Source organism: Onychostoma macrolepis, chromosome 10 (assembly GCF_012432095.1).
Source record: "Onychostoma macrolepis isolate SWU-2019 chromosome 10, ASM1243209v1, whole genome shotgun sequence".
Taxonomy (NCBI): Eukaryota; Metazoa; Chordata; class Actinopteri; order Cypriniformes; family Cyprinidae; genus Onychostoma; species Onychostoma macrolepis.
This window is the reverse complement of record NC_081164.1, coordinates 6,516,419-6,618,899: the sequence shown is the minus strand read 5'-3', so window position 1 is coordinate 6,618,899 and position 102,481 is coordinate 6,516,419. Positions and strand designations below refer to the sequence as shown.

The window sequence follows — 102,481 nt, the reverse complement described above, 5'->3', positions numbered from 1 at the left end:
GTGAAAGGGCCTTTACAGTTGACAAAACTATAACTTTTTTTTGTTATTAAAAATTAATACGCAAGCCCAGCATATAGGTGACAAAACGTAGGCTAACACAAAAGTAATGTAATGCATACTTTCCATAAAAAGTAACTAACATGATTAAACAATATATAAAGCTTTAAGTATACACTAGTCAACATTTGAAGTGGATCAAAACCTTTTAACAAAGTTGTCCTAAAACCAAAATGCGTTCTTGTCATATAGGACAACTTTGATTAACTTTTTTGATTCACTTCAAATGTTGACTATTGTATATTATTTAATATAACATATTAAAAAGTCCATATTTCCACTTCATGGAAAACACAGATTGATCTCTCATTTTGTCCAATCAAATGGCCCCAAAATGAGCATATCCCTCCTTTTAATTTCTCTAATACCACCTGAACTGAGCAAATCATTAATTCAAAGCTGTGGCTACTGTCCATTTTTAATTTACTTTTTAATTATTATAGAGACATTTTTTAAGGGATAAGTTCATCAATCTGTCCTGTCTCAACTCCCAAATTTCATTAGGAAATATGTAAACACAAGGAAAGAAAACTGAGTAAAATAATGTCAAATAATGTCACTGGGACTTTCAACAGATGCAAGAAATAAATGGCCAACCACATTTGTGACCCTAGACTACAAATCCAGTCATAAGGGTCATTTTTTTTCAAATTGAGATTTATAGATCATCTGAAAGCTGAATAAATAAGCTTTCCATTGATGTATGGTTTGTTTGGATAGGACAATATTTGGCTACAACTATTTGAAAATCTGGAATCTGAGGGTGCAAAAAAATCTAAATATTGAGCAATGCATATTACTAATCAAAAATTAAGTTGTGTTGATGTATTTACAGTAGGACATTTACAAAATATATTCATGGAACATGATCTTTACATAATATCCTAATGATATTTGGCATAAAAGAAAAATAAATCGATAATTTTGACCCATACAATGTATTGTTGGCTATTGCTACAAATATACCCGTGCACCTTAAGACTGGTTTTGTGGCCCAGGGTCACATTTCTGCATACAAGAAGTATAGATTTTGAAATATCTTAAAATATGTACAGTATATCTAGCAGCGATTCCCCAAAGAACCTTTCTGTGAACAGTTCTTAAAATAACCATTGTTTTTCTTAGTGTGAAGAACATTTGAATAGTCTAAAGAACCTTTTGTGCAATGAAAAGGTTCCATGGTTGTTAAAGGTTCTTGAAATGTTAAAAGTTCCATCAACACTCTTAAAAATAAAGGTTCCCGAAGGTTTTTTTTTTTTTTGCCTTCGAACAACTTGGTTCCCCAAAGAACCTTTCAGTGAACAGTTCTTAAAAGAACCATTGTTTTTCTTAGTGTAAATAACATTTTAATAATCTAAAAGAACCTCTTTTTCCATTACAAAGAACCTTGAAAGATTCCATGAGTGTGCAGAAAACTGTAGAAAAAAAGGGTTTGCAATAAAAAAAAGAAGAAGAAGAGGGATTTCGATTCTGTGTTTCCTCACAAGCAGTATAATAAATGATCAGGGAGGAAAAGTTTGTTAGGCTGATATCGAATAACAGCAGCGAGCTCGAAGTCCAATTCAAGTGTGAAGTGACATGAGCACGCGGCGGTTAAATCTAACCGCGCATTCACGCAGGCTATCATCATGCCTGCATTACAATGCAGTTCACAAGCAAGCCACATATTAAGTTGTGTAATTCTTTAAAAAGCGCTCAGATTGACCCGAGATCAAGAATGAATAATGCATTTGCCAGAAAAGGCTTCGTTTTGAACTCCTTACACGCTCCCCTGATATATGCATGACTATCAGAGGGAAGAGAATCCGCGCTAATTTCCCTTCCACTTTGCATATGCAGTGATCATGCCCTTATGGCACCGACATCCCAACGGAAAATCTCTTTTCATCTCCAGCGAAGTGCATCTCGCGCTTAAACTGATTGGATTCTTGATGAGGCGGTCGGGGTGGCTCGCGCACTTCAGGCGAGGACGCGTCGAGCGTGCTGGAGCCAATTCGGTGCCACTGAAGTGATTAAACGCGCTCTCGAGGCCCCCGGTAACTATCTCCGCGTACGGATGCGTGCGTGGACCGTAATCAGCGTACGCGGACAGGGAAAGTATAATAGCACCGCTCTGCTCCTTCGCTGGAGACCCCGTTGTCTGTAAAGTGCTCATATTCCCACCTAACCAGCACATCAGTGTTCTAGCATTGTCACAAGACTGAGAGGATGAATAATGCAGTACAGTCCCAACTCATTTACATGCAAACTAGGGGGGAAATACGGACGATTTCCGTGCGTTTTTGCATGGCAAGACAGAAAATGCCGCTGGACACTTGCCTCGGTTAATAGCAGATGTATCGTTTTGATTTTGCACGCGCACTGACCCCGTTCCGACACGGGTCAAGAGGTGACGGTCCACGTAACGCAGCGTATATATTTCTGCGATGCGAGTTTACTGTCAATTCAAGAGTTTACAGAGCTAATTTACATGTATATATTTCCAGCGACACAGAAGGAAAAACATTTGGTCTCCCCGCTGCTATCGCAATCCTCTCCATCATGGTAGCGGTAAACAGAGAAACACACAGTAATCCACTTGATAAATGTCAAGTGAAATGAAGCTATCAGCTGAAAGCAATTTTCGGGGCAGCGTGCGGAGCCAGCGACTCGGGATTTTCACCCCTCCATCGATCATGAGCCTCTCTCTCAGGCCAAGGTATACAATGCCCCCAAATTGCTGACATATGGACCGGGGGAAACCTGCCCATTTCCTCTGTCTGCGAACTAGCTCCTCTAAACTTTTGTTTATTTAGTGACCCCACGTTTTCATCCATTAGAGACAATGCTTTTCGGTTACTGCCGAGAAATACTGTTGGACATGGATGGAAAAACTGAAGACGGAATGTTGTATTAATAAAATATTTCGCAATCAGGAGGCGATAATGCAACCACAAAGCTGTTTTCATTTAAAAAATGTCAATGGCCCCAGAGTCAAGTTATTTATATTTATCGCAAACTTTTTTTTTTTTTTTTTAAACATTTTTGTTTCTTTTATACGCAACTGATTAGAAACAGCCCAAGTTCCTGTTGACTAGTCAAGTTATTGCCATTTTTGGCTAAGCATTCACCCCATTCACCTTTGTCCAGCTGCTGAAATTATTTGCCATTTTTTATCAGATCTTAATGGTTTTTTAACCCTGCAACTAGTCAAATGAATTATCTTTATTGGCATCTATGGTTCCAAATGAGGCTTTATGCAGTATTGCAAAAGAAGAACCATTTTTGGTTCCCCCAAAGAACCTTTCAGTAAACCGTTCCTAAAATAACCTGTGGTTAAAGAACATTTAAATAATCTAAAGAAACTTTTTCCACTATAAAGAGCATAGGAAAATTTCTATGGATGTTAAATGTTCTAAATGGAACCATTGATGCCAATAAAGAACCTTAATTTTTAAAAGTGTAGAACCTTTTCATCGCATAAAATGTTCTTTATAGTGAGAAAAGGTTCTTCAGATGATTAAAATGTTCTTTACACTCAGGAAAAATGGTTGTTTTGATTAAAATTTTAGTTACAAATGGTTACTGTTCACTGAAAAGTTATTCAGGAAACCTAAAATGGTTATTCTATAGCATTTTCTGTGAAAATCCCCTTTTATTTTAAAGAGAGTAGCCGAAAAACCTTGGAACATTCATCAACCAATAAGAATCAGTATTCAGCACTGAGAATTCAGAAATGTTGTGGTAGAAGAAGATATATTTCACATTGCCATTCTAGAATAATCTTGGGCATTAAGTTTCAACAGTAATAAACAAAGAACAGCGGATGTGGAAATATGATTCAAAAGGCGAAGCACGCACACACACACACACACACACACGGACTACAGCACCAGGACAATAACTGATGCATTTTATTCAGTTTACATTGCTAGATCTGATCATATAGATGAAAATAATGACTATTTTTAGGCCGATATTGTGAATGCGAAACAAATGTTGGCAGCATGTTGCTTTGTGCTTTCATTCTCCATCCTGTGTGACTTTCAGCCTCCTGTAAAGACCACAGCGTTTACATTCAGTGCGGTGCCTTTTACATAAACACCACGTTTGTGGCATCGCTTTGATTAGGAGGAGTACCCCAAATCACATTAAAACTTCATTTGTCCTGCGTTTGTTTGTTTGGAGATGTGAACACAAGAAGCACCATAAACCACTGGCGTGCCACGCCAACATTTGTTTATGCACGAGAAAAACACCCAAACACCATCCAAAACGCCACCTTCGCCGCTTCCATCACCACGATCATTAACTGTTTTCTATTTGGGGGATTTTTGTTCCAGTCACAAGAACAGCTGACTGCCTTTGACCTGATGATAGCGAGACAAACGGGTCGGGGGCATTATGAAAGTCTGGAAGGCCTCGCTGTCATCCGAGTAACTCCTTGGTTTTAGTGGCCAGCTGTTTGTCAATGTCTGCCACGTAACCGTCTGCCATTTGTTGAATCTGGTGATATTGGAGAACACAAGACAAAACAAATGTATATGGTTACTAGTTATACAAAAAATACCGTACAATATTTACACAATTACATATTTGTGTGACTACAAAAAAATACCTTGTGGGTATTTATTGGTTGGTTGGTTTATTTATTTATTATAAAACAACAATAATTATTATTATATATATTTTGTATTATTATTTTATTATTATTACTACTAGTACTAATGCTAAATTATATTTATTAGTAATAATAAAATTTATCAGCATCAGTACTACTACTAGCTGCTAATTATTGGCTATTTATTAACAGAACAATTATTAATAACATTTTAATTATTATTTTATTAACACTACTGCAACTACTAAAAGTACTAGTAATAATCTATATGAATTTATTAATAAAAGATTATTATATTAATATATGTAATACTACTATTACTAAAACGTTCTAATTAAAATAAAACAGCAATTAAAATATTATTATAATTATTTACCATTACTATTAATGTACATTAATTTAATAGTACTGACATGAAATAAAATATTTTTATTATTATTATTACTACTGCTACTTTGAAATTAATATCTATTACTAAAACAATAATTAAAAATATAGGTAATAATAATTATTAAAATTACAACTACTACTACTAACGATAATAATAAACATGAATTCATTATTAATAAAATAATTATTAATAATGTATTTTAATACTAATTATTATTAGTTATTATTATTACTACTGCTACTACTTTAAAAAATATTTATTAATAAAACAATAATTAAAAATATAGGTAATAATAATTATTAAAATTACAGCTACTGCTACTAATGATAATAATAAACATTAATTCATTATTAATAAAATAAGTATTAATACTGTATTATTATTGTTGTTGTTTTATGCATTTAAATTAATAATAATAATAATATTTAAAGCATATCATTATTTATTATTATTAATACTACTACTACCACTACTACTACTACTAATAATAATAATGTAAATGAATTTATTATTAATAAACAAGTATTAATATTTATTATTATTATAATTATTATTGCTACTACAATTACTACTACTTTCAATACCTTCAAGTTAATATTCATTTATTAATAATAAAACATTTAACATTTTTTACTACCACTACTACTACTGATATTAATAAAATAAAAATTTATAATTAATATTTATTAATTTATTTATTTCTTAGTTCATCCTCATTTGTGTCACCTGTTTTTCTATCAAGTGAATGGTATCTTCAGAGATGCCCTCTTTGGACTTCTTCTTCACTCGCGTGACGGCATTGGTTCGTACTTTCCTCAGCGAATCCTTGGCCTTGTTACTGAACTGCTTCGCCAGTTTCACCAGATTCTCCCTGTGTTCGCGCGTCACCCTGGACGTCAAATACACATAATCACTGAAACATCTTCAGATCAGTTGTGCTGATTTATATTTTTAGACCAAATGACATTTAGAGGATGAGTTACTACATTAAAGTTATTTACACTTTGATATCATGACGCTTATGACAGATCTGTGTTTATGATACGGCTGCAAGCAATAAACAGCTATAAGCACGGTCTTTGAAAATAAAAAAAAAGTTTGACAATCAACAAACTGTTGTTCTCGCCCAAATTCTGCTGTAGGTGTAGAAGTTTCCCCATCTTATAATTGGCATTTTGCTGCCAGCCATTTGCAAACAGTCCAAGAGTAGTGTCTGTTTACTGCAAACAATGTTCATAATTACTGATTCGGAGCCAATCAAGCCTCCCGCTCTCTTTAGAAATGCAAATGCATGCGAGGAGGCTGCACTGATTACGGGCGAGACGTTCGGCCCCTCCGAACACGCTGCCAGACGAGCACCTGCTGCTGGAGCTGGAGCTGGAGCTGCAGCGCGGCCTCGTAATCAAACAGTTTTGTGGTTAATAGAATGAAGGCCGTGCGGCGAGACTCTTTGGCTTGGCAGGGAAGAGCAGCGGCGCTCAGAGGTTCAAGACCGCTGCATTTGCTTCTTTGTGTCACATATAAAAGAGAGTGTACAGATAACAGAAGGGAACATGAAAAATTACAATACAAAGCTATCTTAAACACTAACAGAACAGGCGAGTTTTCCCAGAGCAAGTCTGAAAATATACATAGCCTCTATCATATGGAAAAGAACAGGATATGACTGGACTGAGATAAAAACAAACATTAAGAAAAGCATGCAGTTGGTATGTTATGCTATGTATTATGAGTGGTTTCCAAGGTGTTCCTATGGTGTTTAGATAAAGGTGGTTCCTAGGGGGTCACTATGCAGTTGCTAGGGTGTTCTAAATGGTTGTTTTGGGATGGTTATGCGCTATGTAGCTGGCACAGTTGATACCAAGGCCCTGTTTACACTAGTGCGTTTTAGTTTTAAAATGAAAACGATCCTCGTCTACACTGAGATCGTTTCTAAAATGCAGTGAAAACGCCAGTCTACACTGCACAACCGAAAATGCATATCACATGACCATTCATGCAGGTACAAGATACATATAGGTAGATTCCCTATCATTTAGATGGTGGACGCGTCTATCTGCTTGGGGCGGTCGAATGGGGCATTTAACCTATACATATCTACGGGTACAACAATGAGCATGATGTTATTGTTTACACGGTCTTTAAATACCCGGATGATGCACTTAAATAACCGAAAAAACGAAGTGTGGAATGTTGAACACTTCATGCACTCAACTGTCACGGCGTTAATTGCGTTGTGGAGGAGTAGGGGCTATCAGACTCCATTTATTAATGACAAAACACTACACTACATGGTTGAGTACATAGCGCATTAGTAAATCATGTATAAGTGCATAGTGCGTCATTTGGGATGCAATATAGTTCATTTTTGAGATGATCGAATGAAGAGATGATCGGTTCACGTGCCGCTTGAACTGAGGCGCTACAGAGATCTGTCACGACACATTAAAGATCTGCAAAACGGTATTTATTGTTTGAATTTCTTAAAAATAAAAAAACTGATTTTTCTCTTTCTTTTTAAAGAGGAAACTTTGTTTCATACCAAAAGTAACCTGCTCTGTCTTGTCTCTGTCAGCATGTTGTCAGTTTCCTCTTTGCTCCGCAATGTATTTTTCACTGCGTGAGAACATGATATGTGGTATGAAAGCGGCATGGCTTGTTGGACATAGCAACAGTAACTAAGGGGGGCAGGTCTTTGCGAAGGGTTGATGTAAGAGGATGGCCATATCTTGATTCTGATTGGTCAAAAGACGCAAGGATGATTTCGTCAGCTTGAGAGATGGTCTCACTCCAGTCCGACCGACTGGAATGCTATTGTGAGTTCACAAAGGCTGTGATTCAATTAAATAAATATATGCGCAGCGAGTTTAATATGCAGTTTATTTACATGTGTGTAGGTTACGTGCATCTCAGAGCAGCTTTGTTCACAGTAAATGCTGCTCCACACAAACAGTTATCATTTACATGTGTGGAGCGTCTCAAACTCCATCTCTGCATATTGTTGGGTTGGATTTGGGTTTATTATAACATTCATCTGGGATCAATGTGCACCATTCTATCAGATCTATAAGGCAAATCATTTATAAACCTATGCCAACACAGGAGAATACATCATTATCTTTCTCAATATGCAAACTGTTCATTGCAACTTCAAAATAAAAGTTTAAACCCTCGCTCTGTGTTTGCATGTTTTGATGTCCACATGTTCTTGTTCAAGAAATGCCAGTGGCCGTAGCATTTCTATCATTAAGAAATGGCCAAATATTAAAGATCAAGTGAACATTTGAATTAAATGTTTAGTCAATATTAAACAAGGATTATATCCAGGGGTGCACATACGTTTTTCAGCCTGGTTCTCATAAGAGAACCTGGAGATTTGGTTTGGTCCTCACACTGCACATAGTGTGACCCATTAAATATAACTATAAAAAATAAATTAATAATAGTGATAATATTATTGCACATTATTTAGTTAGTTTTTTAAAATAAAATAATAAACAAAATAATAAATTGTGATAATACTATTTTAAAATAAAAAAAGGGAGTATTAAATACAAATACAATTATTTTATAGTAAACTTAAAAATAAAATGCAAATATTTACTACTTTTTAATATGAATTTTCATCATTTTCAACCTTAAAATCTGCAGGCTTTTATTTTGGCTGGTTGCCCGGCAAGTAAGTATATGCGCTTTCCGGGTTTAGTGCTGCTGATTGAAGACTGAGCCTCGTTTCTTCCAAGGTTTTTTTTTCTCCATTCTGTCACAGAGGGAGTTTTGGTTCCTAGCCGCTGTCGCCTCTGGCTTGCTCAGTTGGGGACACTTCATTTCCAGCGATATCGTTGACTTGACTGCACAGATACTATTTAAACTGAACTGAGCTGGATGATGACATCACTGAATTCAATGATGAACTGCCTTTAATTGAAAACAGTGTTTACTATCGTCCTTTTGCATTATTGACACACTATTTTCCCATTTAATACTGTAAATCTGCTTTGACACAATCTGTATTGTTAAAAGCACAATATAAATAAAGGTGACTTGTTTGTTTGTTCGACTTGAAGCATCACTGCGCACCGATCATTGTATGACACCAAAGTACCGCAAGAGCGATTCGAATGCATAAGGAGCCGTCTGCTCTGCTCTCTATAGCTCTCGTGAATGTCATACAACGATCGATCTGCAAAGTGCAAACAGTTTATATACAGCAATAACAGCAATATAGTAATCCTGGTAAGGACACGTCCTGTAAAAATGACCGTATGGTCACCCTATGATTACCAAAATAATCATTAGTGACAGCCCTGTTCTGCATTGTTCCTAGGGTGATTGTTTATTACCCCTAGTGAAAAGAGGCACTCCTTCAACCTGCTGAAAAAGTTAAAACCAGCCTAAGCTGGTCTCCCAGCCCAGCAGGTTTCAGCTGGTCTAGGTGGTCTCCAGTCTTAAGATTTAGAAAGTCTTAACTTTCTTAACTCCAGTCTTAACTTAAGAAAAGGGCCCAAAATCCCTCTAAAACCAAAATGTCCTAAACCAATGATGATGCATGCCTTAGCAAGCTAAAAACACATTAAAGAGACATTAGCATTGCACAGACAAACAGATTAAGAATGAGACAGAAAGACAGGAACTGGAGTGAAAGCAAACAAAGCTTGTAGAAAGTGCTGTTAAAAGGAAAGGTGAGAGTGGTCATGGGGATTCAGGCCCTGGGCGGTAAAACACTCACTTGGGAACAGGCACCCTGATGATGGTGCCCTCCACCTCCGGGTTGAGTCCCATGCTGCTCTCTTGTAAGGCACGGGTGACGGTTGCCATGGCCTGAGGACACATCGCACAAACACACACACACACACATCAGAGCTAATGACAGCCAGCTGGGCTTGCAGTACCTGCTGAAAACCTTCACACACCATCTGAAAAAACCTTGCATCTCTCCAGCCCTCATATCTCACTAGACCACCCCCTTCCAGATCGGTGGAGTACCCCGACCCTGGGCCCTTTGATCCAGAAGGAGCTGGGCAGCATCTCCCCATGATGGAGCTCCAGAGAGCGGGGCAGAGGGGTGGAGTGTGTGGTGTAGGAAGTGCCGCGGGGCGCTGTCAGCGCCTGATCCCGTGGGACGGAGCTGAGAGGTTTCAGTGCAGGGCGATGACCCACAGTGACCCTGTGTCGGGGGTTTCTGCCTGTTCACCTCATAACCTATTACAACTCCTGTGGCCAGACTAGCCTGAGATTACACTCTGAACTTGTGTGCAGGCAGTCTAGTGTGTATACATCATAGTGGATTTAGTCTGTTTAGACTGGAATACTAGTGCATACTGCACAGTATATACTGTATATGCCTATTATTGCGTTAAACAACAAAATTGAATCCCCTAAATTATGGTTCTGTGTTTGTACGGAACAGAACTCACTCTTGAAATTGTAATGATTGACACCATGCCAGGTGTCTCTCATGTTTGGTATCCAAAGGCTACTTTGCAGAGGGCGCTCCAGGCAGGCATGTCGCAATATTTTGCCATGTGGCTAATTTGATTTTATTTGGATTTGAGTTATTGTGGGATTCTTCTTATTTGTTGTTTTTTTCTAGGAAGATCTGGCAACACTAATGAGTCAAAACATGCCCTGCGATTTTATTGCCCCGCACATATAGAACAGACACAACTCTGATATGCGTTTAAATACGTCATTAACTACCTGTTGAGTTTGGTTCTGTGTACACTGTGTATGTGTCTATTTATTGACTGGTTATTCATATGACAGAGTGTAAATGAAGATACATATTCACCACAGAATTTTGTTGTACGAATTAATAATGGAACTATAAAATTATTATAACTCATACAATTAACCTTTTTCTTCACCAAACAAGAAGAAACAGGCAAAAAAGTATACACGCATGTACTGTACACACATTCCTCTAATGTTAATATGCATTTCTTGTGAGGTCTGACTCACTTACAGGCATTGTGCGCGTGCGATTTCTCTCTGATCGTCATCCATCATTACTTCCTAGTGGTTCATAATTTTACGGTAAAACCAGTATTGTTCTGGTTAGTAAGCAGGAAAAAAAAAATCAGAAGTAACCCTCTGTACTTGTGATTAAAAAGAGAAGAGGGTTCAAAGTCAGCTTGAGAAACTGTGGGCTAAAAAAAAACCTCACTTTCTTAATGATCCTGGATACCACACAGGCACACAGAGAGCGAAAGCTAATGACTGCTCTCTGCACCACAACACACAACAGCCACTGGGGTTTCTCAACAAGGCTGCACCTTCTCTGGCCCTTTAATGAATGACTGGAAAACAACAGCCTCTTCTCAGAGAGTGTGTAATTGATTAGAACAATCATGAAGCTGTTTGCTTTCGGCCCAGGCCAGTCACCTCTGTGTTGTTTTTTTGCAGGCCTGTTAGGTAATGGCCAGTTTTTCCTGACACCCTAAATGGCCGCATATGATATTACGGTCATCTGAGCATAAAAACTGACCCCTTAATACTATGCAGGGTCTTTTTCAGTATTATGTTAATATAGAGGTGATGAATAGAAAGGCAAACCCATTTGCAAATGGTTAATTGTTAGATCAATAACATAACGTGCCACCCAAGCTGTTGTTAACACAAGGAAAAGTTACGATTGCTAATACTTCTGGATTCATTACATGGCTCTCTGTAATGCTTGATTCTGATTGGACAGTTACGGCATTCAGCTGTTAAATGTTTTTGTATAATGACTTCTTATCTGTATATTTCACTGCTGTCCATGGCAGCATGTATAATATAATCAGGGATGCACATACGTTTTTATAAAATAATAAAAAAAACAAAGTGTGACAATAGTATTATATTTTAAAATAAAAAAGTTAGTATTAAATAAAAATACAATTATTTTATAGTTCACATAAAAATACAATGCTAATACTTACATTTTATTAATTTTTTTAAAAAAGGTTTTACAATATCATATAAATTTGTAGCATTTTCAAATCTAAAATCAGCAAGCTTTTATTATGGCGGGTTGCTGGCAAGTAAGTATATGCGCTGTCGACTGAAGTGCAAAATTGAATAATTTCATAGTTTTGAGACTTGCTGTGAAACCGGCAGTGCATAGTATAGATTTATGCTTCAGTTTGAATGGAAATCTTATACAGTATTATAGTTAGTCAATATAAAACGGTGATTGTGCATTAACAGCTGTCAATCATGTTGGTATGCAAATGAGTGGTCTGAATTTATTTACCCAGTGCATTTTTTATTTTGGTCGTGCATGCACACCTGCACACCACTTATGTGCATCCCTGAATGAAATAAAATACAATACAATATAATATGTAATATAATAAATTAACATTGTAATATTATTGGAGTGTTATTGATCAACTGATATGTTGTAATGGACTATTTTTCTTAACAGAAGCTTTAAGCCAAAGCTACAAGCGACCATGTATCACCTTCAGAGTTATGCAAAACCCCTGTGCTTTGGTTTTGATCATCCTATCAAGGTTTATTTTGCAATAATGACTGGCTGACTGTACATTATCCCTTACATGCATGCAATCTTTGGCTTGAAGTCTCCCAGGATGGATGACGAAGGTAGATTGGTGGGTTTTAGAGCCACCAGGAAACCAGAGCCTTTGGTATTGAGTGGACATAGGCCAAGAAGTGAGAGCATTAATCTCATTAGGGTTATCTGAACATCAGGCAGAAAGAACTCATATATATCAATGGTGAGAGTGTGGTGACGGGAGAAGGAGGAGAGGAAAAGCAGAAAGACACCGACTCATAACGTGTAGAGAGGCAGAAAGACACCGAAAAAAGAGAGAGATATCACACATTAACTCAGGTCTAAGTTCCAGAGGCCACTTTGCGGTCATTTCCTGGCCTGACAGCTAACCACAGAGTCTTGGCCTACGTTTCAATCGTTCTCCAAGAACAAAGGGCTTCCCCCAACAATCAATCAATTTCTCTGAAACCAGGCTGGAAAGAGTCCATCACACTCAGGTTTCAGTAGGAGAATCAGTGTGTTTTGGTGTGTGTGCTTGACATTGCATGCAGAAGTATGAACTGAGACGTTCTGCTAGGAAGCCATCTGTAGTTTGGTTCTGTACCTCTGGGAAGCCAGTCATGTTGACCACAAGTAGCTGAGGAGACTTCATGGATATCTGGCCCAGCTGGTTGAGTGGAAATTTGCCATCCTTTGTGGTGACTGTAATGTGGTCCAGTGCACCTGAGAACACAAGAACACAATCCTTTGTTAACCAGTGCGTTTCTCCACAATTTCAACCATTTGCCAATTAAAATAGAAAAAAAAAACATAGCAATAAACATGCAATACACCGGTTAAAACGTCATACAGTTTCATAACACCTCCTTCTTATTAGACGTTATAGGAAAATTTGGTCACACTTTAGTTTGGGACCAATTCTTACCTAACTATTAACTACTACTTTTCCCCCTCAATAAACTCATAATTTGCTGCTTATTAATAGGTAGATGTTAAGTTTAGGGATGAGGTAGGATTAAGAGATCTAAAATACAGTCGTCATGCAGAATATTTATTAGTTATTATGGGATACTGGACCAATGAAAGCTACCCAGTGAGTTGCGAAAAAAATGGAAAGCAAGCAACTGACAAGATGTTGCGCATTGTTGCTGAAACTCAAAGAGTAAAGGCAATAGCAACACCAAGGTTGTGGGTTCCATTCTCAGGAATGCATGAACCAAAAAAGAATGTTTCTGAACTCAAGAATGTTCAGACTGTTTTTGTTCATACAATGAAAGTCATTAGGGCCCAAAACAACACTGTATAGTATTGTATGTACAAAAAAAACCCAGACATTTTTCAAAATTCCACAGAAGAAAGAATGTCAGGTTTGGAATTATGTAAGGCTGGGTGAACTATCCCTTCAAGAAAAACAATGCAATAACTACCTGTCAACTAGACGCTTGCCTGCATTCTGTATCCTTTCCCAACCAGTCTAAAAAAAAATGAAAGGTTGCAAAAGAAGAGGCACTTTTCGATGTCTGTTGTGACGACATGTCTCGCTTTCCTTGAGGGATGAAAGCACCCATTCCTTTCTCTCCAGACAGAAAACCAGAACATTTCTCCAGCATGTCTCCTTCCCTCATCTGCCTTACCTCACACAGAAATGTTTCTGTCTCCCGTCCTTTGTCCCCAGTCTTACCTTACTTTATCCCACACTTCTAAAAGACTGGAGAACAGCTGAGACACACTGCGCAGCACTTTGATCTTTCAGAACCTGCATGTGCCTTTTTGACCAAAGAAAACACTCAAGAACTTCAAATTCTCCATATATGCACCATTTTGCCACTCAGTTGAACAGTAACATCTAAGACGATCATACTTCAGCTTCTGTCCAATCTCTAAGGGGTTGAACAGTGCATATGGGACTTTGCCCAAACCTCCATCTCAAATTGGGCCAAGATCCCACCTCAGATTGTATGTGTGCTACCTGGAAGCCTTCACATCTGCTAACGCTTCCATGAAACATATTGCTGTTTCCTCCACTAAAAAACCTTGAAGTTTAACAGGGAAGCTATTAGCCAAATGGGTTCTTCTTGGTCATGGTACCACCTGTTGCCCTCTCCGTTTCAAAAAAATGAAGGTTAGTCAATATTCAGAAGAAACACTGGCTTAATTTTAGATTTACTTGCTTGCAGAAGAACCACCAATATGATGGCTGTTTGAGTCTTTTGTTGGAAACACTAAACCGATGAGGTGTTTGGAAAAATACAAATGTCTCTGTGAAGCGATATCCTCTGACGGCAGATTTATCTGGAACAAGAGAAGGTATATTTGTGGAGATCCAAGTGTAAGCTCTCTATCCTATAGATGACAGACCGACAGGCCGTAATCCTCATGTTGTGTGCCCAGACACCGGGTCACCACATTAATCCTGCACTGCGCAACCTCGTTCCCTCGGCCAAGGTGATTCTCCTGTCCTTCATAATAAACTTGCTGCTTAACTAAATCCAGATGATTCCGTCATTTGCTTAAAAGAACATCATTTCATTTTGCTATCTCACTGACCTTCCATATTCGCAAGGAACCAAGCTGGATCAAGGAGCAGGGAGGGAAGGACTGGCAAGGTCAAGAGGTCAAAGGAAAGAACATGGACTCCACAACCACAAGTCCCAAATGCCCAACTATTGGGTCTTTTGGGATTGGGCTAGAGCGAACGGGGTTGACCTGGATGTGCTTCAGGAAGTAGGATCGCAAACAGGGTGACCCCACCTTTTGGAACAATGGTCACGCCCAGATCGTGCAAAGGTGGATCGTCGTGCATTGATCCTCATGGGAGGACGAAGTAACACAATGCTCTTCTAGCCTTGTGTGACCTCAGTGACATTGATGTAGATCAGGGCTCTTAAAGTCCAGTTCTGGAGGGCCAACGACCTGCTAAGTTCAGTTTTAACCCTAACCAAACACACCCAAACAAGCTAATAAAGGTGTGGTGAGTTGCTTGCAAATTACAGATAGGTGGGTTAAATTAAAGTCTACAGGACACTGGCCCTCCAGGAATGGAGCTTAAGAGCACTGATGTAGACCACATCAAGGTTGAAATCAGTGACACCAAAAAGCACTGGATCTTGTGTCTTGTAATTGAATATGATGCACAAGGTATATACAATACTTGAGTATATATGAGAATGTGATCCTAGCTTTTCAGTCAATAAAGCTTCTTATAGCTTCAGAAGTCACATTTATTTCTGCGATTTCTTAATTCTGATCCAATTGTTTGTTCACTTTGTTACTCAAAAATCAAGGAAGGCTTAATGGAAATGTGGTATATTAAAACATTTAATTAAAATAATTAAAGATTCCTTTGTTAATTTAATGAAAACTAATTCATTATTCAGTAATTTTTACAGCATTTTTTTGTCTTGCAAAAACATGAAACATTCTGAATTCTCATTAAATAAATATAAAAATATACTAAATGTCCTCAAAAGGCTAAAAAAGGATAAGATTTGTGCATCCATTTAATCGTATCAGTCATATCTGAAATGAATAATAATACATACTATAATAATATTTTTTTTTTTTTAAATAAATGATCAATAAATGTCATTCACATGATCATACATCACACATAAGGTATTTAATATATTTATAATATGAATTCAAATTTTTTGAATGATAAATTATATAATCAACTAATTCAAATTTTAAAATAAAAGTTATTTGAAAAAAATATGATGGAAATTTTCTGCTTTGACAATATCGAACTTTTAAACTTAGAGAAACCTGTTGAGAAACAAATATATTCTACACATCAGTGACTAAATAGGCATAACTGGTCAAAATTAATTATGTAATTCCTCTGTTGTGTGCCTGTATAGAATTATCAGCTGCAATTCCATCATTCTGTCATTCTAATTCAAATTCTGTGAGGTCTAGCCAATTCCAGTTCAATGCTTTTAAGAGCTCTCCAAAAATAACTGAACATTGATAATACAGCTTTTATAATCAACTGAAATATTTATGAGTTAAATGTAGCTTGGAAAAAAATGTATTTCATCAGAATATTCACATATTTTTAATGGCTTCCAATGGTCAAAGAAGCAGCCAGATGGTGTAGTAGTAACATTCACCAGTGGGGGCTAACTAGTCACAGTTACGGGTTAAAAAGCACAGGATTGCCTGTGTGTCAGTGTCTCGCAAGGTCCTGACCTGGTGATGTGCGAATGCTGAGGCTGCGGCTGAAATCTTCTTTCAGAGTAGTCAGGACAGCAGCCATGTCTTCCTTCACCTCCTCCAGGCTGATAATATCCTCCACCAATGCCGCATTGATGTTCACTTTAGCTGTCTGGCCTTTTGCTTTTGCTAACATATAAAAAGCAACAAAGAAGAAAGAAACATTAATGTCTTCATCACTGATGGCTTCAAAAGAAGAGCTGGAGATAGAAATGAAAGACTGCGACCAGCATGCTGGCTGATTGTCTTAGCAATTACAAATGAAAGCAGAATTTGGAGGTCAGACGGGAAAGAGGGAATTTCTCCTCCCTTCATATGGGCTCAAAGCCCACTTGAGTGAACCTAAACAAGCACTGCTATGGAAAACAAACACAATATCACTCCTACCCCTATGCTGGACGTTCTTTGTAGTGGTTCTGTGAGGGATAAGTAGCCACCGTGCTCCACTCACCTTTACTCTTCTTTGTGGCATAATGACGGACATAATTTAGCAGAAGCGCGGGACAGCTCGCGTGGGGAAGAGAGGGGACTCTTGAACTAGTCACCAGCGGGGTCCTCACAACGGAGGGCAGAAATCTGCACAGTACTGGTCGCAGGAGGTTAAGATGACTCAATGCCATGTCTGTGGTCACAATACTAAAAAAATTGGGAGAAAATTACTTATGCAAGGATGATAAACACGTAGAGCAACTTCACATTAAATATAGATACTCCATAAGAAAAAGAAAAAGAAAGAAAGAGTAAAACACATTAGCCACAACACAATATTGCCACCAGGGGGCGTCTCTAAAATCTAAAGAAGACCCATACAGAGACAGACAAGCAAACCCATCAGTTTCATCAATAGAGTCAAACTGAACTCAAAAGCATAGCAGTACTTTCTAAAATGGCATGATTGTCATTTTAGTTCAAATACAAGTGGATGACAAATGACAAATAAGAGTGTTCAAGATAAAGAAAAGGAACTTTTTAATTTTTTTTTAAACATCTTTAAAATGCATGTGCAAAGTGCATTTATGTTGGTTTTATAATTTTTTTTTTTTTAATTTTAAAAAGGCATTTAACTGTGAATATGTAATTTTACTGTGCATAACACCTTCACCTTGAATACACCGGATAATCATTTTTATTTAATTATTAATTTCAGTATCTTATTGTCATAAAAGGTCAAATGATAAATTATTTTAAAAGACGTATTGAGCTTGACGAACAGTTATGAGGGTCTGAGGTGGTCCTCTTTGTGATATCATTTCCTGTTTTATGTTTTCCCTGCATGTTAGTTGCACCACATTACTTTGATTTGGTGAAGAGAAAAAAAAAATTCTTTAGAAGTTAGAAGTTTTTAATTATGGTATAGATTTATATCCCAAAACATAAAAAATGAATTTTAATTAGAAAAATAAAAAATTAAAGTATCATACAAAGGCTTTATTCAAGTAATTGTATTTATGAATTGTGGGTTTTTAATTTTTTAATTAAACTGTAATTGTGTTTTTTAGTTGTGTTAGTTAATTGTTATCATAAAGTATTCATTTTTAAATTATAAAATTAAATTAATATATAAATGTTAAATATTATATGTAATATATGTAACATAATCCATGCCATATGCCAAATTTGGAATATATTAAAACAATTTTAATTACATTTAATTTTTAATTGTGTTAATTGTTATAATAAAATATTCATTTTTAATTATTAAAATATTTAAATTAAAATAATATATAAATGTAAAATGTAACAATATATAGTATATATATATATTTTTTACATTTTCAGATGAAATGTGCATTTGCCGCCACAATGGCATTTTAGCAAGGGAACCCGAGGACACAGGAGCAAAACGGTTAAATCTAGGATTTTATCTTAGAAGATCTTATAAGATTTTAACAATCTTTTATTGTGTACCCAGCATTTGGTTTCTTTCTGGCTCAAGTCAAAAGAGTCCACCCCTGAATGGACCCCCTTCTATGATATTCTAGTCCCTCGATATGTCTCAGGACTTTTCTTCAATGTAAGTTTATACATTTTTCCAACTTGTTTATAGTCCGCCAGGTGAAAACTGTAATCTGATGGCTTAGAAAAGTAATAGCACAACTCCCCTGCAGCCGCACGATTTGACGTATCATTCATGTCCGTAGCACAAACAGTGCAGAGTTTAATACTCGGGGTTAGGGCAGCGCTCTTCAATCCTGGTCCTGGAGGTCCCCCAACACTGCACATTTGGGATGTCTCCTTAATCGAACACATCTGATTCAACTCATCAGCTCATTAGCAGAGACTCCGAGTCCTGCAATGTGTGTGTCACTGCCGCTTCACTTAGTAGCATAAATCTTCAAATGGTGGTTGTTTATCAGCGTGGACTGTAACAACAGCGCTGTTCTGCAGGTGCTCTGGAACAAGCCAGCTCATGGGTTGCTTGCGCCTCTGTCATTGCTTCTTTGTTTTGTCTAGCATGAGGTATCCCGCTAGTCAAAATACAGCCCGGCTTCTGCTTCTCCAAAGGATAGAGACTGAAACAAGTTTTTGGCCGTGTGTTTTTACAGTTGCTGTGATAAAAGATAACTCTGTGGCACGGGTCTAATAGCAGCCGCTACAGCTTTTCCCCAAACACACACAAGCTGCGATTTTTATCGGCCCTTGATGATGCTTGTTGCAGGTTCAATGGGAGCCGCAGCTGTTCTGGTTAGATGCAGATCAAAAAATTAAAAGCGTGACTCTTCTTGTCGTTCTTAGGAGATGGGAGTTGTCTGACAGGGGTGTTTTGGTCCACGGGGTGTGGATGGAGAAAGAGGTGATGGTGGTTTTTAGAGAGGCCGTCAAGCAGAAAAACTGTTGCACAGGTGGTCTGTGGGTTACAGTGTGCCGCCGTTTGATTTATACCGGTAGGTATGAGAGCGGTTGGCGTACCCTCATTGCGTGAGCTCACCTCACACAAGAAATGTTTACAGTGTGAACTCTTAAAGTTCTTACTGTAAAAACTGAGACAGTGTTGCACATCGGTTTGATTGCAGTAATATAAACCATTGGTTGGATTTCATGATGTTTAAGCCACTGCTCGCAATTGACACTGTGCAGTAACTGTATTTCAAAGCTTTTTAATTCAAGGCATAACTCACCCAAAAAGAAATAGCATGTCATCATTTATTCACCCTCATTTATTCACCTTCATTTCATCTGTTGAACACATTAGAGGAGGTGTTTAGCAGAATGCTCCTGCTGCTCTTTAGTGAATGGTAATCAAGGGTTGTTGACGGAATTAACAACGGCTGAAAATGTACTCACCCTCAAGCCATCCAAGATGTAGATGAGTTTGTTTTTTCGTCAGATTTGGAGAAATGTAGCATTACATCACTTGCTCACCAATGGATCCTCTGCAGTGAATGGGTGCCGTCAGAATGAGAGTCCAAACAGATGATAAAAACATCCACACCACTCCAGTCACAGAGAATCACAGAATGATTTTTGGGTGAACTATTCCTTTAACAACCCTTGGTCACCATTCATTAGAACTGTATGGAAAAGAGCAGCGTGTACATTCTCTTACGTGTTTAATGAATATATGAGAGTGAATAAATAATGGCATGCTATTCCTTTTTAGGTGAGCTATGCCTTTAATTAAAAAGCCTGGAAATACAGTTGTTGCAAAAAATATATAGTATGGCATTTGTCCCAAAAGATCAAAATTAGTTTTAATTCAGAAATGTAAAAAAAAAAAAGTCATTCAAGTCATTATTTAAGATTTGTATTTTAATGTATTTTTGGATAAATTAATTGTTATTATTAAATATTACATTTATAAATGATGAATAAGTAAATAAAATGAATAATAATAATAAATTAATTAATTAATTGAGGTAAATAAATAAATGACATGATATGAGCTATGTCTTTAATTAAACAGCCTTAAAATAGAGAGTTGCTGCAAAAATAATAATCATGTTCAGTTATTTATATATATTCATTATAAATCTATTTTTTAATCATTTTAAATGCTTTTATTTTAATGTATATAATGCATGCTCAGTGCATTCAGGTTATTTTCCAGTTTCTTTTTTTTAATCTAAAACCTACAACTAATTAAATATTATTGTATATTCCATACAGTGATGAGAAGTAAGCAGTTTTAAGTTTATGATCCATCATTTATGAGAGGAAAACGCAGAACAGAAGCACGAGTTGGTGAAAAAGTTAAATAATTCATCATCTTAGCATGGCAACCTATAACACCACCATAACCAATGATATATGGATATTATGTTCTGAAACTAAAACAACAACAACACGTGCTTTCATTTGCCTTCCATTTATTTATGCTCTGAGGTATTAATACCAATGTTTCCAAGCATTACCCAAGGAATAATTTACAAGGAACACGAATTTTCCATGCTTTTTGCAGCACAGACAGGCTGCTCATTTGACCTCAAGTCAAGTCTACAGTGTGCTAATGCAGAACATAACAAATGTACTCCAAGCATCTGTCAGCTGACGGAGACTGAGAGCAGTGCCATGCTGCTAGGCTACATAAGAGTAACGTTACAGAAATCAAACATAAACATACACAGCGAGCACAAATAAATTAATCCCGCTAATGTAATAAACAACACAAGTGTAATTCACACGTACTCACTTTCCTCATGTAGAAAAATGTGTCTTAGCAGGCATGGCTTGTAGTACAGTCCCTTTTCGACAACATGGGTAGCTCAAGGACACATGTCATCGCGTTTTGGTGTTGTGCGTCATCAAAACAGGTTGTGAACGTCACTCTCCGGCGCCGTTGTTGATGTTATGAATGCTAAGCTAACTGGCTACACTCAATGTTTTGTCTGGCTCGTTCGTGTGGCAGATATACGAGATGAATTTTAGGTTTTGAGGCACTGCCACCAAATTTTGTACACCGTATCTTTAGTTTAGGTTTAAAGAGCAGAGGAGAGGGGCACGAGAGAAGGGTGAGTGCTCTGCTAATGTATGTAATCTGTTAACATTGCTTGCTAAGTTGTTAGCATAACAACCATTCATATGGAAAATTAATTATTTCTCGGCTAGGTTTATGTTATTTATCAGTTACAGTTTTTCTATAATATGACAGTGTTTGCATACTAAACGTGCTTGTTTCAGAATTACATAATTTGTAAAATATTGTTGATCTTATTATCGTTTTCATACTGCATTTAACGTAATTGTCGTGATTATTATCACACTAAGCAGCCTAAGATATAACTCTACTGCATGTGTCACACTCTCATAACAGAATGTATTATAAAATAAAACGTGTGGCTATCAATCAGATCAGTTATGTAAAGGTGATCTGTTATGTGATATATACTTTTGTCTAGATAGATAGATAGATAGAAAGACAGATATATAGATATATAGATAGATAGATGGTTAGATGGTTAGATAGAAATTCAGATAGATAGAAAGTCAAATAGATGGCTAGACAAATGGACAGCCTGATAGATATATAGTCAGTTAGTTAGACACAGTCAGATAGGTAGCTAAATTGTTGGTTGGTTGGTTAGACAGTCAGATACATAGACACATTCGGATGGATAGACAGTCGGTTTGATAGACAGTCAGATAGATAGATAGACAGATTGATTGATAGACAGCAAGAGAAATGTATTGATTTATTGATAGATAGATAGATAGAAGAAAGTTACATATATATTCAAACATCAAATACCTGAGGCACATACTTACCTGAACGTCATTGAAAAAGCTCTCTGTCTTTTCTCAGGAGCCTGATGCAGTCTGCTGCAGAGACTGTGGAGAATGCCTCCATCCTGTCAGGTGGCTCGGCACAGGACGGTCATCGGCTCTGGATCGGCAACATTGACCCCAAAATCACAGAGTGAGTGTTTGCCTGTGCAGTAAGCCAATGCTGCACTGCCTCCCAGGCAGACCTGTGGAGCTGCCCGGGTGATTGATTAGCCAAGTGTGTCTTTGTGCTGGAGAATGAGCAGATGACGACAAGGCGTGTTAAAGAGAGCCGCTCGGCCGTGGAGACCTGTTTTGCTGAGGGGCTGCCATCATTTCTCATTCACCTGGCGTGTTTACTTTGTGAACCTGTAGCGGCTGCTCAAGGTGGAGAGGGGGTGGCTGGGTGACACGGAAGGGAAGCGTGAGAGAAATAGCACACGTTGCTGGAGAGCCCCTGGAAAATGTACGGCTTGCCCGGGCTGGCGTCTAGACAGGCGTTTCCTTCCCGCTCGCTCCTCTGTTTTTCTTTAAATAACCTGCTTGAATGAAAACAGCCGTGATGCCCACAGGCTGGTGATTGGGAAGATTAATTAGTTCACATGCTGGGAGTGTTTGTAGTAGCGAGTTCCACTTCAGGGTCCTGCAGATCTCACACACACACACACACACACACACAGACACACACACAGACACACACAGTGGTGGAGTCGTGCTATGTGAGGTCAGCGTTCACCCAAAGGCAAATTTTTCCTGGGGTTTCCAAGTAAGTGGATAATGGAGAGCGGTAATTGAGTTGGGAGGTGAAAATGTACTTTAGGTACTGCACTGTAGCAGTTTTTTGAAGAGATTTATGAAGAAACCAAGGAGATGAGGTAAAAGCTTTGAGGAATTGGATGGCCATGACCTTTTACAACGATTAGGAATTTTGGTCTTGTTTACACCTATTAATATGCTCTTTTGGTCATCCAAACACAGGTGGTCAGTAGAAGTCAACCAATATATATTGTTTTAAAGACTGATGCCAGTGCCAATATCTTATAGAGCAGGATGATCAATGGGTGATATAAAGCAGATATATATGATTTTATACAATATAATTTAAATAATATGCATAACAATTGCTGCAATTAAATTTAGATTTATTTTACGTATTTACAAAATTTTAAATAATCAAATTCAATCAATATGAAAAAATAATTTGAACTTATATTATTAATTTTGCGAGTTAATTAAAAAATAATAATTTAATTATTAAATAAAAAAATTGTTAAAACATTAATAAAAAGTAACAAAGTAATCTGTTAAGTTTGTGCACACTGGGAATCATATATTCTCAAATAAAAGCTAGGCAAACCTTATTGTGCATACAGTACACACTGGATATAACACGGCATAGTTTGAAATCAAAAATATAAATATTTTCTTAGCGCTGTCAAAATAAGCTTCTAAAAAATTACTTTTTTTATTTTTTATTTTGCACTGGGACTTTTTTTGCATTTATTAAATTTAAAGGTAGGGTAGACTATTTTGGAGAGGCTAGCAATTAGCAAGCTAGCTTTGAAAGCATAAGATCCCACCCTCCCTGCAAATCACTCCTGAATAGGCTATTTCACATAACAGATGTTTACATATACTCCACAAGACAAAATAATAACAGAATTTATAAAAATGACCCCACTCAAAAGTTTACACACCCTTGAATCTTAATACTATGTATCATTTCCTGGATGATCCACGACTGTTTTTATATTTTGTGATAGTTGTTCATGAGTCCTGAGCAGTTCTTCAGAAAATCCTCCAGCTCCTGCACATTCTTTGATTTTTCCAGCATCTTCTGCATATTTGAACCCTTTCCAATATTGACTGTAGGATCTTGAAATCCATCTTTTAACACTGAGGACAATTGAGGGACTCATGCATAACTATTACAAAAGGTGAAAACGTGTACTGATGCTCAAGAAGGCAACACAATGCATTGAGAAGTGGGGTTTAAACTTTTTAAATTAGATGATCAGGGTAAATTGTACTTATTTTGTCTTCTGGGAAACATGTAAGTATTTATGTAGCTTCTGAAGTCCAGTTCTAAATGAAAAAAATATGATCGTTAAACAAAATGAGAAGAATTTATCTTTTGAATCCTGTTCAAAAGTTTACACCCTCTGGCACTTAATGCATTGTGCTGCTTTCTTGAGCATCAGTAAATGTTTTCATCTTTTGTAATAGCTGTGTATGAGTCCCTCAGTTGTCCTCGGTGTGAAAATATAGATCTCAAAACCATACAGTCACTTTTAGAAAGGGTTTAATTATGCAGAAGATGCAGGAAAACCAAAGAATGTGTGGAAGCTGGAGGATTTTTCTGAAGAACAGCAGGCAGTTGAACTACTCAGGACCAACAAAGGGACTCATGAACAACCATCACAAAATATAAAAACAGCCGTGGATCATCCAGGAAATGACACACAGTATTAAGATTCAAGGGTATGTAAACTTTTGAATGGGGTCATTTTTATAAATTGTGGAGTATATGTAAACATCTGTTATGTGAAATAGCTTATTCAGGACAGTACTAAATAAAAAATGGCATGCAATTTTCATGATCCCTCTTATTTTGTTTCAATTATTAACATTTTGTACATTCTGCAAGGGGTATGTAAACTTATGAGCACAACTGTAAATACATATAAATACAGTTAGACCACTTAACTTAGTGATTTCTATTGGGTTGTGAAGAGACTTACCATCCTTTATTTGTACTACAGTAGGAAAAATGTGTTTTTTTGGCTTTACAGAAACCTAATATTGCACAGGAGTTGTGCATAATTATAATAAAAATTATATCACAATGCAAAAATAATTTAGTGGTCCTAAATACAGGCTTCATTTTTTAATGTAAAATATTTGTGTGAAATATGACATTTCTTGACAGTTTTCGTGCATTTTAACCAGTAGTTTTTGGGATTGAAAACAAAAACACAGTACGAACACTCCATTTGTCTCTTTTATGTAATTCTCATGTTATTTCCCTGGCCTTTGTGCATTAACAAACAATTTTCATCTGTCAGTTTGCAATAAATTAGCAAGCTAAAGTAACATTTTGGAAATTAAAATCTAGGAAAAATCAGCTGTGAGCCTTCATGCTTAGATTCTGATGTAACAGTAATGTATTGAAAAAACTTTTTTTTTTGTCAGTCACTCCATCACTTCACAAACGGCCTCATTTATTTAATATGATTAATCTCAATATATCACAGGTTTGGAAAAGTCTGTGAATACACATTTACAGTTCTGCAAATAGTCACCAACAAATTTCAGTCAGACAAAAAGAAAATCATTCTGTTCTTTCACTGTAAACAGTTTCTTCTGAGTGCTAATCCATCTACCTTACTGACTGTAAGTTTCACCATCATCGTTATATTAATCACAAACTGTAGCTAGATGGAAAAATTACAGTTTCTGGACACAGTTGCTTAATTCCTCTCATTTCTTTTCCACTGAAATGTGGTATAAATGTATGACGCTGATTTGTGGTATAGTCAGTGCTTGGGCACCATGACAAGTCACATTACTGAAAACTGCACGAGTCTCATACTTTCCACCTGTCAAATCAGCCCTGCACCAGCGCTCTGTCCAGGCTGTATCTCAATCCACTAGTGAGGTAAGTACACTTCCCAAGGAGTCAACCATTTCTAGAGCTGTCCCATTGTAAAAACTTTCTTTCTTAAACTGGAAAGTTGTTTCAGTAGCACAGACTTAGTCATCACTGTCCCAATATCACCCATTTCACATCATATGGAACTAGGATGTGTAATGGGACACAGCCCAAAAAGGACTGTGTTGTATACCATGTCACAGGTGTTTCCCAAGTTCTCAAGCACTTTGGCCTCTGTCAGATCCACCTTCACTAATCCTGCAGCTTTGAGTGACATTCAGATACCAGGTGCTGAAGTTCGACCAACCCATGTAGAGAACAGTGATGACAACATATCTTCACATTTTCCATCTAATGAAAACATCCATCAACATTTACAGAGGTCCACCTCATCACACATGCACAGTCTCTCTGACACAAACATACAAACTTTCTTTCAGGTTTGGTTTCCCATAGTTGAGACCCGTGGTGGACGCGGCCGTTCACACAAAGCAGGAGCTGCTGTCGTAATAACAGGCTGACATATTGACCTGTCCATGCTCCGCTGGGGCCCATTTAGGGCCGGTGATGGATCTACCATGTGCCGTAGGTTATTTGTGCTTTTGGAGGCCTGCTTTGCATTGTCCGTTACACGGGCAGAAGGGAACAGGAGGCCTATCCGATGGGACGGCCGAGGAGGAAAACAGCACTGGCCTCAGACCACACCCTCTAGTCATCTGAAATAGACACGTGTCTGTTGGAATCGCTCCTTGACCTTGATATCCGTGTTGTTTTCTTGATTCTGTGCTGCTGACAAATGTTTCTCAAGGTCTTCAACTGCATGATGCACAGCGATACTGAAACGGGAGACGCTGCAGGTGGGTGGGCAGCGCTCCGACTTCTTTGGCCCAAACAGATGACATGCTTGGCTCAAGTCAACACTTTCAAAATACTCCAAGCTCCTTGGACGGACCCCTTCTTCCTCCCAACGGCACATTTTATGGCCCTCTGGGGGCATGCATTGTGGTCCGGAAAAAAATCTACAGGTTGTCCCTTTGAATTGGGTCACTATCGATGCTTCAATCTGTGGCAAGTCAGGAAGATCCCGTGGCCCGAGCCTGAGAGGGTGGTGGCTGGGAAAGTGCGAAGTACTACTTGGAGAAAAGCTCCTGGGAGAGGAGGGGAAAACATTAATACTGAAGCCAGGACCCCCAGTTCTATCTGCGTTCCTACCTTTCCAGGATTAAAAATAACCTCAACCATCCAAAACAATAAAGAAATCCCCGGCATCTCCTCGTCTTGGTGCAGGAGGCAACTCCCAGACGCTCCGGCTGTCATGCTGGAAGAACAACAATACATATAGTAAGAAGTTCCACAAATGTGTTGTTTATCCTGAGCGCGTCTTGAGCATGTTCCTGATTCTCAGTTCGGTAGCTTTCCCAGCCTTTTCCCAGCTGCAGGAAATGCTTGAATGCCTTCCTGAGCTGCATTACTCAATCTTTAGAATTTGGTTTCAGGGATGCCCATGTGATGCCACTACGTCAAGATGAATCATTGAAGATGTTGCCAACACTATCAACAAGTTGCTTCATATTTACTTGAGTTTTAGCGTTAAGTAGGAGCTTCGAAGATAATGACTTACTGACCTTGACACGCTGACATGAGATGTCCTGATTTTCCCCTTCATGTTTTTGCACACTGGTTGCACCACATGACAGTTTTTTAAAGATTTTTTTTTTGGGGGCATTTTTGCCTTTATTATGATAGGACAGATCAGAGCTGACAGGAAGCGAAGTGGGAGAGAGAGAGGCGGGGTGAGATTGGGAAAGGTCCTCGAGTCAGGATTCGAACTCAGGACGCCCTTTGCGCAAGAGTGCTGTATGTCGGCGCTCTGCCCAGGCTATCGGCACTGACACATGAAGGTGTTTTTTTTTTTTTTTTTTTAGATGTTTTCTTTTTAAGAGGCTTTTCTTCTTCATTATAATAGCAGATCTGTTTTACATTATTTACATTACATTTAGTCATTTAGCAGACGCTTTTGTCCAAAGTGACTTACAAATGAGGACAATGGAAGCAATCAGAATCAACAAAAGAGCAATGATAAGCAAATGCTATAACAAGTCTCAGTTAGCCTAACGCAGTACATGTAGCAATTATGTTATTTGTGCTCTAAATTGTTTTTGCATTAATACCTCTTTTATGAAGAACATATTTTTCAAGTAATTGTTTATAGAAATTAAATTTTTGTGTTTTTGATAAATTCATAGATTTGGACAAAACAAAACAAGCGTCATGTCATTGAACCTTGACGTTGCTTTCGTCAGATGTTGTTTTGCCAACAACTTGAAAAAACTTTAGTTGCAAATGGAGTCGTGTTCATACAGCGTTAGTCACATTAAATGTTAATGGTTCGGATGACGTACAGGTGAACATGCAGAAGCAAGGATACTTGCAAACATTCTCTTTTATGCACAGACTGCATGCTAGATTGCTCTTGAATGCTGTGGACATGGTTGTTTGAAGAAGCCTATTTGTATGAAGCTCTCTTTGTTTGAATAGCACAGGTTCAGCGTGAAGTTCCCTTGGAAAGAAATTCATTATTCTTATTTTACAAGAGCTCTCTAGCTGTATTGAAGAATTTCTTTTACTAGACTTTCATTTTTGGACCTCTATTTTCTTTTCCAACGTTCAGTCATATAGAGACCACGCCAAGCTGGTCTTTGTATGCCACACACATTTTTTACAAAACAATTCCCAATGGATGCACGTCCCACTTTCACTTGGAAATATGTCAAATTTGGAATTTAATGAGTTGCAAATGCCATTTCATGTTGACGTGTTCCAACACATCGAACCTTGGTGATCATGTGGGCATTGTGAATTTGAATCTGGCTTGCAACATTTTAAATTCACCTGTCTTTTATCGAAATCACTTTCTTTCATTCATGGAACACACACAAAAAAAGATATTTTGAAGAATGTTTCAACTGTTTTGGTCTACGGTGTAAGTCGGTGGGGTCCAAAATGACATTCAACACTGTCGACCTTCATTAATTAACAAAATAATCAGCACTGTTTTTAGCAATAATAAGGGACTTATTTCTTCCATGACAGCAGGTTATAGAAGCTGTACTCGTCGTAATTGTTTGTCTTAAATTAAACTCTTCAGGGAATTCAGTCTTCCGCTTTTTTATATCCTCATTGTCCCTCTGCTGTATCCTTTGTATTGTGTGAATAAAAGATTTACAGCAGCTAAAAAGGTGTAAAGAGACCTGTCATTCTGATCAAGCCTTGCTTACAAAGAATTATGATACCATGACATGCACTATTCCCTTGTGGCCTTAATCACTCTTTTTTTATTCTCGGTCAGTACAATTATTAGTGCCATTTGTTAAAGGAAGCATTACTATTACAGTCGCTCATAATTCCAGTGTCCTTAGTTATGACATGAGTGCCGAACCCCTATTTTCAGAAGTATGTTGCTAAAAGGCAATTAGACTTCAAAATAAAATCACTCTGTGTTCCCGCAGGTACCACCTAGTGAAGCTCCTGGAGAAGTTTGGCAAAGTGAAGCAGTTTGACTTCCTGTTCCATAAGTCAGGTCCTCTGGAGGGCCAGCCAAGAGGATACTGCTTTGTCAACTTCCACACCAAAGAGGTTCTGTTCATTCTTCTTTACAACATCTGAGAATGAATCACCCAAAATACCAAAGGAAGTGTCAGTTTTGATCCAGTAATGATATGCAAGTCTTTAAGAGGCACCCAGACAGCTGATGCAGATAAGGAACTGTTGGCTTTCTATGAGGCAGTCCCAAGGGTGTTGTTGAAGGGGAAATGTGTGTTTACAGATCTCATTCACGCCCTTCATGAGAGCTTGGAAAACTAGTGATCCATCATCAGCCATTATTGTTCCCTATCATTACGCCATGCTTCCAGCAACAGCCAGAAACTAGAAAGTAGCAAACAGACACACAGGAAGGTTCAGAATCCAGACGATCTTGATAGTGTTAGCAGAGTATAGTGACCTGTGTATAGATGCATGCATGATTGTGATCATTATAAAAGCATAAAATTTGTAACAATCAGTTTTTTTCTGTCCATCACAGGAGGCTGAACGGGCTATTCAGTGTCTGAATGGAAAATTGGCACTTTCTAAGAAGTTAGTGGTGCGTTGGGCTCATGCTCAGGTAAAGGTGGGTATCGCATAAGTTGTGGTGTTTGCTTAGACAATCATCACTATTACTATTGCTCATACTATAGGTTAGTTAGGTTAGTAGTTTGTGAAAGTCTATCCTAAGTAACTGTTTTTGCCTTATGGAGGGCTGCAAATAATTCATTTTTTGGTAACACTTTAGAATGGGGAACACACAATTTGCTTATTAATAGTTAGTAAGGTAGCTGTTAAGTTTAGCTATGGGGTAGGATTAAGGGATATAAAATATGGTCATGCAGAATAAGGCATTATTAGTAATAATAATAATAAAAATAAGGCTTTATAAGTCCTAATAAACAGGCAATATGCTAGCAATGTGCATGCTAATAAGCAACTGGTTAATAGTGAGAATTGGACCTTAAAAGAAAGTGTTAACTTTTTTTTTTTTTTTTTAATCGATCAGACTTTTGCCTTAAGGATGATAAAACAGGACAAAATACAAAATTCAATTTATATTGAAGGAAGGCCATATCTAGAGACCAGAATATCATGAATTTCATGTGGGTTTTCATTTTTCATTGTGTGACATTTCAATGGCTGATACTTATATCTTTGAGAGCAGGTTGGCTGTTATAAAGCGTATAAAAACATAACACATTTTAATTTAAAAATAGTAAATAAAACATAACATTGCTCAAATAAAATTAACATTTATTTTATATAATATTTGCTTAATTTGAAATAATTATACAGTTAATTGAGAAAAATGTTTGAGCTTGATTAAAAAAAAAAAAATTACATAACTGTAATTGATTCTGTTCTTTAATCCTACCTTAGTATTTTTTTCCCCACAATAAATAAATTAAATAAAAAAATATTAAACCCATACACTTCCGTTCAAAAGTTCAGGATCAGTATGATTTTTTGAAATATAAGTCTTTTATGTTCACCAAGGTTGCTTTATAAAAAAGTAAATACAGTAAAAGGTAATATTGTGAAATATTATTACAATTTAAAATAACTGTTATCATTTCACATTACTCCAGTCTTCAGTGTCACATATTCCTTCAGAAATCATTCTAATATGCTGATTTGCTGCTTTTCAATGTTAAAAATGTTTTGCTGCTTAATATTTTTTGAGGTACTAATCATTTATTTTTTTACAATTTTGTGGTGCATAGAAAGTTCAAAATAACTTAATTTATTTGAAATAGAAATATGTTGTAACATTACAAATGTTATTTTTGAGCAATTTAATGCATTCTTGCTAAATAAGTATTAACAAAAAAACTTGTTGACGCCAAACTTTTGAACGGTATTGTATACATACAACAGTGAACTCAGTAATTGGTTAATCTTTAAATTTTTTTATTAATACCACGCAATGCTAATTACTTTTCCACCAGTCATCATTGTTTTCATGGGTCCGTATTTGTTGCTTAACTGTGATACAATGACAGTGCAACAAACAACGCACCGGCCAACGTTTACCATTTTTTACACCATTGTCTGTGATAAATGTTCAGATTTTGATACTGCACTCATGAAAAACATCCATTGCTAAAGTCTCACCAACCCGATCTCACGGCAATTCGTACATATTTTACAAGGTTGCTAGTTCGTACGAATTCATACGACCTCACTCGTACAAATTTATAGGATTTTTGCTAAATTGTACATATTTTACGAGTTTCACAATTTATATGACTTTGTATGAATGACCTACACCTAACCCCGCTCCTAAACCTACCCGTCACTGGAGTCTAGACAAATCGTACAAAATTGTATGAGTGAGGTCATACGAATTAGCCACCTCGTAAAATATATACGAATTGGTCATGAGATGGCGTTGGTCTCATGCATGGTGGGTTTAAACAGTTTAGCATATAACTTTCCATTTAAATAGCGCGTCCAGAAAAGTGTGTACATTGCCATGTAGACTTGTGGGCTGTTTTGACTTGGGCCATTAAGCCCACCCAGTAACCACTGAAAACATCCTAGCAACACTCAGAGCACCTTAGCAACCACAAAGCAACAACCTAAAAACACCATAGCAACATGCCTGTAGCTTCAGTCCATCAATGGCATTAATAAATGCTTCTAATGTTGTTCTATGGAATACCTGGGTGCCGCTACAACAAAACAGACCATGAAGATCATGGATCACATGTATAGTTAAGCTATGGAGAGGGGCTCCTGAGGCTGCCCGGCTCCTTAACAATAGGCAGCTGCCGCTGGGAGTGAGGAAATCCTGTATGGTTGAGAATCGCGCCCCTCCTGCGCACCCCCTCTGCCCCTCCCTGTCTGAGGGGAGCGGGACACCAGGCCGGGGTCAAGGTCAACAGTGCAGAGTTGTTGACAACAAGTAGCAGCAGACAGGTCTGGTTCCAGGTCCTCTTGACCACCTCCACCCAACACTGTGCTCATTGTGAGGCTGGTGAAAGTGTTGGATTGGTCTGGGAAGGCTGTGTGTGGGTATCGGTGTATTCTTCAGCGCTGTGTTTATATCAGCCGTGGCCTCTGGTTCAGTGAAGCTCTCTGATAAATGTGGTGTATTTAAAAAATGGCTTCCTCTTTATACTTAGTTGTTTGGGTGGAGTGCAGCGATCTAAAGGAAAATAAACAGAAGTTAAATGATTAAATTATTGTAACCTAAAGGATCAGAAACTGGCTGTTAGAATGTTGCTTTATGGTTAACTTTTATTTTGATTTTACAAAAGTTGACCCTATTTAATTTTAGATATAATTTATTAGTGCTCATAAATTAATTACATTATTTTACATAAGATTTTCTGCTTATGTAACAAAAGCTGTGCAGGCAATACAAATAAATTAAATACAACAATTTTATTTATTTATTGAGGAAACTGCTTTCCTGAGCAAAGCGTGTTTTCATTATGCAATTGCGCTGCTGTCCAAATATCGACCAAATCAAAGTACTTAAAAAAAAAATGAATAAATTGCCCTGCTGACAATATCAATCATCCATGTTCATTATTTTCATTATTTAACAAAAATTCGGAACTGTAAAAATGCTATTTTCATCATTTTGTTGTCAATAAAAGATCATCTGAGAAAATTTAATGCTGAAATAAAGTACAGAAAATTATTTAGTTTTTCAGTAACACATTCAACATTCACACTCAACACATTCAACTAAATGAATGAAATATAATCAGATGGTTATATTATGGGGTTGTGAAAAGGTTTTCCTACTTTCAAAGGAGGGTGTCACTATATCTCTTATGATATTTTGGTCCCTAAATGTGTCCTTCAATATAAGTTTTTTTCACCTGTTTTATCATCCACCAAGTCTGATTGTTTCGAAAAGTAATAGCACCTCTCATAATGAATGATTTAAAGTATCATTTGCTTATGTTCAGTAGTTACATGCCAAAGCTTACTTTAGTTCAGGAATTTGAAACAACAAGCTCTTCTCAACATTGGCAAAATCTTTATTATTCATACAAAATTGATCCAAGCAGATAAAATTCCCCATCCTAAAAAGAGATAAGTCCCAGCTCACACTATTTGACACCTAATATTCAGTTGAACTCAATAAATGTGTCTCATTATGGATGTTGAATGCATTGTGAAATTCAAGGGTTGGAGAAATATCTGTAATTGCTAAATCCATGCCTTCACCAGTTGTAAAGAATTTTCATGTCTCTCATCAAATCTCTCTTTGTTTTTATTCCCCACAGATTCCCAAGAGCTATCATCATCCTCATGGTCGCAACTCGCAAGGGTTGTTGGATGGACGTTTTTGAGTGGAATGAATGTTTATGACGTTGCATAGCCCAACTTTTCCCACACTATTCCAAGGGAGCATATGACTAATAAGCAGCCAACTCTTGTTTTTTTCTGGTCTCTAAAGCAACCAAATGAGTTTAAGTTACTAAAGGTCCAGCAAGTTATACAACCCTTGCACAACCCCTCTGTGCATGTTGTCTTGTATCCATCCTGGTGTGTGTTTGTTGTCTTTCAGAAGTTTGAACCCTTCAGAGGAGACAAAAATGTGCCGGCCAGTTTAGAGCCTTCATCCAGTGAAGCCGAGGAGCTGCCAACCACACTGAGGTTTGAGACATTCCCACTGAAAATCTCTCGGTTGCCTTTCATTTTCTTCCATGTTTCGAATTTCTCCTGTTCACTTTCCCTCCTGTTTTTGTTTTTGTTCTCAACCGTTCTCTTTCCAAATTGCCCTGAGCTCACATTGACCAAAGTGACCCATTTGGACTGGATCAGAAGGTTAATGCTCTTTTCTTTTCTCTCGATTCCCTTTCCTCTGCTGTTTAAAGTGTTAATGCAAAGATTCGTGCCATCGAAGCCAAGCTGCAGCTGATGGAAGAAAACCCAGATGACTATTCCGGCCCATCTGCGTACATCTACAACAAACCCCCCGATAAAAGAGACAAGAGGTCCCAGCCCTACTACAAGCCGTTCCGCAAATTCAGGAGATGACCTCTCCAACAACTGTCCAAGTGTCGCTGCACTGAAGGGACTGTGAGATGTGTGGAGATAAGCTAAGCTGCTCTTGTCTCTTGGCCAGTGAGAGACTGCAATGTATTATGAGACGAGAAAGTCCAACACCTTTGATTTGTAGTGCTGTTCTGCTTCTCGGCCAGTGGAGGAGTCTTTTTACTGTGAAAGATAGCTGATGTAAGCAGAATCTAACCACAAAATTCTAGTGAATTCATTTTTCCTTTTTTGAACATTGATGTTACCCAAGTCATTTCAGTTCTTCAGGGTTTAAAGGATAGTTCAGTCGAAAGATGAGAATTCTGTCATCATTTACTCACCTTTTGTCATTCCAAACCAGTAAGAGGATTTTGATAAACGTATTTTTTTTTTTTTTGGTCAAGTCAATGAGGTCCAATGTTGTTTGAACCCTAAAATATCTTCTTTTGTGCTCCACAGAAGAAGAAACAATTGTACAGGTTTGGAAAAACATGGAGGCACATAAATCAAGACAGAAATTTCACTATCCTTTTATGAGTTTTGCACCTTTTCAAAATCTCAGTTTACAACCCTTTCTTGATATCCTTCCGGAATATATCTCACATTGTTTTTTTTATTGACTTGTAAACTGCCCAGTGTGCTGCTTGCGAAAGTGTTGTTGTGTGTTGTGAGTCTTATGATCCTAAATCTACATACTACTCAGACTTTACCATTCTTTGTTACACTGTTGTATGTGTAAAGGAAGCACAAAATTATGCATTGTTTATTTAACTATTAATATCTTGCCTTTTTAAGTCTAAAGTGAAAAAGGGCTTTTATCACATGATCTGGAGAGGGGGCATCATAACAGGATGTCATCAACAGTTTAGATCAAGTGTAAATATCCAGGTATTTTGATAGATTTTGCTCCTGTCGTGTTCAAAAATAAATGAAACGGTCCTCCTATGAGGTGTCCAAACTGGATTCTTGTGCTTTCATCTGAAATGGATATGTTTGTGTATTTAAATCACAGTAAGGTCTGCTGTGCTGTTTTTGCGTTGCTTTGAACTCCCTGTAATGATCGATAATAGTGCCTGTAGTGACCATTTTTAAAGCACCGTTGTCTTAATAGCCTACGCTTATTTATTAGACTGCAACCGTTTTCAATTAACCTACGAACAGGCCTAGAGAGTCTTTTGCCACAAGGAGAATTTAATTATTTCAATATCAGCTGGACCCTAAAATAATCTGTTTTCTTATTTATTAAAATTGTTTCGTTTTTAAATTCGAATTAGCATGCGTCACTAGCGGGGTTTCTTATAGCAAATCTAACCCCTGTCCATTTCATTTTATTCTGTTTTATTTATTTATTACTGTTTTTAATTTACTGGGTTCATTTATTTTTTTTCGACACTAGCCTACTACTTTTTCTGATTTTTGTGATATAAAAATATAGGCCTAAATCAGTCACATCGACTAACGGAGGCAAGTTTCCGCCATACACTTAAAAATAAAGGTTCTTCATTTGCATTGATGCATGGTTCTGCGAAGAACCTTCAACATCCATGGAGCCTCTCCCTTGCACGAAATGTTCTTCATACTGGGAAAAAATTTATTTTAAGAACTGTTCGCTGAAATGTTCTTAGGAAAAAAAAAAACATTTTTGGTTTTCCAATGGCAAAATAAAAATGATAATAATAATTAAAAATAAATTATATAAATAAATAAAAAATATTTTTGGAACCGTTAGAGGTAAAATAATCTGTCTGTGAATATGATAAATTATGCGAGATCACGTCACATTATTCCTCTTCTCTTTTTTTCGTATTTATTTCCAAACCCCGAACAATAAGTTCAAATTCAACTGAAAGGCGAGTAATAGTTGGGTTTTAAAATTGCTGCTCCTATTGAACCTGAACTCTTTCCTTTATAATCTCTTACATGCAAATGCAACCCTTCATTCTAACAATATACATGAATATATCCAGACGATCTTTTCCTCGTAATGCAACTGTTGCGTAAGAGAAGAGGTACGCCGCTCCCTCTACCTGCATATTATCTGATGGAAATCTGTTTTTCCGCTGCTTCTCCCCGACATAATAATAGCATGATGGTTTCAGGCTTGGTGAAGCATATATTTTTTTTTATCTCACATGCCCATTTTAAACCAATTCAAGAAACAGATAACATTGTGAATGCATATTTTTATGCAGATGACTGTATCGCAAAATATGATCTATATCAATTATATAGGCTACAGTTTGGCATTTAAATAGGCTACATGAACGATATATAATTGCAATAGAATACGACACGTATCCAAGTGGACTTCTTATCAAATAAAAACAATTAATCTTGCGTTTGGACATTTCATTACGCCTATAAACGGCCTCGGTAAGAAATGTCTTTGTTTGTTGTTACAAAAACTTGCAATTACCAATCCAACTATTAACGAATAGAACCGAAATATTTGAACATTCTGTTTTTCAAAAGAGAAATTATTATTTTTTTTTTTATGAAAGTTAATTTTGTTTTATAGCCTTTTTTATGCTCTATAAACTGGAAGATCAAGCATAGCCTATTTCATATAATTTATGAATCAAACGTGCTATGAAATATTCTTTAAAATCTTTGAAATTGTATAACACATTAAAACTTTTTTTTTGCTATTAAATCTCATACGCTCGATACCATTAACAGCCCTGATAGGCTAAATGTTGACTTTCGAATGTCGAATAGGCTATCATTTTTAATCGCTAATTTGTCAGACAATTAAAACCCAAACATCATGCAAGGTTTCAGCATCACAAAATGTCGATACATACTCAGGCCACATCTCTTCCCTCCCCTCTGATCTGTAAACTTTCAGAAGGTAGGCTGTGCTCTGACTGCCTATGAGGAGAGCAGGAGCAAAACCTGCCAGCCCCTCAATTTTCTCCACTTCCTGTACTCAAGCAACTGCATCCCAAAAGAGGGAAAAAGTGGGAAATATCCTGCAAACGGTCCTAAATAAGGCGTCCCGACGAACCGCTCGCGCTCGGCGCGTCTGCTGCCGCTTTACTGACCTATAACCAATGTCAAGACTTGCTTTCGACGTTTTTGTTAGTTTACCGATCATTATTGATTGACTGTACGGAAGGAAACGGCGAACTGGGTTCATATTAGACCGAATTTGACCGCATGGGATAACGAATCTTTAACAGAAAAGGCTTGAAGCAATTTGAAGATATCGAAAGAGAAGGTTACGCCGTCAAATGTATTGGAAAAATGAGGCTTTGGCCCCTCTATCAGAGGGAAATCAGTTTCTATCCGAAGGAATTCCCTCAAAACAGGTAAGACTTTTTTCGTATCCTATTCGAGCGTGGACGATAATGCAGTCGTGCTTATTATTATCCATTTAATTGCATAGAAAGAAAAACTTCGTTTCGCTGGAGAAGCAGCCTACGTGTTGCTCGATGTGAAAGTCCTCTATATCATCTCCTGCAGCCTGTAACATCTTCACCTTAAAGTGATGTCATGAGAATCAGGATCTATTCTGAATAGTGTGATTTGCGGTCCATCCTCTTCACATGCCAAGTCTGCAGAGGAAAAATTAGATTTTAATTACTGCCATTAAAAATCAAATTTGCAATTCTTTGGGTGGCCCGTTGCTTTCTCTGATTGGCAGTTGAAATTGACACTCTGGGGTCCTCTTATCGCGAGCATTTCAAGCTATTTGTAATTGCAGGTAGTTTATTTTTTTTCAGCTCCCTGGATTGCGTGGAAATACGATTATGGGAAGAGGCACGGGTTAAGTGTGGGGAAAAAAATCAATCCAAATTGAAATCGCTTCATTAAAACGGGCTTTTTGTTGCGAGGCTCTCAATGCACAGTTAAAAGCGTTTTTATTGTTTTTGGACGCCTATATAGAGCAGGGACCATGCCTGACATGGAGCACTGTGGCTTGACTGTGTTGTAGGTGATCTCTCCAGACTCGCACAGCACACCGGGAGCATCGCGCTGCGTGGACGGACAACACGGTCGCGCGATGGTGAGTGCGCGCGACGAGCGATAATGCGCCTTCATCGCGCCTCTGCTAGCTCAGAGAGTTTTGCTTTTGAAGAAAAGGCCTTCAGACATAACATAACACTCTTTACTGATGTAGCCTAATGGATTATTTCAACTTGGATTCGTAAACCGCTTTTATAGCCTATTATTAGCGTTACAAATGTCACTGAATTTCCAAATGTTAGAAAACCTCTTTATTACTATTTAAGTTGACGCGACTATTTCAGGCTTTCCTACTTGAGAAGAGTTTCGATTTTCTTCATCACGAATTAAATTCGAAATGGTCGGAAAAGTGCAGCAAATCACTGCTTGCTGATTAAGTGTTCAGTTTTGATTTTTTAAAACAGAAAATTCCTGTCAACCTTCTGAACCTCATACTTTCTAGAGTGTGATATTTATGGCGCTTTTTCCTCTTGCAGTCACAGTCTGACGGAGAATCTCACAGGTCTAATATGGAGAAAGAGGACCCTCGCTCTTCGCCCAGTCCACCCTCGACGCCGTCCATCTGCTCGCCCACCTCCAGCGCCTCCTCCGTGCCGTCCACCGGGAAGAACGTGTGCGCGAGCTGCGGCCTCGAGATCCTGGACAGATATCTGCTCAAGGTGCGAGGACTCGAATGTGTGTCGTCTGGTGTGACGAGTGAAGTGTTTTGAGTGGAGCTTTTGACTGAATTTCGTAAAGCTTTTGCACACAACATTAGTTGGAACGATTTAGTATGCTTTGTCTTATTGTTGCTCTTATAATTATTTTATATTGTTTAATATTCATTATTATTTGTTTTAACTCTCATGTTTGGGGTCTGATACACCGCGGCCAATTTAATAGATCTAAAAATATAGGCTTCTTAAAGTGATCGACTAAATAATTAATATTTGCAATTTTCCTAATCGCATGATAACTGATTCTAAACAAAATTAATGAACCGCTTCAATAAATGTTACATGAGGATACATATGTTTTGGGTCCCAGAGTCCTCATGTAGCCTATAAATGAGTAAATAGGCCTATATATATATATATATATATATATATATATATATATATATATATATATAAGTAAAACAACGCATTTGTTTTGTTTTGATTGTACTTTATAAAGTGTTTCTCTTTTTGTTTTATTTCTTGCTGAGGTCAAATTGATCAGAAGCAGAAACGTTACTAACCTTTCTAATAGTATTTCTGAAAACTGCATGCCAACTTTGATATAACAGATTGGGTTCAGGTTTCTGTAATGTCTGCATGTGTTTTGGTTTGGTCAGAGGAGCATATTATAATAATGTGAACGGAAAAAGAGGTTAATTTAGAAATTACTGTTATTTTTACACATACATAATATAATAAATTAAATTTCAGCATAACATGATGGATATAAATCATTACGATTTGTTAAATTTACAGATATAGATGTTGATTTTTCAACGTAAAAGTTGTTTGTATTTTGCTTTCTAAAAATGACTAGCGGTCTTTAGGTGTTGACAGTATCGCTGTGCTCTCGGCCTGCTTGTTTTTCAGGAAGTGCGTGTGTTGCGCGTGAGGATCATTAGAGCGCGAGCTCTCTGACTGTCCTGTTTTGCTCTTTTTGCGGAAACTAATAAAACAGTGCGTGAGTTTATTATAATTTAGTCAGGATGAACGAATTTAGACCAGTTTTGTGCATTTCCCTTTTCCTCAGCTCTTGGGATCTGAGACTCTGGGAATATAATTAAACTTATTATTTTTATTTTTCGACAGAATGTTTAAATAAATATTTCTAAAATGCACCTTACGTGTGTCGTAAATGTTCCACAGAGAACATGGTTATAATCATATTTTTAAATCCCAAATCTCAGTAATCAAATTTGAAATATCAATAATTATAAATTTCTGGACAGAATATGTTGCTAGTTTGATTAACAGTATTAAATTATACTTTTTTTTTTTTTTTTTGCTTAAAATTCAACAAAATAGGCTACGTAATGTGCATGCATCTACATTTATATTTAAACACCTTTGCACACAGCGCAATTCAAATGAAATATTCACAAAATATTTACCAAAATCAAATTTTAAATCACACCTTTAATTATAAACAAAACATTTTATTTAGTAGACTGCCACATTTATGTGATTATATATGGCAGTCCTTTTGAGACTGTTCATACAGAAACACGTGTGTGCGGTTCGACTTATTAATTTTAATGCACGTTGACATTCCATTTTACAAAACTATGCACGACGAATGTTATGAAATGCCTTTTTAAAGAATATGCTAATTTCATTATTTTCCATTATTATTATTATTATATTTTTATATTGGCTGTTCTGTTTGATACAGGTTAATAATCTGATCTGGCACGTGAGGTGTCTGGAGTGTTCCGTTTGCAGGACGTCACTACGTCAACACAGCAGCTGCTACATCAAAAATAAGGAAATCTTCTGTAAAATGGATTATTTCAGGTAGGGTAAGTTTTCACTTTCTGTCCTCAGAAATATCAGGAGTGCATATTAACGAAATACTGCTTATTTTTGTAACTTTTGGTTGAAAATGCGTTGCGTGAGTGTAGCGTGTTTGGGTTTAATGCTAAAAATACGATTTCTTTCAAAAGTAGCGATCTAATTCTTACCACAGCAAATAGGCTACATACAATTATGCAATATGCCGTTTGTAATTTAGTTAATTGTCTAGTGATAAAATCTTTGAAAAAACCTCATTCAACAATTTAAAATATCAATAACATCAGAAAACGTGATATTCATGACATTCGATTTATTCACTCAGCATTTCGTATTTGTAGCTAATTTATTCATCAGTTAGAAAATCTTATAGGCTACTTGTCTTCTCTAAAGCTCCATTAGAACTGCGTTTTTATTATAATAGTAAAACACACAAACAATTGATCTGAGACCAAAATAGTTGTAGCTTATTGTAAGTAAATATTTTATAATACTTTAATTGGTGTTCCGATTCAGTCATTTTAAATAATATTTTTAACCAATTTAGATGTTACCACATGAAGCACCTTTTTCTTCTTTTTTTTTACTGTGTGCATTGGATTATGCAAAAAAGAAAAAATCTTTTACTGTCCATAAAAGGAGATGATGTCAATAGTAGTAATGAGAGGTCTAAATAGTACTTGATTACTTGATTATTAGTAGAATTAAATTTGCCACTATTTCCATGTATGCGACTGAATAGTGTTAGAAATCAAACACAAGTTACATAATTCAATCTCAGAAGTATCAAGCTCTGGTTAAGATCCAGTAATATGCTGATGGGAAGGCATGGAGTGAGGGAGATCCGACAGGGAAGCTGTGAAATTGCATTGAGGCTAGAAGGGCTGCGATATGGCATGATTGCAGAGCACTCAGCAAGGCCTGTGAATGGCAGTGTGATATTGGCCAGCCTTCCCTGCTTATTGCCCGTCAATGTGAATGACTGGCCCCTTTAAAGTCAATGCTGTGTTGCAGGAGAGGGTTTGTTTTCTACGTTAAGGCCAATAATCTGAAGAGATGCTCCACGAGATGGTGCATCAATGCCTTGATCTTCACTGGTTGTGTTGAGTCTAGGGCATCAGGATCTCTCAGGCTGTTTATCCACGAGTGTGCTTACAAGAGGAAACTCTGAAAGGAATGCAAAAAACTACACAAAATAGACTTTATAGGGGATTATGTTATAGATTTTATTATGGATGAAACCATATTCTGAAGATGGCGAGTTGTGGTTTAGTACAATAGAAATCTGAAATGATGAAATGCTTTGAGAAATGTTTGTTGATGGCAGTTAAATGAAAAAGACAAGGACTTTACAAATTCTTCCAAGTGGTTTAATGTGTATTATTTTATTAGCATTAAATATGCTAAAATATTCACATTTCGTCTAACTGATCTTGAAACTTAAAGTGTGATTTTCATGTGATTTGTAGCTTGTAGAAAATTAATAAAGTAGTTAAATTCAGATGAATAAAATAAATGCAAATTCCAGTATCCAATTTTTCAGACGTTTAAAATAGCTATACATATAAAATTGTATTTAGTAAAAAATAAAATAAAATAAAATAAAGCAGCATTTTATTTTATGGATATAAAATGTTAATGTATTTTTGTTCCTCTGCAGTTCAGTATGTCAAAACAGCAACCACGGGGGTTTATGTTGGATTTGGCATAATAAAATACAGCCTCAGATTGAAGTTTTTTCCCCCTAATTATCTGAGATAATCAGGAAACGCAATCAGATATACGGTTAACGTTTTTTGACATGGAATCACAGGAACATCCCCAGAAGCGAAATACTGATTGACTCACGTTTGCCTTGAAAAAGAGACAGCAATGGCTCCATGCTTGTGGAGACGAGTTCAGTGATCTGAAGTACACTGAACATGTGTTTTTCTCCAGTGGCATTGAAACATCTCTTTTGTCAAGTCTTCTGCAAATAGAAGTGTTTCTTAGTATAAGCGGATTTCACCTTTTTTATATTTCATATAAAGAGATTGAGATCATAACCACTAGCAGTTAGCAGAATGCAGCATTTGACATAAAAAATTCTGTACATTTATCTCCACACTCTTAAGTTCTTTATTGGCATCGATGGTTCCATAAAGAACCTTTAACATTCATGGAATCTTTCCATTCCACAAAAAGTTCTTTATAGTGGAAAAAGGTTCTTTCGATTTTTTAAATGTTCTTCACACTGAGAAAACTGGTTCGCTGATAGGTTCTTTGAGGAACCAAAAATGGTTATTTTATGGCATTGCTGCAAAAACCCATTTTGCAACCTTCATTTTTAAGAGTGTGTATTTATATAACTGGACATATAAATTTATCCATGAACTGGTTTTAAGTTTAGATGTCAATTATTTGTTTTCTTTGTCCATTGACATAATAAGTAGACTTGTGACCTGTAGCACAAGCTTATGAATGCAATGCCATGTTCGTCTCTGGCGGTTGGATTATTTGCTGGTGCTGCACAACACCATAGGATGGTCATCATATGCCTGAAAGGAAAAGGATCTCCATTGATTTCTTGCAAAAAGGAAAACAAAACATAAGGAGATATGTTTCGTTTGTGTTGGTCTCTCATCTGGGCCAGATTGACAGCTGCTCTAATAGAGTGTAATTACAGGAAATCAAAGTGGGTTTGCTGTGTGTGTCTGAGGGGGGGAGGCAGATCTGGCGGTAAGGGTCAGAGTGGAGACTGTACCTACACTAAAAAGAAACAGCCACAAAGGCACGAGCATCAGGCCACACAGGAAGTCAGAGGAGGCTGTTAATCAGAGGAACCAAAGGATAAGGACAGGGTGATGGAGTAAGGCGGTAACCCGAGTGGGTTTGTGCAGAGCTGAGATCGCTAGATTTGGAGGAGGTGACGTACTGAAATGGCCATATGTGCGTACAGGACTCCTTGTGTTTAAATGCAAACAGAAGTAAACAGAGCTTGTGTAACTCATAACTTGCTGGAAATTATATGAGTGACTGAAATTATGATGACAAAATGAAATGTGTTTTTTTTCTGGTTAACAGAGGAAAAAATTGCATCAACATATGGATACGTTTGAGAATAAAAAATAAAGAGAATAATATTTTGTCTGTGGATGGGTGCTAAGGTGTTGTTAGGTTGTCCGAAATCGCAAACTGATCTAGTAGTTACTACATTTGGTTTGATACTTTGTGACCATAAAAAGTATGTTTTATATGATTAAAATTTGGACGCACTACATCTGACGTGTTGTTACTGTCATGTGACCTACGACGTCAGTCGCGTCGCTTCACTGCCATCCACAAATCCTGTCCCGTGGCCTCATGGGATAGTAAAGAGTAATTAAATGCGCAATCCAGAAATTTGCCGGAAGTACTACGTCATCTAGTTACTTTTCGCCTGTTTTTTTGAATACTATAAATTTGGACGTACTACTACTGTTTTTCGCATTCTATATAGTATGGAAGTAGGAATTTTCGAATGGGTTAAAGTGTAAAGTATTGAACACAAAAAAAAGATATTTTGAAGAATCTTGATAACCAAACTGTTGACGGTAGCCATTGACTTTCGCAGTATGAAAAAATTACTGTGGAAGTCAATAGGTACCAGCAACTGTTTGGTAGACACATTCTTCAAAATATTTTCTTTTGTCTTCAACAGAAGAAAGAAATTCATATAGGTTTGGATCAATCACAATGTAGTATGCAAATAAATGCAAAAAAGCAAACAAATCGCATACTATAAATTTGGACGTACTACTTTTTTCATGTACTGTCTTTCGCATACTATATAGTACGGAAGTAGACACTTTCAACTGCGATAATGGGACCTGCATGAATTTCTTTTAATATTGAACACAAAAGAGGATATTTTGAAGAATGCTGATAACCAAACAGTCGCTGGTAGCCATTGACTTTCGTAGTATGAAAAAATACCGTGGAGGTCAGCGGCTACCAGCAACTGTTTGGTCAGACCCATTCTCCAAAATATCTTCAAATTCGCAACAACAAGAAGAGTAAATGATGACAATTTTCTTTATAGATATAAGTCTCTATTATGCATTGTAGATATGGCTGACATATGTCTACCATGTATCTCAGACAATTTATCGTCCACCAGGTTTCGTCGATGCAAGTGCTAAAGAATAGAAAAGCACACCTCAAAAAGTTGTAAGATTTGCAGTATTATGCAAATACTATAGTAGCACAAGCAATGGAATGGGATGAGGTACATACCAAAATTAAATACTCACGATCCGCCAAGAGCAATAGTAAAAGCGATGCTCGCCGTAGCAAACACCACTAATATGTCTCAGCAGTCTCTGAGAGGGAGATTTCCCCCAGATTATAATACTCTGAGAGTATATCAAATTTAATCTACCGAATTTGTACTTCCACAAGCTTCTCTTTTCCAGCCAAAGGTGAATTTCTCCGGTGCTGAGGGAAACGCTTTGCGGCTGCAGGAATTTTCCCCAGCGAGTTATGATCTGCAGGACAGAAATAAATCCAGAATAAGCACAACAACACACAATCAGACGTGCGGCAGATCTGAACAAAAACAAAACCCCCTTAAGATCTTTATGGCTTTTCTGAAAGGTTTTGCGGTAAATGAACTGCCTTGACAGATTACAGCTCCGTTCCACAATGTTTCTCCTCTAAACACACGTCTGAAATGCATCATTACTCAAACGTTGTATTCTTTGTCTGGAACGGTGCTGTCAGAATATGGTGCGCAGTGTACACAGAAAGCCCTTTGAATGCTTTTTGCAGGCATTAATACGCGAGGCGTGTTTTATGTGTCGATACTTTGCACCTAAGTGGACTGTAAATATTTTTGAAGGTTTTTGATTCAGGTTTGTTTTCGCTTCTTGGCTCATCCTGCTCAAGTGCCGATTGGCAGAGACAAATTATTATACATACACACAAGTGCCGGTCCAAGTTTCCTGGTTGTTGAGCCCCGTGGGGCTCCCTGGTGGGCTATGATGTCATTTCCAGTGGATGAACGCCCCGAGGGCCCCACTGCGGGACTTTTGGGGCCGGTGTCATCATTCTTCAGTAGCGTATACGGGGGAAACATAGCTATCTCGATATCCCGTGTTTCTTTGCAGTCGGAGGAGGCTGTGTGTGACACTTTGTTTACACAAGAGCTCCCAATGACAGAGGTGTAGTGGTGAAGGGGGGCTCAGATTCAGGCCAAAAAAGGGCCGTGCCTGGCCATCTGCAGACCATTAGTTTCTTCTAGTCCTCTCAACACTGGAACCCTCTTTGGTCACCCAAATGTGATGTCTGGGTCAAGAAAAAAAATAAAAATACGGCACGGTCAGCCCCGTCCAGTCAAAATAACACTTAGATGAAGAAAACAGCACTCGCTGTTGGTTTGTATCGCCGTAGGGTTGTTTACAGAGTCGTGTTGATCGCAGGATAACAGAAGAAGTGCTGTAAGCAACTACACAGCCATACGGCTGCTGAAAATGCAGGGCTGAAGTAAATATGGAATACGTATGTGGTTTACAAATCACACTTGGCTGAGAATGTGACGATTAATGTCAGCAGTAACATCAATAACATGCAGCAACTTAACTCCATTTATGCATCGACTTTGTAGTGTAGTATATAATTAGATATAATTAAACAGATAAAAAACAGAATCACAACGCAGTATGAAAATAAATGCAAAAAAGAGAATCAATCTCATTCGCAAATATTTGAATGACATCATGACTAATGGTGAATGGCACATTTTGTAGCAAAGTCAGTAAATAAATTGTAGAATAAATAAGTAAATGATCAAACAGATAGATAGATCTATTTCATTAAGCAAAACTAAACAAAAAAGAGAAATGATCCAGAGTTTTAAGTATGTAAAGTAAGCAGTTTCAGATTAATTTATTGCAGAAAATTCTCTCTATTTTTAAAAATACTTATATAATGTTATAAACTAATTATATACATTTCCCACTTAATATATTGTAAGTAAAATATATTGTTTAATAATATTACCGTATATATTAAACAAAGTAATATATATAATACTATAAACTAATTATTTCAATATATATGTATTTTTCAATTATTTAAAATATAGTTTATATAATATTATATAATATATAACATATTTAAAAATGTAATATATATATATATATATATATATATATATATATATTAAAATAAATATATAGTTTAATATTATATGTCATATATATTAAACAAGGTAATATATCAACTCACTGCCTTTATTAATTTACATATGCATATAAATCATATCTGAAGTCCTTTTCACAAAAGAAAAAGTGGGGGTAGTTTAAGAATAGATAATCTTGCATGCATTACGAACTTTGTTGGAGTTTATGGATCCTATCAGCACAGTTTATCAGCAGACATTTCCTGTCGACCTGCAGCTCAGAGAATTACCAGTGGTTTGTTTGTGCTGAGAGTTTTACAGCCGTGTCTGACACGTTTAGCGGTTATCTTTTGGACACGGTTCAGCCTATCTGTATTCTGTCTTCTGCCAGCGAGAGCGTTCTGTGGAGAAACAAAATACCTGCTTCGCTGTTAAACTAAATTCAGAACAAGAAGCAAATTGCACAAATGCTTTTATCATTACACTAGCTTATGGGTTTTAATACTAAGCACATGTGTAACATGTTTTCTTGTTTATGGGATAAGTATTGATGCCCAAGCCCTTCTCTGTCTCACAGTAGGTTTGGTACAAAGTGTGCCCGCTGTGGCCGGCAGATCTACGCCAGCGACTGGGTCCGGCGAGCCAGAGGCAATGCCTACCATCTGGCCTGCTTCGCCTGCTTCTCCTGCAAACGGCAGCTGTCCACAGGCGAGGAGTTCGGGCTGGTGGAGGAGAAAGTACTTTGTCGGATCCATTACGACACAATGGTGGAGAACCTGAAACGGGCTGCTGAGAGCGGTACGTGTGTTTCACATGCATTTCGCTTTGTCTTATTGATCTGAAAAGAGTTTCTAACCACTTTCCCTGGGTTTTTTACGCAGGAAGCGGACTCACTCTGGAGGGGGCGGTGCCGTCAGAACAGGACAGTCAACCAAAACCAGCCAAAAGGGCACGAACGTCCTTTACTGCAGAACAGCTGCAGGTAAGATGATCAAACACAATGAGGAAGCAAAGCCCTCTTTGTGGTTATGCTTTTGTCTGGTATACATTCATATTTCAGTTCCATTTAATGCTTTAAACACATGGAAGAGTAACTATCAGTACTATCAGTAAGCAACCAACCTCTACTGTATCATAATTAAAACACAAATTTCCAAGGTCTCTAAATGATCCGCATGATCAAAACTTGTTGCTTACAATCTACTACATGCTTTCTGTCGTCTGATTGATCGTTTATACTTTTTTAACAAGTAAAAGGCCTTTTAGTATAATTGTAAAAATCTCTTTTTGCTTTGAAATCTTTACTGATTTTCTGAAGTAAACATAAGAATAATTTATATTGTTAGTATTTCAAGATCTACTCTTACTGGACAGAAGCAACTTAGGTTTACTTGATTATCCATATATCATCTTTTAGAAAAATCATGTTAAAATGTGAGTATCAATTATGATCCCTCAGGCTTTTAAGGAACGCTTGTTTGTTCATCTCTCAATCATCATTGTATTACATTGCATTATACATTTTGAAACTACACTGAGAAAAAAAAAGATACAAAATTTTTTTAAGGTAAGTGGTTGCAAACTATTTATTTTAGCTACATTAAAACAAAAAAAAAAAAAAAACAATATATTGAAAGTTAGTCAACTAAATTAGTTTATTTAAATGTAGCTAAACTAAATTGATTGCAACCACTTACCTTAAAATTTTTTTTGTAAATTCAATGAATCATTTTTTTTTTCAGTGTACAGAGCTATGACCGTCAAACTAAGCATATAAAAATCATCTTACAAAGACATTATTTGGCCGATACAGAGTGAAAACTGATATCCATATGCAGTTTATGTAAGTAGCCTGATATACTGTTATAAAGATCATTGATTTACATTACAAGATATGAGAATTTCATCTCACTTTTTGGCCATATACATAACACAAAATTGCATATTTTTGCCCAGTTTGGGCCTCCTTAAGTATGAGCTCCGTATTCTCAATATATCATACTTTATGAGCCATAAAAGCCTGATGTATCAAATATGATACTCAACAAAAACTTTCAATAATTTGTTCCATTAAAAAAAGTATTTTAATTAAATTTTTTATAATACTTTGTCATTAGTTTTTTTATTATTTATAATATATTTGATTATTTGTAATGCATAATTTCTTTACAAATATGCATTTCCCCCCCTGAGCTAATGTTAATGTGGCACTTGTTGCATGCACAGGTGATGCAGGCGCAGTTTGCACAGGACAACAACCCTGACGCTCAGACCCTGCAGAAGTTGGCAGACATGACAGGACTGAGTAGACGAGTCATACAGGTGACAAAAATCTCTTAATGTTTCCTTAATGCTTCCATTCCATTCAAATGCAGCAAAAGAGACAGCTCGTCTTGACAGTTGGTTGTATTTTCATAGGTTTGGTTTCAAAACTGCAGAGCGAGGCATAAAAAGCACACTCCACAGCACAGCGGCCCACCTCAAGCTCACCCGCAGGCCCGCATGCCCCCCTCGCTGCCCGACGAGCTGCATTACTCCCCTTTGGGAGTCCTGAGAGAGCACGCATGGTGGCCCTGCACGGGTACATCGAAAGTGAGTGTTTCCTCAGAGCTGCTGTCATTACAGCCAAAGCGAAAGAAAAACTGTAATTCAGTGCCACTTTTCATTCCAATTGTTATTGCTAATCATACATTAACGGTAATAATGGCATCTAAAATATTTACTGTAATATATATTACTGTTCAAAAGTTCAGAATTATTATGATTTTTTAATGGTTTTGAAAGAAGTCTCTTCTGCTCACCAAGGCTGCATTTATTTGATCAAAAATACAGTAATACAGTTTAAAAGAACGGTTGTCTGTTGTAATATATTGAAAAAAGTTATTCCTGTGATGCAAAGCTGAAATTTTCAACATCTTTAATCCAGTCTTCAGTGTCACATGGTCCTTCAGAAATCATTCTAATATGCTGGAGTATGCTCAAGAAACTTTTTTTTAATCAATGTTGAAAGCAGTTGTGCTGCTTAATATTTTCGTGGAAACTGTAATACACTACCATTTAAAAGTTAGTAAGATTTAAAATATATATATATACTTTTGTTCAGCAAGGATGCATTAAATTGTTCAAAAGTGACAGTAAAGACATTTATGTTGCAAAAGATTTAAATTTCAAATAAATGCTGTTCTTTTGAACTTTCGATTTATCAAAGAATCTTGAAAACATGGAGTCAAGTTTCCACAGAAATATTAAGCTGTTGTCAACATTGATAAGCAAATCATCAAATTAGAATGATTTCTGAAGGATCATGTGACACTGAAGACTGGAGTAATGATGCTCACATAATCACAGACAAAAAAATTTTTTTTTTAAATATATTAAAATAGAAATCCGTTATTTTAAATTGTAATAATATTTCACAATCTTTCACTGTATCTTTGTTCAAATAAATGTAATTCTTTTAAAATCATTTAAAATCTGAATTATTCCAAACCTAGTGTATAAACATTTTTTTCAAAGCAAACTGGTGGCATTTTTACTAGTGTTCTCTGGTCTAATAATATGTAGCGATGAATTAATATAGCTAGAGATTAATATTATGTTGTGTTTATTTTGTTTTGGTTTCGCAGGTCATCCGTTCTCGGTGCTCACCACACAGAGCCTCCCTCATCAGGCCATGACGTTGCCGCAGCTCCCTCTCAGCCGCTAACTCCCCCGCCTCGCACTGACCCCTGACCCCTTCACCCTGACCTCCTGCTCCAAACCTCCGGGACCCCAGAAGTCGGATCTGGCTGAAGGAGAGGGTCACGGTCCCTCTTGCTCTTGACCTCTGAACTCGCAAAGAGAGAGACTGTTTCCTCTCTGGTTTCATTGGACAGGATTTTACTCACCTGCATCTAGTCACTCTCGGTTAAGGAAAACCGCATACGTGACCTGTGAATTTAGGACTTTGTCACCAAGACCAGGATCTGGACTTTTGGACAAAAAGAAAAGACTCGAGCACACACTGTAAAAGACTAGCGCTCTTGGTGCGTCCTCTCTTCTGATAGTCTCATTTGACTCTTGTTCAGCGTTTGGAGACTCTGAATGCAAACAAAAGGAATGTAAAGTTACCAGCATCAGTGTTAAACATTTTAGATTGAAAAAGGCAAAAGCACAAGAGATGTGGATGGGAAATAAATGGCATAGAACCAGGTGGTAAGACAAATTTTCTCTCTCTTTTTCCTTGCCGAAATACGCCACGATTGAAATCTGTACTAAGCCAGTGAAACGAATTTATGCCACAGTTCACTATTCCTTGCTTTCTTGTTCTAACACTCATATGCAAAGCATATGTGTTTTCTTGGGCCTAAAAAGCCAGCAGTCTTGATTTGTCCACAGATTTCACTTTAAAAATAATCATACATAAAGGACTTAAAGTCCATCATTTAATTGTAAAAATAACTGCATTGTCAACATTTTGTTTTGAAAGCAGATAGTTTTAGAAAAGTGAAATTGTTTCCTTTTTAGATTCAGGTATGCTATATTTCTATAGTTTAAAAAGATCCCCTTTCTTTGACATCTAAATCGTTGATATCTTCCCTAATTTTATTATTTACCAAAATGAATTTCAAAACTGTTGTCATTGCAGTTTACCTGCAATCATAGACTACAATTGACGTTGATATTAGTTTGAGATTATTTCAAATCGAAAACAGTGCTCTGAACATTTTCTACAAAAATGTAAAGAAACATTAAGGATAAAAAGGGATTATCAATGACAAACAACGGTATTTTGTGCATAAGTTGGAAAGGACGAGGAAAACTGAGACTAAAAAGAGCACTTGAGTAAAATGTAAAGATAGCTACATGTAAAGAAAATGTACATGTAATGTATTTTTATTTAAGTAGTGTCCTGACTTTATGTGGGAGACGAATGTGTCTGTGTTTCATTGTTTTCTTCATACATGTGTGCCGTATATGCCTCAGCTGTGACGAGGGAGCGGGAGTGTTGTATACTTGCTGCAGACACGTTGTATACTAACAGATAGGAGCTGTGTACAGGTCTGAAACCGGGGGAAAAGTCTGAAATTGTAACTTAAATTTGAGAAATGCATTCTTGTGTTCTGAATGGGGGACAAGGCCTCTACATTCTTGTATTTATTAAGACAGGTAGCCTGTAAGCACTTTTCCCCACTTCCACATGTCTGTTTTGTAAAAAATAAAATAAAATAATGAACTATTTCTTTGGCTGTGCATTATTAATTATACCTATTTCTTTGGCTGTGCATTATTAATTATACCTATTTCTTTGGCTGTGCATTATTAATTATACCTGTTTCTTTGACTGTGCATTATTAATTATACCTATTTCTTGGCTGTGCATATTTTTTAACTAAATGCATTTTTAATAAATAAATGAATTAGTTACAAGGACTTTTAAAGTGATTTTCTACAGTGACTTAAAAAAGCCTATAAAGAATGTATTTGTGTGTGTGTGTGTGTGTGTGTGTGTGTGTGTGTGTGTATATATATTCATATTATTTCATTATTATTATTAAGGCGCTATTTAAATGTGTTAAATACATTTTCTTGGCCTTTTTTTTTTTAAATACTTGTGCTTTCTGAATGCACTTTTTGAATGTTTCATTCAGTACCATGGTATTCCCAGTACAGTATTTTGGTAACACTTTATTTTAAGGTCTCTTAACTAGTCACTTATTAGAATGCATATTACTAGAATATTAGCCATTTATTAGTAGTAATTAAGCACATATCAATGCCTTATTCTACATCCCTAATCCTACCCAATACCTAAACTTAACAACTACCTTACTAGCTATTAATAGTTATGTAGTGGTATAATTAATAGTGAATAAGTGTTCCCTACTCTAAAGTGTTACCAGTATTTTTTGAAAGGAACACTCTTTTATGACATGAAATGCAGATTCTATATCTTACTGCTGCAGGTTATGATGACAGGATAGGAAATTATGACATATTTAAAATATTACAGATAACAGATCATTTGAAATAAATATCTAGAGGGTTTTTTTTGTCACTTTCAGTGGTATTTTTGCCCTGAGCCCTGGTTAATTTCTGTCTCTGGTATAAATGCATGGGCCAGTGTTGGGTCTGTGTGCACGAGTGAAGCAGGAAGCAATCACAGGCTGATGGAGGAGCTGGCAGACCCTTCACGGGTCAGTGTGCGCAGTAATGACTCCATCACTGATTCCATCGCCATCACATACAGGAATTCCCTGTCAGTCCACATCTCAAGAATGATCTTGTATCCCGTGTTCTGTTTCAAAAGCCCCACTGAGACATAATCATTCACTAGCCTATCCTCTCTTCAAGCACACACACTTTTTTTAAATGCAGAAGATTTTGCATTATTTCCTTCGAGCTGAGCAAGAATCTGACTCATTCACGTCAATAGAACACTGTATTCAGCTGTTGAATGTTTTCGCAGTACTGGCCATTTGCTTGGGCAGAACACAGCAATGATGTAACATTTTCTTACTTGAGTTTGTACCCAAACTCCACTATTATCTATTCAAACATAGTTTTGTCTTAAGAAATAAACTGTATGGCTTTTAAAACCTAAACTCATTTAATGATATTTTATTCTATTGTGGGTTGTTGTGTAGCTGTTCTTGAGATATATATATATTTTTTTTCTTTTTTTTCTAGTTGAACACTTTCACTTCTCATAATATTAATAATAAAAAAGAAAATAAAGCACATATAGTACATAATAAACATTTTTAGAAAGCTGCTCAATATAGAATATATTTTTTAATTATAGCTTTTGCATATATATATATATAGGACTTGTATAAGATAATGCAAACTTATGTTTTATTTTTAGTTTTCCATTAAGCATTGCATTAATTCACATTATATGATTTCTGTGGGTTGTCGTTTTACAGATGTCAGTGTAGTGGTAATAACTAATTTTTAAATATATATTTTTAAAGTGAAAACTCTCAGTTCAGTTTTGGAAAAGAAAACAGGATTGACAAAACGAATTAATGTCACAAAGCTGCATCAATGTGTCATTCAGATAAACAACGGCCTGCCTGTGCGTGAGTATTCTCACTTCTCCTCCAGTGTGTTGCCTCTTGGACAGTGGCCAGTGAACTCATCCCAGCTCTTCCTGCAGGTCCGCACGATCCACTCGTGTTCCTGGTCGTCTACAAGGACAGATAATACATATTTCACTCATTTTGATAAGGAAAAACGCGTTCTGTGTTTATAATAAAAGCATGAAGTCTGCACGCGTACAGCACACTTGTAAATGAGATACGTGCTATTTTTTCCTTTCTGATTGTTTGGTCAAAAATCGAGCTCCAAAAGGCATGTGTCAAACTCATTCATATGCGGTTAAAGGCAATTTACATTTTTTACGTGCGGGATTAAGACAACAATTATGAAAATTCGCTCTCAGCAGCCTACTTCACGCGACAATCAATCACTCCCTTTTTTTTCTTCGCCTTCCCAGAGATGATTCCGCAACCAAAAACAGTGGATAATATACTGCTTTTTTAAATGGTTAAAACTGAAAGGAGTTGCTAATTGCGGAGCGCGAGGTAGTTCTGCTGCTGGTGCTGAATGTGAGCGCGCAGCTGCACGCACTTGAGCGCTCACCCCCATGAACGTGGCGAACTGGGCCCATTGTTGAGAACAGGTCTTAAGCTCTCCTCTGATTGTCGGTAATTGCACGCGATGGCCCTAAACGGCCTCTCCACGCGCCTCCCGCCACTTCTACCTGGCTCCCGCGCGCGGCAATTGAGACTTTTCCAGCACGCGACCGGTCCATTCTGCGACAGCTGCATGCTAACGTCTCACTTCATTCAGTCGCTCCCACCTCACGCTCTCCACATGAAGGTCACACTCGAGAGGAACATTTCATCACTATTTTAAACCAATTAATACCTCCGTAGACGCTTCAACCAATGGCTGATGGACAAGGTCGGTCTACAATTACGTGTCGGTAAACGGGTTTTGGTAAATGGACCGAGTTCGCACGGTTATATATTTGCACGAAATTAGCACCTCAGTACTTATTGTTTGCCTGGCATTCATGCACTTGCTAAATTCATAGGCTAATACAATCCTATTTCAGAGCACGCACGTGTCACTCACATCAAATCTACTGCAAATAAATCATCCTCCGTATTGTCGTCGAGGGCTGAAATGGTCTGTAAATTATACTTTTGACATGCGATTTACATGACAGTAGTGTTTCAGATTGAACTGCGTAACAGGTAAGTCTGTATGTCCACCGTAGACGTCAATAAAAGCTTACAAAAGCAAAGTTCTTATATGTAATATATCATATCTAACACAGCAGTGTGAATAGAGGCTTCCACCTTATTTGAAACAAGCAGCACAACAAAATGTATAGGCCAAAATATTATTCCTGCTGGAAAATTAGTTCTTTGTTAACAGGCCACAAATTGCTCTCTATCAACGCAAAGTTTGTCTTCTTGATATCTTTGGGCCAATTTACAATTTCATAAACAGCACAAGTCCATATGGCCCCTTTGTTTGGACAGGGTTCCCACGGTTATGGAAAAATACCATGCAGGGAATGTTAAAATTGTTTTTCAGTCAGAGTTTTTTTTTTTTATATAAAATATTTTGAGTGCAATTTCAATAAAATGATTTTTTAAAATTCTGTCCGGTAACCACAAATGACCGGAATAGTTATTCATAAGTCGTTCACAATTGCACATTCATTGTGGGAATGCTGTTTAAAGAACTGTCTTAGCCCTCATACTTCCTCAAACTTTGCTGAAATTAATCTCCTTGAATTTCCGTAATCCATATAACCATCTATTTGTTTTCATTACTAATGTTTAGTTTCTTTTTCTTGGCTTTTTTAAATTCTGATTTTCCCCTTATCAATTTATTACTTTTTTTTCTTGTCTATTGTCTGCATCTTTTTTTGTTTATAGTACTTTTTATTCGTGAGAAAGTACTCCATACAATCCCTTTTTTTTTTTACTTTCCCAACATTTTTTACTTTCCCAACAGCTTTTTTTCTCTCAGATTTATTGCAGTGCCTGTATTTTGTACAAAACACAAATTATTTCTTTGTTTCTGTTTTATGCTTCAGTTGACCCTCCTTTCTTCATACTCATGTTGAGCCCTCACTCAGGTGGCCTAACAAATATGATACACAGTCTTTCACGATCAAAGCCCAGGAGTCAGAAGGGAAGCGGTAATTGTACCTTGTTAGGAGGTGTTTATCTTAATCCTTAAAATATAATCAAAAGAAAAAGTGTTTCCTTCCAGAGCTGCACTTTTTTTATTAATGGCTTTAGGATCTCTGATCATCTGAGATTATTCAAAGGCTTGAGGAGCTGAGTGTGTGTATCCTCAACAGCTGGATGATCATCTTCTGACAAGGTTTGATATTACCTTAAAGCAGTGACTTGTGGCTCAAGCCTGGGCTGTTTTCATTGGCGAAGGGATTTTAGAACATGAACCTTTAGCAATTATCACAGAAGCAGGAAACCACTGCAACCCATATGGCAGTAGAGCTATGTAAAGTTATGTATTACCAAGAAATAGGCGCTAAAACAAGACAAAAGTAGTATTGTTTAAAAAGCATAATCACCGTCAAATCCCCAAATATTTAATTGGATAGAGCAATATATTGCTTAATGCTACGCCAAGCAATACTGTTTCTATTTTTTCTCTTTTACTAAAATTCATTATGCTAACTATTCAGAACGTCACTTGTCCTGCACTGGATATGAGTAATATCCTTATATGAATTCCTGGCAGACAATACAGCTAAAACTCTCATAGACTGAATTAGGGATCTGAATCATATCTAGAGACCAGAATATTTCAGAAATTTGGGGTGGACTCCTTGTACTTGGGCCAGTAAGTAACCACCTAGCAATGACACAGCAATGCACTAAAAACCACCGAAACAATTTAGTAACCTTATAGCAACCACACACAACATCCACAGTGAAGTTCTGCATGGGCAGTCACCACTCAGAAAACTATAAAAGTCACATTAAGCATGAAAATAAACTGTGGATAGTCCTAAATATGGTCTATACATTAGTATGTCTTGACAGGTCAATCAAATTTAATTAGTGTAAATGGAGTGTATCAACCTCCTTCGCTCATTTACACACAGTGTTATTAAAGCTGGTTGTAAACAGGATTTCCAATCCTATCATAAACTAAACGCCTGCCTCCTACTGCCGGCTTGGCTCCAGGTAGTTTGCTACAACCGAGACATGTACTCTCTAAAGCCTATAATCCTGCTACCTCTGCTGGGCAAGGCTCATTACAAATGTTGTGTAATGAGAGGGGCTTTATTGACGCCCCCACTCACATTTCAAAGCCTTTCTAGCCAGGAAGGAACCAGCGGAATCATAGCAGACAAACCTCATACTTCCCTTCTCTCCAAGAATCATATAGAGGAAACTGGTGTAATGACAAATAGGTGTCATTATGGAACGATTTGGGTAATGTAATTAAAATTCATTTATAAAATATATTTTTAGAAAAAAGTGCCTGTCCAAAAGCTGCCACTGTGATGCAAGGGTATTCTTGGTGGTTACGAATTGGTTACTTACTGGTCCAAGTCTAAAGAGCCCACCTCCCAAATGAGCCCAAGCCTTTACAATATTCTGAACCCTAGCTACAATTTGGGTACTCATTTAATGCAAGTCGCCAGTTAAAAACTGTAAATCAGATAACAGATTTTAAAATACTAGGCGTCATACACTGTCAGCTTTGTAGCATCATACACTAAACGACTGAAGATCACACACTACCAAACTTTCAAGTCATTCCGAACAAAACAAACTTATGTAGAAACATGCATCTCACTGATGATGAAAACAACCATGGATGTAAAGGAGCTGACTGCAGTAGTTGTTGGCTCTGTGTTCTGAGTTGCAAAAAAAAATTCCGGCTCCGGGCGGGTAGATGCCAGTATGGCTTGTTCAGATTGCAGCTGGACTTGGAGGTAAGTGACATTAAAAAGATGAGTCATATAGGCTACTACATTATGGGCCCTATTATACACCAGGCGCAATGCGGTGCCAGGCACGACGCTAGTGTTTTTTTGCTAGTTTCAGCCCGATGCAGTTATCATTTTCACATCCTGCGTCACGTTTAAAGGGGTCATATGACGTTGCTAAAACGAACATTATTTGGTGTAATGCAATGTGTTTACGCGGTTTAAGGTTAAAAAAAAAACATTATTTTCCACATACTGTACATTATTGTTGCTCCTCTATGCCCTGCCTTTCTGAAACGCGCTGATTTTTACAAAGCTCATCGTTCTGAGACGCGAGGTGTGCTCTGATTGGCCAGCTATCCAGTGCGTTGTGATTGGACGAATACCTCAAGCGTGAGACGGAAATGTTACGCCCCTTACCGTATTGTGATGCCGTGTCCCACCGCGACGACACAAAAACAATAAAACCCACAATAAACAAGGCATTTGTTGCATCCAGTGGGGACATAATTACTGATTATAATGACTTATACTGTCGTTTTATGCGGCGCGGCATGATGCAACATTACCATATCTGCATTTGTGATCGAAGAAACAACAAGCGCTTCTCTACACTGCTCAAAACTCGCGTTTGAATAGTCAGTGCCAAATTCTTTAAATATGAAACCATACTTACAGGCTGTTAGTCAGAAGCACCAGACTGTCCTTGCAAAGTTGGAATTGCCCCACTTTATAAAAACAGCCTTTGAGCATAGCTGGCATAAAATGCACTGCACCATAAAATGCGCTGCACACACTCTAATATTTGGGTTGAACTGTTCTGGAACAATGTTGTAAATACAACTTAACCACTGATTTCTAGTTGTGTCCTCTTTTGGAATCCCAAACAAAGTAGTTTCGCTTTCACAACGAAACACAGCGTCTCCACGACATGGCGCCGGTAGCAGCAACAGTACTACAGCGAGAATAAAAATCATGCCCCCTTTCTTTGCGTATACATTTGGGCGGTGTTTTGCAAATCTCCCCACACCGTGACATAGACATGTGGGGGTGTGTTTAAATGAACCGTTTTAGGAAGATGTGGTCGAGTCTTAACTTTTATAAAGAATATCTCTTTGGTTTTGAGACTTTAGTCTTTGCAACTACATGGATCTTATCTATGCACAAACAGCTTGTAACACTCCAAAAAGAAAGGAAAACTTGAAATCGTATCATATGACCCCTTTAAATAGCAAATGCATTTGCGCCCATTTGTGCAGTCATGGGTGTGCTGGTCTGAAAACGAGGTGTGTTCAGGTGCATTGTTGGCGCATTGCTATTTTGCGGTAACTGAAATAGACTGCCATCAACCAACTAAAACCTGGTCTAAAGTCAATGGCGCAGTATTTTTTGTTATTTAAAGAGTGTGTTAGTAATATGCGCCTATAGGTGGGTCCACAACACGTTTACACTCTGCTTATTACATACACAGGAACTAATATTAAACAAATATTAAAAATTAAAGGATTACAATGCAACATTACAATGTAAAAGATTATTATTGTGTAGGCTACATAAATATAAAAATGCCTCCATGTCATAATGGATAGTCATTGCATGTATCAGATTTAGGATACCTATTTGCTTGCGCACGAGCAGCTCCGTTACCTCTTCAGAGATGCGTTCAGTCTTTGCTCTTGTAAATGCCGCCTTGTAAATAGAGAATCCGCCATGGTGCGAGCTCAACTGGTTCTTAAAGGGAATGGGAGATGAGACTCTGATTGGTTTATTGCACTTTATGCCCAAAACACACCCATTACCCATTATGAGAATAGGTATAACGGTCGGCCGTCGGGGAGCGTCCGTCGGTCTAGTTTGTTTGGTGTGTTCCACTTGTCGGCTCTTGTCGGGCTCACATCGGCGGTAGTTTGCCCAATTCGTCGGGCCGTCACAGACCGTCGGTGAGAGAGAGAACTCTGATTGGATCTTCAGTTTAGCAAAGAGTCAGTGCAGGAGAATTAAGGCGAAAGTGATGAAAAGCGGCACAGACAAAGACTGTTTTTTGATGTGACATGATCTTGCCCAAGAATTCCAATATGCGAATGTTTTCATAACAACATGAGCTGCTTAAAATAATGAAAGTTATCAACGTTACTGATATTTACAATGGTAAGTAAGCTCTGCTTCGTTTACGTTTCGCATATCTGCATTTATCTGCATTTATCTCGTATATCTTTGTTTCTGTTTCTCAGTTTGAATAACGAATATTTACTATTGATAGCTGCTGATATAGACAGCTAACTCCTCTCACGCAGGCGCAGAACACGCGTGTTCAGTTTGCAGTCGCCTGAAGTCATGTGCAGCTTTTTTGTGAGACGCTTTGAAGTCGGCTTGGTGTGTACCGAGCTTTAAACTAGCAAAAGTGGATCTGGACATGCCCTAAGTGCACCTGCGCCGTGCGCTTTAGACAATGCGCTTATAGCATTAAAATAGGGACCCTAGTGTTCTGAAAGAAACTTAAAATATCAAATACTTTTGATATCCTTCAATTGAATGGAATCATAGTCTAAAGCCAAAAAATTCTTTAAGTGTCCATCATACACTACGAGAACTATGATATTTCAGACTGCCCAAAATCTTCAGACTGGCTCTAACATTCGGCTACTAGTGGTGACTCATCCAGACTGTAAATTTGGCAAAGATTTTGGGCAAAACTTATTTGGCGTATTCCAGCTCACCTCTCCTCAACAAGCTGCAAGATCTGAGGTATCATTCATCTCCGCAACATAAACAGTTACACGCCAATGTTGAATACTTGGGGTTAGAGGTTTAGAACAGACAATGGTGAAAGAGCAAATACCACTAACTATGTATTTACTGTTATTTTGGTCATTTAAATATTTTTTGGTCATACAATTTTCCCTTTTTTTAAAAGAAATGCCATGGCTTTAAACTTGATCGGAATATGCAGTTACTGTGTTTTGGTCTTCTGGGATATAAGACAAAGAGGAGGAGAATTTGGTTGACTGGGGCAAAACAGGACATATGGAGGGGACTCAGTCTGCCTCGTGCCCATCTCAAGGAACATGACATGCAAGCAACCGCTGCTTGTAATAACCCACCCTCCCTGACTTCAAATGACCAGTGTGTTGAGATTCTTCAGGGCTTCCTCCCATCTGCTTTTCTCGAGCTCTCCAACCAGCTTCAGAGTTGGCCTGCAGCCTGGGCATTTCCGCAGGCCTTCCTGTCCAGCCTGGGCTGCTGCTGCCTAGGACTGCCACCCCCATCGTGCCTACCTCCTGGATCCGACTGTTTCTCTGCCCCACAGCTGTAGTTGGACTTGTCTCTCTTTCCTCTCCTCCCAAAAACATCCTCCCACAGGGAACGTGGTTCCTCTTCATTTGCCTCTTCAGCGTCTGCGCCCTCTGTGATCCTCCATCCTGAAGGGAAGCTACTTGCAATAAATTCTGTCTTCACACCCATTTTGACAAATGCACCATCACCTCCAGGCGATAAAAATAAATCCATAGGATGCACAATATTCCATATTGTAATACGTTCCAACGTAGGAGTTGACGTTGATTTGAAGGCCAGATGTATGTTTTAATGGGAATTCCACTATGAAGTCTATGTGAACAATTCCTGCTCCATGGGACTTAAGTCAGAGTAGACGTCATGCTTAATTAATATTGGTCGGACAAACAAATAGCCAGAGGTGGGTAGTAACGAGTTACATTTACTTCGTTACATTTACTTGAGTAAATTTTTTGGGTAACTAATACTTTCAGAGTATATTTAAAAATGGGTACTTTTACTCTTACTCAAGTACACTTTTAGTGAAAAAACGGTACTTTTACTTCGTTACTGTGGGCGACGCTCCTCGTTACTTTATCTTAATGCAATACAAGTAAAAAATCCTTCAATTTATTCCAAACGCGCCATCTACTTTTTTCTGGGCAATGAGCAATGCCCGTTCGCGAATGATTCATTCTTTTGAGTCAATTCTGTTCGAAGGCTTGATCAGACCAGTTGGCAAACCAGTGAATCGGTTCGCGAATCAGTTTGAATGATTCGTTCAGTTCCCTGCCGCGCACGCTGAGTCGTCTGAAGCGGTTGTAACATCAAAAGCGTTGAAGACGTGGCTTTGGATATATAGTCAGTTGAAAGCAAAGGCTATTGTTTGCTAGCTATGAAGATCTTTATTAAACGAACACCGCGTGTGCTGTCTATGGTTCCACAGGTATAGATTCGATTACAGTACACGATACCACTATGACATTACAGTTTGTTGTACATGTACCTTACACATTAAATACAATGTATAATTTATTCATTAAATAAGCTGTCACAGAGTATTAAATGAACATCCGCCAAACCCGCGTTAGTTCCAGGAGGAATGCCTTTGCCTAGACACAATTAATATTGATATTTTCACAATATTTAAGCTTGCAGAAATAAAGGCTACATTTGTTTACATTTTGCAGAACAGACGGAAGAAGTGCATTTGTTTCGTTATGTTCATATGTTCTGTAGCAGTCATGTGAGGAGTTTTCACTCTTCTCCGTGTCAGAGAAATATACATATATACATTTATACATTTATTATATACATATATACATTTATAATACATAATTAAATTTATTTCAGTGATGCAAATCAGAATTTTTATCAGCTGTTACTCCAGTTTTCAGAGTCCTATGATCCTTCAGAAATCATTAAAATATATTGATTTATTACCAGTGTTGTTGAAAAACAGCATATGGTGGTTAGGTATGTTTTGAAGCTGGGATGCTGGTTTATGCTGGTCCTTTGCTGGTTTAAGATGGTCCTTAACTGGTCATGTGCTGGTCTTAAGCTGGTCGGACCAGCATAAACCAGCAAAGGACCAGCTTAAATCAGCTCAAACCAGCATCCCATGCTTCAAAACATACCTTACCAGCATATGCGGGTTTTTTCAACAGGGAACAGTTTTGCTGCTTAATATTTATTGGAACCTGTGACATTTTGTTTAGGATTCTAAAAGTAAACTATATTCAGTATATGATCCAAAGTAACTAGTAACTAACTACTTGAGTAGTTTTTTTATCCGATACTTTTTTACTCTTACTCAAGTAACTATTCAGACTATTACTTTTACTTTTACTTGAGTAAATATTTCTTCAAGTACTTTTACTTTTACTTGAGTACAGTTTTTGGGTACTCTACCCACCTCTGCAAATAGCCAGCCAAATCTCCGAGCAGGCCCAGGGATTTAAAGGAATATTTCACCCAAAAATTTAAATTCAGTCACCTGTATGAATTTGCAGATTTTCAAATTTTTGGTGTTCCACAGAACAAAGAAACTCATGCAGGTTTGGAACGACATGAGGGCGAGTAACTAATAATAGAATTTTCATTTTTGGGGAAACTATCCTGTTAAAGGTCGAGCCAATGTTGTTATGTTGAGCAGTCATAACTGGTAACTACGGCTTACGTGATATGTCCACTTTATTGTAAGTGGCTTCAGTTTGAAAGCTTCTACTTAGAACGTGAATGTAAATGCAAATGAAGTCTGTGATGTGGACTCTTGTGGAAGCGGGTGGGCTTTGGCTCTGGGAGTCATAACCAGGATGTGGTTTAATGTGACAGGTCTGCACTCTTGTGTAAGTCTCGGTCTCTGATGTTTGCTCTCACTTTCCAGCCGCATGTGGTAAGGATGTAATCCCAGAGGCCTGGAAATGATCTGATCTGAAGACTGTACAAGTACCACACTGACGCAGAAGTGACAGTGTGTTTGCTAACCCTGAATAGAAGCATGGAGTGACTGACACATGGAAATGTGTACGAAAATGTAGGAACACAAATAACTGTCCAATATGAAGACACATATATACATATTAGTGTAACTTGGAAGTAAAATATCAAAACACTGAGACTGTGCTAAGCTCAGAAGGAATATCAATATCTTCCAATATAGTTGGTCTTACAGACTGGCCACAAACACTCAAGGGCTGGAGATGTGTAACACTTTGTAAATTATTGGTGTTCTAATTCTAAGGAAATCTGCAGATTTCTGTAGGCGAAAAAATCTGTGGGCCTGATGGTGACACATAAGGAAGAAAGAAAGACAAATTTTATTAGCACCACCATGCTGCTACTATTCCTTTACCACACACGGATTGTGTTTCTTAACAATATCAATAAACAGCTTCCAATTTACTCTGTTATGAGCTCTGCTTCACAGAAGAAAATCTGTATGCGTTTCGATACAGAACTCTTCTGACATCTGTTCAGGATGTGTCTGTCTTCCTATGTTATAGTAACTGTAGATGTATGAAATAGTGATGCAAGCTCACAATCAGACTGTGACGAAAGCTGGGACTGCAGATCGTGTTGCATGTAGTTGCTTTAGACAGTGTTTACCAAATTATGCATCTCACAATACTGGAAAATACAGCGAACTGCCAAATTATTCCCAAGCAAACTGCCATATACAGATACCTGGATATGAGAGCAGGAAAAAAAAGCGCAGCAGCTAAAGATGTAAGTCTGACACATGTATACATAGAACAGTAATTTAAAAAAAAAATGCAGATGGAATACAGTACCAGGTTTTATACTCAATATGCGATATGTCATATTGAAAATTAATGCAGATAAATCTAAAAGTAAAACTAGCCAATTTATGATCAATCATAAATTGATCTTCACAGAGCAACATGACATGCTAGTGTTGATTTATGTTTACGCATATGACTGGTTATGTTTTATGTGCATATTACAAAAGAAACTGCAAGAGAAAATATACCATAACCCATTGTAGTTTACATTTATAGAATTACCAAGTAATTCCAATTTGGTAATGATGGTAATTTTATTTTCACAATAATCAAATTATAATATATCATGCACCTCTACTCAAACTGCAAAAATAAATGATAGACTCTACACTACTGTTCAAATGTTTGGGGTCGGTAACATTTTTTAATGGTTTTGAAAAAAACATTTATTTGATCAAAATACATGAAAATCTGTAATATTGTGAAATATTACTACAGCTTGAAAAGACTATTATTTTAATATATAATTTATTCCTATGATACAAAGCTGAATTTTCAGCATTATTACTCCACTCTTGTAACATGATCCTTCAGAAATCATTCTAAATTCTGCTCAAAAAGCCTTTTCAGGTTTCTTTGATTAATAGAAAGTTAAAAAAACAAGAACATTTATTTTAAATAATTTTTTGTAACATTATAAACGTCTTCACTGTCCATTTTGTTTAATTTAATACATCCTTGCTAAATAAAAGTATTAATTTCTTTAAAAAAAAAAAAAAAAAGCCTACTGACCCCAAACGTTTGAACGGTTGTGTAATTATTTATTTATTTAATTAAATATTAATTTATATAAAAATATTAATAAAATATTGACTATTTATTAATAATAATAATAATAATAACTATATATATATATATATATATATATATATATTTTTTTTTTTTTTTTTTCTTAAGGAATAGAATGTATTACATTATAAGTTGCTTGTAGCCCAAAATATATACAAACATATAGATACATTCAGTAAATGAATTTGGGTAACAAAGGAATTATTAATTCCACAAACTTTTCTAATCAATAACATGTCTTGGTCTTGTGCTGATAAGGGGTTTTGGCCTCCTATCTATAAGGCTGACATAATGAATTCACCTCAAATCAGAGATCCCACATCGGGCACTGGGAAATGTGTTTTACATTTTCCTTGAAAACAATTCAAATGACTACAGCACAGAGGCATGTCTGCCCGAAAGAAAAGACCTACAGATGAGTTATCTTACAATCTCACTGCTCAATCTTTAGCTCTACACTATCTACATGCATTTAGCTAATCCATTTATGCCACTCCAATGCTTGTGGTCTTATGTGTTCCAGGTGGAAGGACCAAAGGCAAATGTTTGCTAAAAGGTACTTCAGATCCGAAAAGGATTGAACTAAGAAATATATTGAGATTTTGTGGATTTCATGGAACATTGTGTAGGAAATTGTGAATGACTTGCTAACACACGCTCACTCACAGACTAAAACTTGCTCTGGCACTGCATGACGCATTCTCTTACCTGCGTTCCTGAGAAAATTGCCATCATAATCTTTGACGACTCTAGTGCTGGGATCATAAAAGCCATCGCCGCTGTCATAGCAACCATCAGGGATGGCCCGCGGGGGGTCCCGATCAATTACCTGGGATTCTCCTATTCAAAGACATGGGGAGACTTATTTTCTTTTCTTATATTTTTAGAGAATCGTGCTGCTTAGCTGTAAACGATCACACAAAATAATTCCAATAATCTCAACCATACCTGCTGGTTTGAGGCCATTACACCTCTCAGAGTAGAAACGCCTGTCCTTGCCATCACAGTAATCCCAGTCTGTCTCTTTATACTCAAGGCCATCAGAAAATGTGTACTTTCCCTATGTGTAACAAAAACATTTTGTCCAAGCATTTACTTAATGCACATTTAAAAATGTCATTGCATTAAATACAAAATATTAAAAATCAAGTGTCATCTGTTCAAATGCACTCAATAGAAAAGTAGTGTAGTTCATTACATCAACTATCAACATATATATATATATATATTTTTTTTTTAATTATTATTATTTTAGAATATATTTTCGATACTTTGTTAAATATCAAATATGTTGAGTTATTAACATGATCATTATTATTAACATTAGGAGGAGGGGAAGACCTCTTTGCATATTCCTTTCTCCCAAGTTCCCTCATATTTGCTTCCATTGGGGAAATGGAGCACTCCTTTTCCATGGAACATGCCGTCTTTCATTTCTCCGACATATCTGGTGTGAGTGGGAAGTGTGTATTCACCCGTCCCCTCCATCCTTTGAAAGACAACATGTGATGAGAGGAAATAGACAGCTTAATTCACTTCTTCCTTATTCTTAAAATTACTGTCTTTAGTATCACAATAGTACTGCTACACTGATATGCACATACTGCAAAAAGGAAAATTATTTTATATTAAACATTATTGTTTTTGTTACTTTAAAAATAATGAGTCATATTTAAAAATTCACATATTCAGGAAATCACATATAAAAGACATAATTCCATAACCTTACAATTCATTAAATAATATGAAATAGTTTAACTTTATATTATTTTTAAAAACGTATACATAAAAAAATATTTATTTACCAGGTGCCTGAAAGAATCCTAGTGCCCTTAATTTGGTCTAGCACTTATTACATTTAAAGTTATTTATTTATTATTCACTTTGTTTTATGAATGTAATTTATCTATATGTACGTATATGTAATATATTAAATGTATTTGTGAAGACCTTTCAATTCAATTCAGTTGGCTTTATTGGCATGACAAAAGCACATTTTGCATTGCCAAAGCATGCATAAGAAAAGAGAACATATACAAGTGTATTTTGGAACAATATAGCAATTGAAATAATATTTCAACAAATAATATTGCAAGAATCCTTTCTCTCTCTAGCTTTGCTCATGAAGGCTCATTAAAAACGGGAAACGTCGTATAAAATATTATATATAACAAGTGTATGGCACTCACATAAACTTAGATTCAAATGATAGGGCATATAAATATAATCAGCCATCATTAAAAGTTTATTTACCTGCCATTATTGTAATCTCCATGATAACTGCTTCCCATAAACTCCATGTTGATCAACAGCAAAGCAAGAGCGTGATACTGTTTCCATAGAAACACAACCGAGACGTTACATATTTAATGGTATCACTCTTCTGGGACAGATGCCACGGTCATGCATGAAAAAGCGATAGAATAAATGATGAATAATCTTTTCAGAGCCAGGCAAATGTTTTGAAAAGTACTGGCAGAAAAAGTAATGTCATAACTTTGCGTTCTGTTTGGAGCCAAGATGGCGCTACAGCGTCTCAGTTTCCACGCGCATGATGTCATCGAAAGGCGCCAGTAATTCTCGCATGCGCAGTTTACTGACCTTCTCCGTGCGGCCTCGTCCTGCTGCAGACGAGGACCTTGAGTTGTGTTGTGAACTGTCAAACTCGTTTTGGTTACTAAAAGTCGCACCATGCCCGGTGTGGTTGAGATTCCGACGTTGCAGGAACTGAACGTCGAAGAGGTAACTTTACGTCTGAAAGAATGGAAACGCGACCAGGTGTTAGCCTGAAGCTGCAGGGATAGCACTGCTAAAGTTAACCTGGGAAGTTCATTTAAATGTGTTCAGCTAGTATTGCAGTGTATGTTGGTTAGTTAAGATCAGAAAGAAAGCATGGATTTGAACGAACTGGAAACTGGTTTGTTGACTAAGTTACATTAGTGTTGTTTTTAGTAGCTTGCTAAGTGTCAATAGTTGGTTTCATATTTTGTGGTAACGTTACTATATTTGTGTGTGTTATTAAAGGTAATATAATCGGTAACCAATCAAACTGACATTGACAGCTTTTGTCTTTTATAGCAGACTTATTATAGATGCAATAGGTTATTGGGTGAAAAGGCATGCCATGTGGTCCTTATTATTTTGGGGATTAATATCTAATGCAATAGCAAGACTTCACAATAGACATTGTGAATTAACAGCCATTTCTCTTTAATGTCATGCATTCAATTCCTCAGCAAGAATTATTTTGTGCTGCATTATTTATATATATATATATATATATATATATATATATGTATATATATGTGTGTGTGTGTGATCTCAGGACTTTGCTGTTTTCTGTGCAGGTTAATGTGTCGTCAGCCGTACTGAAGGCAGCTGCTCATCACTATGGCTCTCAATGTGACAAGGCCAACAAAGAGTTCATGCTGTGCCGCTGGGAGGAGAAGGACCCCAGAAAGTGTTTGAAAGAAGGGATGAAAGTCAATGAATGTGCACTCAACTTCTTCAGGTACTCAACACTTTTACCTGTTTGTCCTGACTTTTGCTTCAAAATCTTTAAGATACAGTATGTGTTAATTAAGAGCACGTTGTATTTGTGAAGCATTTTGCACTTTTTTTCAAACAAATGAGAAATTCCTTTGAATTTTAATCCTCAGTGTTTATCGTTCTAAAATGACCCATTCAGAGATGCTAAACAGAACAGAAGAATACAGAGATGTTTTGCTGTATATCGGATTGAAGTAAACTGGTGATTCTAATAATATACAACAAATTGTTGTGATATGACTTGGAATTCCTTATTTGCATAAAGGTAATGAGGAGTAAAAATAAAATTATTTTAAAAATCAGCGCTAATGCTCACATGAGTCACAATTGCCTTTTTTTTTGGTCATTTATTTAGATGTTTTTCTCACCACTAGCTAAGCTAAGCAAACAAATAGGTGAATTACTGTAGGCTTATGTTTTCATATTGTCATGCATCTGCACCGTGACCATTGTCTGTCATGAATGGGCAAGTGTATGAAAGGATAAGCTTATAAAAATACCAAAATTTGATCATGTGGATGATGAGATGTTTTACAAACAATGTTAACATATTCCATGTACTAGAATCAGAATCTAAGTAAACGTAGGACACTTGCTTTTTCAGTTGAACAAATACTCTACTGACCTACCAAATAAGCAGGTGCGTTACAGGAAGAGATGAGCAATGCTGCATTTTTCCAGTAACTGTTTTGCAGCATTGAGCTAAGTAGCACCATCCATTCCTTAAAAGTCGCTAAATAATAGTCCTGTTCTTTATTTATATTACCCTTGTGCTATGCTGAAAATATTCCAATCTACTTTGGTATTCACAGGTTAGAAATGCACAGCCTTTGAAAAATTCCTTGTAAATTTCTAATTTTTTCTGGATATTCAGCAAATCTTGGATTCAGTCCTTCTTTCAATCCTTTTTAAACAGAATCTAATATTTGGTAATAATATAGTATGATGCGAAATTTATAAGCAATTTGTGTAGGTGGCTTATTTTTTAACAGGAACACTGGGGAGTGTAACAAGTTCTAAAAAATATATAAGAAGTTGGGAAGTTGTTGTACCCTGTGTGAACAGAGTCATTAAGTTTTAGAAGTGATTGTTCACCCGAAACATTTTGTCATTAATTACTCACCTCATGTTGTTTCAAACTTGTTTGAGTTTCTTTCTTCTGTTGAACTCCAAAGATACTCTGAAGACTGTATGGGGAAAAAAATACTATGGGAGTCAATAAGGACCAGCAACTATTTGGTTACCAGCATTCTTTAAAATATCTTCTTTCGTGTTCAACAGAAGAAAGAAACTCACAGGTTTGGAACAACTGGAAGGTGATTAAATGATGACACAATTTTCATTTTTGGGTGAACTGTCCCTTCAACTGGCATTTTCAGGAAAATGAAAACCCTCACCTGGTCAAAAATGACACATTTTGAGGGTTAAACTTGAAACATTTACAAAAAGCAGTTATAAAAGCAGGAATCATTATTCAGGATATTTTACCACAAATGTAACAAGAACAAAAAAAAAAAAAAAAGTTGTTGTCTAAAGAAGCATGCCATGACTTGTTATGGCTGGTTAGGACACAGTGTAAACAGCCATACACTATTAGCATGTAATTAAGTTTTTTTTTTTTTTTTTTTTTTAATCACACATTGCTTGACCCTCAGGCAGATAAAGGGGAACTGTGCAGAGTCCTTCACAGATTACTGGACCTGTCTGGATTACTCTAACCTGGCTGAGCTTCGCCACTGCCGCAAGCAGCAGCAGGAGTTTGATAACTGTGTGCTGGAGAAGCTGGGCTGGGAGAGGCCAGAGCTGGGAGACCTTTCCAAAGTGGGTCAATATATCCGTTGCTTTGTTATTTTAAAATGAACCAATTTATATTAGAAGTGGTTTTGATGTCTGTTTGATCTCCTGGTCCATATCCTGTACTTTAAATGTTTAACCTCTCCCACAGGTGACCAAGGTGGCAACCTCTCGGCCCTTGCCTGAAAACCCCTACCTTTCAAGACAAAGACCTGAACCCAATACTCCAATTCAGGCTGAGCTACAGCCATCCAAGCACGGCAGCCGCTTGTTCTTCTGGAGCTGGTAAAGAGGGGCAGTCGCTGTCCTATTAATATCATGTTCACCATCTACGTGCTTCTGACCAGACGAGAGACAGTGTGCCAGTGGTGGCGCTGTAGTCCTTATGTGTTGTGTAGAAATGTTAATAAATTTTGTTCATTCAAACCATGTTATCGAATTAAAAATTTAATTTAAACTTGGCTTCAGTTTGCTTTTTGTGTACTTTATATAGTTTTGATTTAAGAATGTTCTGGGTTCATTACAATGCAATGTATTCTGTCAAAGACCACAGACAATAATTTGAGCTGTAAAGTTGTCCTATTGTTACATGCCAGTAGTTCTCGCTGCAGGATAATTTAAACGTATTTAAATTAATAGATTATTGTTAAAATAATGAAGTGTTCTAATTGCAATTAAAATGTTATTAAATAAGATTTAAATCAAGATGGAAACTGAAAACTTATTTCTTTCAAATTTCCTATATATACATATATTAGAACTTGGCCGATAATATGATGATAATTATCGCAATATAATTTTCCTTGATAAAACGATAACGAGTTTGATATAATGTTTATGTGCCAAATATGTTTATGCGTTCGATATAATGTTTATGCTCATTGCTCATATTTTACATTTACATTACTGCCATCTAACCCTCACTTAAAGTTAATCTTTCAAAGCTTAATAATATATTAACACTGTTAAATATAATCTTTAGCAAATCTGAATATACAAAAGCTCAAAATGTCAGAGCAGTGTATTTTAATGTTTATTCTAGTGTGATACCTTTACCTAATATAGGCTTCCACTGAAAGTGCATTGCGCAAAATCTGATAAACTGACAGACGAGTGTCTTCTAATCGACGGCATGCCACAGGTAGCACAAACTTGTATTGAATCTAGAGATTAAATACGATTCTGAATTTGGAGATGCACGTAGTCCAGGTACTATACTCTGTCTGTGTTTTCTATAACGGTGTTGTGGCTGTGAGAAGTGTTCATACGATCACGTATTCACCCTTGATAAAGGTGCTTTCTTTCTTTCATTCATTCACCTGGCCTGCTGTTCTGGCCAGACATCAGCTCCTGTCTTAATCCAGCGGTATGGTGTGTGTTTCAAAACCAGATTGTGGCTGTGTAGTGTCATGGGCCTCAGGGGCTGGAGACTCAGTCCCCTCGGGTAAAGGCCAGTTTCCCCCAGAGCTCCCTCCTCACTTCCTTACCAGCCCCTGGAGCAGGACCGTCTGAACAACACTACAAGTTCAAAGAGTCAGTAGTGCACAGCCAGAGCAGCACAGGTCAATTGGCCCTACAGGCAACAGCACTGCTGTCTTAAGTAAATAAACCGGTGTGCAAAGCTCCATTTTGCAGCGTATTTTCATAACAGGTTTTCAAGTGTTAACCTTTATGACATGCAGGTAAAAGACGCTCATTGTCCCAGTAAAATGGCTCTGTGTCATTCTCTATCAATGTGGAGTGTTTTCTGGGAGGTCCCACATGTGAAATTTAATCAAACTGTGGAACTAAATTTGTTCTTTTTTTTTACCCTCACATGTGCAAATTTAGCTCAAGAGTCGCTCTTGCCCCATACGAGTCAAACGTCATTCTGGATGAAATTCGTACTCTTTGAAGAACAAAAGTAAGCTGATGTCAGATTGCAGCCTGAGAAGCACTGCTGAATTTGCTTTGACATTTCCTTGGCTAGAGAAATTTAATAGAGCAGGGCCAGCTTTGTGCCAGTAACAGAGGAATTATGGGATACGAGCCCTGCGGGTATCAGATCAAGGGAAGTATGACACATATAAAGAATACCAGTTAGCACTGGGGCAAAACAATAACTGTAAGCTTACAATAACAAGATATTTAAGTTATAAAACAAGGTCGCCTTATGTTCAAATGTTTTACAATAGGGTCATTACTAAAATTACCAGGTCCTGGGACAATTTTTTATGGGGTCTCTCTGGTTGAAGCTCACTGGCAATGACGCATAGTATAGTAAACTGTGGTATGAGATAAAATAAAGCAATAAGCTACGAGACAGCATCCATTACAGTGACTTCAATGCACATGGAAGGCATTATATAAAGCAGTAGCAGGAATATGATAAAATAAATATTTTAATTTACTAATCATAATTTTCATTGACAGATAATCAGTGTTGTTTTAGCATCGAGACACTACTATAGTTTTTATTAATATTTTAGATTAGTTTTTATTTTTAGATTTTCCATTTTAATTTTAAAGTTTTTTAATTTTTTTCAGTGTTTGTTTTAGTAAATTTAGTACATGAAATTGAACTAAATTAAGATTAGTTAATTATTATTCCTAAACTATTTCAAGAAACTTATTTTTTAAAAATGTATTTATTTATTTTTTATTTTAGTCAACTTTAGGTAATCCAGTCAAAATAGAGAGTTGGGACCATCAATAATGAAAAGTCTTCTCTTTGGTAAAGGTGGAGAAAGTAAATGTTTTATATGTGACATTGATTTACTTAGTGGGAAAACTTTTAACAGGACTGCTGCAGTCCACAGATGGCCTTGTTTCCATGTCGTAATACGTGTTTGTCCAAAAATATGGTGATAGATGTTAGAACTCATCATAAAATTATTTAAAACTTCACCCTTATGACCAGAGCTGCAAGAGCAAAGAGACAACATTTTCATCCTGGCAGTCATAATTTAATGCTTAGCCAGTCAAGGCCAAGTTTTTCTTCTTAGACTCACAATTAGTTCAATTTCATGTCAATCATTAACGGTGTTTGCTAATGTATGCGTCACTAAACTGTTAAGGGTTGGTGATCTGATCACCTCAAGTCATACAACTTAAGTAGAGGTTCAAATTTAAATGTACACTTTTAGTGGACAATTAAACATACAAATACTATAGGCTTTAATTGGAGTGACTCAATCCTTATCTAAAAACACACCAACTAAAAAGTATCCCAAAACCATGAGAATAGACCAACATGGCCAGTCTGGGATGCTTTTTGGCCTGATGTTGTGTCGAAATCCATAAGTGGCTATTTTCCTTTGAACGTCTATTTGTGATGTGGTTCAATTAAAGGAATAGATCTCCAAAATAAAAATTCTTGTATATGACTTGCTTCTGCAGAACACCAAAGACATTTGAAGAACACTGGGTTCCAAACAACATTGGACCCCACTGACTTACAATATAAGACCTTTTCCAAATATCTTTTGTGTTCCACATTTGAAAGAAAGGCAAAGTTTTTTCGAGCTATTTTTTATTTTTTTTGGGTGGACTATCCCTTTAAGGTCTAGAAAGTCAAGCGGCATTGTTGTCACTGAGCCAAAAGTGTTTAACTGCAAAATTCCCCCTAGATATCCAAAGGTGCGGTCCGAACCACCGACTCCCGCAGGAAACGTCGACAGCGGTGGCGGTGACCTGGGCCGCTTCGCAGGTCCGCGCGGGGAGGCCGGAGTCTGGAGGCAGGGCCCGGGGGCTCGTGGCAGCGCTAGTTCAGACCTCAACAAAGGAAATGGAGGTCAGTGTTGGTCGACTCTGCCCCGGCGCAGGAAGCACGCTTTGGCAGCGGAAAGAAATACAATACTGGACTTTCACAAAGCAACAGCCCGCACGGGAGTCCATGGTGCTAAAACACTCAAACAAACTAGCTCATTCTCATCCCTACACTGTCAATATTCCTATTGTTCGCTGCTGACTTTGACAGGATCAAATAAATATTTGAGGTAGCGATGTGCACGAACCACTTGTTGCCTGGCGTTACCTTATCGTTCAGTCATCGTACGCGATGTTTTGAAGCGTGAGCTATGACCTGTTCTGAGATCCCCCAGAACCTGGACCTGCTGCCCTTGTGATATGTTGAAACGACCTATCGATTGTGGTTTTGTCTTGGTGTACGTGGCTTGCTGTAGTTTTAACTCCTTCTGTCCATCTGTTTACGACAAGACCGCATGTTATATGTTTACTTGAGGCTTTCTCCTCGTCTCTGATCTGGCGTGTTGAGAGGCGCTTTCATGTTTCCACTTAAAATGGCCTCTCACTCAAGTGGCTTTGAACTCACATGCAGGTCTAAGTAAAATACACAGGCTGCCACAGTCTGTAGACAAGCGCTCCAGATGTCACTGTGTGTAACAATACATGCATATTGCAGGATAACGCAGTACTTGATCCATACCATAAGTATAATGGGCCCTGCATTTTAATGGGATTAATGTCATGTCTTTGACAGGACAGACTGATGCACACATGCAAACTCAAATGGCGGTTGGCATAATACAATACCTTGACAGTCTCCACCAAAAAAGTACTGACTGTAAAAAAAAAAGTACAACCGTGGTACAACTTTGAGATGCTCATGCTATGGTACCATCTGATTATCCAATTCATATGGCATGTGTTTACATGTTATTTAAAAAAATAGCATAGTTTTCCATCATTACTGAATAAAAAAAGTACCATTTAGACAATTAATGGTAATAGCATTGTAAACTTTTGTAATACTTGGAATATGTTCATATCGTGGTAATCATTCAGTACCATGGCATTTATCAAAATATCATGATTACCATCGATAGGATGGTATTGTCATGATATTTGGACATATAGCATGTTGTGACATGGTATTCTTCGAAGCACCTTGGAGTACCAAGATATTGTGGTCATGAATTAATAATTTGTTCCCACAACTTCTTAATTTGTTTTCTTGTTTTAGGTAAATCAGGGCAGCACACTAACTGGTCGTTTAAAACAAGGGAACAAATTACAGCATAGCCACAATTTAACCAAAAGTAGGGAAGAAATTAGTAAAACATGGCCATGAATTAATAAGTCATGGGAATTCTTAATTCATAGCTACAATATACATTTTTCCTCACATGAAGCTAAGAAATTGCTCATAAATAGTCTGGTAACTTTTAAACCACTGTTTCTAAACTTGTTTATCATCAGAGCACAAATTTTACATTGGAGATCATACAACTCTTATTCTAAGTTAATAACACTTTTTATTATATGTATGAGTCCTTTCAAATTTGAAAGCTTTATTCCTCACTCATTGTAACTGAATGGAAAAGAGCAACCAGTACATACTTCAAAATGTCTCCTTTTGTGACTCACAGAAGAAAGTAAGTCAAATGGGTTTGTAACAACATGTAAGAAAATGATGACAGAATTTTTATGTTTAGGTGAACTGTCGATTAAAGTGGCATATGTGAGATCATTACCCACTCTTCTACTCTATGGATGGATGCCCATTGTAAAATGATGGTGGTTAGAATGATAAGGGTCTTAATATATCCATTAAATAAGTTGATAACTAAATTCCAAGGAGCTTTTACCTCAGCTGACACACACGCCATCCTTGGACCTCCCGTGTTGATTTAGCATGTTAATTTCCAGTAGGCTATATCCTTTCAAAACAGACACTTTCAGACATCTGATAACTAATGGCCACTTCGCTCTTTGCATTCCAAACGGCGTGTAAAGTGGCTTTTCTGTTTTGAAAAGGCTCCTTATAGCTTTGCCAGAGCTATCCATTTAGCCACTCTTTTCACAAGCCAAAACGAGGTGCTACAACCAGGACAAGACAGCACACGTACGCACCGTCCGGACCACACCTGAGCAACGGCAGAAAACGGTCTACTTTAGCTTGTTTATCAAACGGTCTCTCGCGCAATAACCGTTATTTTGGCGCGAATGCGCGCGTGTTGAAATAGAAAGGTGTCAGCGCATGAACGCTTGTTTATTTTCTGAATTGGCTGCATAATGCGATATTGCGCTGGGCAGAAGTTAAAGTTTTGGAAAAGTGTCAGTGCGTCACAAATCGTTTGCAAACCGTTACTGAAGTATGTGATGACACGCAACGTCTAAACGCATCACGGCCTCCCTGCAGGTGTCTCTATACGCGTTTCCAAAGATTAATTGCAGAGCTCCATCCACCGTATGCCTGTGGCAACATAACCATTTTTACATGGCAATTTTGCTGCGTCCTCTGGAGTGTACGCATGCTTTGAATGCAACAAGCCTGGCTGGAGGCTCCATACTTGACTTCATATTGTATATAGATAGATAAACAAATAGCAGAGTGATTGATTACTCATTAAAAGAGGTTCCAGTGAATGACAGACCCAGCTGTTGACAGCTGCAAGGGGATGTGGAGGAGGGCAGCTGATGAGGGCATGGGGCTCTGGATTTGAAAAGGAGGAAAACGGGCCCTGCGGTGCAGATCCTCTTGGGCCAGCCCTGTGTTTGTGTTGGCTTGTGACCAGCCTCCCATTTCTCCTTCTGAGATACAGCTTTCAGGACTATTTACAGCCCTGGCCACAGTGTTCGTGCAAGCTCCAAATCCTTTTCTCTCTCTCTTTTTTTTTCCTCTCTCACTCCTTACCCTCATTTCTTGTCAGAGGGGCAGTGTTATATATGGCATTGTTTGTTGAAACTTCAACCTCGATTCATTGGTTTCGCTCAATGAAGGGAGAATAATCAGTATCCTCAGGCAAGACTTGGCCGAGGATAAACTGAGATGTTCAGGGGATAGTTCAGCCAAAAATTAAACTTATTGTCATCATTTATTCACCCTCATGGAGAAACACATAAAAGGAGAATTTTTGAAAACTATTATCATAGTGACCATGTCACTAAAAAAAAGCCAAGAACCAAGTAGTCTATGTAAATTTTCTTTTTAGGTTACACAAGAAAATAATAAAAGCATACAGGTTTGGAATGACATGAGGGAGAGTAAATACTGACAATTTTTTTATTTTTAGGTGCATTGCAATTAAATTTCCTGTATTCCCGAGATTATCCCATGGACTATCTTTCCATCCACTCCTTTGATTTTTCCTTTTCTTACTGAGACGGAGTTACATCATAGACATAGGCGCTCCAGCCAATGCATGCGATCATCAAACAAACCTCTACAGTTTTTTTTATTCAATCTATTTGCTGTCTTTCCATACTGACATGTTCCTGTAGGGCTATTTCCTTGATTTCTCCCAACATCTTGGCACCGTCTTGTAGGCAGCAGCCTATATTTGTTGCTCCTAAGCAAACGTATACAGCAAGATCTCATGTCGGCTCACTAGTTGGCACTGTGCTGAATGCTCCTTGAAGGCAGTTGCTCATTTCCCATACGTATCTGCCTACATGTCATTTTAATGCATTTGTGTATGTGGTTTCAGGGCTTTTGGAGCGAGCAGTAAAGGGGAGGAGGTGCAGGATGGAGACATTCTTTTTCTGTGCGCTCATCTAAACAGATTGAGTTAAAAGCTGTGCTGAGCGGAGCGGCGCGGCCGAGCTGCTTTGGTGGTACGTATCTGACTCTGCTCGGAGCTGGGCTTGAGTTTCCTATGGATGTCAAGGTGTGTTAAGCTTTCTCTGCAACTCGAGTTTCTCGGGCCGTGGTGGGCCATCAGTCACTGTGGACCACCTCCCACTCCAAGCCTGGATCTGATCCACACGCTTCTGAGCTCTGGGAGTCCCAAACCCTTCACCTTCTAATGTCCATTTTCAAGACTTACTTTATCTTTAATGTTTCAATAGTTGACCATAGTTCCAATCCATCTCTTTAACTACAAGTATGTTTGTCTTAAAGTGAACAATATAAAATATATGGTCACTTTCCTACTGTTTCTTAATTGTCCTGCAAGTTCAGTGCTGGATGATGGTCTTAGCCGATCCATCCAAAGTTTTTTGGTTAACCAGTATCACCAGATAGACCATGCTGGTCAACCATCTAGACCAGCAGGGAACCAGACTGTAATTTATGTTCTTCTGTTCTTCAATGAAAGTGAAAACCTACTTTGCTGCCGCTCTTTTGAATTCTTTCATGAACCTAAGGTGCTCCAAAGTTCCATACAGAATCTTTATTTTTAACCTTCTCATGTACCTTTCCTCTTTTTCTTTCTTGCATCTTCCCTTAACTTCCAGGTTTTATTGAATCATACGGTCTTGACCGCCACGTCATTCAGAGCTTCTGTGGAGTTTTCCAGCTGTATTGGCTCTGCGACATTATTTAGTGGTTGTTTCATTCAGCAGAATGTTTCTGCGTGCCGCCCGGACGTCCAAGTAAAGCCACGAGTCAGAGCACTTATAAAAGGAGGTGTGTTTGTTCCAGGTAACCACAGGATAGTGTAGGTCGGAAGAATCCTGTTTACTGCTGAAAGCCACACCGCTGCAGCTGCTCACTGGGAACAAGCGGCAAATCCAGGGAAGTCAAGAGCTTAGTCACTGGTTGGACGACACAATAGTCTTGGCGGTTGTCATGAGAATGCGAAAGGATTTGGATTGTCCAGTGCATTGTCTAGAGAGACCTCTGCACACTGTAATGAAGTCAGAATTCCTCTGTTTATGATGGATTCACTCTGCCATCCTGGAAATCAAAAGAAGGATGTGAGGATCAGTTTGTGCGCGCGCTGTGTGTTGGTGTGTTAAAGGTTCAGATTATATTTACACTGCAGACCTCATTCAGTGACAGGAAGGCTGGAAGTGTTTAGCTGGTAGAAGGATCCTGAATCCAATTCAGTTTTGTCACTCAATGTAAAGGTCAGTGCTTTTGACATGATTACAACCATATTCATCGGGTCTCATGACATCATTCTTGTTTACCGTGACCTTTCTGGCCTTTCCACTTCCACCAGCTATTGAGATTAACGCCGAATGACAACAGATTTTATAGAGATCAACAGCTAACAGAGCTTGACTTGCAAATGGTGGCCGAAACATATGGGGTTTTCATAGACATAATTGCTGAAGCTAAATGAACATTCATTTGACACAAATTCATTCAAGAATGTTTGAGGGAAAATTGGAAGACTTCTATACTATCAGAGAGTAAAAGCAAACCTCACCAGCTACCATTAGGGGTGGGAATGCACTGAAATTTCAGAAATTAAGAATTAGCTTCCTTTTACTTATTTTAGCCTCAGTGCGACAGGAATTTCACAGAAAGAGAATCTTTTCATCCGTCTTGAAAAACTTTGCTTTTGTAGTTCAAAATTGAGGTCATATTAATTTCTTAATTTAATTCTACTTTCTTTTAGGATTGTTTCTAATGAACGGTGGGACAACTTCTTGGGGGCGAACACACAATCCCCCCCCAACACCCTTCAGCCCAGCCATGATTCCTTGCATTCAAATTCAAATTGCAATTCTGCTTCCTGTTTGTTACTCAATTGAATTCTGAATGGGATACAACCCTGGTAAGTGTAGTTTGACGGTTCAGGGGCATGATTAAATGTGATTTTGAGAAATCGTATTAAATGACCATGTTAAATTGGCAGCCCTGTTTTATACACTTATTTTACAAGTCATTGTAGCCTAGTTATTATAGTAGTAACGCCAATTGAAGAAAGAAAAAGTAATTATTAAATAATTAATATTTCTCATTTTTAAATATTTAATTCTCAATCAAAAGATCATTTAAAATTTGCATTATTGTTTTTGAGTTTTGGCTTAGTAGGCTTCGTTAAGCATTTTCATTTTGGTGCATCACTAATTAGGGTTATCCATGTGACTTCTTGTAATTAGCCAATACAGTCGAACACTTCCGAGGGGAGATTGGTTAACCAATTTGTGGACGTGAGCGGCAAAGACAGTAGCTGAGGTTTGAAGCAGAACCGCACCTTGAAAGCGAGTCCTCAGCTCATGCCAGGCAACCGCGTGGTTCGGGTGTTATGTGTGAACACTGATGTGATGTGATGTGAGTGAGAGATGGAGTCCAGTCCACCCGTCCAACTTCCTGAACACAAATAAGCACCTCACTTCCACGTTTTCCTTGCCTGTTAGTGTCCAGCTGTACACAACTCAATTACAACCACCATGGCTTTAATTGTGTATGCGGTGAGTTTGCGAATAGAAAGTAAAATAACTTTTTGCAAAGAAAAATAAATGAGGGGGGATTTTTCCTGGGAGGAAACCTTTAGTTTACTATATGACATGTTTCTTAATAGTGCTAAAGTGTTCTGTGTTCTTTAAATAAACAATGGGGAGTTTTGCATAGAGGGGCATGAAAGAATGCAGGATTTCACTGCTCCTCGCACACATGTCAGCAATTTGGCTGCCTTGTGTATTTTGGATGTTAAAAAAAAAGCAGCATTTCAAAGTAAACGAAAGAGGGAGAGTCTTATCCGCCTGGCAGCTGCGCTCGGTATGAAATTGCTTTCAGCTGATACTCTGCAGCTCAAACTTGCTTGGGTAATGTCAAGTGATGCATTGCAATACTGAGAAAACAACACAGACAAAAATAAATAAGGGGAGAGAAAATGGTGGAAAGTTCCTGCTTATCCTTGGCCTTCACCTCTGAGACCCTTACTGCATTGTCCATCTAGGCTTGAGACAAGTAGTACATAAAAAGACAAGACCTGGATAGGAGTACGGAGGCATATTTATTTTGCAGTGACACTGATGAATCTTTAAATGGCACATGTAGAAATGTATGTATTTTTCAATCGATTTTAGTAAAGAGGTTGTGGGGATTTAAAAAACAAAAAAATTAACATCATTTAACATTTCAATAACAGATTTGTTTGGTATGCCAGTGTCACTCAAGTCAAAATGACCCCACTGGGGGAACTACGCCATTTTGTGGATTATTGTTATATACAGTGTCAATCTTTGTTTTATTTTTGTGTTTTTTACATTTGACATTAGTCTTTTTATCTTTCCAGATCCGTGTGCTTGAATAAATGTTATATTTATTCTTTTCATTTATTTTTGACATGTTTGTTTTGACTCTAAATCCAGGCAATGATAATCCATAAAGTGTTGCATGTCGCAATGCATGTGGGATGGTTTCCATTCCCTGCATCCCAACCCTCCCCCTTTGACCTGACAAACCTCAATGGACCACTTTTATGCAAGCCAGGCTTAGTTTAGCAGCAATATGAAAATATACCACAGTATTAGCTACAGAATGGCAGACACAGTTGTCAAGTTAACATATGCTTACTACTAAGACCAACTTAAATAAGTGGTGATGCCCGTTTTAATGAGTCACCCCGCCCATAACCGGTTGAGGTCCATTACCTCATTACAAAAGTTCTTCAAAGCTCTGAAATAGAGCTCTTTTGCAATTAGCAATATTTTTATTTTTTTTTGCATAATAACAAAGTGGACTGCATGCTTTCTTTGAGCTCTGAGTCCTTGGGTTGCCACCCACAAAAGACCTTGAAATGTATCCTCTCGAGTGAAGCCACCCACCATGCAACATACCTTTGGAAAATCATCAAATCAGCTTGGTTTCTCCTTCAAAACAGGCAAACATTGGTTTGGAATGTGGATTCACCATACCTGCACCCTCGTTGTTCTGCTAACTTCTAGTCTGACTATAACAATTTCAAAGTGTGCAAACTCGTTCCCAGTGTGCTGTTGTTTATACTGTCAGAGCCGAGGAATCTGGAAGCATTTGGTGGGTTCGCTCGCTGGGAGCTATCAGACGATTTCTTTTTAAACTATTTTGATATCAGCTCTGTGGAGAGTTGACTTGCGCCTGAGAAACGAGACCTTCTGGGCTCTATGGCCTGGCCGCGCTGCAAGAATAAACACAACAACAGGATGAAACCACAACCGGCCGAGGACTTTCAAGAGTGGAAGCACGTCACACAGCTGCTAAGAAGTTTCATCATTCATCACCGAGGGCATTAGGACTGGTGGATGGAGATGGCACTGCATTTGTGGTGATATCTCAATTATACAAAGCCAAAAAGGTCAGTGGCAATCAGGATATTGGAAGCCCCGCTGGCCTATGGAAATTACGACGGCCTAAATTTGAACTCCGCCACACGCCCAGACATGTAACAGTTTTAAAACGACAACCACCTTCTAGGCAAGTCTGTTCCTTGTGACCTATTACCCAAATGTGTTTATTCTGGGAGCCGCCATTACCCTGGCCACGATCCCACTTTGGAGCTAATGGCTGAAATTCCCTGCATAAGTTTTTGCAAAATAATTGATCACATGTGAGTGTGGTGGTGCGTGTTTCCTCCATTTTGAAGGTGATATCATGCGGTCAGAGTTTTCCTGTGATACTGTGATTGCTTCCCCCGCTGTGGCCAGGGCAGCGAGATGGAGGCATTACGCCACAGGACTGGAGTGCTCTCATCAAAGTGTGCCGTTATCACTATCGCAAACTGCCCTGGACCGCGGCCACATGGACTCAGCAAGTACGCAGCGTCTGCCATCAACATGACGTGGCGAGGAAATTTGACTACAATTAAGCTTGAAGGCCTGCAAGATGTTTTCAAGACAAAAATCAAGGGGGAAATTTCAACTAGGTGTTCCAGGTTTTGCAGGGGACGTCCAGCTGTTGCTCTTGTGCACGTGTTGGACACAGTGTTGCTTTATACAAGAGTAAACTTACTTCCATGCCAAAGAAATCATAATTTGATAAATACCTATAAAGACTTCAAAGGGTTCGCTTCAAAAAGAATCACTTGTTCGGTCGAACCGGCAAGTTTTTGGCTCTTATGCAGTCCAACTCAGTACTCTGTCCAAACAGTTATTTGAATCTGATATTTTCGTCCATCTTCATTTGTTCATCTCGCATGGACTGTTTTGTATACATCCAGTAAAACCACGGAGTACTACAACACAATTTTGACTCCTCTCCAGCAGTGAGTGAAGGACTTTCTGAATTAATCTAACTGCTTTATTTTTCGTATTTTGACAAATTTGTGTTTCCAGGAAGTGACTGAGGTCAGTGCAGCATCTGTTGCTACTTACGTCCAAGATGCATGCGTTGCTTTGTGTTGGTTGCCAAGGAAACCAAGTCTGTGCAATCACCACTGACTGGTCACATCTTCAAAGACCCCATGAGACGGTCAAGCCTGGTGATTCTGACAAAACCACAGTACTATGGGTGCGTTAATGTAACTGTCCTATTTCATTAAATATTTTCTAATAAGGGGACAGTTGAAAAAAAAAGTATTCACCCTTAGTCATTCTAAACCTCTAAATGTTTATGTCTATACAATGAAAGTCAATGGGGTCCAATATTGTTTTACACTGTATGGACAAAAAGACACTCAAACATTCTTCAGACTATCTTATTTTGCTGTTCACAGAAGAAGGAAAGTCATACAAGTTTGGAACAACATAAGGTTGAATAAATAGTGATTAATTTTCATTTTGGGGCGAACTTTCCCTTTAAAACACACTGATCTCATAAAAAAAGAACTGATAGACACATTGCTCCTTCCTTAGAAATACTGTTTTACCAAAAATGGCTTAAAGACACCATGAACGAAAAAAGAAAACATGACAGAAAATTTTGAAATAGGAATTCCAAGATGAAGAAAGACAGACATTTAAAAAGAAAGTGCCTGTTTGAAAATGTCACAAAACGTTTTCTGAGGCTAGACAAATATCTAAACTCACTTTTTCTTGTGAGAAATCTCTGAGAAATTAATACATTTTTTATTTGATGTTAAGCTTAGCATTGCTTTTTTTCTTATGCTAAATTCCTATAATATTCCCACATCCATGTAATATACATAGGGACCCCAATTCATTTCAAGAGACTATAATTTGACATTGCCCAATATGCAACCACTTAGCAATCCATCCAAAACACCTTAGCATTTTGGCGGCAAGTTGAATGGGAAAGTACTGCTCACATTTCTTTTGAAAATCTTGTATTTACATGTCCTGGTTGTATTAACCATTTTAACATCACAGGCTAAAAGAAAGAGTTGTTTTATAGAGGATTATTTTGTCAAATGGCTCTATCGACAGGCTAATGAATTCGAGATCTGTGCTTGACAACACTGGCTCACTCAGCTGATGCCTCAGTTAGCTTATTAATTTACTTTTTGGCAGGAGCCACAAGCCATGCTTTCGTCTTTCCACTCTTGAACTGAAATGTATGCACTTCCACACAGGAAACCCTTCTGGGCTCTGCCAATACTGTCACCAGGGGAACATCTCGAAAACCGATTTATCAGTTTTGGCAGCTTGGTCTGTCTCAAGGATGTACATCTGTGGTCTCCTACTGGCACAGTCCCTTCTGTATCCTGATGAAGGCTAATGAACTAATGAATCAATTTTACAGGCATTCCATTGATTAGTATAGCTCAATTGAAAGACATTTTTGGATCAACCCACAGAAACTGATCTGGGCTCAGGAGAACCCACATTCAGGAGATTGCTAAGACTGGGTTTGCATACTGGGGGCGGACGTTTAGCAATGTGTTGTGCTAACAGGGCATTCTCCTTGTTGTGAGAGGACCACCCCTACACTAGTTTCCCCCAAAACTCAACCAGATGTGTAATGAGCTTCGCTGTGCTAGTAGTAGTAATTATTTTCACCTGTCCTATGACAGTCTCCCGTGTAGATGCTAATATGTGCAACCCCACTGTGGCCCTCTTCTGCTCCTTAGAGACAGTATGAACCTCGCAAACTTCGCCCTCATTTCCGTGTGGTCATTGGCCCAGAGCTACACCTCTTTTGTAGACAAGCTGAGAAAAGTCTGTCACCAACGTGAGCTCGGTTCTGCCAAGCGCCTACATCAGATTTTTCCTTTTTTTTCGACCCCCCCACCAAAATCCATTTTTTTTATCTGGAGTGCTATTTTCCATCTCTGTTCGACAACATGAGGATTTAATTTTCCCTACCCTTCCGAGCCCCCAACTTGCTCATTTTTACCTTACAGCTGTTGTTTTGGATTAGCAAAATAGCTGCTGTCAAATAGGACAATCTTTCTCCAGCGCCACCCACTAAGCCACTGGAATTGACAGGCAAATGTCAAGACACGTCAAGGGTTCCTGCAGTGACCGTGGACGGCAGTGTCCTATTCATTGCCAGCTAGCGGATCGGAGCTGGCGTGCTGTTCACACCTTCCTGTGGTTTGTTACATGCTGTCAGGAATGCCATAAATTCTGTGCTTTCTTCCTCACGTCTTGTACATCTGCGCACACACTTTGTTTTCCTGTGCTGTGTGGAGAAACTGAGAGTAACAACTGAGTTTCGACAGTTTTAATTCCTGTGTCAATTACAAGACTACACACAATTTTTATGTTATATTCGTAGTGCTTTTAAAAATATATATATATATATATATTTCAGATATTGAGACTAAAGTTGACACACTTATACACTATGTTCTTAGGCACTCAACCATGTAGTGTATGAATTATATATAAAGTTATTTTGTCATTCATAATTGGAGTTGGATAGCCCCTCCCCCCGGGGATGTAATTAAAGCTGCAACAGTTCAGTGCATGAAGTGTCCAACATTCCATGTTTAATTTTTTTTTTGGTTAATTAAATGCATAATTTAAAGTGCACTTTTTCTTTTTTGAATTTTTAGTTTGAACAAATTACTCACACTATTTATACTACAAAACATACAATACATAAGCACATAAGTACACGATTTGGGATGCTCCTAAAAACAAGGAATTAACATTCATTTCAAGGTGAAATTTCTCATTTCTGTGCCACTAAAGACCAAAGTATACTTCACACAGTATTATGCATAACCTTTCCAAGTATAGTCCATTTGAGGTGTACGCCAACACAGGCGGTCAGCACATGCGCTCTAGAAATCTTCATCTTTGTGTCTGCGCTAAAAAGTCTTTGTACTCTTTTACAACTCTTTGTTGTTTTGTTGTTATTCCGTCTCTTTAGTTTCATTTTCTAATGTGAAAGAAGAACTCGGGCCAGTGTTGCCACCTTGTGGAACAACTGATTAGTGCAAAACCAAGTCAATGAGCAAACGCGACCTATGCATACAAAGTACATGTGGTTACAAAAAAACCAAAGTATACTTTGATTTTAAGCTTATCTGTGAGTTTCGACTATACCCATACTAGTGTTCACCTAAAAATAAATTAAGTATACTTTGGGCTAAAATCGGATGGTGGGCAAACATCATCATTTACATAATTTACTACAGACTTGCTTTTCGCTCACTGATCTCTAGATTATAGATATTATATTGTAGTGTCAAATCTACACGCCCCCTCCAACATTAAAACCAGCTAACTCAATTATTCAATAAATCCAACTTTCCTTCTTGTATTTCCTACTCATATTTTCCTAAATATGATTTAGTTCAGCTATTTGTGTGTTTGGATATCGTAAATACAATATTTCTGACTATATTTAAAGTGCACATAATATCAAACTGGTTTACATAATACTCCCCCATCTTCCATTGGTCAGAAAAACTGATGGCTCCGCCCCAAACCCACGCCACTGTTTGAGCCGCTGTTGCTATGCTGATGCTCAAACAAGTTCTGTTTTAAAATTGAATCTCAGTGTTTACACTTTTGAGGGGACCAAGCTACAAATGTATTACTTATAGTCTTCTCTGGGATAGAAAAAAACATATTAATTGAAAAAAAATTAAACACTGTTTAATTATGTAATTAAACATAACTTTAAACATTACATTTTATTTTTATTTTTTGCTATTACCCGAAGTCAGATCCTTACAACCAGCAGCTTGATAGCAAAGTAATAGTTTTCACTAAACATGAAATCTGTTTCACATGTGCAAAACTGTAAACGTTACACGCATTTACCAGATTTCCGAACTAAAATAAACACGTGTACAAATATTGGAGCTTTAATCAGTGAAATAGTGAGTGTAATGATGTTTCTGTTGACCAGCTTCTCTTTTTTCATCTGTTGCAAATTATATAGACCTACAGTTGGAAGACGCCACAGATGAGTGGACAATGGAGTTAATTATTTTCAGTGTAGCTACTGCAGACATTACCAGTTGATGGTTGATATCCAGTGTGTTTGTTTATGATTCATTGTGACCCTGATACAACAGAATGACTTTGAACATAGCGTGATGGATGGCCCCTGCTGATGGTTTCCAGAGCTGTGATTGGATCAAGCATTTAGTGAGGTGTTTAAGGGATATTTCACCTAAAAGTGAAAATTCTGTGATCATTTACTCAACCTTATGGCGTTCCAGCCCTGTATGACTAGACACAAAAGAATATATTTTGAAGAATGTTCAATGCCGGGTAGTAACTGATTACATGTAATCTGGATTACGTAATCAGATTCCAAAAATTAAGCATTGTAATTAGATTAGATTACATTTTAACGTGCTCATAATCAGAATACAGTTACTTTTTATTACATGATTACATGTTATTCATATAATGGCAGCAAAATATATATAATGTATTGATTTGCCCTAATTCTTTTTTCTCTCTTAATTTTATTTTCTAAAAAAATATCCTACCGCTTAAAGTCTTCCTATTTTTTTGAACTGCACACACCAGCCACTAGTCAGGTGACTGTAATTTGCCAGAAAATGGAAAGGCCAAACAATTAGATTAATTTGACATTCTTATGATTTAATGAATTATTAGCTTTTCATCAACTTTTCATCAAACCCCTTGCAGTTCTTCCAAGAGCTCCAGTTTGGGAAACACTGTTGTGATGTAATGTTTAATGCAATTCATGATGTTGATAACAAAGAATGAAAAATATTAGGTCAAAGTTAGGTCAAAAGTAATCAAAAAGTAGTCACAATACATTACCCTAACATGTGTAATCTATAGCAGATTACATTACTAATTAATTTGTAATTAGTAATGTACTACAATTCTTAAGTAATCTACCCAGTACTGAGAATGTTTCAACTGTTTTGGATTATACTATACAGGTCAATGGGACCCAAAGCTCCCGAAAAGGAGTGTGGAATTAAACCATACAACTCAGTTGGAGTATTATTGATCTTCTGAATACTCATTTTGTATGATAAACAGCTCATAATTTAAGTCTTTATTTTATTTGTCAACGCCTGTTCATTCCGATCTTTCATTGTATGGAAAAAAAGCATGAAGCATTTTTCCTTTTAGTTTCACACTGAATTAAGAAAGTCAAACTGGTTTGGAATGACATTAGGGAGATTAAATGCTACTCTTTTTGTTATCATAGTCCACAAATGTAAAGAATTGCTGTTGCAAACATCTGCAGATCTTCCCTCCTGTCTGCTTTCTTCTGCTGCCCCTGTGGCCCCTGGATGAAGTGAAGATGTAGCCAGGCCTCACTTTTGCGCAGGTTTCCTTTGAGAGACAATGGGGGGCAGCGCAGGGACGTTCCAGGGCCGAAGGGGCAGATTTATTGCAGAGGAAACAGAGACGGGTGTCAAAGAGAACAATAGGGGATTCACACAGCAGCGGTGTCCCCAGGACAGACACTTACTTTTAACCAGGACTCTTTCCCCTTAGCCAGGAACTCCCTTCCTGCAGAGCAGCTAGAAAGGCCAGCTTCCCCAGTCCGAGAGAGCAGGAGGGACCCAGAGAAAGAGAGAGATCAACATCTGACAGGGGGTCTGCCGCAGACCTGACAGCACACGCCGGTAGGTCATAACATATTGATATATGGGTTCACCAGCTCCCACGTGGAGACAGCGGAGTTCCTGTCTATACTGGCCTACAGCCCATTTGTTGATATTGAGATGCACCGCCCTTCTCGGACACTGCAATGTTTCTGATTGCGCTCAAGAGCGCCCCTGCTGTCAAGAGAGTACAATGTCCCCAAAAGGTAATTACACTCTTAAAGGGATAGTTCACCCAAAAATGAAAATTCTGTCATCATTTACCCACCCTCTGGTTGTTCCAAACCTGTAGAAATTTCATTCAGCTGTTGAACACAAAAGGAGATATTCTGAAGAATGTTGGTGACCAAACAGTTGATGGTAGCCATTGACTTACATAGTATAGAAAAAAAAAATACTATGGAAGTCAGTGGCTACTATAATTTTTTGAGGTTACCAACATTCTTCAAAATAAAACAAAACTCATACTCATACATGTGCATCAGTATTAGTATCAAACTTTAAGCATAACTTTTTCCTGTACCTGCACAACCCAGAAAAGCAGTCCCCTAAAAACACATATCAAAGCCCTGCCAACCTCCACATTTTATTCATAAAATGTGTCTAGTTTCCTTTCAAACTGTTAATGCTGAATGTATTATCTCTAACAGTTAATATAGTTCTTCTTGAATGTATTTCTACAGAATTAGACATTAAGGAAATAAGATGTTGAGGGGGTTCCCAAGGGCAAGAAGCACAAGTCCACCCCTCTCACAAGCTGCAGGAATTACCATAGACAAATACATTCTGTGCTATAGCTTTCCATCTGACATTTTTCATATTCCCTTTATGATGGGGAGGTAATTGTTGTTCTCCACGCGAGACAAGCGGCTTCTAACGAGCACGCGCCCGCCGAGGGAAAAAGGTGATATAAATGCATAAGATTATGTTGTTTCATTAAGTTCGTCTCCCTTCTCTTTCACAATGCGTTAACAGCCATTCAGAGCATAAAGCGGCGTAAATATAGTGTTTAGTGTTGTTGGCTGGTAATTGAAACTTTTTTTTATTCCGCTTTTGTGTCTGCAGCGGTGATTGGCAGACTCGAGTGCGCGCGGATGAAACGGCTGCCGTGTTAATGAATAGCGCGCTGATTGCAGGATCCCGAGCCGTAAATTAGCAGTGCCGCCACGCTGACGTGCAATTACCGGCCCCCCTTCATGCATATTCATCACGCTGTTTTGCATATTGATCAACAACTTCAGCGCTCCCACCAAGAGCTAGAAAGGACTTGAAAAATTCTTTGGTCGGAAGTCGAAGGTATTTCTCCTGGGGTTCATAATTGGCGGTAACAAGACTTTTACGTCCCACAAAGCCTGTTTCATGTGATATTTAAGTTCCAGCTCTTTTCCATACACCATGAACCTATTTCGGAAGCGCAGCAAAATTATTTCAAGTCCAAATCTGCACGGCACAGAGTTATTCGCCTTGCATTTGCATACGAGTTTAAATAGCCAAACATTTTATTTATGACCCAACTAACTCTCTGTAACAATTGCAATTACGTTCAATTAGACCTACGTAATTTTGGCAGCGGTAAATTATTTTATTTGCTGCCGGATGAAGTTAGCATTCAGCAAATGTGACTTGAGGTGTAATAGCTATTGTAATATCTAATATTAAAGGTAGCACAATATATAAGTGTTTTAAAAATCCGCACAAAAAGAAATCATTTGGATTATCAATGTGAATTATTAATTTGAATAATGACAAAGTCCGAGTAAAGCATTAACAAAATCATTGTAAATATAATTCTTTTCTAAGCATAAGTTATCTTTGTGGCCACTTAACTAAATGTGTATGTTACATAACCATAATAACATATTATGCTAATCTGCGGTGTTATTGTAGCCTAATTTCCCTTTTATTTGAATACAGGAACAAAAATAGGCTATATCTCTCTATAAAGATATCTTTATAAAGACATTAGACATCATTCTGGAATTGCCTTACAAAGTAGAAATATTAAGTAAAATTCTTTTTTTTTTTCACGTTTCAACCAAATATAGGCTGTTATTAATTAAAATCGATCAAACCAAGAAAAAAATGGTGCATCTCTATACATTGGTGATTGTATGTTACACCACACTGAAGCCGTTTTCAGCAGTGAATTTTATTTACAGCTTAAATTCAATATGAAAATGTGAATGAATAGATCGAGGAAACATTAAGTAACAGTGGGAAAGTAAAAGGCTGCCAAGAACTGCATTGTGCAATCAAGACGAGTCAGAAAAAGTGGCCTTGTAGGTTGGAAACGGTCTTTAAAACAATATAGTTGGTTATAATTCCAGTTATAACATAATGAGATTCGTTTCTTCTTTCATAAATAACATCACACCCAGTGATTCTCGCATCGATGAACCAAATTACCTTTTAGCGGAGATTGAACATGATGATGCAAAAAGATCAAATACATAGCCTAGGCTATATAAAAGGATATAAGATATAACAAAGTATATAACAATGACGACAAATTGACTATGATATATGTTCTAGTCTATTTCGCGAATGCTGGGATTCAAATGAGCCAACTGTTTGAATGAATCGTTTAAAAAAAAATCACAAACTCGCAAGTTTAGAGAATGAACTCACTGAATCGATTAAAGCGGTTCCTGAATCAACATCTAATGAACTGTAAGGTATCATTACTTTCAGTGATATCCATTTACGGTTCGTGAAAGCCTAATAATTAGTGTAGGCTATTAAGTACATAATAATTACAAAAAAAAAGTTAAGTGAACTTGACAGTTCAATTAACTTATTTTTTTAATTATCATTTACTTAAAAATTTTAAGGCAACGGGTTTCCTCAAGTTTTTTAAGTTAAGTCAACTTATCACTTTTTACAGTGTACCTGAAAGGATAACATGCCAACTGAAATCCTAAGCATACGGACCTTTGGAAGCCTATGAATATCTTGGCCACACCGTATTATGGTAAAAATCCAACAATTAACTAGCCTCATATTTTATGCAACTCAAAGTCTGTCCTTTTGACTTCAAGCCATTTTTTGAAGACATACTTCTCCTTGATTATCTCTCTCAGTATTTTAGCAATTTCCCTTTAGGCTTTTCACCATTGCCTGTGTGTTTTTTTATACCCAGAGTTCTCATCGCTCAAAGGATGGAAAATTATATTAAAAGCAGTGGTTTTAAAAGCCGCTGTAAGCTGGCCAGCGGTTAAAGTGTTCACACACAGGCCCTCTCTAGATAGCGATCTCTCCCTCAGACATGTCCATTCACATTTTGACTGCCTCTGTTGGGCCTTTTGAAGCACAAAAGCAACCTGTGCTTTGGGAGAGGAAACACAAACTGCATGAAAAGAAAAGAAAAAAGTAATGAGCGAAAGGCAAATGCAGGTGCTGACCCCCAGTGTAATACACATCTGTTCGTATCTGTTTGCAATTTCACCACTAGTGATCTTTATCATTGATTCAATTGAGCTATGAACTGCAGTCTCTGGCTCGGGCCTTCCTGGCTGAACGCACTGGCAGCTATTCAAAGGACCTGAACTGTGTTCTGAGCCTGTGAAAACGTTTCCACTTCCCCTTAGATGGGCTCTGGATATCAGCAGACTAATTCTGCTAAGTGGTCACTGTGTGCAGTTTGGAAGACAAACAGTAAACACCCTGGCAGCATCTGTGCGTGTAAACACGGGGACGGGCCGCCCGCTACAGCCGGTCAAACAGGAAAGAATGACTTAAGATAAAATGAGGGGAAAGATAAGAAAAAACGCACTAACTACAATAATTTGGCCACGAAATTGAGAGTGGAAGAGAGGCTGATACTGCTTTCCATGTACTGAGTCCAAAAGTCTGAGACCTCTTGTGAAAGAATTATTTTTTTTTTTTATTGGACTTTTTCATTAATATTTTTGTGTGTCATGGCAAATTCGTGATTATTTTAACATTTAGGCAAATTGGTGGTGAATTCATACTATCTCATCCAACCCACATAAGAAAACAACTTTCTGGCAAAACAAGTGGGCGATTTTGAGAAAACGTAACAAGTTGGCAATTTCGTATGAATTTCTATGATTTGGTTCGGAAAATTTTATAGGGAAAAAATTAAGCATGAAGCTCCACCCCTTCTTCTCAAATGTAACTCTGGTTTGTAATTAGATTATAGGTCAAAAAGAATTTTTTTAAAGTTACAAATTGCCATTTTATTTTTTTTTATGAATCATATGTTTTCTATAAATTCATACATTGCATGAAATTACAACTTCAAGTAACTGAAGATCCATAAAACATTTCCATTACACAAAAAGTTATTTAGATTTTTAAAACTGTTTACTGATAAGTTCTTTGAGGAACAGCAATGGTTCTTTCATTCCATCACAATAAAAAACCTCTTGTAGAACCCTTATTTTGTTGTCTTGTAAGATCAGGTGTCTCATGCAGAAAAAGTGTGAAAATGCTAAACAGAAGCGTTTTAAGTAGTGGCCTCTATTGGTTTTTGCTTTAATGACAGCAGTTCTTGAGCTGACATGAACAAAACAAAACCAAAGACTTGAGATGATCCAAAGAACATCTTGAGCTTCAGTGAAAGCAGGAACATTTGAGTCAGACGGTCTATGTCACCAATTGGATTTGAGACCAATAGTGCGGAATCAAAGATTTCATATGTTTCGTCAAAACACTTTTGATGTTTTTAAGAATTAACCTAAAACTTCCAACATTTAACGATTTTTAATGTGGCCTCACACTTTTGCACCAAACTATACATCAACATCTTTACAAGGGCACTTTAATCTCTCGAGATGAGATAAATGTGAATCATTATTCGTGGCCAATCTTGTGATTTGGAGTAAACACACCACTGTTACTGGTCAGAGGGGGCGGCGTGGTGTTGGAAAGTGAGAGGGAGGCTGCAGGGGTCTGTCCAGGCTAATGGAGTGTGACAGAGACCAGCAGAGGTCAAGTGGGGTCAGAGGTCGCATCCTGACTGTGCACTCACTGATCAGTCCTATTATTGATTTAGCTGATTTCACAGACACTGATGCACTTGTGTATTTTACGCTTCCACTTTTTTAGTTGGCATTATTTGACATAACCTACCATGAATACTACATCTGTTCCGGTTTTTAGCATTATTTTCCTATGAAAACAAAATGGGTGTTAGTGAATGTACCGTGTTCCAAAAAATAATTTGGACATTTAAATCAACATGTCTTGAGGTCACAAATATTTTAAAACAAGTACAGTGCATCCAGAAAGTATTCACAATGCTTCACATTTTGTTATTTTACGGTCTTATTCCAAAATGGATTAAAGTCATTATTTTCCTCAATTCTACAAACAATACCCCATAATGAAAACATGAAAGAAGTTTGTTTGAAATCTTTGCAAATTTATTCAAAATAAAAAACAAAATTCTCACTTGTACATAGTATTCACAGCCTTTACTCAATACTTTGTTGAAGCACGTTTGGCACCAATTACAGCCTCAAGTCTTCTTGAGTATGATGCTACAAGCTCGGCACACCTATTTTTGGGCAGTTTCTCCCATTCTTTTCTGCAGGACCTCTCAAGCTCTATCAGGTTGGATGGAGAGCGGCGGTGCACATCTCTCCAGAGATGTTCAATCGGGTTTAAGTCTGGGCTCTGGCTGGGCCACTCAAGGACATTCACAGAGTTGTCCTGTAGCCACTCCTTTGTTATCATGGCTGTGTGCTTAGGGTCGTTGTCCTGTTGGAAGATGAACCGTCGCCCCAGTCTGAGGTCCAGAGCGCTCTGGAGCAGGTTTTCATTAAGGATGTTTCTGTACATCGCTGCATTCATCTTTCCCTTGATCCTGACTAGTCTCCCAGTTCCTGCCACGGAAAAACATCCCCACAGCATGATGCTGCCACCACCGTGCTTCACTCTAGGGATGGTACATGGTTTCCTCCCGACATGACGCTTGCCATTCAGGCCAAAGAATTCAATCTTTGTTTCATCAGAACAGAGAATTTTGTTTCTCATTGTCTGAGAGTCCTTCAGGTGCCTTTTGGCAAACTCCAGGCGGGTTGTAAAGTGCCTTTTACTGAGGAGTGGCTTCCGTCTGGCCACTCTACCAATATACAGGCCTGATTGGTGGAGTGCTGCAGAGATGGTTGTTCTTCTGGAAGGTTCTCCTCTCTCCACAGAGAAACGCTGGAGCTCTGTCAGAGTGACCATCGGGTTTCTGGTCACTTCCCCGACTAAGGCCCTTCACCCCGATCGCTCAGTTTGGCCAGGCGGCCTGCTCTAGGAAGAGTCCTGCTGGTTCATTTACTGATGCTGGAAGCCACTGTGCTCATTGGGACCTTCAATGCTGCAGAATTTTTCTGTACCCTTCCCCAGAACTGTGCCTCGATACAATCCTGTCTCAGAGGTCTACAAACAATTCCTTGGACTTCATGGCTTGGTTTGTGCTCTGACATGCACTGTTCACTGTGGGACCTTATATAGACAGGTGTGTGCCTTTCCAAATCATGTCCAATCAACTGAATTTACCACAGGGGGACTCCAATCAAGGTGTAGAAACATCTCGAGGATGATCAGTGGAAACAGGATGCACTGTTCGAGCGGCTTTAGCTTCAGGACCGAAGCTCGTCAGTGACCCCTGCTGTCTCTGCTCAGGTATTGATTTCTTTTATTTTGTTTTAAACACAGTTTTACTCCTTTTTGCGGCATGATACTTATCTGATATACTGGTCAAGATGCTGATTTTGAAAACGTTTTACAATCGTTATTACAATCAATTTCAAAGCTAAAATCAAAGTCTAGCATTTCTCATGTGTTCATTCTGTGTCATTCACAAGCAAACAAATAAAAAATAAATTAAATAAATGAATAATTAACGAATAACACATAATTAATCCTTTAATCCTAACTGACAATAATTGTATTTATATTTTTGATAAATGCTAAATACTAACAATACTGGTATGAACAGAAGCTGCCTTCATACTCTTAAATACTTTCGTGCTTTGAATAATGTTATTAGTTAAGTTTGTGCTTGAGTCTTGATCTTATTATGCAGATTTTTGGAGTGAGCCATAACCAATCATCATTGTTCACTTAAGTAAAGCACTTTAATTTGCTCCAAACTGATTGACTGTTTTTGTAATAAGTGAAAAAAAGAAAAGAAAAAAGAACATATCTCTACATGAAGGGGATTGTTGTATATAAGTATGTCTTAAGTAATAAGGTATGTTACTAATAATATTCATCAAAAAATGTTGACAAACCAGTATCAAACATCACACATTGTAGTTTCGCTAAAATTAAATTACCTAATACTAATTATTAAATGAATAAACCTCTCAAAACAAGCAAACCAAATTAACCTACTGTTGATATTATTAATATCAGAAATATAGATGGAAAAGCACTATTTCTTGCATCCACAAGGTGGAGATGTTGTCCTGGGCATTTCAGATGTTCTTTCAAGTTCCAAGTTTACTCATGTACACATTTATTACATAAATGATATTATATTATATATGCAGTGAGTTAATTCCTTCCCTTACCCCTGAACCTTAATCTAACCTTCAAGTTTTGCACAAATACATACAGACAAAAAGTACAACACAGTTTGTTTGTTTTTAGCCTAATTCTTTATACTATTATATGGTCAGTCAGTATACATATCTTCAAGTGAATATAACCTTTTAGAAAACTTAACCAACCCCATTTAAAATGAACCCTCTGGTGTTGTTCATGTGATGGTCAAAAATGACAGAATATTTTTAATTTCAATGATATGAATGTACTATATTCACCACTTTTTGAGTGGAAAATGAAATGTATTTAGTAAATCTTGAATGTTTTGGAGCACAGACTTAAGTTTGGTCTCTTTTTGTGAAAAAAAAGTAAAAAAAAAAAACCGTTTTTAAAAAGTGAAACTAAAAACAGTTATAGAAGTTTAGATTTATTATTATGAAAAATGCACAAAATACCATTTTTAAATTTGAAATGAAATAACTAAAAATGTGAGAAAACCAAAGCCATAAATGTAACCAAGTTGTGTTCCAAATTTGAGATTGATATCTGAAACAATGAGCTAAAATTTTGAGTGAGATTTGAAAATGAGTTCGATTTTGTTTGGGCGCAGTACCAAATGCTTCCACTAGATGATATTAGCTTTCCATTGCAGTCATTTCTAACTGCGAACAGTACAAATGTGACTATTTGTTTATATTTAAGGACTGTTTAATCTTTTCGAAACATGTAAAAAAGATTTGTGTGTGTGTGTGTGTGTGTTCACATAGCCAAAAGTGACAAAACCTTTTCCAAGTTTTGCACCGTTCCAATGAAGTAAAAAATTCTATAAAACCAAAACATAAAATTCCGGTGCAAAACAGCATCAAAGGGTTAAAGTTATTGGCTGCCAAAGCATTTTATAGGATAACCTAAGTGACCAGTGTATTATGACTTCTTGCCAGATGTTTAACACAGTATACGGACACATAAGACACATAATCTATAAATGTAGACTTCTTTACACCCGTCCCGTGGCTGTACGCCCTCTCTATGGTAAACTCATCCTGTTTGTCTTCAGCTGAGATAACAAACACAAAGCGTTTGCTCCAACAGTTCACCTCTCCACAAGCCAGCCACATCATTTGCGTTTTTCCCATGTGTCACACTTTCCCTTGTATTAAACATGTAAATGCGAGGTGTGGACGGATAGTTCATAACTCAACACTGAGCCAGCAATACATCAGGATAACACATGTCCTTTTTCATAGAAATGTGAAATGTGTGCCCAAAATGTGAGGCAAATATAACAGGCACACGCTTAAAAAGCTACGCAGACGTACAGAGCGGTTTTGTTTGCATATGTGTACATGCAGTCTCCTTTATGGCACATCTGTCTGTATTTAGTTTGAGTTTGTTTTATCTTATCTCTCACGTGTTTGTCTTTAACTTGTCATCATAAACCATGTCCCATCTCTACCATCAGTGGATTATGTGTTAAAGGATTATCTCACCCCAGAATGACAATCCTGTAACTATTTACTCATGCTTCTGTTGCTCTTCTTTACTCCGTGGCACACAAAATTTGAGTTTTTCAAGAAAGTCAAGACAAAAGAGCACCAAGAAATTAGTTCAAATGACTTGTGCGTTATATTCAGAATTTTTGAAGTTATTCAATAGCTTTGTGTGAGGAACAGATTGAAATATAAATCGCTCTTTACTTATAATCTTCCCCTCCAGTGAGCTGAAGCAACCAGATCAGTCGGTGAGTTGAACTCCAGAATTGGATCAGTTCAATTTGTGAACAAATTATTCAGATAATGTCTGATTCATTGAAAACCGACTCTCTGAATGTGCTTAGGAATACTGATCAGTGTTGTTATTGTTAACTAAAACTGTTGCTAATTACAAGCTAAATGAAATAAAATATGTTAAGACTGAAGCACTAAAATCACTAAAGATAAAATCAAAATAAATTGAAGCTAAATATAAAAAAATAAAACAAATAACAAAAGCACTTAACATAAAAAATTTAGACGAGAACTCTAATAATAATATTATTAACTAATTAATTAGTTAAATAATAACTATATCATTATTAGAAACTAATAATATTATTATTATTTTTCTATATAATACTACTACTACTACTAATAATAATAATATAAAATAATAACTAATTCAAAATAAAATAAAAAATAAAATGATAAATATTATATGTAAAATAAAAAAAATATATATAAATGTTGCCTTGGCAACAACAACATTTGCTCAAAATATGTTAAGGCTGAAGCACTAAAATCACTAAAAATAAAATCAAAATAAATGTAAGCTAAATATAAAAAACTAATACAAATAACAAAAGCACTTAACACCAAATTACTAAAACTTACTAAAAATGAAGACGAAAACTCTCTCTATAATAATAATATTAATATAATATTAATAATATAAAATAATGACTAATTCAAAATAAAATAAAATAAAATAATAAATATTACATGAAAAACTTGAAACTGGAATAAAATGTTAAGGTTGAAGTACTATAATCATTAAAAATAAAATCAAAATAAATGTAAGCTAAATATGAAAAACTAATACAAATGACAAAAGCACATAAGACAAAATTACTAAGAAAAAAATTAAGATTAAAACTCTCTCTCTCTTTCTCTGTAATAATAATAATAATAATAATATATACAATAAAAATGAATTCAAAATAAAATAAAATAATACTGATTAACATGGAGGTCAAGATTTTCATTGTAAAAATTTTAATTTTGGCTTGTTTCTTATACAAAACTTTCAGAAGACTAGCGAGGGGCTAGAAAGAAATAGTCAGAATATTCTTTTAAAAAATTCACAGATTTTTATTTTCAGATGAACTGTTCTTTTAACGACTGTCAAAACTATTTTGATTCTAGTACTGCATTTTTTACCCCACACAGTGAAAGTTGTAGGAAGGGATTCACTATGACAAATAACTCGGCCTCCTCATATTACAGAACAAAGACCCTGGGATGAGTGTGAGTCAAACATATGTTGAGTAATTACTCACACACAAATCTGTGATCTGTGATTCACACAGTATTCAGCACTTCAGAACTGCTCTAAAAGCTCATGAATCACTGCTAATTTGTCTCTCTTTTCTATCCCTTGCAATGTCTTCATGCCGCAGATGAATTTGCCCACCCACGGTGCAATAAAAGACCAAGACGGAGAAGACTAAACAGTAAATACTCAGAGATTGGACCAATTTTGGCCACTTAAATAGTTTTTTAAAGTTTTGTGTTTTATTTACAGCTGTAAGTTTAAAAACATTGAAATAAATAAAATTTTAATTAAATTAAATTGCATCAAAATAAATAAAATTTTGGGGGCAACCACTAGCACTATTTTCTTCTCAAGAAATGTAAAAATATATACTACCTTTACTGATCCAAATCTCTTCTTTACGTACTCTTTCACCATTCTTCATATTTAACTAGAGAAACACTGACCCTCAGTGTGAGCAAATGTGAGCTCAGGTTTAGGAATGTCTTTGCGGTTTGCTGCCGTGTCAGAGTGCCTGTTTACAGGCACGTAGGAACTGGACCAAACCTTGAGACAAGGCGACATGTAACCTGAAACACACACAGATGTGTGAATCCAATCAATCGCAGCGGTGCCATCTAGTTTGGCATCAGCCTTGCAGCTCTGAGAGTCCAGCTTTGTGAGATCTGGACACTTCATTGTGTTTCTAGAGCTGACACAAAAGATCTCTGTTTGCTACCCAACTCCTGTTCCCATGACACAGTTTGAGAGAAGGATTACGCTGCTGTTGTGAACATTTGAAAGGTGTTGACCAGAGCAGCCTGACTTAATCGAACTGTGTGTATCATATGAAATACCCTGTTGCATTTTGCAAAATAGTTATTGCACACTTGTAATAAAATGTAATAAAATGTAATGCTTCTCTGCTGGAAAATCCTGGTAACTTGGAATATGACAGCTGGTTTCTAGCTGGTACAAGCTTCATTTTCAAGCACAATTCCTGTTCAGAACGTTTTCAGAAAGTTTTGTAAATAATGTAGAAACTAGAGAAGATATTTTGAGAAATGTCAATGTTTTTTTGTCCATACACACTAGAAAAATGGGTGTAGAAATAATTTTCACAGAATATTTGCTAATAAATTTCACAATTAATTACCAAAAAAATAAATAAAATAAAATAAAAATGTTTTGAGAAATGTCAGTGTTTTTGTCCATACACACTGAAAAAATTTGGTGTAGAAAAACTTTTCACAGAATATTTGCTAGTAAATTTCACAATTAATTACCAAAAAAATAACAATAAAATAAAGTAAAATAAAATAAAATAGAAATGTTGTGAGAAATGTCAGTGTTTTTTGTCCATACACTCTCAGAAATAAAGGTACAAAAGCTGTCACTGGGGCGGTACCTTTTCAAAAGGTACATGTTTGTACCTAAAGGGTCCATTTTGGTACCTTAAAGGTACATATTAGTACTTAAAGTGTACATATTTGAACCTAATAGGTACATAAGTGTACCTTTTGAAAAGGTACCGCCCCAGTGACAGCTTTTGTACCTTTATTTCTGAGAGTGTACACACTGAAAAAATTTGGTGTAGAAACACTTTTCACAGAATATTTGCTAGAAAATTTCACAATTAATTACCCACCCCCAAAAAGGCAAGTAACAGTGCATTTTGAAGTACACTGAAATAATATTTTTGTCATTACAATATGAAACTTTTTTTTTTTTTCATTTAATTTTTTACAGTGCAGTGGAAGTTTGTTTTCATTATTTAAAATAAAGCTGTGGTAAAAATAAAATAAATATAAAATAAAATAATTATATAAATAAAAAACTTAAATGAAAATGATAAATGTTGGCTTGTCAACGAACTGAAATAAAGCAAGTTGAGGCTGAATTACTAAACTGACTGAAACTAAAACAGGAATAAAGTAATTAATAATAAAAAGAAATATATTTTAAAAAAAAATGACAAAAGCACACAACAAAATTACAAAAAATGTAACAAAAATTAAAATGGAAATTTAAAATATAAAAATAAAATATATTTATTTATATTTATATCTGTCAAGATGCTTAGAATTTGGTCTGTTCCTTACAAACAAACAAACAAACATAGTGCAAAAGACGTATGAACCACTTTTATGACACTTTATAGTGCTTTATTATTATTTTGAAGTTTCACATACCCAGTTCTCAGTTACCATCATTCTTCAGTATACATTTATTTGTGTTCCACAGAAGAAAGAAACTCAAACAGGCCTGGAACGGCAAAAGAGTATGCAAATAATTACAGAATTTAAATTTTTGGGTGAACTGTCCCTTTAAGACTGACAAACACTTTCCGTCTCTCTTAAATTAGGCTAGGTCACCATCATTTTTGTTCAGTAGAGCACAGTTTGCAACTAAAATACTAGAA

At 37.2% G+C, this 102,481-nt stretch overlaps 5 protein-coding genes across 12 annotated transcripts; 3 read left to right on the top strand and 2 right to left on the bottom strand.

The window, feature by feature from the left end:
* Window positions 1-3,773: 3,773 nt before the first annotated feature.
* Window positions 3,774-22,586, bottom strand: mrrf (mitochondrial ribosome recycling factor). 4 transcript variants are annotated; one of them, XM_058788505.1, is made up of 9 exons: window positions 21,395-21,513; window positions 20,050-20,138; window positions 19,884-19,941; window positions 17,216-17,400; window positions 16,741-16,893; window positions 13,154-13,272; window positions 9,778-9,869; window positions 5,775-5,937; window positions 3,774-4,542 (listed from the first exon to the last, which is right to left on the bottom strand). In XM_058788505.1, exons 3-9 carry the CDS (start codon window positions 19,898-19,900, stop codon window positions 4,465-4,467), a joined length of 807 nt encoding a protein of 268 aa, XP_058644488.1. In that variant the 5' UTR covers window positions 19,901-19,941; window positions 20,050-20,138; window positions 21,395-21,513; the 3' UTR covers window positions 3,774-4,464. The 4 variants fall into 4 exon arrangements, with proteins under 4 accessions (XP_058644488.1, XP_058644489.1, XP_058644490.1 ...); XM_058788506.1 differs by lacking the exons at window positions 19,884-19,941; window positions 20,050-20,138; window positions 21,395-21,513 and adding an exon at window positions 22,468-22,586; XM_058788507.1 differs by lacking the exons at window positions 19,884-19,941; window positions 20,050-20,138 and having other exon boundaries at window positions 21,395-21,542.
* On the top strand, window positions 21,695-35,668 carry rbm18 (RNA binding motif protein 18). Its single transcript, XM_058788512.1, has 6 exons — window positions 21,695-21,713; window positions 22,505-22,618; window positions 29,626-29,752; window positions 30,201-30,281; window positions 34,236-34,324; window positions 34,546-35,668. The coding sequence occupies exons 2-6, from the start codon at window positions 22,512-22,514 to the stop codon at window positions 34,706-34,708; spliced, it is 567 nt and encodes a 188-aa protein (XP_058644495.1). The 5' UTR covers window positions 21,695-21,713; window positions 22,505-22,511; the 3' UTR covers window positions 34,709-35,668.
* On the bottom strand, window positions 31,350-68,108 carry morn5 (MORN repeat containing 5). 5 transcript variants are annotated; one of them, XR_009273024.1, is made up of 8 exons: window positions 67,898-68,108; window positions 66,986-67,133; window positions 66,593-66,704; window positions 66,353-66,484; window positions 54,381-54,474; window positions 46,102-46,467; window positions 45,418-45,668; window positions 42,115-45,319 (listed from the first exon to the last, which is right to left on the bottom strand). XR_009273024.1 is itself a non-coding variant. In XM_058788510.1 (6 exons), exons 1-6 carry the CDS (start codon window positions 67,942-67,944, stop codon window positions 32,804-32,806), a joined length of 585 nt encoding a protein of 194 aa, XP_058644493.1. In that variant the 5' UTR covers window positions 67,945-68,108; the 3' UTR covers window positions 31,350-32,803. The 5 variants fall into 5 exon arrangements, 3 of the variants coding, with proteins under 3 accessions (XP_058644493.1, XP_058644494.1, XP_058644492.1); XR_009273023.1 differs by having other exon boundaries at window positions 42,115-45,668; XM_058788510.1 differs by lacking the exons at window positions 42,115-45,319; window positions 45,418-45,668; window positions 46,102-46,467 and adding an exon at window positions 31,350-32,855.
* lhx6a (LIM homeobox 6a) lies at window positions 37,642-52,701 on the top strand. Its single transcript, XM_058788504.1, is given in 10 exon segments — window positions 37,642-38,016; window positions 38,643-38,714; window positions 39,151-39,333; window positions 41,045-41,166; window positions 47,880-48,100; window positions 48,184-48,284; window positions 49,529-49,624; window positions 49,721-49,835; window positions 49,838-49,894; window positions 50,929-52,701. Coding segments are annotated over 10 exon segments (1,125 nt in total). The 5' UTR covers window positions 37,642-37,938; the 3' UTR covers window positions 51,009-52,701.
* Window positions 68,109-68,210: 102 nt separating the features above from the next.
* On the top strand, window positions 68,211-71,448 carry ndufa8 (NADH:ubiquinone oxidoreductase subunit A8). Its single transcript, XM_058788513.1, has 4 exons — window positions 68,211-68,386; window positions 68,992-69,155; window positions 70,849-71,014; window positions 71,139-71,448. Exons 1-4 carry the CDS (start codon window positions 68,336-68,338, stop codon window positions 71,274-71,276), a joined length of 519 nt encoding a protein of 172 aa, XP_058644496.1. The 5' UTR covers window positions 68,211-68,335; the 3' UTR covers window positions 71,277-71,448.
* Window positions 71,449-102,481: the final 31,033 nt, after the last annotated feature.

Excerpts from the sequence above, each read along its gene's own strand:
- morn5 (XM_058788509.1), bottom strand. The coding sequence starts at position 67,944 with ATGGAGTTTATGGGAAGCAGTTATCATGGAGATTACAATAATGGCAG. Across the intron at positions 67,134-67,897 it reads GGAGATTACAATAATGGCAG|GATGGAGGGGACGGGTGAAT; the intron begins GTAAATAAACTT and ends TGTCTTTCAAAG. Across the intron at positions 66,705-66,985 it reads AGAAAGGAATATGCAAAGAG|GGAAAGTACACATTTTCTGA; the intron begins GTCTTCCCCTCC and ends TGTTACACATAG.
- mrrf (XM_058788505.1), bottom strand. Across the intron at positions 16,894-17,215 it reads TGCCACAAAGAAGAGTAAAG|CAAAAGCAAAAGGCCAGACA; the intron begins GTGAGTGGAGCA and ends TTTATATGTTAG. Across the intron at positions 9,870-13,153 it reads ACATGACTGGCTTCCCAGAG|GCCATGGCAACCGTCACCCG; the intron begins GTACAGAACCAA and ends ATGTGTCCTCAG.
- ndufa8 (XM_058788513.1), top strand. The coding sequence starts at position 68,336 with ATGCCCGGTGTGGTTGAGATTCCGACGTTGCAGGAACTGAACGTCGAA. Across the intron at positions 68,387-68,991 it reads AGGAACTGAACGTCGAAGAG|GTTAATGTGTCGTCAGCCGT; the intron begins GTAACTTTACGT and ends TTTTCTGTGCAG. Across the intron at positions 71,015-71,138 it reads AGCTGGGAGACCTTTCCAAA|GTGACCAAGGTGGCAACCTC; the intron begins GTGGGTCAATAT and ends CCTCTCCCACAG.
- rbm18 (XM_058788512.1), top strand. The coding sequence starts at position 22,512 with ATGCAGTCTGCTGCAGAGACTGTGGAGAATGCCTCCATCCTGTCAGGT. Across the intron at positions 29,753-30,200 it reads TCAACTTCCACACCAAAGAG|GAGGCTGAACGGGCTATTCA; the intron begins GTTCTGTTCATT and ends TGTCCATCACAG. Across the intron at positions 30,282-34,235 it reads TGCGTTGGGCTCATGCTCAG|AAGTTTGAACCCTTCAGAGG; the intron begins GTAAAGGTGGGT and ends GTTGTCTTTCAG.